This window comes from Sycon ciliatum, chromosome 13, assembly GCF_964019385.1.
Source record: "Sycon ciliatum chromosome 13, ocSycCili1.1, whole genome shotgun sequence".
NCBI classification, from domain to species: domain Eukaryota; kingdom Metazoa; phylum Porifera; class Calcarea; order Leucosolenida; family Sycettidae; genus Sycon; species Sycon ciliatum.
The window spans coordinates 11793294-11926860 of record NC_088655.1 but is presented as its reverse complement, the minus strand read 5'-3'; the positions used below and the strand labels follow the sequence as shown (position 1 = coordinate 11926860).

The following is a 133567-nucleotide window of genomic DNA, read 5'->3' as shown; positions in this document are numbered from 1 at the left end:
TGGACGAGGAGGAGTCGGGTGGGAAGGAGCGAGATGAGGCGGATGAATGTGTTGATCGTAAGAAGTCAGCTGTGTATCTACACTTGTTATCTCGTCCTGACTGTCTTAGTGTGTATGATGACTCTCATTTTTCTGTACTGTGTCGTGCGCGTTATGTCCAACAGTTGAAAGTCCTTGAGGCAGTCTGTATACGTATTCATAAGCCTGTTTTGTGTAAGCAGAAGGAGCACGTTGTTGCACTGAAGTTGTATTCGTAGGTTGACACTTCGTTTAGCGCCTTCTCGCCTTTGGTTACGTAATCTTGTTACCTTTTTGCGTTTCCTCTAGTGGTTTTATTGCACTTGTATTTTGTTGTTATTTCTAACACATTTCTATTTACAGTACTTAACTTCAGTTTCTTTGGTTGTATCCTTAGTTCCGTATTTTTCCCACTGATGATAGGAACAAGAAAATCGATTATGGGTTTTCAATAATATTTTTGTTATAAAATACACAGTAAATACATGTCGAACAAGTAACGTAGTTGCGTGATGTCTGCGGCCTTCATCCTATTCATAGCTATATTAAAATTATTATTATTATTATTTCAAATGGTGAACGGTACTATTCGGCCAATAAAATGTAAAGAACTCTTCCTCTCCTCTCCTCCATGCGCTCTCACAGCCGACTCACTGCTACCCTCAGTAGCCATTACACACACCAACCAAGGAAGGGTTGGCTGGAGAACTGCCCAAGTGAAAAGTGGATCTACATGTAACTACAGTCCATTCATGCGTGTGTGCACTTTTTGTAACTTTTGCTGCACTGCACGCTTAGTACTCTACTTTCTTTCACTTTGTTTGGTGGCTCGCCAAAATTCTTAAACTATCACCTAGCCGTTAGAAAATTAATGTTAGCATAATGTTAGCAGCTTGTGATTGGATTTCTCACCTGCCATTTTCTTGGAACCCCTGGCACTGTGTTGCTGGAGAGGTTGGCAGCTTGTGATTGGATTACTCACCTGCCATTTTCTTGGAACCCCTGGCACTGTGTCGCTGGAGAATTGTAACTTCTCATTCTCACACTTTGCCCATAATCTTGCGCCCATGTTTTGTAGTATAAATCTGACCATCTCCACCTGATATCATCCTATTCAATATCACCTTCTCTGATGAGCCTTATGAAGGCGAAACAGCTGTCAGGAGGAATTTCAGTATCTACCTGCAACCCTTCCTTGGTTGGTGTGTGTAATGGCTACTGAGGGTAGCAGTGAGTCGGCTGTGAGAGCGCATGGAGGAGGGGAGAGGAAGAGTTCTTTATTATTATTATTATTAAATTTTTGATAGGGCAATCCCCATAGGCCTAAGGCCTTCTTACAGGGTATCCTACTATCATAGTAGTAATATTCTCACTGCACTTCTTAGTTCGTGTGACATTATCACTGACATACATTTTTTTAACAAATTTGCAAAATGGTGTGAAAGCTGTGCTTTTGTATTTTGTCATTCCGATAGTGGCTGTGGCAGAAGGTGCAAGTCGGTAGGTAGCAAAGCACGGTACCGCAGTCATTTTCCTCGTTCTCACAGAGCATATTCCGTGACCTACTGGTCTACCCCCCCCGGGCCCGGGTATCATTTGATTGGATCGACCTGAAGTTCACTACAACCCTGGGCACATGGCAAACAACTAACTAAATTTTTACTTCAATTCCTTTCAGTTTCATTGCACAAAACACTTGCTTCTGCTGAGTCGGTCATTCTGACGATCCCGCCGTAATCGTGCGAAGCCATTGCATCGGTATGTCCAGAACGCAGTCAGCCGCCAAGTAAGTAAGTAAGTAAGTTATGACTCCAAGTAAGTAAGTTATGACTCGTGATGGGCGGACAGCAGTGAGTGCGGCACGCGCGCAACAAACTGTTGAATGAGCCACTGGCTAGAGGTTGGCAGCGTGCAGCCTACCGGTATTCGAATAAACTGAGGCCGCATCTGCGACGCCGAATGGTGTGTGTGTGTGTGTGACTGTGTGTGTGTGTGTGTGGTGTGTGCCTGTCAGCTGCCGTCTGCTAGACTGCACTAAGACTATAACTCACTAGACGCCAAGGAGAAACTCTGGGCAGTATTCAGAGCACTTAGTCTTTGGTCTGCTCAGGCTTTGCACTGTGTACTGATACACAAGTATACACCAGTACTCAAAAACGGGGGTCTCTTGGCTACAAATTCTTCCAAAAATAATAAAATAAGGGTGTGAAACATGAAGTGGCTACAGTGGAGCCTGCACACCCTACGGTGTTTACTAGTAACGGATATTCGAAGAGAGAAATAAAAAGGTGTGGTAGCCCATACGACTACCACATCTGGCTGCCATTTTATTGCGACGCTGAGCCAGCACGGCGTCGATCATTCCGATACAACCTTATAACCTGTTGGATAGCGGTTTTATACCGTTCAAGGCTGCATATTCTCACCATGGCGACCGCCACTGACCACTGCCACTGCCAGTCGTTCTGCTGTCCAGTGCTCGGACTCTTTGGACATCTGCGCAAGGGGCGTCTGGTCTGGACAGCAGATCGAAATTTTTGATGTGATGGTCACCCAACCCTTGGCGTACTTGTTGTCGACATCGGATGTGCCTGCCCAGTGGTCTCGTGATGAGGCACAGAAGAAACGGGCCTATCTACAACGTGCAGAGCAGGGCATGTTCTCTCTCTCTCTCTCTCTCTCTCTCTCTTCTCTCTCTCTCTCTCTCTCTCTCTCTCTCTCTCTCTCGCTCGCTCTCTCTCTCTATCTCTCTCTCTCTCTCTCTCTCTCTCTCTCTCTCTCTCTCTCTCTCTCTCTCTCTCTCTCTCTCTCTCTCCTCTCTCTCTCTCTCTCTCTCTCTCTCTCTCTCTCTCTCTCTCTCTCTCTCTCTCTCTCTCTCTCTCTCTCTCTCTCTCTCTCTCTCTATCTCTCTCTCTCTCTCTCTCTCTCTCTCTCTCTCTCTCTCTCTCTCTCACACACACACACACACACACACACACACACACACACACACACACACACACACGCGCACCTCCATCTCCTCATCAACTCATCACTGCCACCAGGTGCCAATGCTCGTTTTGATACAAGACTTTTGGTCTTGGTGCTGATGTGGTTCTGAGAAGGCAAATACATGTACAGCAACCAACCAACCACACACTAAATGAATGGTGATCGCATGAGACAAAGAGAAAACCCGGCATGCCCGTCGACTTGCTTCTGACATGATGGCAATGAGTTGGTATGTAATTATAATAATGGTCATAGAGCACAAGCAGACTGTTGAACGGTGTATGCCAAGTCTGAGGCTGGGCTGTTTTACCAGACTGCCAGTGGCTTTGGGCAGACCACGGCAAGTTTTCGTCAGCACATCTCCAGCTAAGTAACTACAGCGCGTCGCGTCGAATTGTGGGGGAAGACGCCCATGCGGCCGCACCAACCCTTTCGCCACCGGCGGCCGTGTGGTTTCTGCTGGAGAGGTCATGCGTCCTACCGTATCGTGCACAAAGTCACGATGCTGGAAGGAAGGCTACGGAATTATCGGACCAATCAAATACACCAGCACGTCCAGAAAACAGCCAGCCGTCAAGTAAGCTGTGGCTCGCGAGTGCCGGAGTGAGCAGCGCACGAAAGCAAACTGTTGAAACAGCAGCCAGTGACCAGATAAGAGGGGAGATGGGCAGCATTCCCACCCGCGCCGCATAACAACCTGTGCCCATATCTGTGAGGACAGGCTGGTGTTGTGCCTGAAGTGGTCCTCGGCGGCTGGACGTAGCAAGGAGAAAAAATAGAAAAAAGAATAGCAGCAGCCAATACGACTGCCACATCGACCGAGCCGCGCACGGGGGTGGTTGCAATTATTTTAGAGAAGCCTGGCCATCACGCCGACAACCAACGGCGTGAACATAGTCTTGTTTAGGTGTGCGCGGCCCGGTGAGCTTCCCTGGCGTCGCTCGCACATCCCTCATTCATTCGAATCCAGACGCCCGTCGCGAGCCGGCCGACTGGACACGCATACCTGAGCTGTGCGACGCAACTCCAACCTGGTATTCTGTTGGACAGCGGCTTTATACCTGGCAAGGCTGCTCGCCATGGTGCCATGGTGACATACACCAATCACATGCACGTACATGTACGTCCAGGGCGACCATGCACTGGTGACGTAACTCGTTGATGAAGTACGTCCAGGGCGACCATGCACTGGTGACGTAACTCGTTGATGAAGTACGTCCAGGGCGACCATGCACTGGTGACGTTGCTTCTACATATACATGTAAATGTACACAAGCCTTTTTGAAGGCAGAACAACAGAGACCAAAAATCCTGCTCGTTCCTCCGAGTTTCGTGTTATTGAAACACGAAACTCGGAGTAACGAGCAGGATTTTTGGTCTCTGTTGTTCTGCCTTGTGTAGTACGCTCTGCCGTTTTTGAGGCATTGAGCACTATTTGCAGCAAGGACTTCAGTTCAGACACTTTGTTAATGTGCAATACCGTATTTTTCGGAGTATAGTGCGCACCTTTGTATAACGCGCACCCCCAATCTTCATTGGGGGCGCGCACTTCAATCTTCATTGAAGTACATGCATTTCATATTCGGAGCATAGTGCGCGCCTGCGATTTATGGCCTAAAATAACACATCTAAAGTGCGCACTATACTCCGGAAAATACGGTACATGCACATGTACACGCACCTGAACTCAGCCACAGCAATAGCAACTGTATGGCGGATGAGGTACTAAGCACTAGGTCCGCCATCGTGGACGAGCATGCGCGGCTTGATGTCGCGGTCAGTGGTTTGTGGGGCAGTCGTTTTGAATTTGAGCGTACATGTCCTTTACTTGATATACGGGTTCCTCACGCACGCTCAAAATGGATCTGAAACACACACCACTGTCTATCGGCGTCAAGCAGAGGAAGAGAGAAGATGGTATGAAGCAGGGAGTCCTCCCTGGTATGAAGAGAGAGTGAGAGAGGTGCAGTATGCGATGTTCGTGCGAGCTGTACTGTCCGCAAGTGGTCGCATGGAAAGAGCGGCTACAACACTGTATCGCCGAATCGTATCTTTGAGAGCTGATTGACTGTTCAAAAACAGAAACAAAATTGGGAGATGTCCCGGCTGATCGGGAAATTTGGCACCTTTGCAGTCTAGTGGAGCTGAGTGGCATCAGTTCAGGACTCGCCTACGTTCTGGTTTCCGGCTCCTACATGTATACATGTAAGCTGGAAGCTACAAAGATAGACTTCCCCAAATCGGCCGGCCGAATAATTCGCCGAAAACGAGACTTATCGAAAATCGCTGAGCTTTTCGCCGATTTTGGAGGGCTCCTTTGAGAATCGCCGAAAATCTACCAAATGTTGTTGCAAAGTGCGTTTACGAGCGAATGATGTTGCTGCAAGCATGACCGCTCGAGCTCTCTACTTCAGTACTTGTCAGTGTCCAACAACAGTACTACTACTAGTGTGTTGAGGTCGTGTGACTCGTGTCCTTTGACCTCCTCTCAAACAAACACTAGCCATTAGTAAGAACGTTACTAGTAAAATATTAGTAGTACAACGTACAGTAACAGTTGATGTCTACTCCTTCTAGCAGAGCTGTATTTCCAATATCTCACCAATTTTGAAGCCAGTATGCCAACAATTCTTGTAGTCGATTTTCCAATATAATATTATTCCAATTTTGCAGCCAATTTTCGAACAATCAGCTGATTTTTCAGCCGAAACTGATGTAGTTTTGAGCTTAGCGAAAAAACGGGCCGATGTGGGGAAAGCCTATGTAACAGAGATGTTGACTGATGGCTCCGTGTTTGAATTGCCGGTTTTCCCCATCATGGAGTTCATGCTACCGTGTTATCCACGTTAAGGGGGCAGCCTACCCATAAATTTCATATGGCATTCAATTGACCGTAACTTTGGTGTTTCTCAATGGATTTGAGTGAAATTTTGACCACACACTCCTGCCACTATGCTGGCCCTCAGGACATGATTTACAAGTTCTTGCGCCTCACTGACAGGCTTTCCAGGCCGGAAAAACTCAAATTTCCGGCATAGTGCCACGGTGTGCGAGCCACCCAGGAGCCAAACAAATGCATTTACAATATTTTTTACATTTTCGTGCTCTTTCTGTTCGTGCGCGGGACTCAAACCTAGAACAAGTCCAGAAGCAGCCATGGGTGATGGGGTAGGGCCACTCAACGAGGCCCTGGAATCTGTCACAACGGAACGAGTGGGCGTTCTCTCACACACTCCCACAGACCCAAGTCAATTTTTGATTTTTTTAGGTTTAGCACGTGCTACGAGGTCGTACCTTTGATACAACATCCAGTGCTGGGACCTCCACAGCAAGCCATTTCCACAGCGCTGCACACCAAATCCAGGATACCCTCAGAAACCGGCAAAGACTACCACTCACGTTTCACTACTGCCTAGTACTGAATCCTACCTGACTTCTTGACACGACTCAAACTTGCCAAAGTCACTAAATCAACGTCAACTACAATAATCAAGCCACATATCTGCAACGTCACGAGGGTGCTGGCAAAAGTCCTGCTGCACGGCGGCGGGCGAAGCTTGGGACTTGGAGCAAAATTCTGCACACTTTCACGTGTTTCCATGATACGACAAGTTGCGCACGGTCTGCTCACATTCAAATACAGTGCTGCCAACAAATGACAGCGTGCAACAAAAAAATCTTTCCTTGCAAGGGCACATTTTCGGCCATAACTCTTGAACGGCCGGTCAGCTCGGGACACAATTTTCAGAGAATTTGCAGCTATTCATGCTCTTTCAACTGACGTAGCACTCAATATGAATTTACAAATTCGATTTTTCAGCGAATTTTTGGCCGACCCCATCTCAGATGGATTGACAATATTAAAAGTGATCTAAAGCACGCCAATATTGATATTTCTGACTGTTTTGAACTGGCTCTAGACAAGAAAGAATGGCTGATGCTTGTGGAAAATGTGCTGCGCTTGCGTAGTTGTTCTTACTGCGATACGTTCTAACAATAATGAGATGCCTTTTGTCGGCTCTTCTGCCTGGATTTCGTTGACAGATGCGTTAAGGGGGCAGCCTACCCATAAATTTCATATGGCATTCAATTGACCGTAACTTTGGTGTTTCTCAATGGATTTGAGTGAAATTTTGACCACACACTCCTGCCACTATGCTGGCCCTCAGGACATGATTTACAAGTTCTTGCGCCTCACTGACAGGCTTTCCAGGCCGGAAAAACTCAAATTTCCGGCATAGTGCCACGGTGTGCGAGCCACCCAGGAGCCAAACAAATGCATTTACATTTTTTTTCACATTTTCATGCCCATTCTGTCCGTGCGCGGGACCCAAACCTAAAACAAGTCCAGAAGCAGCCATGGGTGGTGGGGTAGGGCCCCTCAACGTGGCCCTGGAATCTGTCACAACGGAACGAGTGGGCGTTCTCTCGCGGACTCTCACAGACCCAAGTCAATTTTTGAATTTTTTAGGTTTAGGGTGTGCTACGAGGTCGTACCTTTGATACAACATCCAGTGCTGGGACCTCCACAGCAAGCCATTTCCACAGCGCTGCACACCAAATCCAGGATGCCCTCAGAAACCGGCAAAGACTGCCACTCACGTTTCACTACTGCCTAGTACTGAATCCTACCTGACTTCTTGACACGACTCAAACTTGCCAAAGTCACTAAATCAACGTCAACTACAATAATCAAGCCACATATCTGCAACGTCACGAGGGTGCTGGCAAAAGTCCTGCTGCACGGCGTTCGCCCGCCGCCGTGCAGCCCAATACGTGGTTTTTTAACGTGATTTTTTGGACTTTTTTGGACTTGGGGCAAAATTCTGCACACTTTCGCGTGTTTCCATAATACGACAAGTTGCGCACGGTCTGCTCACATTCAAATACAGTGCTGCCAACAAATGACAGCATGCAACAAAAAAATCTTTCCTTGCAAGGGCACATTTTCGGCCATAACTCTTGAACGGCTGGTCAGATAGGGACACAATTTTCAGAGAATTTGCAGCTATTCGTTCTCTTTCAACTGACGTAGCACTCAATATGAATTTACAAATTCGATTTTTCAGCGAATTTTTGGGTAGTCTGCCACCTTAAGCCCATGGATCCTTCCATGAGTGACATGCGAACTGTAACTATTATTATTATTATTATTATTATTATTATTATTATTATTTGGGTAGTCTGCTTAAGAAGAGCACTAAGTCATGTTGACGTTTTCTGATTGTGTTAAATGCTACCCTTGGAAGTGTCGTACAGTTTCAACAAAGCATGGGTTATGTTTAATTATGTACTATAGTAACCATGGTAACTGCGCCAACCACGACAGAATGAGCATATCCATGAGCGTACATGTATCAGCGCCTAAAGTAACAGTTGACTTCAACCACACGATTGAAACCGTTGTCACACTCAGATGATAGTGTCCACGTCACATACCGGTACTGGCTTCAAGTGAAGTCGGTACTTTACTTACTACATTTTGTAACGATCCTATCTTGCAGCGAAGGCGTTGCACCGCTATACCCAGAACGCAGTTAGCCGCCAAGTAACTACCGGTCAGCTGTGACTCGTGCTACTGCCGAAGTCAGCACTGCACGAAAACAAAAACGTTGAAGCAGCCACTGACCAGTACTATTGGCCAGAGCGGGGCGCTGGGGAGGCATTCCTATACGCATCATGTTGGTTGGTTGGTTTATTTTAATTCGCACAATAAACGGGAACTAAGCCCAATAATAATTATACATGACTAGCAGCACCCCCGCCAGCGTTGCCTGGCCGAATGTGGCATGCGGGTGAAGCAAGTACATGAACAGCACACGTGCTCAGCACGTGGTGGTGGCCAGACCGCTGAAGTCCTGGTGAGGGAGGTTCTTCATCGTTGGAAGGAGAAGGAGGGACGTCTGTTACGCCTTCGGGAGGCTGGTCAGGGTTGTCCATCACCTGGTGGCGGATGAAGCGGCTCAAAAAATTCATAAACTTTACGAACAAAAGTGCGATGCGCTCTTCACCGCAGATTAGATGCAGAGTGCAGTCAGTGCAGATCTTTTGTATCCTTATGTTGCAGATGTTTCTATTTGCAGAGAACGCGTACGTTTACGGTTCACGTGGTCCGCAGCGCTTGTGCGGCTGCTAGTGCTACCTAGGCTATGGCCTATGCCTATGGCCTAGGCTAGGTGGCTACATGATTCGCACGCTTCGCGTGCTCAGTGCTTCTGCGCGCGGCTGCTACTCGTACTGATCGTGTCTGCTATGTATGTTAGTATAAGCGCTACCACCGTACCTACACTGTTCGCACGCTTCGCGTGCTCAGCACGTGGTGGTGGCTACACGATTCGAACGCTTCGCGTGCTCAGTGCTTCTGTGGCTGCTTCCGCTAGCTACACGATTCGCACGCTTCGCGTGCTCAGTGCTTCTGCGGCCGCTAGCTACACTGTGCTACACTGTTCGCACGCTTCGCGTGCTCAGGGCAGCGCTGCTCCGCAGCGCTTCAGCGTGACACAAAAACACACGTCACAGGTGCCTCTTCTTTATAAGGAGCGTGACACACACACACACACACAGACACACGTCACAGGTGCCTCTCTTTTATAAGTAAAGATAATCATGTGAGGCTTCATCTGCGTGGTAGACCTGATGTTACCCTCTACTGTACTACGTGTAAGCAAAGTCAAAGAAACACAAAGATATACAGTGAAACCTGGTTAAGAAGAACACGGATAAGACAAACGTTCGCTTTAGAAGAACTAGCATCCATAACCGTATTGGATGACACACTGAGTATTCACTGGGTATAACATACGGATAGGAAGAACTCCGGTTATTGCAAACAAATACCACCGGTCCCTTCGTGTTCATCCTAAAGAGGTTTGACTGTACTTCAGTACAAACAAAGATTATTGTTCAAAGTCTGAAGAAAATGTTGAACAGTCGCTGCTGGGATGACGACAACACCATAACCTAGTGGCAGAGCATCGCTGGCCATAAGCAAGGGTCCCTGGTTCCAGTCCTGGTGTCCGCAGTCATTTTTGTTTCCTCAGACTTCCATTTTCAACTCCTTCAACCTTTGCTTAGATTTAGTCTTAGAGAGCGTGTGTGGGCAGGCGTGTGTTTACCGCCATATTGCCAGGTGTGTCTTTACCACCATATTTACAGCTGCAGTGGTGTCTTAAACTTCATTCTCCCTCAACCGTCTGATTCTGAATAAAAAATGTTGTGGTAGCCCATACGACTACCACATCTACCGAGCCGCGCACGTGGGTGGTTGCTTTAAGAGAAGCCTTTCCATCACGCAACCAGGGGCAGCGCTTTTGTTATGTGTACGCGGGGCCCGGGTTAGCTTCTCTGAGGTGCTGCTCGCACAACCCTCACACATGCACACACATCCAGACGCCCGGCGAGAACCAGCCGACTGGACGCGCACACCTGAGCTGTGCGACGCAACTCCAATCTAACATCTGTTGGGTAGCGCTTTTATACCGGTCAAGGCTGCATATTCGCACCATGGTGACATACATGTACACCGGCCGTGCGCGTGTACGTGCGCGTGTACAGTCTACAGACTCAGCTCCGTAGATCTACCAAACTCGGCCCGTAGACCATGTTAGTAGTAGACGCAAGGACAAAGTAAAGAACCCATGCATTCAAGGTCGACAGACCACTGCTAAGTCCTGGACCTACTGTACGTTAAAACTCACAGAGTACTGTGTAAGTTGAAACTGTCGTTCACGAAATCTTTCGTTGTACATTGTAAATAAATTAGATCACTCCACCAGCAGACTTGTTACGTACTAAAATTCGTTTTTGTTCGAGGGCTTATCCTCAACACAGGAAAGACGAAAGTGCTTGCAATCAAAGCTGGACGGCAGGTAGACATTGGCGGATAATGCTCGAAAAGGTGGCAGACTCTGCTCGAAAAGCAGTGAAATTGGCAGAACCATACAAACCTTATGACGGGCAATTCCTCGAATTCTCCTCCATTTCTTTATCGGTTTATCCACATATCAAACGTGCATGAAACTTACCAGAAAAAAGTACCGAATTCTGCCAATTTTTCTGCCGGCATTATCCGCCAGTGCCTAATTGGCACGCCTCTTGTCCAGCCCAGTACGGCTCGCTACCTAGGAGTCACTCTGGACGAAAATCTTCGCTGGTCACCGCAAGTCACCTCTGTCGTCCGACGCACGGCTATGATCCTCAGCCAGATCCGGCACTGCCAGACAGATCAAGACTCGCGCCAGATAGTTACTGTCTAATCCACACAACTGGCGAAGCCATGTGAATCGACCACCAATGCACACCTGGTTTACATCACGCGGAGTACATGGGCATAAAACGGCCAAGACAGTTACACTGTACCTACAATGCTACAATGTACATGGTACACCGGACAGTAGGCTACTCTTGATGGAGCAACCAGTAATATACAATCATGCAGATAGCACGCTGCTTAATTTGATAGAAGCGTACACTGGATGCACTGGTACCTTGAAGACACATACACACACACACGCACACACACACGCACACACACATACACACACACACGCACACACACATACACACACACATACTAGTACACAGACCGGATATGAATCAAGGTTTATCTAGTACAGTACCATGTATTATACATCATGCAACAAGAGAGACGAGAGAGACAAGAGAGACGAGAGAGACAAGAGAGACGAGGCGAAAGAAAGAAAAGCAGAGTGTCGGTGTTGTCTGGGGCACTGGTATTCAGTGGTAATATAGCAATAAAAACTGCTTTATGGCAGTTTTCTAAAAAAAGTTATTGTGTTCTAGTCCATGGACCCCGTCTAAAAAGTAAGAAATTAACGAAATGTGATAGCCGAAAATTAAAATTTCACACAAAACCTCACAATAATCACAACACTTGAAATGCTGCTTTCAACACTAAACTTGTACTGCACAACAATTGGCAACATGCATGTCATGCATGCATAGGAAAGAGGATCACGAGGGGAAAAGGTCTTATTATTATTAAATTTTGAATACGGCAGTCCCAGGCCTAGGGCCTTTTTACAGGTCTTCTGCATGTAGCTTTTCATTCTGTATGTGATTATTGTGAGGTTTTGTGTGAAATTTTAATTTTCGGCTATCACATTTCGTTAATTTCTTACTTTTTAGACGGGGTCCATGGACTAGAACACAAAAACTTTTTTTAGAAAACTGCCATAAAGCAGTTTTTATTGCTATAATTTCTTTTGTTTTTTCTGTCACCAATGGAATGCCCTATATCAATAATTATGTAAATGATGGCCTTCACATCATGTCAATTACACCGTATCATACGCATTGATGTGCAAGCCTTTTCTTGCAGAAAATGGCACTAGCATGTTCTTCTGCGGGGATACATGTGAGTAGTGGTGGACAGTGGTGATACTTTTTTTATACGGAGGTCATTCTGTGCATGTTGCTGTAGCAGAATTTCATGACTCTGTCATAAAATTGTCTTGCCTTTCAGATATTTCAGATTTCCCCACCCTCGATCAGATTTATTTGAGAAATGTAACCAGGTACTTGTCGCAGATGTTTTTGTTGATTCTGTGTTTATAATGGTTTATAATCATGGGTTATCGTGATGAGGTCATCCTGCATCATATTGCACTGAAATCGTAATCCTGTTGATGTCGATACAACTTTTGGAAGTAGTTCAATGACTTCAAACTGGTAGTCCACGATTTTCTAAAACAACACAGCAAAGGAGGAACAATAAACATGTATTAAAATGTAAACAAATACATTACGTAACCTCGTTCCAACAACTACACTGATCCTGAGGATAAAAGGGCGAGGCTATGGTTGGAGGTACTGAGAGATAAACAAGGCACTCCATAATAATAAAATCTTACACATCTTTTGGTGAGTATGAATGATATCCAGTCGAACCTCTTTAGGACGAACACCAAGGGACCAATGGTATTTATTCTGTGAGTTTGTCTTCCCCCTCCTATTTTATAACCAGTGAATACAATTATTTCTCCAATAGACATACGAATAGATTTCTTCTACAGCGAAAGATTCTAAGCCACACCAACTCATTGACTCGTCTCGTATGAAACAAATGAGTCACTAGAGAGGTTCTGCAAAACGAAAATGCGTAAAAAGGTTCGTTCATTGCCATGAAGTGCAAAACTTCGCAACTTTGGACGCGAAACTTGCAGGGAACGCGAAATGAACTGTCGTACTCGTAGGACATTTCGTGAGATCGGGTCATGGCGTACGTGCACTTGGCCCGCGCAAACTACGAAAATGTGCAGAACGTAAAGTTCGTGCAAAAATTCATACACACTTTCGCAAGGACTGTCGAGAAACTTCGTTCGAATTTTCGTTTTGCAGAACCTCTCTACTGAACGTTTCTTTAGCAACATGACGGCAACTGAAACAGCAACAGAGAAAGTACGATACATGCACAGGCAGTACAGCACATTCTTGCAGGTACTACAAACAGATTGCAGATCGTAATTCTTGCTTTGGCGGCACGAAACTTTATTTGGGGCAGTGCAATCTCGGCGGTACTCACAAATAATAAATCAAACAGCCCAGACTCAAGTAAACAAATCCAATCATACAAGTACGAGATCTTCACGAGACGAGACTGCACCCATTGGCTTGTTTCGTATGAAGCAAACAAGTTTACTGAACCTCTCCACAATGGAGATTTTCCCTGATATGCGAATTTATTTTGCAAACTCGGTCAATGGGTCCTTGAACCTTTCCCTCCAGATTGGGAACTGCCAACGATAGTATGCCACTGACCAGTGCCTTACTTGTAACGTTCCAATGTACAATGAATATGAGTATTTCGACAACACATTTAACATACCGGTAAGCCTTACCGTCAAGAAGGTGAACTCGCGTTCTTCGTACACTGTAGACAAGGGCAAAGAGATAAAAATGGATCTAAATCCGAATAAAATCAGCACACGTTTCCGTAAATGAAAGGGTGAGCATAAGCAAATGAATCGAAGGAAACCGGTCAACTCAGAGATCACCTGTCATCGAGTATTCCGTAAAAGGAGGCCTCGGCAGCGGAAAAGCTAAATTATTTAGAAAAGAGATCCTGTCAGCTTTTCCATTATTTATTGCATTACCCCAAAATCAGCACACTTTTCGTAAATGAAAGAGTGAACACAAGCAAATGAATCAAAGGGAACTGGTCAACTCACCTGTCAGTAATATTCCGCGAAAGGAGGTCTCAGCAGCGCCGAAACGAAATAAGCCAGGCCAGGAGTCGAAATATCCGAAACAGCTCATACAAGAAGCAGTTCCAAAGAAGGAAGTTCCTTGCGCATGCACATCCGAACACGGACTGCACTGCAACACAATGTCTGCCGTGCAGTGCACAGCACGCGGCTTCCACCCGTTGGTAGATCTAATACCGAGCACCTTACGTAGAGATTTACGTAGCCTAAGTGAAATACCGAGCACCTTACGTAGAAAGTTACGTAGCATAGCGGTGTCGTTTTTCTTGCCATGTGAACACAATAATAGAAAAGCTGACAGGATCGCTTTTCTAAATGTTCTGCTGTTGAAGTCGAAGTCGCTCTGAACTGAAGAGGTCAAACGAACATGACGGAGTGAGCCTGTAAATCACTGCACTGACATTCTGTTCTGTCTGTAGTCACAGAGGCTCACTTTGACCAAGTACATGTAGCCTGATGTAACTTGTAAGCAAGGCTGAGAGCGCGGGGGAACAAAACGACACTCTGAGTATCCTTTGAGCTATATTTTAGATTATTGTTATTATTACTTGCATGTACGCGTTGGAGTCAACCATGCAAGCATGATCCACAACTTCGCTTATGCTGAACATGATAAACAGGACTATGACAGGGGAAAGAAATTGAGCTAGAACGATGATAATTATAATGATATAATTATCATGTAGCTCATGGGTATTGAAGATACCAGGTAGGTCATTTATGAATAATATGTCTATATGTCATTGAATATTCCAGCCTGAGTGATAATAATAGTGCTATTTCCTGAGTTTGACTGTTTCAGGATCTGTCGGAATGTCACGATGTACAGATCTTCATGCATAGATCTCGCCATGCGGGTCGGTCATGGGCAATGGCTCGCAGGCTCTGCAGAGTGTCTAGGTTCCGGAGCAATCCAGCATTGGCTTGGCGCAGATCTCCCACCAATGCCTGCGGCAGGGTCGTCCGCGGTCAACCCCTCCAGCATTGCTGTTGCTGATTGGCGAAGTACGCGAACATAGCCATAACAGCTGGGGATTCATCCGCCATCCGCAGGATGTGGCCAAACAGCCTCCAGCGTGATCTCTTGACCATGACACTCAAGGGTTCAGCTTCGCATCTGGCATAGAGAGCATCATTCGGTATTATAGCAATAAAAACTGCTTTATGGCAGTTTTCTAAAAAACGTTATTGTGTTCTAGTCCATGGACGTCCGGACCCCGTCTAAAAAGTAAGAAATTAACGAAATGTGATAGCCGAAAATTAAAATTTCACACAAAACCTCACAATAATCACAACACTTGAAATGCTGCTTTCAACACTAAACTTGTACTGCACCAACAATTGGCAACATGCATGCATAGGAAAGAGGATCACGAGAAGAAAGGTCTTCTACGGTACATGAAGCTTTTCATTCTGTGTGTGATTATTGTGAGGTTTTGTGTGAAATTATAATTTTCGGCTATCACATTTCGTTAATTTCTTACTTTTTAGACGGGGTCCGGACGTCCATGGACTAGAACACAATAACGTTTTTTAGAAAACTGCCATAAAGCAGTTTTTATTGCTATAATTTCTTTTGTTTTTTTCTGTCACCAATTAATGGACTGCCCTACTGGGAAATGATGGCCTTCACATCAATACCGTATTATACGCATGATGTGCAAGCCTTTTCTTGCAGAAAATGGCATTAGCATAATGCATGATCTTCGGCGGGGAAACATGTGAGTCGTGGTCTGGTGGTGGTGATACTTTTTTTATACGGAGGTCATTCTGTGCATGTTGCAACTTGCTGTTGCAGAATTTCATGACTGTCATAAAATTGTCTTGCCTTTCAGATTTCTCCACCCTCGATCAGATTTATTTGAGAAATGTAGCCAGTTGAGTGTCGCAGATGTTTTTGTTGATTCTGTGTTCATAATGGTTTATAATCATGGGTTATCGTGATAAGATCATCCTGCATCATATTGCACTGAAATGGTAATCCTGTTGATGCCGATACAACTTTTGGAAGTAGTTCAATGACTTCAAACTGTTAGTCCACGATTTTCTAAAACAACACAGCAAAGGAGGAACAATAAACATGTATTAAAATGTAAACGAATACATTGCTGAGTCCAAAACCTCGTTCCAACAACTTCACTGATCCTGAGGAGAAAAGGGGCAAGGCTATGGTTGGATGTACTGAGAGATAAACAAGGCACTCCACAATAATAAAATCTTACACATCTTTTGGTGAGTATGAATGATATCCAGTCGAACCTCTTTAGGACGAACACCAAGGCCAAGGGACCGATGGTATTTATTCTGTGAGCTTAACCTATTTTATAACCAGAGAATACAATTATAACTCCAATAGACATACGAATAGATTTCTTCTACAGTGAAAGATTCTAAGCCACACCGACTCGTCTCGTATGAAACAATTGAGTCACTAGAGAGATTCTGCAAAACGAAAATGCGTACAAACTTTCGCTCTACATCATGAAGTGCGAAACTTCGCACCTTTGGACGCGAAACTTCCAGGGAACACGAAATGAACTGTCGTAGGAAATTTCGTGAGATCGGGTCATGGCGTACGAGCACTTGGCCCGCGCAAACTACGAAAATGTGCAGAACGCAAAGTTCGTGCAAAAATTCGCACACACTTTCGCAAGGACTGTCGCGAAACATCGTTCGAATTTTAGTTTTGCAGAACCTCTCTACTGAACATTTCTTTAGGAACATGACGGCAACTGAAACAGCAACAGAGAAAGTACGATACATGTACTCCACATTCTTACAGATACTACAAACAGATTGCAGATCGTAATTCTTGCTTTAGCGGCACAAAACTTTATTTGGGGCAGTGCAATCTCGGCGGTACTCTTCACGAGGCGAGACTGCACCCATTGGCTTGTTTCGTATGAAACAAACAAGTTACTGTCCCGTCCACAATAGAGATTTCCCCTGATATGCGAATTTATTTTGCAAACTCGGTCAATTGATACTTGAACCTTTCCCTCCAGATTGGGAACTGCCAACGATAGTATGCCACTGACCAGTGCCTTACTTGTAACGTACCAATGTACAATGAATATGAGTATTTCGACAACACATCTTACATAAGCCTTACCGTCAAGAAGTTGAACTCGCGTTTTTCGCACACTGTAGACAGGGGCAAAGATATAAAAATGGATCTAAATCCGAATAAAATCAGCACACGTTTCCGTAAATGTAAGGTGAACATAAGCAAAATTAATGAATCGAAGGAAACTTAGAGATCACCTGTCATCGAGTATTCCGTAAAAGGAGGCCTCGCAGCTCGGCAGCAGAAAAGCAAAATTTAGAAAAGAGATCCTGTCAACTTTTCCATTATTTATTGCACTCCGCCCCAAAATCAGCACACTTTTCGTGAATGAAAGAGTCAACACAAGCAAAATGAATCAAAGGCAACTGGTCAACTCACCTGTCATTGAGTAATATTCCGCGAAAGGAGGTCTCAGCAGCGCCGAAACGAAATAAGCCAGGCCATGAGACGAAATATCCGAAACAGCTCATGCAAGAAGCAGTTCCAAAGAAGGAAGTTCTTCGCGCATGCACATCCGAACACGGATCCGCGGACTGCATGCACTGAACACAATGTCTGCCGTGCACGTGCACAGCACACGGCTACCAAGCGTTGGTATATCTAATACCGAGCACCTTACGTAGAGACTTACGTAGCCTAAGTGAAATACCGAGCACCTTACGTAGAAACTTACGTAGCATAGCGATGTCGTTTTTTCTGCCATGTGAACACAATAATAGAAAAGCTGACAGGATCGCTTTTCTAAATTATTTGTGGCCATTTCACACCGATGAGTGACCTTAGCTGACGGCGGTGGAAGGAATCCAGGCGAGACAGAACTGTCACACTGACCCCCCACGTACCCGAGTTGTACGTCAGTACTGGAATAACGAGAGAGCTTGGAAGCTCAGGGCCCTACGCTATGCTTTTTTTGCCTTGATGACCTAGACAAAAAAAAGCATAGGGATGTTATAAATTCTTTTAAAAAATCCTTTTTTTTAAGACATAACCTGGGATTCGAACCCGCACTATCGCGCGCCCTGCATGCATCCCCCGATACACTTCGCATACATTTGTTTGTTTATGTTATATGTCACGCCTGGCGCTATCCGTATCTGACGGCAAAAAAGCATAGGATGTTATAATTTTTTCAATTCTCCTATTTTTTTTTCAGGCATATCCTGGGATTCGAACCCGCACTATCGCCCTACATGCATTCCCCCATACACTTCGCATGCATACCCATTCTTCCAAGTTGCTTCACGTTATTAGACACCCTTAGCAAAAAACGTTATGTTGTAACGGTATTATCGTAAGGGGGAAAATACCGTGATTTGGGTTCGACCTTTAGGGCCTGGTCAGACTGCGGCAAAATCGAAATAATCCTAGGATTATAATCCGAATCTCCATAGTAACTTGCCGCCAGAGCGGCAAAAGCGAGAGTTGACGCTCCAAAAAAAAAGCAAGAACGGACCACGCTTTTCCGCTCCAAACAGGATTTGACGCTGATACGCCATTGACGCTGATAATCACTGATTTTTTCATCTCGATATCGAGGAGCTAATTGGCCACGGACAGCAACAAAACTCATAAGGATGGTTGCAAGGATTGCACTGAAGGTGTTGGCGATCCCCAAGGTGAAGGAATTTGACATCGTTCGTGGAGATTACCACTTGACGCTCGAAATGAAGTTTGAATTTTCACTCTCCCCACATGTGTAGTGTGATCGCGATTCAAATTCTGGACGCTGTTCTGTTTTCGTCAGGCAACCAAAATTTGCCGCAGTCTGACCAGGCCCTTAGCAAGATGCACGCTATTTTTAGTACGCTGTTGCCACTGATTTCGCGTGGTACAACCATTTTTGTCACCATATACGCGATACAAGGTGAAATGCGTGCGGACTATGCAATATTTGGCCAAAACACGTACCGTTGGTCACAACGATAAATCAGCCCCCATAACGTTTATACGCTGCAGCTTCAACGCTATTTGGATGATCAAGGTACGAGTACCGTAAAGAATAGCGTTACCGTTGTTTGCTAAGGGGCCGTCCGGGGTTACCGATTGTTTTCGCAAAACGAAATGTTTTAGTATTTTTCAGCCCCCACCCACCCACCCACCTTTTCTGCAGGTAAAACGAATTCCAATAAAATATTGATGTCAATGTTCGACACCCAGAAGTAACTGGGCATTCTCCATCTGCATTCAATAATTATTTTCAAAACGAAACTCTATCAAACCCACCCACCCCCAAACGAAAACTTTTCGTTTTGAAAATATTATTGGTAACCTTGGACAGCCCCTAACAGTCCGTGCGCCAGATTCAAAATATCGCTCTCTATCCGTGTTTTTTATTTTCCAGAATCAGTGGACTTCGAACTTTTTGAGCCGATTCTTGAGATTTTCTGGTTTATAGTCATTACGAGGTCAATTCAATTGTGCCATATAAGTCCCTTTGTCGTTCGAGTTCAGACCTGATACGCCGTCTATCGCCGTATAAGGTACAATTCTACCCTCAGTTTTGAAGGCTTGCACGCGCGGTGTTCTTGACCCGTGTAAACGTCACGTCTTCCTCGACTGTCGAATCTACAGCATTTCGGCACACGGAAGTTTAGTGGAGTGCCATCTGGTATTCCAGGCACGCGTAGTAACACACACTGCATCATCATCAACAGTGAGTATTCTTCTTTTAGCATATGTTCACTCGTTGGTGTCCAAGACCGAATAACACCACACCGACCCATTTTCCAACGTCTGTTTTTTCTCTATTTATATCAATATGTAGGACACTTGCAAACTGCACTCACAGAGTCACTATAAACACCATGAGTACCGGGCAGACTCAGAAATGCACGCCCAGCCAGTATCGACGGCATTGTGGACAATGCAAAGCAGTCATGGACAAACAAGTACAACGGAAATGTCCACACTATAGCGCCGTCTCAGCAAACCTGCGCGCAAAGGGCATATTAATAACGGAAAGTGACGTATTTTGTACAAAGTGCTACAAGGCACAATTGGAAATGGTAAAGATTGATGGCAGTGCAAGCACTGACCACAAAATCAAATCACTGATCACACGTCATGCGCAGATGCCGGATAATCCTCTGGCCAACACAATCGTGCTAGCAGGAAAGGCCCTGCTAGATGCAAGTGCAGTGCTGCTTGTAACACTACATGAGCACTATCAGCATGTGGCGACAGAGCCTCGAACCGCCAAGTGGCTCCTTGCCGAGCTAACAGCAGTACTGGGACATCACATGAATGTTGTGCACCCTAGCGTAAAGAAGAGAGGCATTCTCCTTATGCGGAAAGGCTGCAATACACAAGAGGTGCTGCATGATGTTCTCGCTCAACAGCGTCAAGCTGCATTGGCAGCGGATGCCATGGAACTTGATCCGGTACCTGAACAACACACAAGAATCGCACAAGACGGGGCAGTGTTAACCACAGCAGAAATAATGCACAGAATTATACAACGACAAGGAAAAGAATTCACAGGAAAGGAGTTTGAAAGCGATACCGCTCTTTACAAATTAAATTTTTCCAATGTTATCCAGACCACTCACCCAACTCTATGGAAGTGGATTTGGGTATCACTATATGGAACAAGTGAAGAACCACCCGCAGCAATGCCACAAACGAGGTATAATCAGACAAAATGCATGCGTGCAATTCAGGTGCTGTCCGCCATCTTGCATGCTGCAACACCCCAGTGCGTCTACCCGCTGCAGCTTGCAGTCGCAGATGTTGTGGAGACCTACAGTCACTCCACTACGCTGCTTAGAATGCTGGCAAGGCTGGGCATTACCGCCAGCAGGGACACATTCAGCAGGTATAAAATGCACGTCGTAGATGAACGACAGAGGAATGGGATCCAAGCTGAGATGCAGCTAGGCAGCATCAGCTTCGTGTCTATCGATAACATCGATAAAGACATGCCGTGGAAGCGGATGTATTGCCATGATCAAAAAAGGGGGTTTCATGGCACATCTGTGCAACATGTAAACCCCCAGCCCTCCACCAACAAGGAGGGCCAGGCCGAAGGACCACAGCAGACGGTACTGCCATTTGAATGTTATGACGGTGCGAGCAAGCAACATGATGCTCCGAGTGCTAAGCGGCGGCGCACCCAAAAAGAGAGCACCACCAACCCAGAGCCAGCAATACCCGCTATTGTTGTGTCGAGTGCAGTTTGCGATGTAGGTGACGGTGAGGATGCACCAGTCGCAAACTGCAACTCACACATGTTGGCCAACAACCCTGAGCACGAAGAAGGAAATAAAGATGCCACCGCGGATGCTCACAAATGGTACAGCCACACCGTTTTGAGCATCCGCAATTTTACATTGACAGACGAAGATGACAAGTGCATCAAAAATGTACAGCAGCAGGCGTTCACCCACCTGATCTCAACCAGCGGCAGTTCTGGCTTGAAAGGGTTCTTTCAGGAGCAAGGTGGAGAAATCCCTGAAACAGCAAATGTTGTGTACTTGGGTATCCTGGACAAACCGGCAGACAATAAAGACACAGTAAAATCAATCCTTGATGATTTGTACAGAACGTACGACATTGGAAAGAGTCTAATGCATTTGCTTGTTGTGGGTGACGGCAAAACGTACGACATCCTCCTCAAACTTCAAGAAGAATACGGGCAAAGTCTATCATGGGTAGTGCCATTTCCAGGTGATTGGCACACCTTGAAAGCGATTCAGCCTATTCTTATGAAAGTTTATTGGGACGCAGGTCTGCAGTCTATGGCCAAGGCAATGGGCGCGAAAGGCGAGGGTCTTAGTGCAATGGAACGGTGTAGCACTTTCAGAAAGACACATGAATTCATACTGCTTGCACACGAAGCGATTGGTCGCAGCATGTTGGCAGAATACAACAACATCCATTCCAAAACACCTACAATGGAGGAGCTGGAAGAGTTTGCAAACCAGCAAGATGATGATCTGTGGTCATTTTGGCGTAGGTTTTATTTCCGTGATGCAATTGCTTACATTTCGTTGTGGTCTGCAATTCGTGGTCGTGATTGGTCTTGCAGAATTGCAGCCATAAAGATGGCTGCACCGCTATTCCATGCATTGGACAGGACTACATACCTACGACTTGTTCCTCGGCACTTAGCTCACCTGCAGTCAATGCCACCGTCCATCCTGAGAAGTTTGCAGAGTGGCTGTTTCTCCGTTAGTCTCAATGGAACTTACTTCAATTCGGTTGCATTGGATGAGGCCCACGAGATGAAGATCAACAAGGACATGAAAATGTCCATGGTACACCCTGAAGCCGCATCGATTGATCGACTTACGTACTATCTACCTCACAGAGCGGCACTGTTGAGAGCGTTCCAAGAACAAGTTCTGCCAACCACTGATGAGCACTGTGATGATGAAGGCAAGGGCAAAAAAACACAAGAGACCAAACAAGGAAAGGAAAGAAGCGAAAATGTTGCGAGCATTTTACGTTTGATACAGACCAGCAATCTGTTCAAAACCGGCGTCACCAGGAAACTACAGAATTTGTTCACCGGGAGAATGGCAACAGATGCCGAGCGTGGAGACATGCTGGGTTTCTATGGCATTGGGCTGCAAGAGCTCATAGCATATGCCACCAGCAGGTTGTTGAAAGTACCAACATGTCTCCCGCCACGTCGACAGCAGCATCTGAAGACATTCGCTCCAGCGACGAAGCGCAAGAAGACTGTTAACCAGAAAGAGAAGGACCACAAGCTGGTTACTACTTGTCTGAAAAGAAGGTTAATGTGGAATCAAACTAACCAAACAACTGAATCATTAGCACAGCAGTTGATCACCATGCCACGAGCACTAACCAGTGACGGCCTAAAGCCCAGGACAGGCATGAAGAGCACAGCATCGAAACAATTGGAGGATCGATACAAGGATGTATTCGTAAACAGTTTGCCACCAACATTCGCAACTGCCAACACTGCTGTCATCTATGATGCTATGTTCTTGATCAACTCTTCGCCTCTTGCTTGTCACAACACCTTTGCCGACTATGGGAAGTTCATCATTCAGCGCTGGACAAGTCATTGGTACGAGCGAGGAGTCGGAAGCGTTCATTTCGTTTTCGACAATGCAACAACGCTAGCGACAAGCCCAAAGGCAATTCTCCGTATATCCAGGGACATGGCATCTGCAGGAGACGACACACAGCACGAACACATACCAGTTACGGAAAATGGAACCCTTCCGAAAGCTTGGCGCAAGTTTCTCGGTTGTCGGCAGTGCAAGCAGGCTTTGTGCGCTTTCGTTTCCCAGTACGGTTTAGGTAATGCTCAAGCATTTATGACCCGACCAAACCAATGTTTCATCACAGCAGGAGCTTTGGGTAACGGAATGAATGACATGGCTGTGGCAGCAGTCAATGGCAACACAACCTGTTTTCTCGTGCAGGACCTACAATCAAATGCTGAGGAAGCAGACAACAGGGTGTGGCTACATGCTTCAAAGTTTGAAACGGTCTTGGTTTACAGCCCAGACACTGATGTTTACCACATTGGAATGGCCATTGTCAATGGACGTGTCGAGCGGTCGGTGTTTGTACAACTGGACATGCCGGGGTCTGCACAGCACCGCTACTTGAATGTGACAAAATTGGTGAATAATATCCGCAATGACCCTGATCTGTCACAGGTAGCAGAGAATGTCCGGGTTAATGCTCTTCAGGCCCTATTCGTCTGCAGTGGCTGTGACTTTGTGTCTTTCTTTGCTGGGTTTGGGAAATGTTCCTTCTACAAATCCTTCTTCCAATTTGCTACCTTTATCACGGGTAAGAGCATCGCATTTGCAAAGTCATGAAGTCTATTGTGTGAGCGTGTGCACGAATGTAAGTTATGCGTGTTCCGTGTGTGGTTGTGTGTATGAGTATGTACATAAGAACATGTCCTTCGTTACAAATTCCACGCAGAGTGGGTAACTGAATATTATAATTGTTTTTGACGATGACTACACGATGACAGCATTGACCTGTGTGTTTGCCAACATAAGCTGCCTTTTCCAAAATGGTTTGAGCTACTTTTTGTACTGTCTATATTTGCTTATTATTTTATAATTAATGTGTTCAGGAGGTAAAGAAACGGGAACATTGACGGCGGAGGATGACTCCAGCTTCATGGCCTTCCTGCGGATGGTTGGTACACTGTACTACCAGAAGCACAAGGCAGCCTTCGACGCCAATGGCCCATACGACCTTTTCAAGCAGCTGCCGAGGGAGAATGCCGAGGAGCAGCACGAAGCCTGGCTGAACGCCATCAGGGATGCTGCTTGGCAACGTACCGATGCTGAGGATGATTGCCTGCCGTCCACCTCTGCTCTTGCCCTGCACTGGAAACGGAGCCTATGGGTAATCAGAGTGTGGCAGCAGGCATCAACACAAACAGTCACGTACCCTCCAATCCAGGAATATGGATGGCTGGTTGCAGACAATGTGGTTTCGGTCGAGTGGGATTCACCAACGCATATTGCAACAGTTACCAGCCGAGTTGCTGCATTGACCAAAGGTTGTACCTGCAAATTGGGTTGCAAGACCAAGAAATGCAAATGCCGGAAGAACAATGGAATATGTACTCCTGGATGCAAATGTCACAACTGCCATAATACAGCCGAGACTAGCAGGTAATTGGATGGTACTGTGACTGTTCTAGTATGCAAATGTGTCTTGGTCCGTTAGGCTAGCACCATAACGTACAGTGTAATGTTCATGTGTGGTGTTTGGTGTATTCGGTACAAGTAGCTTAGTATATACTGCGACGGTTGACTTTTGTCTTTGTTGTCTTTGTTTCAGTGTGCTGGTCTAAACCATGTCCAGGCTGTGACAGTGCATTCAGGAACCACAGCCAGCAGCACAGAACTCGTCACATTGGCCGTCTGTTATGCAAGGTTAGAGTGCATTCACCTCATGCTTCAAATTACGATACTAGTACTTGTAGGTGTGAAGCCCTTGAATTGGTTTTTGCAACTTCCCATTTTGAATACCCTATGCACAGTGAGTGATGTTTTCCTGGCATTGATTGAGGTCATCGTCTGTTTGCTTTGTTTTGCAGGACATTTTATTGAATGGTAAATTAATTTTATCTGGAAGAATAATACAAGACTCTCACGCGAATCCCACCAATCTGCATGGAAGGCTACACTGCAGAACTGTGATGTAAATTCGCTAAGTATGCCTTTTTCACATATAGAATAACTGCTGCTTGACCAGCTTCTAATCCATTTTCACTTAGAAAATGATATGCAAACTTTACAATAGACAGAGTTCAAAGATATACAAATTTCGCATTTTGGATTCTCAACAGTATCACCCTAACCACAGGCGCACTCAAAGTAAAGAGAACATATTTCTCTATCATATTAAATTACCTTGGATGCTTCTTTCTTCTTGTCATGCCATTTTCAACAAGGCAACACTTGTGCACGTAAAAATACCCAAAAAACAAATTTGAGATTTCATTTACTGCCATCAGTTATTCCAGGCAGGTATGCTCAAACCATTATCATCCCCCTACACAAGAATATGTACTTACTAAGATCCACCATGAGAGCTTGGTGTCCGCGGCTCTTGGAAAGCGTGGCTCGTCTATTTCTCGACGCCAGTCGGCGAAACCAGCAAATCGGCGAAAACAGTTTCTTACGTAAAGAAGGGACAAAACGGTGTTTGCGATTCAAAATTTCTACTCGCCGTCAAAGCACAACATTGAGCTCATCATATTCCATTGCTGCAATGGCAAAGGAACCAAGACAAGCTGCGAGAAAGGCCAAAATAGTCGCCAAATTTCTCCCCCAACTGCCATTATCGTCGTTATCTTCACCAATACAGTTTTGTGCAGACCTTTTCCCGCGGGATCGGACCCAGGAAAATGAAAACGGCCCACTCAGTGGCCTGGCGCACGGACTGCTAAGGGTGTCTATTATCTTGCGTTTGAAAGCCCTATTTGAATATTGCGGGCAGCTGTATGTGGCCAGCTGTGTTTGATGGTACGGTACGGTACGGGAGACGGTGTCGTATTACCCTCGATCGTACATGTCCCGTACCTATCCCCTACCGTACCGTGCCATCAAAGACGGCTGGCCACAATGCATATTCAAATAGGGCTTTCAAATGCAAGATCACAATGTGAAACAACTTGGAAGAATGGGTATGAATGCGAAGTGTATGGGGGAATGCATGTAGGGCGATAGTGCGGGTTCGAATCCCAGGATATGCCTGAAAAAAATAGGAGAATTAAAAAATTTATAACATCCTATGCTTTTTTTTGCCGTGGTGTAGGTGACACAAACACACAAACAAATACCAAACGAGAGAGCTTGGAAGCTCAGGGCCCTACGCTATGCTTTTATACTTTCTTGCCTAGCTCATCGTACATGTTATAAGAACTGAGGCAAAAGTATTTGCAGAATTTATTGCGGATTGTTATTTCTCTAATAATCATCTTCTTTTGGTTTGCTCCTTCTTTTCTTTTTATCTCCTTATACTGTAAATCAACAAATTTTGGCTGATCCCTGCTGCTGTCAACAAGCGCCTTTCCGCTATATCGAGCGACGCGGAGGCATTCAACCATGCAGCCCCCGTGTACCAGACCGCATTAAAGGCCAGTGGATACACCGAAGTGCTGAGCTTTCAGCCCGAGGCACATGAGCACAGGGGCAGGAAGAACCGCAGCCGGAAGGTCATATGGTTCAACCCTCCCTACTCCAAAAACGTTAGCACAAACGTCGCTGGTAGGTTCCTGAGCCTTGTCTCCAGGCACTTCCCGAAAACATCGAAGCTCGGGAAGATTTTCAACCGTAACACTCTGAAAGTGAGCTACAGTTGCATGCCCAACATGGGAGCGGTCATCAGCAGCCACAACAAGAGCAACCTGCGAGAGCCAGAACAAACCAAGGCATGCAACTGTAGAATCAAGGAATCCTGCCCGCTGCGCGGAGAGTGCCAGACGAAGGAGATTGTGTATGAGGCCACTGCAGAATCTACCAGCAAGATTTACATCGGCCTATCAGAGACACCTTTCAAAGCCCGTCACGCCAACCACCTGACCTCCATGCGTCATGAAAAATACAAAAACAGCACTGAGCTCGCAAAACACGTATGGGAGCTGAAGAGCGAGGGAAAGCCGTTGACCATTACATGGAAGGTGCGGGAGAAGAGCCGATCATACAGATGTGAGTAAAAAAATGCCTATTGCCCGCCACCCTCCTGGCACCTCAACCCATCTGCTGTACACTGCCTCCCCTTCGCCTCTTTCCGCGCTTTCATGCTCACACCTGCCTATTGCCCGCCACTAGGCCCCCGTGTAATATGCCGGCATTTTTTTGAGCATTTTCGGTACCTCCGCGAACCAAGCACTTTGGGCTCGTGATGCAGCATTTTGGGGGAAACGGAGCACTTGGCCGTTGTGTATCAAAATTGAGAGAAGAAAAACTTCCCAAACAAGAACGTCACTTCCGCATTCCGTGGGTTAGCTTCTTGTTGAGTAGTTTATGAATGCAGACTCGAGCAAGTCTCTTATTGAGTATTTTCTGACTCCCTGGTTTTGACGGCGTGTGCTGAGGATAACAAAAAAGTGAGCATTTCCGAGCATTTACGGCAATGTTTGGGAGCATTTTCGACAAGGTTTGCGAGAATTTCCCAAAAGCATTTTCGGCAAAGTTTCGGGCATATTACACGGGGGCCTACCCGCCACCATCCTGGCACTTCCCCTGTCGCGCCTCAGACCGCGCCAGCTTTCTCCCCATACCTCACACCAGATTTAGCGCTAAATTTGTTTATGCTTGTGGCCCTATGTGTGCATACTGTTGGGTAGACCCGAGTATCAGTCCGCGATATTCATGTTAAAACAAAATGGCGTCACGATTTATTGAAAGTGGTATAGTTGGTGGTACGAGTGTTCAAAACCATTTGAACTTCATACTGTTCGTCTTCTTTTTGACATGCTCTCTTTCCATCGTCCTTAGCTTTTGTTTGTTGAGAGCTGTTTTGGCTTTCTCCTATACCTCTGGGGGATGCCAAGTGATGGTTTTGAGAGGCTGGTGATGGCTGTGAGCGAGAGTTTGCCGATCGGCGTCGTCCTCGCTATAGCGATGAAAATACTAGTTACTGCGCACCTGGCAGATATCACAACACGTCGGAGCGTCCAGGAGCAAAGGAATCTTGGGTTTTCACTGGAATCTAGTTCCTCCAGCATCGTGTAGCCCACCGTCGGTGAATGGCGGTCCAGAAAGGTCGAACCTGGTCTTCTGCAGCATCTCGCAGTCCTGCGAGGCACACTGAATACGCCTGTCATGTATTCTACAAATAAAAATCACGAAGTAGTGGACTTAACAGTGATGAGTCTATCCTGTATGCTGCAAAAGATGCAGGAAATGTGACTGGTGTCTGTACACTCAGTGACTGGACGCCAACACCCCAGTCTTCTCCTGCAGGATCTGTTTGACATTGACATTATGCAGTAGGTCGGCATTGACCTGGTTTGGCAGCTATCGTAATAGTATCTGCCTGGTTGGATGTAGCAGGTTGGTGTTTGCTCGTCGTCCAGTCCGGAATTTTCTTGTAACTCACGGTAGAGTACGCGCAGGGTTTGTGATCATCCCTGTTCACTTCAATATTATCAAACACAACGTTCCCTTTGTCACTCATCTTATCCTGAGTACTGAATTTGCTGACAATATTGCACCACACTTGTCACAACCTACCGCCATTGCTGGCGGTGGCGGCTGGTTCGTCAATGGCGGTGACCAGGCTGACTGACTAGCTTCGAGACAGCGGCCTCGTTGTCAACCCCGCGGCAGCCTAAAGGTTGATTTTATCGATCCAGCTTCAGCGCCATGTTGACGATGCCCTAGTGACTGTGTATCATAGATTGCCTTGCCATCAGCGGTCATTGCCGTCCACCTTGATGCAGCCCTCAACAACTGGCTCAGCCCATGGGAGTCTCAAGTGGACAAAGTTGTTGCCAAAGTAGCTCAGAAGATTGGTGCATCGTGGTGTAGGTGAGCACAAAACTAGGACTTCCCAGCGCCTATTTGTCCAGGCTGCGATACTATGCGACATGCTGCACTGCACATTCTTTTCAGCACTGCAAGGCCGGCAGCTGGACCGACTGCAGGGGCCGCGCACATGCAGGCCGCCTGTTGCCAGTGCAGCATTCTGGAACGTTCCTTCCTTCTGAGATCCGTGGAATAATAACTTTCTTTGCTTCAAAGCAAGTTGCTTACCTTTCTGTTGTGCTCCCAGTGTCCTTACAACAAAAACCTACAGCAATGTTTTATTTTCCTTTCCATTCCCCAACCAATGAATACTACGATGTCGATTCTATTTCTTCATACTTTGGTGTGTGCCCGCGCACGCACGTGTGTGTGTGTATACCTCACTCGCCACTCGAAGTTCTGTTCCCCATCACTGGAACACTGCCTGTTCTTTCAGGACCTGCCATCATCTGCGGATGGGCATTCAATGATTGTGTTGTGTGTGTGTTTCATTCAGAATCAGATCCGCTATCGTTGCTATAAGAGAAAATCTGTGGGTTCACATCCAGTGCATTTTTAGATTTGCGTGCTTTTCTCGCCACGGGTGCATACATGGGACATTGTGTGTGTGTGTGTGTGTGTGTGTGTGTGTGTGTGTGTGTGTGTGTGTGCGTCTGTGTGTATGGGGATATTGTCTGTATCGGCTTTTGGTACTAATGTTCAGGTCTGTGCTTGCATGTGTGAACATGAAGTTGTTCGGTTCTGTGCATGCTATTGCTATGTTGTATATTATTGTATGTATGTGTGCATTTCCACGAACAGTGTAGACGAGCGTGGAGAGTGCATTCATCCCTCATCAACCACTTCCCCTTGGGCTTACGAGAGTTTTTTCTGCGTACCTCTCATTTTTGTTTGTTTCTCTCTGATACTGTACTGATGCCGGTACCTGTACCTCGATGTGTTCCTCTATCTGCAGTCGCCTTTAACCTTCGGTCAAGTTAACGTTTATTGTGCTCTATTTATCGTGCGAATCAAAATAAACAATAATAACACAAGTCGTGCTAGAGTGACGACATGTGCGTGTAGTAGGGTTGATGCGATGGGACGTTATAATTAGGTGGAACAGAACACACATTGGGCAGATTGATTGGGCATCATTGACTGTGCTCAGTCTAAACAGTGAACATAATAATTATCTCCAGTGACAGACTGTAGCGGCTAGCCTCCAATAGGTAGCTGGCACTAGTCGCTACTGCTTGTTTGACAGGTGCCGCCAGAACCCCTGTTGTGTCATGCTATAGATGCACATGCCCTGTTCTGGGGCATACTGAGGTACTTTGATTTTGTTGACTGCATGTAGACAGCATCCAATAGTAGTACTCGTAGACCTTGGCTCTTTGTAGTTCAACCACCATCGCATGGATCGATCGGTGACTATGCACTTGGAGGTTGGAATAGCCCGCGCTGAACAGATCTTGCCATGGCCCAGGGAGTGAACTCGCTTACTCGACTATCCCGGTTTTAGTTAACCAGCATGAGTGGTGCAATTTGTCCATACCATGTTGCGAGCTCACAGTTGTTTGGGCAGGTTTTGAGCTGCACCACGAAACAAAGCGAAATAACGGCGTGACTGTAGAGCAAGGAAGCGGCGAGACGGCACTTCCAGGACGAGACAGGCAGTAGAGATGTGTTCACAGCACGAGCAACCTCTCAAACCCTGCCCGGCGGTACTCCACAGTTACAAGAAAATGTCGGACTGGACGACGCGCCAATGCAAACCTGCTACATCCACCCAGGCAGATAGCTGCCAAACCAGGCCAATGTCGACCCACTGCATACCGGTATGTCAATGTCAAACAGATCCTGCAGGAGAAGACTGGGATGATATTGGCGTCCAGTGTACGGACACCAGTCACATTTCCTGCGTCTTTTGCAGCATACAAGATAGACTCATCACTGTAAAGTCCACTACTTCGTGATTTTTATTTGTAGAATACATGACAGGCGTATTCAGTGCGCCTCGCAGGACTGCGAGATGCTGCAGAAGACCAGTTTCGACCTTTCTGGACCGCCATTCACCGACGGTGGGCTACACGATGCTGGAGGAACTAGATTCCAGTGAAAACCCAAGATTCCTTTGCTCCTGGACGCTCCGACGTGTTGTGATATCTGCCAGGTGCGCAGTAGCTAGTATTTTCATCGCTATAGCGAGGACGACGCCGATCGGCAAACTCTCGCTCACAGCCATCACCAGCCTCTCAAATCCATCACTTGGCATCCCCCAGAGGTATAGGAGAAAGCCAAAACAGCTCTCAACAAACAAAAGCTAAGGACGATGGAAAGAGAGCATGTCAAAAAGAAGACGAACAGTATGAAGTTCAAATGGGTTTGAACACTCGTTCCACCAACTATACCACTTTCAATAAATCGTGACGCCATTTTGTTTTAACACGCATACGGTCCGTTGTCTGATGATTGCCTAGCGGCATGAAACTCAGAGTTACAACCAACCTGAACGTCCTCCGCTGAGTCTGCTATGTACTAAGCTCTGTCTATGACATTGAGCACTCTCTGCAGCTCGGGGAAGCAACGGATTTCTCCTAGTACAATCATGTATGTACATGTAGTAGAGTTATTTTGATAGGGAGCGCTTAGTCTTCGATGAGTCCTGCCTCATTCCTGCCAAGTTTCCGCATTGGACTAGCAACTAAAATAAGTTCCATTGTACATGTAGTTGCGACTCGTTAGCGCAGGAGTGAGCAGTGCACGAAAGCAAACTGTTGAAGCATCAGCCACTGGCTATACTAGAGCTGAACAGCGTCCCCACCTGCAAAATCCGTGTCTTCATCTGCGACGCAGCAGGCGTTGTGCCGGGACACCACACGGCACTCACAACAGCAATAGCAAGTAGAAAAAAATAGAAAAAGAATAGCAGCAGCCAATACGACTGCCACACTTACCGAGCCACGCACGGGGGTGGTTGCTATTATTTTAGAGAAGCCTAGCCATCACGCCGACAACCAACGGCGTGAAAGAAGTTGATTGCTTTGTGAGTTATGCGCGGCCCGGAGAGCTTCCCTTGTGTTGCTCGCACAGCTCTCACACACACGCATCCAGACGCCCGTCGCGAACCAGCCGACTGGACACGCACACCTGAGCTGTGCGACGCAACTCCGATATGATACTCTGCTGGGTAGCGCTTTTATACCGTTCAAGGCTGCATATTCGCACCATGGTGACCTGGATGAACGGTGTGCAAGCACCGGAACGGAACGGATCCCCGAAGGCAAAGACCGTGCACACCTGCCTGGCCTGGTCAGGTGTGTTCACACATACATGGTCTTGGACTTGGAACACGTAACGGTTACGTACATGTACATTGTATTATCCCTGAGACCCTGACTGTCAGTAATCACTAATCACACAGCCAAATCTCTACCAGTAGTTACATTGTAGTTCACAGGTAGTAGTAGTAGTAGTACCGTAAAGTACCGCCAGAGCGCCCCACCATCTCATCCTTTCGTGGTCGTAGCGTGGAGGTGGTCTGCTGTCTGTAGGTTATACGACATGAACCTTGTACACATATTGCACGGTTTGCAGTCAATCCGTACCTTCGAGTGGACACAAGCTCCACACAAAAACCTGCCAAGTGTGACCGTAGTACACTAAGATTCTCACATCGTACACACTTCGTTGCACTCTGCCATACGATTTTCCTTTCTCGGGCTGTAAAATCAAGGTGGGGCGCTCTCGCGAGACGGGGCGCTCTGGCGGTACTTTACGGTAGTAGTAGTAGTAGTAGTAGTAGTAGTAGTAGTAGTAGTAGTAGTACAGTCGTCCCTCTCTAATCCGGCACTTTATAATCCAGCACCCTCGATAAACCAGCACAATTTTCAGTAGCCAAAATGTCCTCTTCATGTACATTGCAGCAGTAAATCAGATTTGTTAATCCAGCACCCTCCCTAATCCAGCAGATTTTCGTGGCACAAATGGTGCCGGATTATAGAGGGACCACTGTAGTAGTAGTAGTAGAAGTAGTAGTAGTAGTAGTAGTAGTAGTAGTAGTAGTAGTAGTAGTAGTAGTAGTAGTAGTAGTAGTAGTAGTAGTAGTAGTAGTAGTAGTAGTAGTAGTAGTAGTAGTAGTAGTAGTAGTAGTAGTAGTAGTAGTAGTAGTAGTAGTAGTAGTAGTAGTAGTAGTAGTAGTAGTAGTAGTAGTAGTAGTAGTAGTAGTAGTAGTAGTAGTAGTAGTAGTAGTAGTAGTAGTAGTAGTAGTAGTAGTAGTAGTAGTAGTAGTAGTAGTAGTAGTAGTAGTAGTAGTAGTAGTAGTAGTAGTAGTAGTAGTAGTAGTAGTAGTAGTAGTAGTAGTAGTAGTAGTAGTAGTAGTAGTAGTAGTAGTAGTAGTAGTAGTAGTAGTAGTAGTAGTAGTAGTAGTAGTAGTAGTAGTAGTAGTAGTAGTAGTAGTAGTAGTAGTAGTAGTAGTAGTAGTAGTAGTAGTAGTAGTAGTAGTAGTAGTAGTAGTAGTAGTAGTAGTAGTAGTAGTAGTAGTAGTAGTAGTAGTAGTAGTAGTAGTAGTAGTAGTAGTAGTAGTAGTAGTAGTAGTAGTAGTAGTAGTAGTAGTAGTAGTAGTAGTAGTAGTAGTAGTAGTAGTAGTAGTAGTAGTAGTAGTAGTAGTAGTAGTAGTAGTAGTAGTAGTAGTAGTAGTAGTAGTAGTAGTAGTAGTAGTAGTAGTAGTAGTAGTAGTAGTAGTAGTAGTAGTAGTAGTAGTAGTAGTAGTAGTAGTAGTAGTAGTAGTAGTAGTAGTAGTAGTAGTAGTAGTATGCCGCAGAAAAGGGCGTATCATCTTGGGTAACGGCGGAACCATCGTCCCAAATGCAGATGGTGCTGAACAAATCGGATTTCCGAGATGCGTTCTGCATCCGCTACGGCCTGCAGCCTGACGGACTCCCCCTGACTTGTGTATGTGGTGCTGCAAACACAATAGATCATGCGATGATGTGTCCGGCGGGGGGCTACCCCATGGCACGACACAACGAAATCCGGGACTTGTTGGCTGACGTGATGCGTGAGGCGGTCCGGGATGTGGAGGTAGAACCGCCTCTACTACCATATGATGGTGAGCGGCTCCAAGGGAGGACAGCCAACCGCTCGGCAGGTGCCCGCCTGGACATCCGGGCTTGTGGCTTCTGGACGAGACAGCAAGATGCCTTTTTCGACATCCGGGTTACACACCCAAAGGCAAGCTTGCTGTCGCGTCAGGAAGTCATCAGCCAGCTCCGAACGCATGAACGGATGAAGAAGCGCCAGTACGGAGAGCGGGTGACAGCAGTGGACAGGGGTACGTTTACACCTCTAGTTTTTTCTACCTCGGGCATGATTGGCAGAGAATGTTCAATGGCACTGAAGACACTGGCATGCCTGATTGCAGAGAAGAACGTCGACCTACACGTATCGGTCATCATGGGTCAGCTCCGTTGTAAGCTGTCAGTCTGCCTTATGCGATGGGCAGTCACCTGTTTGCGTGGTTCAAGATCGTCATACCGCCGCAACAGGATGAATTTCACGACGATGTGCAGGTTGCGGGCAGCCTGAGCGTGATAGTACCTCACAGACATTTGCCCAACATTGTCCCATGATAATGAATTTTTGAGTTTTTGGACATTGTATTGCATTGCTGCTCCATCTACATGGCTGTATTTGTGTTTCACATCTCCATTTCAAGTTTCCTAATAAATATTGTGTCAAGTAGTAGTAGTAGTAGTAGTAGTAGTACTAGTAGTAGTAGTAGTAGTAGTAGTAGTAGTAGTAGTAGTAGTAGTAGTAGTAGTAGTAGTAGTAGTAGTAGTAGTAGTAGTAGTAGTAGTAGTAGTAGTAGTAGTAGTAGTAGTAGTAGTAGTAGTAGTAGTAGTAGTAGTAGTAGTAGTAGTAGTAGTAGTAGTAGTAGTAGTAGTAGTAGTAGTAGTAGTAGTAGTAGTAGTAGTAGTAGTAGTAGTAGTAGTAGTAGTAGTAGTAGTAGTAGTAGTAGTAGTAGTAGTAGTAGTAGTAGTAGTAGTAGTAGTAGTAGTAGTAGTAGTAGTAGTAGTAGTAGTAGTAGTAGTAGTAGTAGTAGTAGTAGTAGTAGTAGTAGTAGTAGTAGTAGTAGTAGTAGTAGTAGTAGTAGTAGTAGTAGTAGTAGTAGTAGTAGTAGTAGTAGTAGTAGTAGTAGTAGTAGTAGTAGTAGTAGTAGTAGTAGTAGTAGTAGTAGTAGTAGTAGTAGTAGTAGTAGTAGTAGTAGTAGTAGTAGTAGTAGTAGTAGTAGTAGTAGTAGTAGTAGTAGTAGTAGTAGTAGTAGTAGTAGTAGTAGTAGTAGTAGTAGTAGTAGTAGTAGTAGTAGTAGTAGTAGTAGTAGTAGTAGTAGTAGTAGTAGTTTTTATTATTTTACTAGGGCAATCCCCACAGACTGTGAGTCTTTTTACAGGGTACCCTAGGTAAGTGCGTGAAATAGAGCTGAATGAAGAAAGCCGTAAGTGCGTGAAATAGAGTAAAGAAAAAAGAAAACGGTGGCTGCATACTGTGCCATTATGTGTTGCAAAAGAGGCTGCGAAGAGTACTGTTGAACTTTGCAAAGGAGGCTACCTGGCGGCATGCTGCTGGAAGCGAATTCCACCTGTCAGCAGCCAGGTAAGGCAAAGCATAGAAACCGTACTGTGACGAAGCATTAGGCAGGGCTAAAGCCAGGGCGGACTGTCCCCTGGTCAAGGCATTGGTATGGTTGCTATTTGATCAAAGTACAAAAAGCTCGGCAAGTAGAGGGCTGCGGCGGTCATGCACACATTTATAGACAAGGCAAAATATCTTTAGGTTATAACGGATGGCGACAGGAATAATTTTGTGGCGGTGACAAATGGTGGCGGTTGGGTGGCATGGTGGGTAGCCAAATGTTATCCTGAGGCTACGTTTGAAGCATCGAATGAGTGTGTTGTATAGGGTTGCTGATATCGTGTCCACGTAGCAGTTGCTGGCGTACTCCATGGTGGATTGGATAATGCTTAGGTAAAAGGAACGTTGTGCCTGGGTGGTGATGTGATGTCGTATTCTGCGGAATGCGGCCAGCTTACGGTTGACGTCAGCAACAACTTTCCCGACCTGCTCCTTGAAGGCAAGGTGCTGGTCGACTAGCACTCCAAGGTAACGGACACACTGGGAAGGGGATACTGGGAAGTTACCACAGATGACAGTAAAGGTAGGTGGAACTGGGGTTGTCTTCCTGCGGACGATTAATAATTGAGTTTTGTCGGGGTTCAGTAGGAGGCCCAGTTCCGTGAGGTGTGATTTAACCGCATAGTGTTGATGCAGCTGCTCGATGTGTAGAGTCCTATATCGTCGGCGTAGAGTATGTTAGATGTGTGAGTTGGTGTGACGTCTGTTACGTGTCTTGTGTAGATTGTGAAAAGAACGGGGCCCAGGACAGAGCCTTGAGGTACCCCTCGACTACAGGTCACGGAGTCGCCGGATGTTTTTGTGAAGGGTTCGTCACTGTCTGTCGACGAGCGCTTAGATAGGAGGCGAACCAAGACAGTGCTGTGCCACAAATACCGCAGGAGTAGAGCTCGTTGATGAGTGGCTGGTGCTTGACCCGGTCGAACGCCTTGCTCATGTCCAAGAATAACACTCCAGTGTTCTGACCGTCATCCAAGCGTTGTTGCCACTTTGATATAGCCAGTGAAAGTACAGGTACATTCTATCTAAGTGCTTCTCACGCGCAACCACTTAAGTTAAGTTAGTTTTAGGACTAGATAGCCCTGCTTGCAAGACCGGTACGGCATGACCTATCGCATTCACGCTGTACTAATTTTTTAGTGCTTTGGACATGGGCTTATTTTAGGGCATGGGCGTTATTTCGGACGCAATCTGCCGAAGATCATGAATCTATCAGCAACCCACTAGTTTCAGTGAACCACCATTCACACTGAGCGCGGTACAGGTACATCAAACCACAGCTGGAAATTTGGTCGTAACCAAGAATGTAGCGATAAATTACAGATTTGATAGGTAAACCACTTGCTATGGTAAGTACAAGGCATAACACCTTACGCCCTGGGCTTATTTCGGGCATGGGCGCTAAAACGGACTTTCTTTTTTTTAATACCCCAGTTACGACTCCTTGTCATAGCTAGGGTCCAGCGGATAATGCCGGCATTATACGACTATCCGAGCATCAAAGCATTATGGAGCATTAGAAAGGAACAAAACGAGCATTATGTGAGGTTTGAGCGGCATAACGAGTTTCATAGTGGATAATATCGGGAAATCCCAGGTTTTTGGCAACAATCGGCTACAATCATAATCGTGAGATGTTGTCTGATGATTGGTTTTTGCCATGAAACTCTGAGTAACAACGAAACAGCCCTATTTTACTCCTTTTACGTACCTCTTGCGTACTACGCTCCGCCCATTCCGGGCATTTGAGCACTATGCATTGTACCGGCGCACGACTTTGTGATTGTGTAGACACGTAACACCTTTAGCACTAACGCTACAATCATAGCTATTGCTACATCAAAACGTTATGATTGTAGCAATGTGGTCAGGTAAATGTATACAAGCCATTATTTTGTGAAGCATGCCCAACCGAGGCCGGGGCAGTTCAAGTGACACAAATCCAGAGAAGTTATTTACGAGGTTTCTTTTACTTTTATAATAATGGAGAGCTATGGAGGAGACATACGCGAAGTGAGTATCAAACAGACGAAGAAGAGTTTTCTAGTTGTGCCAGAGGCTCTGGCGATAGCATCTCTAGCGATACTGAAGTAGACACTGATGCATTGCTAAATTTGGACTAGGATGAAGGAGCGGCTATAAACAGAAAGAGCTCGTTCCAAAAGAACTGCCTTTGCCGAGTCCAGCTCAGGAGGCTTGAAAAGAACGAGAAATAATTTCTCATGGACTCAGTACCAAGTCGATTGCTCAGCAGCGCGTGTCTTACTTTCCTGATGAAGCACGTACAGTTAATTGTGGACGGTTGTAATGCCAGGCCTACAGTCAAATGCTATCAGAAAGGAAGAGTATTGGGGCAAGCCATACGTCTACACACCATCTCAAGGAGAAGATGAGAGCACATGTAAAGGATGTAGAGTGGCAAAATAACTTCTGACCACGTGTTTTCAGGATTTCCGCAAATGGGAGGGCTCTCCATCTGAGATCGGATCTCAGGAGCTGGCCTCACGTCTGGTGTTTCAGATGAAGACATTATTCACAGAGTGGACGCAGTGACAGCTTGTCTGCAGGCAGGAATACTGCTTGCCAAAATTAACTTCATCCCAACAATGAATGACTACCTGCAATAATGGTTTCATCTCTCACTACATGGATAATTAAGGGAAAGATTTGATACACCGACTATTCTGCCACAACCCTGCATCAAAGTTGGAATGGAGAGCAATCAATGGAGAAGCGATCATGTCTTATAGTGCTAAGAAGTAGTAGAGCTTGTGAGAGATAAGGTGGCAACTTCAGATGCAGATCGACGATATGGAAGTTTGACATTGTGCAGACTTTCTTCCATTTTTGTCCCAAACCAAGAGCATTATACATGTATCCCTTTCTGAAGCATTATAATCGGCATTATAAGGCAGTTTTTGGAGCATTATGGTTAGCATTATACGAACATTTTCGGAGCATTATCCGCTGGACCCTAGTCATAGCCCTTGGCGAATTATGCCGGCATAATATTTGGCATAATCTTGGGATTTCGTCAAAACATTATGCTCCGGCATAATATTATACGGATTCCAACGTGTAAGGTCGGCATAATCTTTCGGTTTAGACAAAAATTATGCTTAGGGCATGGCCGTGTGTGTATGCGTGGTTTCTCAATCCTCTATGTACAGCGTGAATACATAGTGGAACCGAGCATAATTCAGCATATTTGTTGGCATAATTGTGGCATAATCAAAAGCATAATTAAGACGATTGGCCGAGCATAGTCCGCCAATGGCTATTCCCGGCTCCTACATGTATACAATGTAAGCTGGAAGCGACAAAGATCATGAAGATAGGCTTTCCCCAAATCGGCCGGCCGAATTATTCGCCGAAAACGAGACTTATCGAAAATCGCTAAACTTTTCGCCGATTTTGGAGGGCTTCTTTGAGAATCGCCGAAAATCTACCAAATGTTGTTGCAAAGTGCGTTTACGAACGAATGAAGTTAGTTGCTGCAAGCATGACCGCTCGAGCTCTCTACTTCAGTACTTGTCAGTGTCCAACTACAGTACACTACCACGTACAGTAACAGTTGTTGTCTACTCCTTCTAGCAGAGCTGTATTTCCAATATCTCACCAATTTTGAAGGCAGTATGCCAACAATTCTTGTAGTTGATTTTCCAATATAATAATTATTATTCCAATTTTGCAGCCGATTTTCGAACAATCAGCTGATTTTTCAGCCGAAACTGATGTAGTTTTGAGCTTAGCGAAAAAACGGGCCGATGTGGGGAAAGCCTATGTAACAGAGATGTTGACTGGTGGCTCCGTGTTTGAATTGCCGGTTTTCCCCATCATGGAGTTCATGCTACGGTGTTATCCACGTTAATTAAGAAGAGCACTAAGTCATGTTGACTTTTGGAGTGTGGTGCAGTTTCAACAAAGCACGGGTTACATGTGTGTACCTGATATAATTATATATATTAAACCTAACACTGGTTAAAAACCAGTATTAGATAAACCTTGTTATAGTTCACGCAATTGTTAGATTGACAGCATGAAACAAGGTGGAGGACACTGTGTTCGAAAACAGTGACCTTACTACAACCTTCCGCGGTTGGCAAATGGTCCGCAGGGACGCGGCTCTGCCAACCGCGGAAGGTTGTAGTAAGGTCACTGTTTCCGAACACAGTCAGTGTCCTCCACCTTGTTTCATGTTGTCAATCTAACAATGTATGTACATGTACTGTAGTACCCTCGCCGGTGCCTAGACAGAAGGCGACCATCCATGAGCGTATCAGCACCTAGCGCCTAAAGTACAACCACACGATAGAAAGTAGAAACCGTTGTCACGCTCAGGTGATAGTGTCCTTGTCACATACATGTACATGTACATGTACATACCGGTACTGGCTTCAAGTGAAGTCGGTCATTACTTTTTGTAATGATCCTATCCTGCAGCGAAGGCGCTGCACCGCTATACCCAGAACGCAGTTAGCCGCCAAGTAACTACCGGTCAGCTGTGACTCGTGCTACTGCCGAAGCAGCCACTGACCAGTACCATTGGCCAGAGCGGGGCGCTGGGGAAGCATTCCTATACGCATCATGTTGGTTGGTTGGTGTATTTTAATTCGCACAATAAACGGGAACTAAGCCCAATGATATACATGTCTTATCATGTGAGGCTTCATCTGCGCGGTAGACCTGATGCTACCCTCTACTGTACTACGTGTAAGCAAAGTCAAAGAAACACAACGATACAGTGAAACCTGGTTAAAAGAACACGGATAAGACAAACGTTCGCTTTAGAAGAACTAGCATTCATAACCGTATTGGATGAAACACTGTGCATTCACTGGGTATAAGATACGGATAGGAAGAACTCCGGTTATTGCAAACAAATACCACCGGTCTCTTTGTGTTCATCCTAAAGAGGTTTGACTGTACTTCAGTACAAACAAAGATTATTGTTCAAAGTCTGAAGAAAATGTTGAACAGTTGAACAGTTGAACAGTCGCTGCTTAGTCGCTGCTTAGTGGTAGAGCCACGCTGGCCATAAGCAAGGGTCCCTGGTTCGAGTCCTGGTGTCCGCAGTCATTTTTGTTTCCTCAGACTTCCATTTTCAACTCCTTCAACCTTTGCTTAGACTTAGTCTTAGGGAGCGTGTGTGGGCAGGCGTGTGTTTACCGCCGTATTGCCAGGTGTGTCTTTACCACCATATTTATCAACCATAAGTACAGCTGCAGTGGTGTCTTCAACTTCATTCTCCCTCAACCTTCTGATTCTGAATAAAAAAAATGTTGTGGTAGCCCATACGACTACCACATCTACCGAGCCGCGCACGTGGGTGGTTGCTTTTAAGAGAAGCCTTACCATCACGCAACCAGAGTAGCGCTTTTCTTATGTGTACGCGGGCCCGGGTTAGCTTCTCTGAGGTGCTGCTCGCACAACCCTCACACATGCACACACATCCAGACGCCCGGCGAGAACCAACCGACTGGACGCGCACACCTGAGCTGTGCGACGCAACACCAATCTAACATCTGTTGGGTAGCGCTTTTATACCGGTCAAGGCTGCATATTCGCACCATGGTGACATACACCGGCCGTGCGCGTGTACGTGCGCGTGTACAGTCTACAGACTCAGCTCAGTAGATCTACCAAACTCGGCCCGTAGACCATGGTACTAGTAGACGCAAGGACAAAGTAAAGAAACCATGCATTCAAGGTCGACAGACCACTGGTAAGTCCTGGACCTACTGTACATTGGTTTAAACTGACAGAGTATTTTGGAGGGTTCCTTTGAGAATCGCCGAAAATCTACCAAATGTTGCTGCAAAGTGCGTTTGCGAACGAATGGTGTTGCAGCAAGCATGACCGCTCGAGCTGTCTACTTCAGTACTACTACTGAGACATTCGACGACCTAACACCTACATGTAAAGTGAACACAAACTTCTTTTTTTTAAAGAATCGGAAAAGGCCCAACCCTGCCCTGCCAGTTATGTGGACTTACAGGGGTCGCCATGGCAACTAATAACAATTGTAATGCCAAATTATACTCCTAATTGCACTAATAAAATTGCTTTCTCCACGCCGACTCTGTAATTCCAAATGTACAGCTATGATGTACTTAGTACAGTCATGTCAAAAACCAACTGCCTTCGACACCGAACACAATTGCCTTCGACACCGAACACAACTGCCTTCGACACCGAACACAACTGCCTTCGACACCGAACACAATTGCCTTCGACACCGAACACAACTGCCTTCGACACCGAACACAACTGCCTTCGACACCGAACACAACTGCCTTCGACACCGAACACACAACTGCCTTCGACACCGAACACACAACTGCCTTCGACACCGAACACAACTGCCTTCGACACCGAACACAACTGCCTTCGACACCGAACACAACTGCCTTCGACACCGAACACAACTGCCTCAGGACCGGATAGCCGCTTCAGCCACCACCCTCACGACAGAGGTGTCCATGGCCGGCAGGGGACGAATTTCGCCGTGCGCCCCGCAAACAAGCAATGCTGGATCTCAGAACGGCAAAAGATAGTCGGCAGCGGATCCACGACATGAGACGCGACACGCTTGTAGAAGCTGGTGGCGGATTTCCCCATCCCACCACTGGCTGAGAAAACCAATGGTAGGAAGGTGGCATGCTCAACATCCCTGACACGTTGGCCATAGTGTCGACGCTTTTCCTTCTCATGGCGCTGGTGAGTGAGGAGATTCGATTCGATTGTGCGAAAGGGTTGAAAACCCGTACATCAAGAAACACACGCTCGAATCTTCCACCCCACACACCACTAGCCGCCACATCCAATCGGGCCTGGTCGTCAGTGATTGCGGTTCGGTACTGCAGCCTTTCTCCAGTTAGCGGCTGGAGTCGAGGCTCGACTGCCACATTCGTGGCAGCTATCTTGAGCAGATTCGCTGTCACGTCACGAAGCTCGTTGTGACGGATTGTCGGGTAGCCGCCAGTGCTGCAGGAAAGAGCGTGGGTCACATCGAATGGCTCACCACACACACACGCTGATGGTAGGCGGCTGGGCTGCCATCCATACCGCAGAGCTAGACCATCCCTGAACTCACTCTTGGATAGTGAGAACTCATGAGCCTTCAGTGGACGGCAGGTTAGCCAGCTGGATGCTTCAGATTCGCGGGCAAGGTGGATAGTACGCTGCAGGCTTTCAGGAGCTGCGGTGATGAATGACGCAGCAACCTCAGGAATACGGCGGCGGGCTTCATTGCGTACCCTGGTCTTCATGTGGCTGACGGTGGCCAGCGCAGCACCAAGCTGTGGGTGCTGAGCGACGATGATCTCAACGAGCGACGAGGTGACGGATCGAGAGGAACGGTACTGCGTCCCCAGTGTGGTCGGGTGAAGCACACTGAGCCCGCCTTCACGGCAGGAGAGAGAGAAGAGATGTCTGAGAGCGGTGTCAAAAGGCTGTCCCGTCAAGTTTGGCGGAAGTTTGGTGTACTTGTAGATGATATGCTCGACGGGTGCCATGGCTTCCGGGGCCTCCTTCTGAACCCGGCAGAGGAACGTCCACCTGCTGGCGAGGCCACGCGTGAAGGCTGCATATGCTGTTTGTGGTTGAGATAGGGCAAATGAGGATAGCACATCGATCTCCTTGCACCATGCATCTGCCTTCTTCTGAAAGGTAATCCTGAATAAAGGCAGGAGTGCCTAACGCTGCACCGAGATACCGATGCCCCTCAGCAGTTACCTGGATGCCAGTTTCAGCGAAGATCCTCGTGGCTTCTTCCAGGCAGTCCAGTTTCACGACCAGGTACCCGAAGTCTGGGCCACGAGACATGAGGGAATCCCATCACGTATGGAGGCGGCGTAGGCTACCGCCAGCGGAGGAATCATCTGCGTACCACAGCTGCCTGGCACCACCCGTGTCTGTTGCCTGAATGAGAGGGAGAATGCCGATGGTGTAGAGAGGCATTGCCAGTGGATCCCCTTGTGTGGTGCCCTCGCGGCCTCGCTGGAGGAAAATGTTTTCACCGCCAACAAATAGGCGACTCGGGCTTCGGTACGATTTGATGGCCACCTTTGCAAGCGCAGGGCACAGATGACGGTCGTTCCGGAGGCATGCGCTGCGGTTCAGGTTGTTTTTTGTTTTTGTTTTTTGTTTTTTTTATTGGGAACACAGCCCTACAAAGAGACATGTGGAGACAAACACAAGACAAGACACAGGGGATGTAGGGAAGACGTGCCGATGTACAGGGAGCAACTCGACCGACCAGGGGTCTCGGCGTTAGCGTTGCAACCTGGCATCGAAAAAAGGGGGGGGTTGCATGGTCAGGTAGCAAAAATAATAATTTGGTGCGAGAAAGGGGCGCTAGTATTGCACCAAATAATATAAATACGTGTAATGACTAAACCAGAAGGGAAAATGAAGAAAGAGGACAATAATCATAACAAGCAAGTAGTAGTAGAGAGGTAAATACTAAATGGGTCTCAAATCTCAATATCATCGTCACAGGTACTGTGTGGACCACAGCCATCTCTTTCGGATTAGATCCTTACATACGTTGACCTTGAAGGTTTGGAGGCGTCTTGAATGAGGCTCGTGAAGCAGGAGGTCCGCAGGCAGGTTGTTCCAGGGTGTGATGGCGAAGAAGGGGAAGGATCGCAGGAGGTAGTCAGGGGCTGTGCGAGGGGGTGTCCACTTCAGCTGAAAGGCATGGTGCGTCTGACGTGTTTGCCGTGTGCACATGCTAGCTACGGCAGGGGGCTTGGTTGGTGGCAGCATGGCCTTTACCTGGGGAGGCCCTGGAATGTAGTGCAGCTTGAACAAGTATGACAGGGCTGCCACCATCCGACGAAGCTGAAGACTTTGGAGGATGGTTCCAGGTCCCAGGAAATGCAGGGCACGTTGCTGAACCTTGTCCAGCTGGGCCGTGTTAGTTGCGGCTGCGCTCGACCAGGCCAGTGGGGCATATTCAAGTAGGGGTCGCACGAATCCCTTGTAGACCGTCACTCGACCATGGTCGTCCAGGATGGGTGCTGCCTTTCGTAGGAAACCCAGCCTTTGGGAGGCGCGCAGTGCAACACTGCGAGTGTGCGCTCTGTAGGAGAGAGTAGGGTCGAGCATGACTCCCAGCAGCTTCAGGGTATCTGTCTCCTGGAGTGCTTCACCTCCAAAGGTGACTGGTGGAGTGCAGGGGGGAACGTGCTTGCGATGTAGAGTCATGCGCTGTGTCTTGGCTGGCTCAAAACAGATACGCCACTTGCGGCCCCACTCCTCAAGACTGTTGAGGGACCCTTGGAGGGAGGCGGTGGACTGTTGGAGATCGTCAGTTGGCTGTACTAAGCTGTAGAGTGTGGTGTCGTCTGCAAAGCTGCTCAGCTGCGTTCCTGGAGTTAAACATTGTTCAATGTCACAGGTGTATAGAAGGAAGAGGCTGGGTCCTAGGATGCTGCCTTGGGGGACACCAGCCTGGATGGGTTGAGCATCTGACGTCTGGCCTCCAACCACAACGCGGATGTTTCGGTTGGTGAGGTAGTCCTGTAGCCATACAAGCAGGCGTCCGTCGACGCCGGCCTGCTTTGCTTTGTACAGCACTCCTGTGTGCGATACCCGGTCAAACGCACCGGCAATATCCACGGCGAGGACCTGGACACAACCGCCAGTACTTATGGTGTGGACCCATTCATGTTGGAGAGCCGTTAAGATATCTGCGGTTCCTCTACCACGTCGGAATCCAAACTGGCTGTTTGGCAACACCTCATGCTTCTCTAGGTAGTTAACCAGTTGCGTGTTTACAATGCCCTCCATGACTTTCGACATGATCGTTAGCAGTGATATTGGTCGGTAGTTAGATGCCAAAGATCTGGAGGACCGTTTGTGAACTGGGACTACATGGGCAAGTTTCCATGCCCCAGGTTGCACACCGGCTAAGAAGCAGAGGGCGAAGAGCTTTGCCAGTGGGTCTGCAAGTTCAGATGAGCACATCTTGAGCACACGAGCAGAGATGCCATCCGGTCCAGTTGCTTTTGATACAGCCAAGTTCGCCAAGTGCCGTTTGACCGTTGCTGCGCGGAAGTGAATGTGCTTTAGCGTGGCATAGGCAGGTCGTTGCAGGTCAGCAGCACAAAGGTCGTTATTGCCAAGGCTACACTTGTTCGCAAAATGCGCTGCAAAGCACTCGGCTTTCTCACGAGAAGAGTGGAACTCTTGTCCTGCAGGGTTGGTCAGCAGGGGGATGTCAGAGCAACGTCCCTTGCCTGCTGCGCTCTTGATGGTTGACCACCACTCTTTGTCCCGGAGGGAACCTGCAGTAAGCTTGTTGCGAATTCTACGTTGATGTGCTAATCGCGCTGCATGACACGCTTCCACTTCGTGGTTAACAGTTGTGATGTACTGGACCTTGTGGTTATCGTTGCGGGGATTGCGTCGCCACAGCTTCCATGCCCGCTCCTTGGCATGATTGGCATTAGAGCAGTCCGGTGTCCACCATTACAGGGTTGGATTGGTGCACCACAAGCTCTTTGGATGGTATGAACTGTTTCATTCCATGCATGATGACATCAGTTACGCGCTGACAGGATTGCTCCGCACACCCATGGATCTTGGCGGGCCAGTCTATGTTGCGGAGGTAGGCTCTCAGGCGGTGCCAGTCAGCAAGGGCGTATTTCCAAACCTGTCGAACAGCAGGATCTTCGCGTCGTGGATGCTGTTGGAGAAACTCGGCAATGATAACGGCATGATCAGATCGTCCAAGTGGTGCATAGGCTGTGGTGCATACGGGGTGTGAGAAATCGGAGATGATAAGATCGAGAGTATTGTTGCCGCGGGTTGGCTGGGTGACATGCTGGACAAGATGATGTGCTGCGCAGACTTCCTCCAGGCATTCACCGGCTCGGGTAGTCTTGCTACTCTGTAGCCAGGCTGAATTATGCACGTTGAAGTCCCCTGCAATTATCACATTGCTGCCAAGACGGCGGACATCATCCAAAGTGTTGTCTAGGTAGTCCATCAGGCTGGTGTCTGTCTCTGCACAAGAGCCAGGCCGGTAGAGCGCACCCAGAACAGTCTTTGTTCCGGAGTGCATTGCCAGGGAAATCCATAAGAGCTCGTGATCACGGCAATCTATATCGTCGTGGTGGGTAATGGATAGTTCACTCCTAGCCCACACTGCCACACCGCCACCATGGGCATCTCGATCCTTCCTTATAGGGGGTGAGTATCCTGGGATGGTCAACTCATGGGAGGAATTATCTGAGCAGAGCTTCGTTTCTGTTACTATTGCCACGTCTACATTATACTGCAGGATTGCATGCTGCAGGGCACCTATCTTGTTGCTCAGGCTGAATGCATTAGTCACTAGCAGTCGCAGAGGTCTGGAATCCATCATTGGGCATGGGAGGACTGGGCATCCTGCTGGGGTGGCTGCGCATCATGCTGGTCATGTTGTGGCGCAGATCCGTTTGATCTCTTCAGGTCTCCAGCCTCTGGTGGGGAAAGGTGGGAGTTTCTCCGTTTTTGGCCACTGTGTAGTGGAGTGGAGATGAAGTCTGCCGGTGGTGGTGGCGGCGGTGGTGGTGGCGGCGGGGAGGAGGAGGACGTTGAACCCGGCTGCTGTTGTTGCTGTTGCAGTTTAGTCAGAACACTGGCAGAGGTGCTGTTTCTGCTGCTGTGGCTGCGACTGCTGGTGCTGCCCTCAGAGCTGGTTTCTAAGAACCTCCATGGCCTGCAGTATACGGGCCTTGGCCAGAAGTTGGGCGCTGTCACTGTGGAGAGTGAAGTGGCATCGATGGTCACTCTTGCGGAAGCACGCCCACTTTCTGACAGCCATACACTGCAGGTGTGGACAGGAATGGAGGCGCCCAGAAACTCACTCCTGGTTTTGATAAATTGCCTGAAGTGGCTCTCAGTGCTATCTGTGGCGATATTGCCCACATACACCACAGCACGCTTGTTTTTGGGTCGTTCTGAGGAGACAAGCTTCCATGAGTCATCCTCAATAACATGGAAGATTGGCTTGGATTCTGTCACATCTGTCTGGGACTTGGTGGGGATGACATCTTGGTCGCCATCCCCTTCACACTCGTCACTGCTACGGGAGATGTTGCAGGGGACGCTGCCATCCTCTTCACACTCGTCACCGCTACAGAAAATGTTGCTGGGGACGCTACGGGACATCGTGGTGTCATGCTTTCGAGTACCTGTACCCGCACTGCCTGCTTTGGTACGCCTACGCGAAGGTTGATCCGCACCCGTACCCTGCTGTGTTTGAACTGGCCTTGGGGTAGCTTTTCGCAAGGCAATCGCGGATTCTCGGAGAGACAGTAGGGAGGTTCTGCTCTACGTTTTGGGAACGCGACGCAAAGAATCACGCGAACTTTCTTCGCGTTCCCGTAACGTAAAGAAATCCTGTTCTGCTCTACGTTTCACCTAGAGAAGTCACGTGGAATGTGCACTGGGAATTTCCCCTTCCATATTTGGCAGTTTTCTGCATGCAGTTGATCGATACCCAGCAAATCCGTACGCATTTTCTCTGCGTGTGCCACAACGTAGAGAACCCCATCTCCGCGTAGAAATCTGGAGCCAAAACACGCGAAGCCGCAGACTCTAACCCAAACACCTGCTCTCTACGTGATTTCTCTACGTTTCACGTATAGCAGAACCTCCCTAGTAACTCTTCATTCACATCTTTGAGCTGCCTTGACAGCTCGTCAACCCGTTTGTTTAGGCGCGTCTCCCGATCAGCCGATTCCGAGACAAATGCGGCCAATGTTTTCAGGATTTCTACTACAGATACCTCAATGCCCGGCAACGACGCCATCAGCCTCAGCTCTTCATCACTCAGGGCAGTCGCGCGAGTGTTTGTTCTCGTGGTGGCCCCAGGCATGGCGGAGGTCACCAATTTCTACGAGCACTACTAAAAAACCTTACTGCTACCCTACGGAAACTACCTCCAGTCCGGCCTGATGCCGGCTGGGCTCTACCAAAAAAGATTTACGGGAGCTTCAGTTGTTGAATGCGTTAGCCGCATCACTGCCATCAGAACACTACCAGTGTCAGGGGAGTTAAAGATGTTGGTCATTGCGTGTACATGTACATATGCATGACTGTACAGGTACAGTAAAACCTGGTTAAGCGACCACCCCACGGTGCAAGCCAAAGCGGTCGTTAAAGTCAGGTGGTCTTTAGAACCAGGTCCCACAGTGTCTGCGTAGAACTGTCGGTGCATGGAAAACGGTCGTTAAGAGCAGGTGGTCGCTAAACCCAGAGGTTGCTTACACCAGGTTTTACTGTACATTGTCCGCAGATTGAGTACATGTACGTGTACGTGTACATTCTACATGTACGTGTACGTGTACATTCGATATGTACGTGTACGTGTACATTTTATATGTACACGTAGCTCCAACACGTCTCCGAAGCGCTGACCAATAGCCTTCCAGCTTGGGAGGTTCTAGGCAACGGTTAGACCAAAGAGGTGAAAGAAAGCGCAACGAAAATGGGTACACGCTGACTGCTAGGGTCCCACGGGAACAAAGAATGTCCCGGCTGTTACTGGACGATGACGATACCCGGTGTCCCCCGGGGAAGCGTGCTTGGTCCGATATTATGCGTGATCTACACGAGATGTGTCGCATCAGTAGCTGACCCGGTGCGCACACTAATGTTCGCGGACGACATCATGCTGTACCTGAGCCACGCTAGCGCTCACGCCATCAACATCACCCTTTCCGCAGCAGTGTCGGCTGTCGCCAGGCTACTTGATGCCAAAGGGCTTATCCTCAACACCGGAAAGACGCAAGTGCTTGAAATCAAAGCTGGACGGCAGCCACACCTCGACCTCCACATAATCATTACTTGCACTGGCACGCCTCTTGCCCAGTAGAGTCCAGCGGATAATGCCGGCATTATATTCGGCATTATGAGACTATCCGAGCATCAGAGCATTATGGAACATTAGAAAGGAACAAGACGAGCATTATGTGAGGTTTGAGCGGCATAACGAGTTTCATAGTGGATAATGATGGTCGGGAAATCTCAGGTTCTTGGTGACAATCGTCTAAAGCCATGAGGTGCAACGCCATGTATTGTACCGGCACATGACTTTGTGATTGTGTAGACACGTAACACCTTTACGGCTTTAGCACTAATGCTACATTTACCTGACCACATAATGCCATTATACATGAAGTGTTTATGTAGCAATGTAGTCAGGTAAATGTACATGACGATGATGTATCATGTAGCATGCCCAACGTTGCAACTGAGGCTGTTACACAAAATCCGTAACGATGATTTACGAGGAGTTTTTTTTAGAAATCATTGAGAGCCATGGAGGAGACTAGACGTACGAGTAGAGGTACGCGAAGTGAATATCAAACAGACGAAGAGGAGTTTCCTGAAGTGAACACTGATCCATTGATAAATTTGGACCTAGATGAAGGAGTGGCTATAAACAGAAAGAGCTTGTTCCACATAACTTTCTTTGCAGAGTCCAGCTCAGCAGGCTCGAAAAGAACTAGAATTTCTCTTGGACGCAGTACCAAGACGATTTGGAGTGCTCAGCAGCGCATGTCTTACTTTCCTGGTGAAGCACGTACAGTTCGTCGTGGATAATTTCAATGCAAGGCCTTCAGTCAAGTGCTATCAGAAAAGAAGAGTATCGGGGCCAACCGTTTGTCTCCACGCAACCTCAGGAGAAGAAGACAGTGCCAAACGGAGGATGTAGAGCGGCAAAATAACTTCTGACCACGTGTGTTCAGGATTTCTGCAATTGGGAGGGATCTCGATCTGAAATCGTCACGGACCTCACCTGAGCTGTTTCAGATGAAGGCATTTTTCACAGAGTGGAAGCATTGACAGCTTGTCTGCAGGCAGGAATATCACTTCCCATGATCAGCTTCCAGCACCCAAATGATCACCAGCAATAATGGTTTCACCTCTCGCTATATGGATAAACAAGGGAAAAGATTTCATACACCCATTATTCAGCCAAAGCCCTGCATCAAAGTTAGTTGCAATGGAGAGCAGCCAACGGAGACGCGATCATGTCGTATAATGCTAAGAAGTGGTGGAGATCGTGAGAGATATTGTAGCAGCTTCAGAGGCAGTTGTACTACATGTACTTGTACATGCATCCTTTCCTGGAAGTTAGACAATGTGCAGCCTTTCTTCCATTTTTGTTACAAACCAAGCGCAGTATAGCCCTTGCTGAAGCATTATAATCAGCATTATGAGGTAGTTTTTGGAGCATTATGATTAGCATTATACGAACATTTTCGGAGCATTATCCGCTGGACCCTATTGCCCAGACCAGTACGATTTTCGTCCAGAGAGACTCCTAGGTAGGTAGGAAAATCTTCGCTGGTCACTGCAAGTCACCTCTATCGTCCGACGCACGGCTATGAAGCTGCGGATCCTCCGCCAGATCCGGCACTGCGAGACAGATCAAGACTTGCGCCAGATAACTGTCTAATCCACACAACTGGCGAAGCCATGTGAATCGACCACCAATGCACACCTGGTCTACACCACACGAAGTACATCAGCATAAAACGGCCAAGACAGTTACCTATTCACACCCTCGGGACGCTGCACACACCTTGCAGGTATCTACAAACGGCCTGCATGAGTGGGGTTGCCGGTGGAAAGTATCTTTCGAGCCCACCAAGCCACAGGCTATGACTGCTACCCTCCAACGCACTGACCTAGACCTGCCCCAAATCCTGTTTGGTGGTACCCCTGTACCGGAGGAAACCAGCATATCACTGCTTGGTGTTCGATTTGACTCCAAATTGTCCTTCGCTAGTCACCTCAGGACCGTGACCATCTGCGTCCAGCAGCGCCTCGGCTTTCTCCGACGAGCGGCCCACATTTTAACGCCAGCTGCATGGCCGAACGACTGTCTACAAGGCATTCGTGAGGCCCCTGATGGAGTATGCCCCGCTTGTGTGGATGGGCGCGCCATCCAGCCACATGCAACGTCTGGATAATGTTCAACGCCGCGCACTGCGCATCATTGGCCCTGGTGCAATTCTCCCCAGTCTGGCTGTCCGCCGGACTGTTGCTGCTCTCTCGTGCATGTACAAATTGCATTTCATTACTGGTCCTCCTCAGCTACTTGCTGTATTGCCACCGCATCGCGTTTCTCCAGCCAACCCCAGAACCAGGAACCAGCACAATAATGCCACTAGCCACGCCTATCAACTGTCAGACACGTTCCCTGTCTCAGCTCCATCCGTCGTGAAGCAGTCGTTCCCGTACTGCTGTATTGGCGCATGGAACTCCCTTCCTGACAGGCTGCTGTCGCAGCGCCCACACAAAACACGTTTTCAGTCATTCAAGACAAAGGTCTACCGACACCTGAGCGACAGCAACTGGTACTGGGCAACAGATTCCCTTTAATTTTTCGAGCTCGTCGCTTGCCGGACCCGCTAATCCGCGTACCTGGCCTTGCTCAGAGTGCTCAGCTGTGTTTTGCATACATGGAAAAAACTTGTTATGATTCTTTTCTTTTCTCTGTTTATTCTTTTACCAAGCGTGGGCTATCCCCTGGATTATCAAAATGGGTGCCTTATTATTTTTCTGTTTTTTAGCTTGTTTTCTTTACACTTCTTTGTGGGAGTTTCGTATCAGATCTATTTTAAAAAGTTCATAAGTTTTGGTTGATGAAGTTGACATGTACATTGTACATCAGTCCAAACACTGATTATTTACAATCTCTTTTCATCTTGTTTTTATTTTTCTAAACACCACAGCGCATCTCCAACATCAACGTATACTCCCGCTGTGGTGTGGAACCAATCAGCGCAACGGTCAAGCGTGCCCGATGGAGACTGATGGGCCATGTCCTGCGGCTTCCTGGCGATACCCCGGCAGTGATGGCAATGAAGGCATACTTTGTATGTCGAGAAGGGTCGTTCCGAGGGCGACCAAGAACAACGTTGGTCACAACCCTGTCCAAGGACTTGGAGAAGAAGAACATGGGCAAATTAAAGACAGCAGCGGACCTAGACAGGCTTCGATCTACCGCAGCTAGTCGCGAGGAGTGGAGAGACTTTTGCCGTGCTCTATATTGAGGAAGGCCACAGTATGCTGGCATCTACCACTCCATCATGACTATTATTTCCCCGCATAGGTTTCGGTAGTCACCGACCATGCTGGCAATCACCATAGTAAAGCATATTGTCCGTTGTGTTGTACCGTTAAAATGCATTCTTGCTTCTAGAGTATCATACGGCTGATCGTTTGGTTCTGGCATATGCGAAGTTGTGAACATTGTTGACATCAACGCGAACATGCATATAATAATAATAAACACCTACCGGTACTTTTACCCATTCTACTTCCCCATAGCTAGATCTAGCTTTGCTTTACATTTCTGTTTCTTTTTCCTGGTGCGTGCTTGTCGCATTGAAGCCGAGACCTTTGGTCGGTGGAGCCCCTGGTACCTCACCATCACAGCTGCCCAGTGCAGCCCCTGGTACCTCTAAAACACAGCTGCCCAGTGCAGCCCCTGGTACCTCACCATCACAGCTGCCCAGTGCAGCCCCTGGTACCTCACCATCACAGCTGCCCAGTGCAGCCCCTGGTACCTCACCATCACAGCTGCCCAGTGCAGCCCCTGGTACCTCACCATCACAGCTGCCCAGTGCAGCCCCTGGTACCTCACCATCACAGCTGCCCAGTGCAGCCCCTGGTACCTCACCATCACAGCTGCCCAGTGCAGCCCCTGGTACCTCACCATCACAGCTGCCCAGTGCAGCCCCTGGTACCTCACCATCACAGCTGCCCAGTGCAGCCCCTGGTACCTCACCATCACAGCTGCCCAGTGCAGCCCCTGGTACCTCACCATCACAGCTGCCCAGTGCAGCCCCTGCTCAGTACTACTACAGTAGCTGTTTTGTTTTTGTCCACATAATTATTTATTTTACGAGTTGGGTTTGTGAATAATAGTAAAAAAACAAAACAAAAAAAACCCTAAACTTGCTAATAATAATAATAATAATAATGACAGTTCGCATTTCACTCATTGCATGAGGTCAACGCATCTGTTAACAATTTCGAGCCAAGCAGCTCTATCAGAAGCAGATTGCACAGCATCCAGAAGCGACAGATTAATGCATTGTAAGTCTTTCTTGACAACGTCGATCCATCTCAGACGTGGTCGTCCTCGGGGTCGTCGTATGTCTGTTGTGTTGATTGACATTAGGAGGGCTAGGGTAACCAGTATACAGCACGCTGCTTTGATAGAAGCAGACACTAGATGCACTGGTCCTTTGAAGTGAAATAATTGAATTGGAGTCACACACACACACACACACACACACACACACACACACACACACACACACACACACACACACACACACACACACACACACACACACACACACACACACACACACACTCACACACACACTCACACACACACACACACACAAACACCCACACACCCCCACACACCCCCAACCCCCCCCACCCACCCACACCCACACCCACACACCCCCCCCCCCACACCCCCCCCCCCCACACCCCCCCCACACACACTCACGCGCGCGCGCACACACACACACTCACGCGCGCGCGCACACACACTCACGCGCGCACACACTCACGCGCGCGCGCGCACACACACACACACACACTCACGCGCGCGTGCACACACACACACTCACGCGCGCGCGCGCGCACACACACACACACACTCATGCGCGCGCGCACACACACACACCGGATAAGACTACATGTACTACCGGGATAATACTCTTGATGCGGCATGTACATACATAATTATTACACCCACCCACACACACACACACACACACACACACACACACACACACACACCCACCAACACACACACCCACACACACACACACTCACGCGCGCGCACACACACACACACACACTCACGCGCGCGCGCGCGCACACACCTCAGACCTGCCCATCGCGGAAGCGATGATAGCGAACAGCTATGTTAGACATAGCAACTTGTGCTGGGATTACACCATTCAACAGCTTGCAAGGCTGATGAATTGACCGCACACACACACACACACACACACACACACACACACACACACACACACACACACACACACACACACACACACACACCCCACACACACACTCACGCGCGCACACACACACACACACACACACTCACGCGCGCGCGCACACACACACACACACACTCACGCACACACACACACTCACGCGCGCGCACACACACACACACACACACACTCACGCACGCGCACACACACACACACACTCACGCGCGCGCACACACACACACACACACTCAAGCGCGCGCACGCACACACACACACACACTCACGCGCGCGCGCACACACACACACACTCATGCGCGCGCGCACACACACACACCGGATAAGACTACATGTACTCCTGGGATTCTACTCTTGATGCGGCATGTACATACATGTACATAATTAATATTATGTTGTTGGTTGACATCATGAAACAAGGTTTATCTAGTACCATGTATTACCGGTATGTACACACATGTAACAAGAGAGACGAAGCGAAAGAAAGCAAAGCAGAGTGTAGGTTTTGTCTGGGGCCGGCACTGGTAATGATTATATGTTCTGCAGTTGAAGTCGAATTGCTCTGAAGAGCTAGAAGTCAATGAACATGACTGAGTGTCTGTACATCACTGCAGGGCTCACGTTGACGAAAGTAGGCAAGGCTGCGAGCGAGCTGGCTCAAACTCAAAGCGACACTCTGAGTATCCTTTCAGCACTAAATATTTAGAGTTTGTTGTTGTAGTACTACAACAACGGTAGTGCTGTACATGTAGTATCATAGTAATTTAGAGTATTATTTTCATAGGGTGCGCTTCGTCTTCTATGTCTATGTCTACGAGTCCTGCCTCATTCTGCCAAGTTTCCGCATAGGACTAGCAACTAAAATAAGTTCCAATGTACACGTAGTTGCGACTCGCTAGCGCAGGAGTGAGCAGCGCACGAAAGCAAACTGTTGAAGCATCAGCCACTGGCTATACTACTAGAGCTGAACAGCGTTCCCACCTGCAAAATCCGTGTCTTCATCTGCGACGGAGCAGGCGTTGTGCCGGGACACCACACGGCACTCACAACAGCAATAGCAAGTAGAAAAAAATAGAACAAAATTGGTTGTAGCAGCAGCCAATACGACTGCCACTACACCTTTAGTGACTTACCGAGCCACGCACGGGGGGGTGGTTGCTATTATTTTAGAGAAGCCTGGCCATCACGCCGACAACCAACGGCGTGTATTCTTAAAAGAGGTTGTGAGTTGTGCGCGGCCCGGTGAGCTTCCCTGGTGTTGCTCGCACAGCTCTCACACACGTACACACGCATCCAGACGCCCGTCGCGAACCAGCCGACTGGACACGCACACGTACACCTGAGCTGTGCGACGCAACTCCGATATGATACTCTGCTGGGTAGAGCTTTTATACCGTTCAAGGCTGCATACTCGCACCATGGTGACCTGGATGAACGGTGTGCAAGGCTGCAACTGCAAGCACCGGAACGGATCCCCGAAGCCTGAAGAAGTAGTACTAGTCCGTGACTCGTCGCGTGAGCCAAATCTCAGAATCGGCGCATCGACCGTTGCACCCAGAGCTAGAGAGGGACAAATCGTCCTTCAGCACACCGCTTCACGATGGTATCCTGAACTAGGCTGAAGCGATTTCCACTTGTTGGACAGTTCGAAACTGATCCAGGGAGGTCACAGAAGACGCCAAACATCCAACTAACTAACTTAAATTTCTTTGCTCACTGACAGCAGCGGCCATTTTCGCCTTCTTCGCTTGATTTTTTTGCGCTTGTTCACGGATTCTCATTTTTTGAAGCCATGATCGATACGATCGTACCACGACGGGCCGAGAAACCAGTGCACAAAACTAGATTAGAATTTTTTTTTGCCGCTGAAAATTATGAATCGGGATGCAAACTGCATGCAGCAAAGTCACTACTGTGAGTACTGACTACTGTTTGTAGTTACAATGCAATCGTTCAGATCAGAACTGACTTCCAAGAATGTCCTAAATATCTCTCGACATATTTGTTCACCACTTCCTAGGCCAATAGGCGTAGTAGACTGTAGTGAGTAACCTTCTGGAGCAAATGACGACTGCCCCGAGCATGAACTTCTTTTCATCCTGTTCAAGGTCAAATATTACTCAGTTTGCGTTGAAGAATAACAATTACATTCGTGAATGGCCGAACTGAGAAAACCCTCATGATTTCTCTTGGATTTCGTATCCCAAGTTCCTCTACTTGGCTGGATAAATCGCCTCTTGACTTCATCATACTGGACTGGAACTTGTAGATAATAGCGAGCAATGAATTGGTGAGTGAAGTATATTTCAAAAGTAATAACCACTCGATTACTGAATAGTAGTGAATACGTAGAATACTCCAGTATTATAATGATATGAACACTGAAGCTAATGTGACATTACGGTAGTACAATAGGAAGTACGTCACCACTGTTGTAAATGCACGCGCTGATCCTATCCAACCTGACGGCCAATGCAAGAGGTTGGAATTGGCTATTGATTTCCTAACACACTCCTACAGCACCAAAAGCTATCTGCCATTGCTCATTTTCAACTCAACATAACACAGTTGCAAATCACCAGGTGCACATCTTGGCACATAATGTGTGCTGTCGCAGTCCACCGCAGAACATAGTAATCCACAGATAACTACCGATATAAGATGATGTCACATACATGCATGCATGCGCGCGCACACACACACACACATGAAGCAGCTGAAGAATCCGACTATACAGTCTCCCAGGCATGCACGCTCGCACACACACATGAACCAGCTGCCGAATCCACACAAACACGCGCGCGTGCGCACACACACACATGAACCAGCTGCCGAATCCGACTATGCAGTCTCCCAGGCACGCGCGCACAAACACGCTTATGCGCGCGCGTGTGTGCGCGCACACACACATGAACCAGCTGCCGAATGCGACTATGCAGTCTCCCAGGCACGCGCGCGTGCGTGCGCACACACACACATGAACCAGCTGCCGAATCCGACTATGTCAGTCTGCCATGACTCCGAAACCAGCGAAGACATACGGTGCATAGGCTGCTGCCAGACTGGTCTGCTACAGGTTTGCGACGCTCTTGAGTACACTTGTGGCATGGCAGGCCGCTCTTCGAAAAGGAAACGTTACAAATACTACACTGAATCCGATCACGGGAGGCCGGCTGTGGTGGTGAAGCAATTCTGAATGCTGTGCGCCACTCTCCTCGCTGCTGTGCAGTGTGGAACCAATGTCCTTCAAGATGTAAGTGATGGATGTCTCTTCGGACGACACATCACACCAATGCTGTCGGGTTTCACACACACACACACACGGCGCACACCTTGTCGACAATTGCAGAATCTAAAACCCACCAACGACCTGAAACACGGATCGCACTGGCCGCAGTGGCTGTGGCAACACCGTGCCCCAACACCAGTAGTAGCCTGGGGTGGTGTCACCAACAAAGGAAAACGCCTAGCACGCACATGCACGCTCGCACACACATGCACGCTCGCACACACATGCACGCTCGCACACACATGCACGCACGCACACACACACACATGCACGCGCATGCACACACACACACACATGCATGCGCCCACACACACAAACACGCGCACACATGCACGCACACACACAAACACACGCACACCCAGAAATGTGCACACAAACACGTGCGCACACACACATACACAGCTAATGGTATACAGTAGTATGTTGCCCGCAAAGCAACCAGGTGCTCTGGCTTGGACCTCCAGCAGCGCTGGTTTCGCCCTCGCTACTTGTCGTCTTGCCCTCTCCAGTGCTGCCTGCAACAAAACATTCCCTTCCGGAAACTCTGGGTGGACCAGTTCTCCGTGTTGTGTTTACACCGTGCTCTGCTTTCATAATTACCGGTATGGCATTCGTTGTTCGTATCAATCACTAAGCTCCTGGTAGGTGGCCCCTTACTGGCCTTAGGATGTGGCTCTGGGTTCACTACTACATGCACATCACTGTCAGCAAGTATAGACAAAGCAAAATCAGAGGCACTGGTCTTCTCCAGGTTTGCAATTGCTATCACATGCGGGCAATTGGTGTAGCACTTTCCATGATACCAGCCACACCATTTACTCCTTCCTGAGCTCTTGTGCTGGCAGAGAAAAGCCCAGATATGGTCGTCCTTCTCTCGAGCAGCGCTGACGATGCGACACCAACTTGTAGTCTCGATAATGAGTCGATATTACTCACTGCAGGCTTCTCGTTTATACTAAATTGGGCGCTGTGACACAGACACAAAATTCCAGCAATATTACTCCGCTGGGCTGTCATTTGCCACTTCGTTGCCGTCAGCTGCCTCATCCAGCACCTCTTCTTCCATTGTTGTCAAAACAACATCAATGTACACGAAAGGAACAAACTTCAATAAAGTGATCACAATATCCCAAGTCGATATTGTCGTCAACGTCGTCATCTTCTAAAAAATAAATTATTTTCCTCACTCCACGCGAACTGTAGCAGTGCGCTACGTAATTCTATACAAAAGTCTGGATTCGTGAATTTAGAACTAACTTCGAACGATTGAATCTGGTGTCATAACTAATGTTACTTTGTAGATTACAGAGAGGACAGAAACATTACTGTTTGGCTCACAACCAGAGAGAGAGAGAGAATGGAAGCAAGGCAAAAGGCAAGGAGCGGCGAATTCTGCTCACCTGCTTGCTGAATACGGTGTACGGTACAACTATACCAAAAGGGAAGGCCAGCGGCGCACTGGAATCTAGTTGTACACAGCTGTAGTACGCATGCAAATAAGAGTTGGCACCTATGAATTCAGGGGATGGCCCACGCCTGGTAAAAAGAAAAAGAAAGAAAAAAGAATGTCTGGCACCTATGAATTCAGGGGATGGCCCACGCCTGGTAAAAAGAAAAAGAAAAAAAGAAATCATAACAAAGAAAACTAAAGAAAAAAGAATGCAAATAAAGGATCGATAATACGGTGCGGAAGTGAACGGCGCATGCTGATACGGTAAAGCGGTCGTAATACAGTCGACCTACCCTTATAACGATATTTGCGTCAGACCAAGAAATATTGTTATAAGGGTAATATTGTTATAGGGGTTAGGGCCTGGTCAGACTGCGGCAAAATCGAAATAATCCTAGGATTATAATCCGAATCTCCATAGTAACTTGCCGCCAGAGCGGCAAAAGCGAGAGTTGACGCTCCAAAAAAAAAGCAAGAACGGGCCACGCTTTTCCGCTCCAAACAGGATTTGACGCTGATACGCCATTGACGCTGATAATCACTGATTTTTTCATCTCGATATCGAGGAGCTAATTGGCCACGGACAACAACAAAACTCATAAGGATGGTTGCAAGGATTGCACTGAAGGTGTTGGCGATCCCCAAGGTGAAGGAATTTGACGTCGTTCGTGGAGACTACCACTTGACGCTCGAAATGAAGTTTGAATTTTCACTCTCCCCACATGTGTAGTGTGATCGCGATTCAAATTCTGGACGCTGTTCTGTTTTCGTCAGGCAACCAAAATTTGCCGCAGTCTGACCAGGCCCTAACTGGTTCATTTCATACACATACGTCATAATACATGGATTTTGTTCATTTTTTACGCTCTTCATAGCATCAAAAACTATCGTACATGCACATTATGTACATAGCAAGGTGCCCACTGGTGCCCCCATTGCATTTCGTCATATCCAAGCGACTTATCAAGTGAAGCTTGCCCTACCTGGATAGTGAGCTCTATAATCCCGCTAGATATTGTTATAAAATGGAAAATGTCGATTGGTCAGCCCATTTTATATCGTTATAGGGGTAATATCGTTATAGCAATATTGTTATAGAGGTAAGGCATTGTATACACAAGTCAATGGAGTGATTTGGTTTGGCAGAAAAATATCGTTATAAGGGTAATATCGTTATAGAGGTTATCGTTATAAGGGTAGGTCGACTGTACATATAAGTGTGACCGCGAGACAGGAGAATTTCATGAAGCCAATAATTATGAGAATTTCATTGAAACCGAAGTAAATCAGGTCATGTGACCGAGAATCCGCTACATTACTCCCCTGCCAGTGTACAAGCCGGAGGCAGGAAACGACAACCGCAACGTAGTAGAAGAAGCGTATAAAGGAAGAAAAAAAATGAAAACCGCACGGCAACGGGAAAAGGTCCGACATAAACGGCCAACGGCGACAAAGAACGGAGGAGCCCAGCCGATCAGGTAGCAAAGCGAACAGCACGTGCAGGGGGTGGGGCAGCAGCAGCAACCGGCGGGACAATCAGAGAAAGAGCAGAAGCAGCAGCGGCTGTAACAGGCAGAGCATATGCGGGCTTCAAGCGGTCAATGCTTACCTGGTCGGACTTGCCCTTGACGTCGACCGTGAAATGCTTGTCAGCACGCTTGAGGACCCGGAACGGACCAGTGTACGGTGGCTGGAGCGGCTTGAGGACACTGTCGGTACGGATGTACACAAAGTCGCACGTTGACAGATCCTTAGGCACGTATACTGGGCGGTTGGACTGGCGAGGGCCGACGTCTGAGGGCCGGATGTTGTGCAATACATCCCGGAGGAACTGAACGTAAACGGGCACCGACGGCATAGACGGCGGTGGCTGGAAGAACTCAGATGGCAAGCGGAGAGTGGTGCCATAGACTAGCTCCGCGGAACTGCACTGGAACTCCTCGCGCAGGCTAGCGCGAATGCCCAGCAACACCAGGGGCATCATCGCATTCCAGGCACCAGGATGAGGGTGGCACTTCAGACCAGCCTTTAGGTGGCGGTGGAAATGCTCGACGAGGCCATTGCATTGTGGACGGTAGGAAGTTGTCCGAGTCCGGCAGGTGCCGAGCAGGGCCAACAAGTGGCGGAAAAGCGCGGACTCAAACCGGGCGCCACGATCTGTGGTGACGACAGATGGGACGCCGAAGCGGGCAATCCACCCAGCGATGAAAGAGGTGGCAACTGTTTCCGCGGCGGCGTCCTTGATCGGAATGGCCTCTGGCCAGCGGGTAAAGCGATCCACTCAGGTCAGCAGATAGGTGCAACCACCGGAGGGAGGCAAAGGGCCGACCAAATCAATGTGGATGTGGTCAAAGCGCTCATCGGGTGGCAGAAACTGGCCAAGCGGAGCCTGGGTGTGGCGGGTCACTTTGCTCAGCTGACAGGAGGGGCAGCAGCGGGTCCATTCCCGGACGTCCTTTTGCATGCCGGGCCAGACGTAGCGTGCCGAAACCATACGCTGAGTGGCACGAATACCCGGATGTGCAAGGGAGTGCAGGCTGTTGAAGACGGTCTTGCGAAAGGACAACGGTACAAACGGGCGGGCAGTGCCGGTCGACATGTCGCACACCACAGGCTGGGTAGCGGAACCGTACGGGATTGGCTGAAGCTTCAGAGACGACTGCGTGTCTTGCTGAGCGGAGAGTAGCTCGGGATCAGACTGCTGGGCGGCTGCCAGAGCCGGAAAGTCTACAGCGGCCAGCGGCGCGGTTACTGCATCAACACTGGCGCGAGACAGAGCGTCAGCAACAACATTGTCAGCCCCACGCAGGAAGCGGAGATCCGTCGTGAATTCAGCCACGTAGGACAGGTGCCGGAGCTCACGAGGTGAGTGGCTAGTACCAGCAGCTTGCATGGCGAACACTAACGGGCGATGGTCCGTGAGAATGTGGAAGCAGCGGCCTTCCAGGTGATGCCGGAAATGCTTTACTGCCAGGTACGCAGCTAGCAATTCTCGACCAAACGTGCTGTAGCGACTCTGAGCTGGTTGCATTCGTTTGGAAAAGAAAGCGAGCGGCTGCCATGTCCCATCAACAAGCTGTTGAAGGGCCCCACCAACTCCGACATCTGATGCATCCACAACGAGCTGGAGGGGTGCATCCGGGATGGGGTGGATGAGCAGCGTTGCTGCAGCAAGCGCGTCCTTGGCAGCATGGAATGCCGTGACAGCGGCAGTGCCAAGTTTCAGGGGACAGTTCTTCGGACGCTGAGGTCCACCAAGCAGATCCGTCAGTGGTTGGAGGATGTCGGATGCCTGGGGAATAAAGCGCCGGTAAAAGTTGACCATGCCCAGAAACTCGCGAAGCTGGCGGCGAGATGTTGGAAGGGAGTACTGAGCCACGCCGTCGACTCTTGCCGGTAGCGGGCTGATGCCCTGGGCGTTAACCAGATGGCCCAGAAACGTCAGGGACGGCTGGCCGAAAACGCACTTAGCGGGGTTGATCACCAAACCATGCTGCTGCAGGCGCTCAAACACCAGGCGCAGATGTTGCAGGTGCGTAGCGTGGTCGGAGCTGGCGATTAGGAGGTCATCGAGGTAGACGTAGCAGAAATCCAGGCCATGCAATACTGAATCGATAAACCGCTGGAATGACTGTGCCGTGTTCCGGAGGCCGAAGGGCATCCTGATGAACTCAAATAACCCGAACGGAGTCGTGATGGCAGTCTTGGGAATGTCGGCCGGGGTTACTGGTATCTGGTGATACGCTCTGACCAGATCCAGTTTCGAAAACACTGTAGCACCATGGAGACTGCTGGTGAAATCCTGAATATGAGGAATCGGATACCGATCCGGTTCGGTGACTTTATTCAGGAGCCGGTAGTCTCCACATGGCCTCCAGTCTCCATTGGGTTTAGGAACCATGTGGAGAGGGCTGGACCAGGGCGAGGAGGATGGCCGAATGATGCCCAGGGACAGCATATGCTGGAACTCAGCTCTGGCCGTTGCCAGGCGGTCTGGAGCCAGCCGACGAGTGCGGGCATGCAGTGGCGGGCCGGTAGTCACAATATGGTGCTCCACCGAGTGCTTGACCGGGAGGTCATAACAGCATGGTTTGGTGAGGCTTGGGAACTCGGCAAGCAGGTCGGTGAATGCTGGTGCTGTGGCCACCGGGGCGGACACCAAGGAGCAGCTGAGCGATGCGATTCCGGCAGGAATGCAATTGACCTGGAGGTCAGTGGAGTTGTCACGGATGGTGCGTCCATGAAGGTCGACTTGGAGACTGAACCGATGGAGAAAATCAGCCCCCAGGATCGGCTCCTTCACGTCAGCAATGACAAATATCCAAGGGAATGCTCGTCTAAAACCAAGGTCAAGGGTCAAACACCTCTGCCCGAAAGCCGGAATAGCAGAGCCATTAGCAGCGCGGAGCTGACACTGACCAGTCGGATCGACGTGGCGGCGGTGTTCAGAAGTGGCTGGCAGCAGGCTGACGTCAGCACCGGTATCCACTAGGAAACGGGCTCCACTGGTGACGTCACGGACATAGAGGCGGCGAGAGGTAGGTGGGCCAGACACAGGAGCCGCTACTGGCTGGCCGGGGCATTTCCCGACGACCAGGAGCACGGGGCTTCACACCGCCGGGCTTGCACACCAAACTTGCGGTGAAAATGGCATAAACCACTGTTATGCGGTGAGACCGAGCGACTGCGGGGTTGGCCGTGGAAGCGAGAGCGGCCGTGCTGCTGTTTCAGCTCGGTTACAGTAGTCGTCAGGGCGGCAACTTGGTCCCGGAGAGCTGCAATGGCGGCCATTGCCTCTGACTCGCCAGTGTTGCGAACTGCATGTACTGCCGCACTGGGACCAGCTGCCTCCACTATCCTGTCAGCCATTTCTGCCAGATCCTGCAGCGGCAGTGATGCAGGGCAGGATGCTACTATTGACTTGGCCGATCGGGGCAACCGGCTGACAAACAGCTCCCGCAATAGTTTTTCGGGCATGGCGTTCTCACCTACCAACTGCTGCAGCTTGCGTAAAAGCTGGGTAGGCTTCTTGTCGCCCAGCTCCGCGTCCGAAATCAGCAAGCACAAACGCTGCTGTTCTGACATCTGCGTGCGGTGAATCAGACGCTCGCGGAGGGTGTCGTACGGCTGTTGAGCTGGAGGATCCAGGATGATGTCACGCACCTCTGCCGCATACTCGGGTGTCAGAGATCCCACCACATACTGATATTTGGTCACCTGGCTGGTGATGCGACGGGTGAAAAACAGGGATTCCACCTGTGCGAACCAAACCTGGGGGTCAGCAGCCCAGTAAGGTGGTAGCTTGACGTTCAAGCTGACCGCGGCCACCTCACTGTCGCGGGCTGTACCGCCTGCTGCGGAAGTTCCAGCGCCCGTGATTCTGGACAGCAGTTGGCCACGACCTACGCTGCGGATAGGTGTGCTAGCTGCGGAGTTTGATGTATTCATACTGTACCAGTGCTCGTAAAATACTAAAATTCAATGCTGCGTGCAGACCACTGAGCGATCGCGAGTGATCGAACACTAGACGGGGTCACCAATTGTAGCAGTGCGCTACGTAATTCTATACAAAAGTCTGGATTCGTGAATTTAGAACTAACTTCGAACAATTGAATCTGGTGTCATAACTAATGTTACTTTGTAGATTACAGAGAGGACAGAAACATTACTGTTCGGCTCACAACCAGAGAGAGAGAGAGAGAATGGAAGCAAGGCAAAAGGCAAGGAGCGGCGAATTCTGCTCACCTGCTTGCTGAATACGGTGTACGGTACAACTATACCATAAGCCAAATGATAAGGGAAGGCCAGCGGCGCACTGGAATCTAGTTGCTCGGGATCTCACCGCATCTCTCCTGCGTGAAGTGGCCCATGATGTCCAGGTCGAGCCACATCTCCAGCCGCTAACCGGTGAGACCTTCCGTCACCGCTCCGCCATCTCCGAGGACGGTGCCCGTCTGGATGTGGCCGCATCGGGTGTCTGGGGTGGACGTTTCGAACGGGCACTACTGGACATCCGGGTATTCAACCCGCACGCCCGCTCCAACCGCCAACAGTCCATCACAGCCACCTACCGGAAGCATGAGGCCGAGAAAAGGCGCGCGTACGAAGAACGCGTCCGGGAAGTTGAACACGCGTCTTTTTCTCCCATTGTGTTCAGCGCTTCCGGCGGCTACGGCAAGTCCGCCTCCGCTTTTTTCAAGCGTGTCGCCTCTATGCTCGCCGACAAGAGAAAGGAGCCCTTCTCCTCACTTCTTGCCTTTATTAGGTCAAGGGTTTCCTTTTCTCTTGTTCGTGCCTCCAATGCCAGCCTCCGTGGTCACCGCAGGCCACGGTCTCAAGATGCCCGCCAGAGAGTCATTGACTCTGATGCTTCTGTGGTCCTTGCTGCTGCAGAGTGCTTTCGGTAACTATCCGTGGTGTGTTTGGCTACTGTTCTGCTTCAGTACCCCCCCCCCCCACTTTTTCATGATTTTGCATGTTATCGTTTTCTCGGATTCCGGTTTTCCACTCTGTTATGTTCGAATCCATAGTCTGTTTAGTTTGTACACGATTTGTACGCAACTTCTCATTGTTTTTTTTTTTTTTTTTTTTTTTTTACCAGGCGTGGGCCATCCCCTGATCATAGGTGCCAAAAAAAAAAAAAAAAAAAAAAAAAGGAATCTAGTTGTACACAGCTGTAGTACGCATGCAAAAAAGGATAATACGGTGCGGAAGTGAACGGCGCATGCTGATACGGTAAAGCGGTCGTAATACATATAAGTGTGACCGCGAGACAGGAGAATTTCATGAAGCCAATAATTATGAAAATTTCATTGAAACCGAAGTAAATCAGGTCATGTGACCGAGAATCCGCTACAGAACTCGTGTTTTGCGCTTGCTCATACGACGCACACCTCAGCACTCGCGTAAAAATATTTTGTTCTCACGGTGGAATTTGGTCGAGAAAAGAAGCCCTCGCGAAGGTCTCTGGATCGGTTCTGGAACGTCCAACAAGCGAAAACGTATCCTTTGTGATGTCCTTGAACAACACTGAACACTGTAAGCGGCGATTTGTCCATCCGAGAGTGCAACGGCACTTGTGATTTTGAGTTTTAGCTCACGGACTAAAGAAGGCAAAGACCGTGAACACCTGGTGTCTTCACACAATCATGGTCTTGGAACACGTATTAAAGGGGAAGTTAAGGCAAAAATTAAAATTTCACCAGTTGTAGTCTTCGGGGTGCTGAGTCGAATGGTCTTGGTCCGAGAAAGCTGAGACGCTCCCTTCCTACTTGAATCCCAATCGAACTCGCGCACTTCCACTGAAACTGGGTGACTGCGCCCTACGAGATGGGGATTTGTATGCAAAATGTCACTATAAGCGCCATTTCGTTCTTATAAAAGCACGGATGACCGCGATTGGCCCATATGTTGTAGTCTTTTGGACGTTGAGTCGACTGGTTTTGGTCCGAAAAGGCTGCGATGCAGCGTTCCTCCTTTATTCCCAATCGAACATGGTTGAACAAGCGGTCACGTGCTCCTGCGTACACCAGTCACCTGGTCACCGTGCCTGCAGGGTACAACTTACTAGCCTGTTTGACCTTTTTTGGGTGCACCCCTGTCACTCGAGTTGAACCTTGGTGTGAAATTTGTCGCCTGCTGGCGTGGTGACAAGGTGATTTGGGCAGTGGGCACCCAGGAGCACGTGACCGCTTGTTCAACCATGTTCGATTGGGAATAAAGGAGGAACGCTGCATCGCAGCCTTTTCGGACCAAAACCAGTCGACTCAGCGTCCAAAAGACTACAACATATGGGCCAATCGCGGTCATCCGTGCTTTTATAAGAACGAAATGGCGCTTTTAGTGACATTTTGCGTACAAATCCCCATCTAGTAGGGCGCAGTCACCCAGTTTCGGTGGAAGTGCGCGAGTTCGATTGGGATTCAAGTAGGAAGGGAGCGTCTCAGCTTTCTCGGACCAAGACCATTCGACTCAGCACCCCGAAGACTACAACTGGTGAAATTTTAATTTTTGCCTTAACTTCCCCTTTAATAATAATAATAATAATTCGCGGGATTCGCGTCGGCATCGCTTGAATGTTCAGAAACACACAAACTAGCCTTCGCTTCCGCAGGCCACCACTATGCCAGTATTAGACTGGCGTAAAAAAACAAGCGGAATGTGAAAGTAAGTAATCAGTTGTCAAGGTGAATCGCTCACGTGACGTTCCCGCCAGCGTAAACACGGAAAAGGTTTCCCACCACTCCGCAGGCCAGTGGAATGCAGATTCCGGCGGCACGCGGAGCGCTTTTGATATCCTTGCAGCACATGTTCTGTCTTTTCGTTTTATTTCAGCCTCTACTCTTGCAGTCTGACTGCATGCTTTTGAGTTTTGAGTTTTGACTTCTAGACTGCCAACTAATTACTTCTCCCATCATGCCGAAATCTTTGTTCGACCCAGCAATGGAGAGGGAGTTCATGGATTAATCTTTCTAGGGGCTCCCGTAAGAAGACCATAGGTCTGTGGGAAACACCCTAGTAAAATAAATAAAATAATAATAATAATAATAATAATAATAATAATAATAATAATAATAATAATAATAATAATAATAATAATAATGGAGCTGTACGTGGTGATTTTTGCGGGCCGCTCTGCAGGCAAAACGTTACTGCGAACGAGAAGCATACTCTGATCGCGGAGCGGATGAATGCCACCCAAGCACCAAACACTCCGGACATAGTATTCTTTCCGTCGACAAGCACAAGCAAAAGCACAATTTAATTAATGATCCAGCATCTCAACAGACTGAATTAGTTTATTTTGATATCCAACTCAAACTTTTTAAATAATAGTCAACTCAAATTTTTCAAATGTCGAAGCTTCACATGTACTGGCCATTCCAGCGGGATACACGTGCAGTGTGATTGCGATTCCCGGGATTACGCTGCGGCTTTCCGGCGGCTATTCACCTGTCCCTCCAGGAAATCGCGATTCCACGGACGCAACAAATTTCGCGATTTCGGCCAAAACCCGCGATTTTCTGAAAAATCCGCGATTTCCCGCGTTTTTTGTTGTTTTCTCCACTTCTTTTGACATTTTTCTGCACTTTTCACGCAGTATGCATGTACAGTGCTTTCGAATTTCCATGACCCTGCTCGTAGGTTATTACGCAAATAGCGATTCTAAGGATACAACAAATTTCGTGATTTGGCCCAAATCCGCAATTTTCTGCCAATTATTCCGCGAGTTCCTGGCAAGTTCCGCACTTTTCGCCGCATTTTTTGTTGTTTTCTGCCGCAATTTCTTGCGCAAGTTTTCGAGGATTTTTTTCCGCAAATTCCCGCAGGGACAGATTCACGCCAGGCGCCAGTCTGAACACGCAAGTTTGTGTGTCTAACGGTTACGTACAATCATAGTCATTGTATAGTATCCCTGAGAGGCTGAGACCCTGACTGTCAGTAATCACACAGCCAAATCTCTACCAGTAGTTACATTGTAGTTCACAGGTACATTCTATCTAAGTGCTTCTCACGCGCAACCACTTTTTAAGTTTTAGTACTAGATAGCCCTGCTTGCAAGACCGGTACGGCATGACCTATCGCATTCATGCTGTACTCATGTTTTAGTACATTACATTGATTCCTGTATAGTCCGTTCCCCATCACTGACCCTTTTTGATCCCTTGCGAGATGCCTTCCCGGTTCTATGCATCCAACAGCTTTCTTTCCCGAATCCATGTTATTGATCATCCCTAGCTCACACACATTCTAATGTCTTTTCCTTAGAAGATCTTCCAACAGTTGTCTTCCTAGGAATCTTTATGCCCCATTACCCTGCCTGCCATTCACATTCGTTTCCTCCGTATTTGAGATGTAATTCCTGATGCATAAGCGTTGCTCGCCACTTACAATTGTACATGTAGGTCCATTCTTCCCCCCACACTGTTTCTTGTCCTGCTGTTCTCCTGCTTTCTTTTGCCCTCACTCCCAGCTGCCCTGTCCCCCGGCCTACATATACATAATAAACCCATCATTCTTTCTCATTGCTTTGTGGAATTATGAAGTGAAGAGTTTCAAGCCCAAGAGCTTGTTTCCCTCCCGCTAGTGCTGTCAGCCTGTATCACTTTCTGGCATGGTGTAACTGTAAGTCCAAAGTGCCTCAGACACGAGCAGGCTGCCAGACACTACACTGGTGTCAGAAGTGGGATTCGAACCCACGCCCGCATACATGTACATGTACGTGGACCACAATCATTATTATTATTATTATAACCCATGCAGCAATACTAGTTCAAAACTGGTACATGTATTGGATAAAACTTGTTATACAGTAGTTCACACATTATGGGCGCTTTCGATTACAGGCATTTCGGTCAATTCTAGAATTAGTTATTTTTGATGGATTACACAAAAAGTGACAAATTCCGTCGTTAGAATTGATTTTATACAATTCCGTCAAATCCGTCAATTCTGAAGAGAGGGCGGAATTTCTCTAACTCTGGCGCCAGAATTGCACACTCGGTGTGCTACCGGTCTGGTCATGCATGACTCAAGTCCAGGAAGAGCCTCCCTGGCCGGTGTGGCGCGAAAGCAGGGCTACAATTGCATGTACATGTACATGTACATGATACTTTTGTCTTCCCGAAAAGTCAATAATTATACTGTTAAAGAGTAAATAGTTGTCGTCGTGCCGTGTGGTCGTTCGTTCCTGAAGAGAATCAGAAGGGTTCACAGCATTTGGCGACCACGCCAGGATACGAAGCGAGCATGGCACAGGAACTATGCAATTGGGAAGCCAACTTTATCGCCAACGGAATTCGGTATGGATTTGAAGGCGATAGGTTGATGGAATACGTGGAGAAGAGGCTCCGACAGTGCGAGGCTCGTGAAGAGCGCAGTGCTAGACGGCAAGAGGGTGCGCTCCGCACAGAGCTTATCGAAAAGCTCAAGAAGATGAACGAGGGCATCGCCAGGGTGCATGGGGGTGATGGTGACGCCGCGCTTGTGAGGTCGATGGGAGGTAGAGCGGAGGCTCCCTGTCAGAGCGGTGGGCGTACGCCTTTAGTGAAAGTCCCCACATACGACGGAAGGCAGCCACTGGAGCGTTATCTCGACCTGTTCGAGGACATCTGTGTCAAGAACGAGTTCGACGAAAACGAATGGCTGCTGCGATCATTAGACTAATTTAGAGTACTAGTAGTGTGTGTGTATATGTGTGTGTGTGTGTGTGTGTGTATGTGTGTGTGTGTGTGAATAGTGGCGGTCAATTCATCAGCCTTGCAAGCTGTTGAATGGTGTAATCCAAGCGCAAGTTGCTATGTCTAACATAGCTGTTCGCTATCATCGCTTCCGCGATGGGCATGTCTGAGGTCTGAGGTGTGTGTGTGTATGTGTGTGTGTGTGTGTATGTGTGTGTGCGTGTGCATGTGTGTATGTGTGTGTGTATGCGGGATATCAGAAGTTGGATAAATTCCACCATCAATGCATCCGGACTGTCCTCAGCATCACCAAGCCTCGTTAGTGGTCCGAGCGGCTGTCATCCACAGACCTGCGGAACCGTTGGGTAGACCCAGTAATGATGTCTACACGCCTCCGCAATCGGCGTCTGGAATAGACTGGGCACGTTGCGCGTATGGATGAGGATCGCACCCCCTCCAACTCCTCTTTGGGTGGCTGCCTGTGCCTCGGCCGTTTTGTGGTCCCCGGCGACGGTGGAAAGACACGGTGATGACCGACCTCAAGGTTGCACTGCAACAGCCATCTCAGTGGTTCATCCTTGCTCAGGACCGCCAACAGTGGAGGGAAGAACGGGTTGCCCCTCAGTCGAGCTCCACCATGCCCAAGTCTGTGCATTGCGCAGTGTGTGACCGGAACTTCTCACGGGTCTCAGATAGGACGCGGCACAAGTGCACCACTCAGAGACGGCTTCCCATCCAGCTCCAGCGTGGATCAGTGCAATGCCAGAACTGCCAGAGGTGGTTCCGCAGCAAGGGTGGCTACTCTGTTCATCGATGCCAGCCTGTCACGAGTTCTCCTACACCAACAGTCAGTCTGTCTGTGCCACTTTCAGCTTGTTGCCAGCAGCACTGCCCAACATGTCAGCGATGCTTCCGTTCTGCGGCCGGGTTCAAGCGTCACAACTGCAATCGTGGTGCGAGACCATCTGCTGCTGAGAGAGCAGCTCTGCCCCTCAGCTGCCCACGTTGTAAACGCAATTTCCGCCGGCAGCAGGACCTAGCCAGACATTCGCGGTCCTGCTTGTGATCCGTGTCCCGTTTTCTGGTCCCCTTTCCATAGGGGTAACACTTGCCCCTCTGGGCAGTCGTGCTGCTAGTAGTAGTAGTAGTAGTAGTGTATGTGTGTGTATGTGTGTGTGTATGCATGTGTGTGAGCTTCAGACCTGCGTGCGACCGGTATCCCGGAGGCGCAGTGGTACCACCTTGCTCAGGACCGGAGGGACTGGCGCGAACGTAGCAGTCGGAAGCCACCAAGCCAGCCCCAACCAAGAGTGTTCGTCTGTGTCTGCGGCCGCGACTTTCGCCGTCCGAATGATTTATCCCGACACAAGAACTACTGCCTCGCCTAATAGCTATCATCGCCTTCGGCGATGGGCTTTCCAAAGGTCCAAAGGTGTGTGTGCTAGGCATATACGGATAATGCCGGCAGAAAAATTGGCAGAACTTGGTACTTTGTCTGGTCAGTTTCATGCATGTTTGGTATGTGGATAAAGAAATGGAGCAGAATTCGAGGAATTGCCCGCCATAAGGTTTATTATTATTCTTTATTATTCTTTATTTCCACGAAGGCCCATGGCCAATAAGGAAGATAATATGATTCAAATCAGTCCAGAATCATATAAAATCAGTCTAGCAAGTAAGGAAACCAACACATTGCAGGGGGATGGAGTTACGATGGGGTACAGTGTGAGCTAACGTTACTACAGGAGCATATGGATGATAGAATGAGGCTAGACGCCATTGATTTAAACGCATTCTTGCTATTTGTTTCACGCAGGTCGGGGGGTAGTTGGTTGAAATTGTGAAGGGACAGGCTGATGGGTGAGTTGGTGTGTCTGTATGTGTGTGATGTTCTCAATGTGTATGTTCTCATGTGTCGTAGTGCATATGGCTGCTCTGTGATTGGTCGTGCAAGGTGAGGCTGTTGCAGGTGAAGGGGAGCGCGGATGTACTTGATGTTGTGGGCAAGAGTAATCTGTCGTAAGAGTTGCTGGGAGACTAATGTGGGGAGTTGGAGATGATGAAGAAGTGAGCTGTGATGGACTGGTGCAAAAAGGGGGATCCGCAAGCAGATACGGGCTGCTCGTCGCTGAACGCGTTCTAATAGGTCCTTCTGTGTGCGGGTGGTGTTGGATAACACGAGACTGCCGTACTCTATAACCGGGCGAATGTAGGCGGTGTAGATTACGAGCAGACTGGGGGTGTTAAGTTGGCCTCGTGTTTTACGAAGTTGGTGAAGGAGTTTTTTGGATTTGTTTATTATGTGCGGGACATGTGAGTTCCATTGGAGGTTGTTTTGTAGTATGATTCCAAGGTGACGGTGTTCTTTGACTTGCTTTAGGGGTGTGCCGTTAAGAGTGATGTTAAGTTGGTGGTTTGGTGTGAACGACAAGGTAACGGTCTTTGAGGCATTGACGAGGAGGTGCCATCTGCGCAGCCAGGTTGCGGCAGCTGAAACGGCTGACTGCAGGGACAACTCCGATGTCAAACGGCTCTGGTGTGTTGCGATGAGCGCCGTGTCATCTGCAAATTGGCTGCACTTTGTGTTCGAGTTGGTGCAGGCAGAGGGCAGGTCAATGGTGTAGATCAAGAACAGCAGGGGGCCTAGAACGGATCCTTGGGGCACCCCTGCTGGTATGGCTTGCCACTCACTGAAGGCGTCGCCGACACGAACACGTTGACGGCGATGGGTGAGGTAGCTGACCATCCATTGCAGGGCGGTATCCTTCAGGCCGAGGTGTTGCAGTTTCTTGAGGAGACCGGCGTGCCAGACTCTGTCGAAAGCCTTCGAGAGATCAAAAAAAGCAAGCTGTGACGGAAAGACCTTTATCTCGGCTCTCGGAAACCTCGTGCACGAGTCTGGCGAGCTGGAGTTCGGTGCTATCATTGGCACGAAAACCGGATTGATCCACTGGGAGGAAGGGTGTGACGTGCTTGTAGAGTCGCTTGTGGACGATCCTCTCCTGCACTTTACTGATAACGCTGAGAAGTGATATAGGCCTGTAGTTTGTTACCAATGACCGTTCGGCTTTCTTGTATAGTGGGCTCACAGTGGCATCACGCCAGTCCTGTGGTTGTTCACCTCTGACTCATTGAAAAGTAGGGAGAGTGACGGCGACAGCTCACGCGCCGTGGTCTTGAGGAGTCTTGTTGGGATGTCGTCAAACCCAGGGGCTTTGCAAGGATTAAGGGCTCCTAGGAGCTGTTCTACCTCGGCGGGTGTGGTGGTGATTTGGGCAAGCTCTCTCTCTCTCGCCGGATGTTGGTAGAAGGATGTCGGGGACTGGCTCGTTGTCAACTGAGACGGACTTCTTGCTTTCTGAAATGAAGAAGCTGTTGAATGCTTCTGCCTGCTCTAAGTTCGATGTGAGCTTCCTGCCATCATGGTTCAAAGCTGGTATTTCCTTTCGTGGTGAAATTCGAAGGGTTTTCATAAGTTTGTAGAGGTTTGGGCGGTTTGTATGGGTTTGGTCACAGTGGTTGTCGGCATTGGCTGATTTATGAACGAATTTGGACTTGGCACTGCGCATCACAAGCGACTTACAGAGGAGGAACATCGACTTGAAGCGCAGCAGTCAGCTGGGGAATGTGAGGGCCATCGCTCTGGACAAGCTTACATGGAGAAATCTGGCCGACAATCCATGATCTGGCGTCACAGGTCATCAGTGCGCCGTGTTAATAATTACCTTGATACTGGAATTTGATCATAGGAGATAGGACAGAAGCGGAACGTATAATTATACCCACATAATTATATTATTACGCGTGCTGTGGTATTATTATTTTTTTTTATGTGCAAGCCTCTTTTACGGGCAAAAATTAACACAATGTATTAAAATGCAATACAACATACACTGGAGAAGAAATCAGGAAAATAAAATATGAGCTCAAAAATGGAACGAAAAATAGCAAATAGAATCAAAACTCACGAGGTATTATTATTAGGCCAAAACAAAAAATAGGCTTGTTTCCGGTCGGCAACCCCTCAAAAAGGAGACTCGGTCGGCCGGAATGAAACTTTTTTTGGATACTTTTTTTGGTTCCTCAATCATTGTGGTATTGATGGACAAGAGCACCTACACATGTATATTGTACATATAATTATCATGGCAAGGATCAATGTCAAAGTTGACTGACTCACTGTTCTTGTACAGCATGCGGTGTATTCCTGTTTTCGTACATCCTGAGAAGTCAAGCAAACAGTTCGAGTCCTTCCAGCTCCGTTATTCTGGCTCGTATCGACCCCGGAGGTTTTCGAGCCGACAGCTGAGAATCTCTGGTACCTTGTAGGTGTTTCGATTGTGGAATTCGGTTGAGATTTGACTGAGTTATGACTCGTTGAGTGCACTTCCGCATTGCACACATGGCATTGCCACCGTTTGTATACATTTGGGACCAAAAAAAAGTTTCAGAATTTGGGAAAAGTGGCCCGGTCGGGCGGCCGGAAACAAGGTCATTATTTGTTTTGGCCTTATTATTATTATTACTGCGGAGAAGAGTTGTTGTCTTGTTTCGCTGAGTTGTGAACTGGTCCCAGTCTTCAGCCGTCCGTGTCCGGAGGTATTTCCTGTAAAACCTGTGCTTTGTACGGATATTATTTAGCAGATCAGGCGTCATCCATGGGCGTTTTTGAGACACTGCAGATGATCTAGTCAACCGGAGTTGAGTGCAGAACTGGTGTGCGGTGCGAAGCTGAGTGTCACGCCAGAGCGACCACAGTTCGGTCAGCGAATATGACGGCAAGTCAATGTCGGGTGGCAGGAGTTGAGTATACGCTAGCGCTTCTCTCAGGGCGCCAACGTTCTCTGAATTCCAGTTCCAGGTCCAAGGTGGCAGGTTACGTCTGCCACACTCATCTGCTGGTGGCTGCATGGAGATAGTTCCCTGGATTGCTACGTGATCTGAACACCCAAACGGTGCTCTGGAAGAAAGTGTGACCTCCTCCGGAGGGAGATTGGAGATGACTAGATCGAGGCACGAATTTAGATAGCTCGGCAGATGTGGGTGGCAAAGTTTACATGCTGATGGAAACCATTTGCATCGATAAGATAGCTAAGTGCGTCACCAGCTCTGTCTGTGACATCAGAATCCAACCAAGAGCTGTTCTTGGAATTTAGGTCGCCGAGGAGGATAAATGGCGCTGTGGTGTTACATTTCCCTAGACACAATTCAAGTTCGCGGCAGAATAAATTCGGATCAGAGTTTGGTGGTCGATACGTGCATCCCACGGTGACTGTACGATCTGAAAGTGTAAGCTCTACCCATAGTGACTGGAAGCTTGGCATGACGACTGTTGTTAGGTGTTTGTGGCAGGTAGGGGCATGTATGTATAAAGCAACACCTCCACCCATCGTTTCTGTTCTGTCCTGTCTGTAGAGTGTGTAATCTGGAATGTCATAGAATGAGTCTGGCTCCATGGGGTTTGCCCATGTTTCGCAGACAGCAATTAGTGTGGGCGTGATGCGTGTGATAGTGGGTATGAGCTCGTCCATTTTGTTGCACAAGCTCCTAGCATTAAATGTTAAAAAACTCATTCCTAGGAAAATTAGGTAAAGAAATACAACATGCTGGAGCCGAAAGAAGACATACATGTAGGACAAAAGTATAATATTATGCAAGAAGGCGAAGATGGTGTAAGGGCGAGGATATTACAGTACAACACGTGCCGTTCTGTATGAGTGGATATCTTGCACTGTCTGGGTTTGCCTTTTTCAACTTCTTCTTGTTTCTGGGTGCATTGGCAGTGGCCCCGCGAGGTCTTTCAGGTGTGACATTGCTTCGAGGGCGTTTGGAGCTATGCACTTGAAAACCGTCTGAGTCCGTGTCAGAGTCGCTGCCGGACTTGGTGAGCCGGCCTTGTGATATTGACTGTGCGAGGTCACCAATTGCCTTAGCTGGCAGCTGGAGCTGTGTTTGCGAATCTTGTTGTAGGTTGAACGGTCTGGGCGGTGATTGGTTGAAGTCAGGTAATGGGAGTTCCTCAGATTCTGATGAGCAAGCTGATGCAGCCTGATTTTCATCCGTGCTGCGACCTGGGACTTCCTTGTGAGGGCGAGAGAGTGTGCTCTGCCCATTCCAGGCTCCAGCTGTACGTTGGGTAGCGTCCTTGGTGGTGCTATCGGCTGATACGGTGGGATTCTGTTCCTGTTGTTGTTGAGCAGTCGAAGACTTTGCTTTACCTTGCGCGCCCATGGTGCTCGCACTGCAGCCACCACCCGTGGCCAAGTCTCTGCTGCTCTTGTTCTGCCCCCCGCTAACACCCGATATGGCTTTAGTGCAATTTCTTATTTGGGCGCTGCCAGATGGAATACACTTCCACCGGCTTGCCGCATGTCTAGTTCACCAGCTGAATTTCGCTCATCCATCAAATTATACCAAGGGTTCCCTGTAAAAAGGCGCTGACGCCTGTTGGGAATTCCCTACTACGGTAAAAGAAGAATAAATAAATAATAAAAAAAGACCCTGCAGTGTTTTGGGGTGGGGATACGGTAGTCCCTTGTACAGGGCACATACGACGCTCCGAGAGATTTCCTTGTTTGGTAGTGCAGTGCTTCGCAATATGCTCCGTAGAGTCGCATATCCTGCACGTGGGCGTTTGGCCTTGGTGGTAGGCAAAGCCCGATTTTGCGAGTAAGGCTTCGATATTTTGCCGCAACATTTTGCTGGCTTATCATCGATATTTTGCTTTCATTTTGCCAGATCACTCGATATTTTGCTCCCTTTTTGCTCCAAAATTTGTGTCACGCGTGGGAAAACTGACCGAAAGTGGGTCACGTGTTGGCAAAAATGAGAAAAAGGGAGTCACGTGTTTGTAAAACTGTGCGAAAATGAGTCACGTGCACCGTTAAGTGTAAAATCTCCCAATTTCCAGTGAACACACCGATATTTTGCTCCGTTTTGCCAGCAATTTCCCTTTCAAAATTCTTCGATATTTTACTAGCAGAATTGCTAGCAACATCGGGCTATGTCTACTTGGTGGTACACCCGGTAGTCATAGCCCAAATTTGCTAGCAATTCTTAGAGCAAAATATCGGATGCACAAGTTTCCGGCAAGTTTTGAGCAAAATATCGAGTTTTGGTGGGCTTTTCGAAAAATCCATGGCTTCTTAGGGACTTCCTCAACACAATCAGTCACCAAGGTTGAAAACAAGCACAAAAGTTGTAGAAAACACACTCATGGCTACATTTCAGTGGAAAGTTGAGCAGCAGCAGGAGCTCAATCAAACATATCGTCGTCATCAGCGACAATTATCGTTGAGTTTTCCCTAAAACTCATTTCATCTCGAGCAAAATCAAAGCAAAATATCGACGGAGAAAGGAAATGCCAAGCAGAATATCGAAATATTTGTGCCAAAATTGTGCGGCAAAATATCGATGTAGGCCGAGCAAATTTGGGCCATGACTAACACCCGGAAAGTACCTTTTCCGTCACGGGTTCTGATAATAATAATAATAATATCTTTATTCCCGTAGCTATGCAGAAGACGTTACTTCAGTAACGTCTGGCGCTAGCCAGGGTCCACACAGCTTTACTTTGGTGTTTGTTTGTTTGTTTGTTTGTGTCACGCCTGGCGCTATCCCGTATCTGTCCCGTACCGTATCGAACAGCTGGCCATTTGCTGGCTCCCGTATCTGTCCCGTACCGTACCGGACCATCAAACACAGCTGGCTACAAACAGCTTTTTTTTTTGCAATAATTTTTTTTTTTTTTTTACCGCGCGAAATCTGCCACTGCACGGGCAACAGAACATAATGAGACTCGTGAAAAAAGAAAAAGGCCCAACCCTGCCCTGCCAGTTATTTGGACTTACGGGGGTCGCCATGGCAAATAATAATGGAAAAACCAAGATCAATCGTGCACGCAACACAAGTAAAAGAAGAAGAAAAATGGAACAGAGAATCAGAAGTGGCATTCTGCTGCGGCCAGCACAGCGGGAATGTCAGCCAAAGCTCGGTTAGATTTCGGTTGAGCGGCGCGATGTCCACGGAGGCTAGCATTTGCTGAGCGGACAAGAGAGAAAGAGACCCTTGACCTGATCCAGGCCAGTACGGTGGAATAGGGCTCTTTTCTCTTGTCCGAAAGCATACAGGCAACTCTGTTGTAGAGCGCAGTGGCCGTTTTCCCGAATCCTCCAGATGCACTCAAGACGACCGGCACAAATGACGCGTGCTCAATTTCACGGATTCGCTCCTCATACGAGCGCCTCTTCTCAGCTTCGTGTTTTCGGTAAGTAGCTGGAAGTGACTGCTGGCGGTTGGACCGTGCATGGGGGTTGAAGACGCGGATGTCTAGGAACGTCTTCTCGAAACGCCCACCCCATATGCCGGATGCTGCCACGTCCAGGCGAGCGCCGTCGGCTGAGATCGCTGTGCGATGACGCAGGGTCTCACCGGTGATCGGTTGCAGTGACGGTTCGGTGCTCACGTCATGGGCCACGTCCTTCAGGAGGGATGCTGTTAAATCACGGAGGTCGTTGTGACGCATGGAGGGGTAGCCGCCAATGGGGCAGGACAAAGCGTGTTCAGGTGTGAAAGAAGCCCCGCATGCACAGGTTGAGGGCAGTCCAGACGGGATCCAACCATAGCGCAAATGAAGCGAGTCGCGGAAAGCTTGTTTGTTGAGGACAAAACCATAGCGACGGAGCGGGCGGCAGGTAAGCCAACTAGAGGCTCCCTTCTCTGATGCCAGCTCCAGCACACGAAGCGTGGCGGGAGGGCAGCTATCCTTGATGGACTTGGCGTGGTCCATGCGTGCACGGCGGGCTTGTGATGAAGCATCTGCCTTCGCTTTTCTTGTCTCGTGCGGGATGCCGTCGAGGGATTCATCCTGACGCAGGATACGCTCTACGAGGGCGCGCGTGATAGCTTTGGAGTCACGATGCTGGACTGACAGGGAGGCCGGGATGATGAGCCCCAAACCTCCGTCTCTGCAGGGTAGAGCTAGGATGGACCTTTCAAGATCACCTGGAGGAGGTCGGTGGGTGATGGCGGGAATGAGCTTCACGCGGATCGTGTCCTCCAACGGAGCTAGCAAGTGCGCGGTGTCAGGCACGGTGCGGGCTATGAAGGCCCATTTGTGCCGCAGGCCCTGTCCAAATGCCGCAAATGCTGCTTGGGGCTGGGTGACAGCATACTGGGCTAAGACTGCAACCTCTGCGCACCACTCCTGGACTTTCGATCGAACAAAACCCTCACAGTACTGTGGGGTGCCCAGAACTGCGCCCAGATGACGACAGCCGTCAACCCGGATGTCCACATTGGTGTCACCAAAGAGCTCGGCTGCTAGGTCAGCATGGTCTGGTTTTGTTAGAAGAGTGGACTTCTTGGCGTTGATGAAGTAGCCGAAAGCTGGCCCCTCTTCCTCCAGGATAGACCACCACATGCGCAGCGTCCGCAGCTTGCCACCCGCTGTGGAGTCGTCTGCGAACCAGGCTTGAAGGGCACCGCTGGACTTGGCTCTTTGTATGAGGGGTACCGTTCCAAGTGCATACATGGCCATGGCGAGAGGATCGCCTTGGGTGGTACCTTCGCAAGACAGAAGTGTTTCGCCTCCAACGAAGACCTTGGATGGGGAGCGGTAGGAGTTGATGACGGTAGTTGAGAACTCCGGGCAGAGGTGGCGGATGTTTGCGAGACATGCAGCACGGTTAATGCAATTGAAGGCATTTGAGGCATCGGCAAGTAGAACGGCTTCCGTGTCGTCATTTGCGAATGTGGTCTTGATGGCGTGAATTGCAGCTTCGATGCCACACTGTTGGCCGGCACAGAGTTGGAGAGAGCCGACTGCTTGTTCGATGGCTGGACCGACCACTGTCAAGATGGTTTTCCCTAGCACGCGGCGCACAACTTCCCCAACGCCAATAGGGCGCACACCTGGTTGTTTGTCTATGGGAATGAGCCGGCAGGCATTGTAGGCCTCCAATGACGCTGGATCAACAGGGCACGATGCTAATCGGCGTGCACATAGTGCTAGGGCATCGCACAGGTCGTCAGAGGACGAGCCGAATGACGTGCAGATTTGTCGCCAGCCCACTGCATCCATACCAGAAGGCCCCGCTGCTCCAGTGGTGTTGAGTACTGCCTGCTTCACGACATCCCTGGTGATGGCGGAGAACATGATTGGATGGGGAGGTGGGGGTGGGACACCTGTGATTGCTGCACTATCTTGCAGGTCTTCTGCCGGCGGATGTTTGGCGGTCAGAATGTCCCTGACTGTTTGCCCGTTGATCTTGTCGTCAAGGGACAAGACACCCTTAGAGCTGGTATCGGACAGCATTCTGACTGCCGTGGTGGTTTTGCCCTCTGCTATCAAGTTGGCAAAGCGGCGGGCATCATCGGGGTGCTTGCTACCGGTGTGCTTGGCTTTGGCAGCGGATACTAGTTGCTGCTGGATGGTGCGCGCTTCCCTCACCAGCTGGTCGACGTCACCACCTGTCCATAGTGGGAGTCTGCGGTTCAGGCAGTTTAGGAATTCCTGTCTCCTTTCGGCGCGATGTGGCTTTTGGAGGAGGAGCTGGGTGGCGACCATTGCGGCTTTGATTGCAATGGCCTCTCCAGCGGACGCTTCTGCAAAACGCCTGTACAATCCAGCAATGATCTTCACAAATGTGGATCCGACAGTTCCTGATGGTGGCATGAAGAGATTGGGTCGAAAGTGAACGGCCTCTTCATATGCGGCGTTGATGATCTGAGCAGAGGACTGGAAGTCGTGCTCACCCATCGAGAACTGATTGTTGGCAGGGGCATAGTCTGGAAGATGCTGTGGCTGTGGATCTGCAACCGGCTCCTGCTCCTGTGTGCCCATGTCACCGCTTAGTTGTGGCTGCGAGGAGGCCAGGTTTGCCAACAGGTCAGCCTCTTCCGCTGTGGGGGTCTCATGGTGCTGGTCCAGCATGTCCCACGCTTGCTGTTGTGAGTCAGAGACGTGTACGTGTGTGGGTGACGTACGTGATGAGTGCGTTTGTGCGAGTGGCTGGGTCGGGGTGCCTGAGTCTGCTGGCAAACTGGCACGTGAGGTACTACCGGTACAAGCAGGGATATCCGGGATGCTATCTTGCATGTTTCCAATGTCTCTATTTGCTACTGTACAATCATTCGAATTTTCGGAGGCAGCCTCTTGTCGGCACTCCGCAAGCAGAGCAGCAGTGAGTGACTCTGGGGTCTCAGCTGTGGTAGCCGGCCTCATTGTCGTGTCCCGCTGTGTAGGTCTGACACCGTCAGCCTGCTTGCCAGTTGACACTTCTGAACTGGTGCTTGACTCCGCAGACTCCGCGGATTCCAGTAAGTTCCATGCTAGCTGTTGAGAGCTTGAAACTTTCGACATAGCAGCGGCGAGTGCGGCGGAGGCTATGTCATCCGCTGTGGTTGCACCGGACACAGGCGTTCTCTGAGCGGTGGTTGTGTTGGTTGTTGATCTTCGGTTGGGCGACGCAAATCCGAGTTGCTCAGGTGGGGCTGCCCCTGGCTTGGGTACGGGACTAACGGCTGGCTCTTCTCGTACGGTTACGTTGTTCTTACAGTTCGACTTCCGTCCTGGCGCGCAGCTCGTGCACTTACGATTCTCTTTAGCACATTTGCATTTGTTGCAGGTGCCATTGCCGTTGCACCGGCAACATTGGCCCTTGGTTTCCAGATGACGACCCCCTGGTGGTCTCTCCATGCTGTCCGCCATACCGTCAAAGCATTGTGCGATAGAGTCGCCCGCAGAGGTACAGAAAACTTGACGACGCAGAGCTCCAAAAACTACGACTCCCTCACATCACTCCATGTTTTTCTTTCTACAAACAGCTGGCCACAATATTATGTACATGTATACGACTCCCTGTGTGTTGCAACTGTGCTTGAAGGGGACGGTTGCACTTTTTGTAGCTCTGTTTTATCTGAGTTTTCAGTCGTTCCTCTTACTAGTCTTGCCAAGGGGGTGGCTCTGGGTCCACCAGAGTTGCCCCTGGCGTATTTCTGAATTTGCTGGGGCGAGGGTTCCGCGACGCGGTCGCCAAAGCAGTGTCTTTTCAGTCACGACCGTTGTCGTCCTCGTCTCTCCATTCGCGGTGGTGTAGCTGACCCCAGAATGGTTTCAAACTGCGAAGCTCGGAGGAGTACAGTGGTGGCAGAGGCATGAGCTGTGAGTGGAGACGGTTGCTGGAGATGGATGGTGATGCAGAGAGAAGAGTTACGCTGCCTGACGCCGCGTGGGAAATTGTTTAAACCTGCAATTTCAGTTCGAGCGCGGTGGACTTCTAGACGATGTGTCCTCATGACTGTTTTTCAACGCTTGGCCTATCGCTGATATCCCTGCGTGGGATGTTCTTCCAGTGGAGTCCAGGTGGGACTTCAGGTGCCCACACTCCATCACCTGGTTGATTGTTTCGGAACTGCAAAAATAATTATTGTTTCCTATTTTGTGCGCATCTCTTGTCATCTCTCTTTTCTATACGTCGCACACCAGATGTACTACTATCGCCGTCTTTCTCTTGCTTTCTCTCCCTGCTTGCTGTATTTTTGTTTCTGTTGCTACTGTCCCTCATCATACCCATGCTTGGGTGGTGGGCGGCGTGACCCGTTAGGGTAGCTGCCAATACAGTACGACTCCCTGATGTATAGAGAGACTTTCTGGAAAGAAATAGGGAGACGAGGAGGAAATGAAATTAGAATGGATGTTAGTTGCCGAATAGGTGATAGGATGCGTCAGCAAAAACATACTTTGGAAGAGAGATCCCGTCGTCTCCAAAATAGGCGTGAACGGGCGAGTCAGCGCCGGTCACAGGAAACGTCGCCAGAGTGATCCCGTCGACTCCAGAACGCGCGTGCTCGGCAGAGTCAGCGCCTTCCCAGGAAACATTTCCATCAGTTCCCACAACATGCACGATGAGCTAAGTAACAAAGCATCGCGCATAGCGTAGGGCCCTGAGCTTCCAAGCTCTCTCGTTAGGATGACCCAGAGTCTTGTCGCCTATCAAGGGGTTCACCGCTTTGAAGGATGTACATGTACATGTACATGTATGAGCTAAAGTGAAGATGTACATGTAGCTGGGGATGGCAAATAATCGTTGAAATTTGGCAGAGAATCGTCAAGATTTTCTGGCGCACATGCTGCAGCTTCATCTTCCGATTCGGCTCTCAGCGGTTGATTTCCAGGAAGTTTTCTCTTCCTGGGTCTGCCTGGTCGGCCTTGAGCTCGCTTCTTCCCCATCGCAATAGAAAAACAACGCCTGGCAGCTTGTACAATTGTCACAGAACGAAACAACAAAAATGTTTCCATCAAATAATTAATATGAATAAAATTTGAATTTGCGCATGCGCAATCACTCTGACGCCTGTCATGGTAACCAAACCCATGCGCAGAGGTGCCAAATCACTCCACGCACTGCGCCTGAGATTTCCACAAAATTTGAACTTCAATGTATATCAAGGAAGGTTTTATCATAACACGATTGATTGCGTTCTAAAACGAAAAGAACCAATTGCAAAATCAAAATTGTGAAATTTGCAGATCTATCTCGATCTTTGAAGTGCTCTATCTCTGAAGTCCTTTGAGCGAATCCCCTCAAATCTTCAGGAGTCGTGCTTCAGCACAAGAGCTATCGTTTGAGATAGTTTTCGACGCTTTCTGAGAGATTTTCATTTTTGACCTTCTGAAGGCATAGTGCCACCTTAAGAAGAACACTGATAAGACAAACACGGATACGACAAACGTTCGCTTTAGAAGAACTAGTATCCATAACCGTATTGGATGAAACACTGTGCATTCACTGGGTATAACATACGGATAGGAAGAACTCCGGTTATTGCAAACAAATACTACCGGTCCCTTAGTGTTCATCCTAAAGAGGTTTGACTGTACTTCAGTACAAACAAAGATTATTGTTCAAAGTCTGAAGAAAACGATGAACAGTCGCTGCTGGGATGACGACAACACCATACCCTAGTGGTAGAGCCATGCTGGCCATAAGCAAGGGTCCCTGGTTTGAGTCCTGGTGTCCGTAGTCATTTTTGTTTCCTCAGACTTCCATTTTCAACTCCTTCAACCTTTGCTTAGACTTAGTCTGAGAGAGCGTATGTGGGCAGGCGTGTGTTTACCGCCATATTGCCAGGTGTGTCTTTACCACCATTATTTATCAACCATAAGTACAGCTGCAGTGGTGTCTTCAACTTCATTCTCCCTCAACCTTCTGATTCTGAATAAAAAAAATGTTGTGGTAGCCCATACGACTACCACATCTACCGAGCCGCGCACGTGGGTGGTTGCTTTTAAGAGAAGCCTTACCATCACGCAACCAGAGTAGCGCTTTTCTTATGTGTACGCGGGCCCGGGTTAGCTTCTCTGAGGTGCTGCTCGCACAACCCTCACACATGCACACACATCCAGACGCCCGGCGAGAACCAACCGACTGGACGCGCACACCTGAGCTGTGCGACGCAACACCAATCTAACATCTGTTGGGTAGCGCTTTTATACCGGTCAAGGCTGCATATTCGCACCATGGTGACATACACCGGCCGTGCGCGTGTACGTGCGCGTGTACAGTCTACAGACTCAGCTCAGTAGATCTACCAAACTCGGCCCGTAGACCATGGTACTAGTAGACGCAAGGACAAAGTAAAGAAACCATGCATTCAAGGTCGACAGACCACTGGTAAATCCTGGACCTACTGTACATTGGTTTAAACTGACAGAGTATTTTGGAGGGTTCCTTTGAGAATCGCCGAAAATCTACCAAATGTTGCTGCAAAGTGCGTTTGCGAACGAATGGTGTTGCAGCAAGCATGACCGCTCGAGCTGTCTACTTCAGTACTACTACTGAGACATTCGACGACCTAACACCTACATGTAAAGTGAACACAAACTTCTTTTTTTTAAAGAATCGGAAAAGGCCCAACCCTGCCCTGCCAGTTATGTGGACTTACAGGGGTCGCCATGGCAACTAATAACAATTGTAATGCCAAATTATACTCCTAATTGCACTAATAAAATTGCTTTCTCCACGCCGACTCGGTAATTCCAAATGTACAGCTATGATGTACTTAGTACAGTCATGTCAAAAACCAACTGCCTTCGACACCGAACACAATTGCCTTCGACACCGAACACAACTGCCTTCGACACCGAACACAATTGCCTTCGACACCGAACACAACTGCCTTCGACACCGAACACAACTGCCTTCGACACCGAACACAATTGCCTTCGACACCGAACACAACTGCCTTCGACACCGAACACAACTGCCTTCGACACCGAACACAACTGCCTTCGATACCGAACACACAACTGCCTTCGACACTGAACACAACTGCCTTCGACACCGAACACAACTGCCTTCGACACCGAACACAACTGCCTCAGGACCGGATAGCCGCTTCAGCCACCACCCTCACGACAGAGGTGTCCATGGCCGGCAGGGGACGAATTTCGCCGCGCGCCCCGCAAACAAGCAATGCTGGATCTCAGAACGGCAAAAGATAGTCGGCAGCGGATCCACGACATGACTTTGCTGTACGGCTCCTTCGTTTTCTCTGAGACCAGAGACGCGACACGCTTGTAGAAGCTGGTGGCGGATTTCCCCATCCCACCACTGGCTGAGAAAACCAATGGTAGGAAGGTGGCATGCTCAACATCCCTGACACGTTGGCCATAGTGTCGACGCTTTTCCTTCTCATGGCGCTGGTGAGTGAGGAGATTCGATTCGATTGTGCGAAAGGGTTGAAAACCCGTACATCAAGAAACACACGCTCGAATCTTCCACCCCACACACCACTAGCCGCCACATCCAATCGGGCCTGGTCGTCAGTGATTGCGGTTCGGTACTGCAGCCTTTCTCCAGTTAGCGGCTGGAGTCGAGGCTCGACTGCCACATTCGTGGCAGCTATCTTGAGCAGATTCGCTGTCACGTCACGAAGCTCGTTGTGACGGATTGTCGGGTAGCCGCCAGTGCTGCAGGAAAGAGCGTGGGTCACATCGAATGGCTCACCACACACACACGCTGATGGTAGGCGGCTGGGCTGCCATCCATACCGCAGAGCTAGACCATCCCTGAACTCACTCTTGGATAGTGAGAACTCATGAGCCTTCAGTGGACGGCAGGTTAGCCAGCTGGATGCTTCAGATTCGCGGGCAAGGTGGATAGTACGCTGCAGGCTTTCAGGAGCTGCGGTGATGAATGACGCAGCAACCTCAGGAATACGGCGGCGGGCTTCATTGCGTACCCTGGTCTTCATGTGGCTGACGGTGGCCAGCGCAGCACCAAGCTGTGGGTGCTGAGCGACGATGATCTCAACGAGCGACGAGGTGACGGATCGAGAGGAACGGTACTGCGTCCCCAGTGTGGTCGGGTGAAGCACACTGAGCCGGCCTTCACGGCAGGAGAGAGAGAAGAGATATCTGAGAGCGGTGTCAAAAGGCTGTCCCGTCAAGTTTGGCGGAAGTTTGGTGTACTTGTAGATGATATGCTCGACGGGTGCCATGGCTTCCGGGGCCTCCTTCTGAACCCGGCAGAGGAACGTCCACCTGCTGGCGAGGCCACGCGTGAAGGCTGCATATGCTGTTTGTGGTTGAGATAGGGCAAATGAGGATAACACATCGATCTCCTTGCACCATGCATCTGCCTTCTTCTGAAAGGTAATCCTGAATAAAGGCAGGAGTGCCTAACGCTGCACCGAGATACCGATGCCCCTCAGCAGTTACCTGGGTGCCAGTTTCAGCGAAGATCCTCGTGGCTTCTTCCAGGCAGTCCAGTTTCACGACCAGGTACCCGAAGTCTGGGCCACGAGACATGAGGGAATCCCATCACGTATGGAGGCGGCGTAGGCTACCGCCAGCGGAGGAATCATCTGCGTACCACAGCTGCCTGGCACCACCCGTGTCTGTTGCCTGAATGAGAGGGAGAATGCCGATGGTGTAGAGAGGCATTGCCAGTGGATCCCCTTGTGTGGTGCCCTCGCGGCCTCGCTGGAGGAAAATGTTTTCACCGCCAACAAATAGGCGACTCGGGCTTCGGTACGATTTGATGGCCACCTTTGCAAGCGCAGGGCACAGATGACGGTCGTTCCGGAGGCATGCGCTGCGGTTCAGGTTGTTGAATGCGTTAGCCGCATCACTGCCATCAGAACACTATCAGTGTCAGGGGAGTTGAAGATGTCGGTCATTGCGTGTACATGTACATGCACATGGTCATTGCGTGTACATGTACACGTGCATGTACACGCAATGACCATGTACATATGCATGACTGTACATGTACAGTAAAACCTGGTTAAGCGACCACCCCACGGTGCAAGCCAAAGCGGTCGTTAAAGTCAGGTGGTCTTTAGAACCAGGTCCCACAGTGTCTGCGTAGAACTGTCGGTGCATGGAAAACGGTCGTTAAGAGCAGGTGGTCGCTAAACCCAGAGGTCGCTTACACCAGGTTTTACTGTACATTGTCCGCAGATTGAGTACATGTACGTGTACGTGTACATTCTATATGTACGTGAAGTAGCTCCAACACGTCTCCGAAGCGCTGACCAATAGCCTTCCAGCTTGGGAGGTTCTAGGCAACGGTTAGACCAAAGAGGTGAAAGAAAGCGCAACGAAAATGGGTACACGCTGACTGCTAGGGTCCCACGGGAACAAAGAATGTCCCGGCTGTTACTGGACGATGACGATACCCGGTGTCCCCCGAGGAAGCGTGCTTGGTCCGATATTATTCGTGATCTACACGAGATGTGTCGCATCAGTAGCTGACCCGGTGCGCACACTAATGTTCGCGGACGACATCATGCTGTACCTGAGCCACGCTAGCGCTCACGCCATCAACATCACCCTTTCCGCAGCAGTGTCGGCTGTCGCCAGGGTACTTGATGCCAAAGGGCTTATCCTCAACACCGGAAAGACGCAAGTGCTTGAAATCAAAGCTGGACGGCAGCCACACCTCGACCTCCACATAATCATTACTTGCACTGGCACGCCTCTTGCCCAGTAGGGTCCAGCGGATAATGCCGGCATTATATTCGGCATTATGAGACTATCCGAGCATCAGAGCATTATGGAGCATTAGAAAGGAACAAGACGAGCATTATGTGAGGTTTGAGCGGCATAACGAGTTTCATAGTGGATAATGATGGTCGGGAAATCTCAGGTTCTTGGTGACAATCGTCTAAAGCCATGAGGTGCAACGCCATGTATTGTACCGGCACATGGCTTTGTGATTGTGTAGACACGTACATGTAACACCTTTACGGCTTTAGCACTAATGCTACATTTACCTGACAACATAATGCCATTATACATGAAGTATTTATGTAGCAATGTAGTCAGGTAAATGTACAAGTAATGTATCATGTAGCATGCCCAACGTTGCAACTGAGGCTGTTACACAAAATCCGTAACGATGATTTACGAGGAGTTTTTTTTAGAAATCATTGAGAGCCATGGAGGAGACAAGAGTACGAGTAGACGTACGCGAAGTGAATATCAAACAGACGAAGAGGAGTTTCCTGAAGTGAACACTGATCCATTGATAAATTTGGGCCTAGATGAAGGAGTGTCTATAAAAAGAAAGAGCTTGTTCCACATAACTTTCTTTGCAGAGTCCAGCTCAGCAGGCTCGAAAAGAACTAGAATTTCTCTTGGACGCAGTACCAAGACGATTTGGAGTGCTCAGCAGCGCATGTCTTACTTTCCTGGTGAAGCACGTACAGTTCGTCGTGGATAATTTCAATGCAAGGCCTTCAGTCAAGTGTTATCAGAAAAGAAGAGTATCGGGGCCAACCGTTTGTCTCCACGCAACCTCAGGAGAAGAAGACAGTGCTAAACAGAGGATGTAGAGCGGCAAAATAACTTCTGACCACGTGTGTTCAGGATTTCTGCAAATGGGAGGGATCTCGATCTGAAATCGTCACTGGCCTCACCTGAGCTGTTTCAGATGAAGGCATTTTTCACAGAGTGGAAGCAGTGACAGCTTGTCTGCAGGCAGGAATATCACTTCCCATGATCAGCTTCCAGCACCCAAGTGATCACCAGCAATAATGGTTTCACCTCTCACTATATGGATAAGCAAGGGAAAAGATTTCATACACCCATTATTCAGCCAAAGCCCTGCATCAAAGTTAGTTGCAACGGAGAGCAGCCAACGGAGACGCGATCATGTCGTATAATGCTAAGAAGTGGTGGAGATCGTGAGAGATATTGTAGCAGCTTCAGAGGCAGTTGTACTACATGTGCATGCATCCTTTCCTGGAAGTTAGACAATGTGCAGCCTTTCTTCCATTTTTGTTACAAACCAAGAGCATTATAGCCCTTGCTGAAGCATTATAATCAGCATTATGAGGTAGTTTTTGGAGCATTATGATTAGCATTATGCGAACATTTTCGGACCATTATCCGCTGGACCCTATTGCCCAGACCAGTACGATTTTCGTCCAGAGAGACTCCTAGGTAGGTAGGAAAATCTTCGCTGGTCACCGCAAGTCACCTCTATCGTCCGACGCACGGCTATGAAGATGCGGATCCTCCGCCAGATCCGGCACTACGAGACAGATCAAGACTTGCGCCAGATAACTGTCTAATCCACACAACTGGCGAAGCCATGTGAATCGACCACCAATGCACACCTGGTCTACACCACACGAAGTACATCAGCATAAAACGGCCAAGACAGTTACCTATTCACACCCTCGGGACGCTGCACACACCTTGCAGGTATCTACAAACGGCCTGCATGAGTGGGGTTGCCGGTGGAAAGTATCTTTCGAGCCCACCAAGTCACAGGCTATGACTGCTACCCTCCAACGCACTGACCTAGACCTGCCCCAAATCCTGTTTGGTGGTACCCCTGTACCGGAGGAAACCAGCATATCACTGCTTGGTGTTCGATTTGACTCCAAATTGTCCTTCGCTAGTCACCTCAGGACCGTGACCATCTGCGTCCAGCAGCGCCTCGGCTTTCTCCGACGAGCGGCCCACATTTTAACGCCAGCTGGCCGAACGACTGTCTACAAGGCATTCGTGAGGCCCCTGATGGAGTATGCCCCGCTTGTGTGGATGGGCGCGCCATCCAGCCACATGCAACGTCTGGATAATGTTCAACGCCGCGCACTGCGCATCATTGGCCCTGGTGCAATTCTCCCCAGTCTGGCTGTCCGCCGGACTGTTGCTGCTCTCTCGTGCATGTACAAATTGCATTTCATTACTGGTCCTCCTCAGCTACTTGCTGTATTGCCACCGCATCGCGTTTCTCCAGCCAACCCCAGAACCAGGAACCAGCACAATAATGCCACTAGCCACGCCTATCAACTGTCAGACACGTTCCCTGTCTCAGCTCCATCCGTCGTGAAGCAGTCGTTCCCGTACTGCTGTATTGGCGCATGGAACTCCCTTCCTGACAGGCTGCTGTCGCAGCGCCCACACAAAACACGTTTTCAGTCATTCAAGACAAAGGTCTACCGACACCTGAGAGACAGCAACTGGTACTGGGCAACAGATTCCCTTTAATTTTTCGAGCTCGTCGCTTGCCGGACCCGCTAATCCGCGTACCTGGCCTTGCTCAGAGTGCTCAGCTGTGTTTTGCATACATGGAAAAAACTTGTTATGATTCTTTTCTTTTCTCTGTTTATTCTTTTACCAGGCGTGGGCTATCCCCTGGATTATCAAAATGGGTGCCTTATTATTTTTCTGTTTTTTAGCTTGTTTTCTTTACACTTCTTTGTGGGAGTTTCGTATCAGATCTATTTTAAAAAAGTTCATAAGTTTTGGTTGATGAAGTTGACATGTACATTGTACATCAGTCCAAACACTGATAATTTACAATCTCTTTTCATCTTGTTTTTATTTTTCTAAACACCACAGCGCATCTCCAACATCAACGTATACTCCCGCTGTGGTGCGGAACCAATGAGCGCAACGGTCAAGCGTGCGCGATGGAGACTGATGGGCCATGTCCTGCGGCTTCCTGGCGATACCCCGGCAGTGATGGCAATGAAGGCATACTTTGTATGTCGAGAAGGGTCGTTCCGAGGCCGACCAAGAACAACATTGGTCACAACCCTGTCCAAGGACTTGGAGAAGAAGAACATGGGCAAATTAAAGACAGCAGCGGACCTAGACAGCCTTCGATCTACCGCAGCTAGTCGCGAGGAGTGGAGAGACTTTTGCCGTGCTCTATATTGAGGAAGGCCACAGTATGTTGGCATCTACCACTCCATCATGACTATTATTTCCCCGCATAGGTTTCGGTAGTCACCGACCATGCTTGCAATCACCATAGTAAAGTATATTGTCCGTTGTGTTGTACCGTTAAAATGCATTCTTGCTTCTACAGTATCATACAGCTGATCGTTTGGTTCTGGCATATGCGAAGATGTGAACATTGTTGACATCAACGCGAACATGCATAATAATAATAATAATAAACACCTACCAGTACTTTTACCCATTCTACTTCCCCATAGCTAGATCTAGCTTTGCTTTACATTTCTGTTTCTTTTTCCTGGTGCGTGCTTGTGGCATTGAAGCCGAGACCTTTGGTCGGTGGAGCCCCTGGTACCTCACCATCACAGCTGCCCAGTGCAGCCCCTGGTACCTCACCATCACAGCTGCCCAGTGCAGCCCCTGCTCAGTACTACTACAGCAGGGAGTACTAGGGAGGTGACACGGCACAGAAATCCGTGTCACAGGGGTTTACTCGCACCCGTGACCCCTCGTTGTTATTTTTGGAATAGTTCAGGCCAGTCCAGTCCGAAAGGTCATACTCGGATCGACTCGCCTTCTGTACTTCACCTCCAAGCGTGCAGCATGGGTGTCTAGTTTTTGAAATTATCGAGGCAGCACATTTCGTTTACAGCCCATCACTCGCCAGTATTCTTTGAAAGACTACCAGCAATTTGTTTACCTCCTGCCATGTCCGAACTACTTGATAGCAGTGATGGCAACAGCAGCAGTTATGAGACAGCGTGTAGTGTTACGGTAACTGTTCAGAACTGTTCAGAGTCGTATCCTAGGTTAATCCGAATACTAAAAATTGACCCAAATTGCACATAACACGAAGCTGGTTTTTGAAAATTGTAAGTCGTGTATCTGCCCCATTTCTTCTTTATGACTTGCACAATACACCAGTCTTCCTAAACAACACATTTATAGCAGGGGTTAAGTACCATATAAGAGAAGTACAGCCAGTGATATTGTCATGTTGAAATACTACAATTTTGACACAAATTACACATAACACGAAGCCAGGTTTTGAAAAATGTAAGTCGTATATCTGCCCCATTTCTTCTTTATGACTTGCACAATGGTCCAGTCTGCCTAAATAACACATTTATTCCCGTAGCTATGCAGAAGACGTTACTTCAGTAACGTCTGGCGCTAGCCAGGGTCCACACAGCTTTAATTTGGTGTTTGTTTGTTTGTTTGTGTCACGGCTGGAGCTATCCCGTATCTGTCCCGTATCTGTCCCGTATCTGTGACTACAAAGGCTCTACAGGATTGTACATAACAGCTGTCCACAATATTTGCGGGCTCCTGTATCTGTCCCATACCGTACCAATATTCGTCGTATTATGTATACGACTCCCTCATGTAGAGGGAGATTGGAAAGAAATAGGGAGACGAGGAGGAAATTAAATTAGAATAGACGCCGAATAGGTGATAGGATGCGTCAGCATAAACATACTTTGGAAGAGAGATCCCGTCGTCTCAAAGATAAGCGTGAACGAGCGATTCAGCGCCGGTCACAGGAAACGTCGGAAGAGAGATCCCGTCGACTCCAGAATGCCCGTGATCGGCAGAGTCCGCCGGTCCCAGGCAACATCAGGACAGACATCTCGTTGAGTCCAGAACGCCCGTGATCGGCAGAGTCTAAGCCGGTCCCAGGAAACGTCAGGACAGACATTCTGTCGAGTCCAGAACGCCCGTGATCGGCAGAGTCAGCGCCGGTCCCAGTAAACGTCAGGACAGACATCCCGTCGACGCGCAGAAAAACTAAATCTGCAGCCTCCTTTGGCGTCGGACAGGATACGTATTTAAGAAGTTATGTAATGTCCAACTTTCGACGTGAGCAGCAGGTCACTCGCGTTGATTTTTCGACGTGCGAGCCAAATAACGCGAGCTGAACTTTCGCGTCGCAATCATCCAGTCGACGCGCAGAAAAACTAAATCTGCAGCCTCTTTTGCCGTCGGACAGGATACGTATTTTAGGAGACTGTAAAGTTATGTAATGTGCTCCACAGGCAACCATGCATTCGGCGTCGTCATTGGCTCAACAGGTCAATGTACATGTGTTACTACAAAAAGGCCAGAAAATCCGATTACTGTATTAAAATCAACTCATTTTCGCTGGCGATTTAATTTCGCTGATTTCGCCGCTTGGTACCAACCGGCCAGTAGTTAGTGCGGGGCAGGTTCTGGCACACTTTTTGACCTTTGACCTTTGGGCCAAATAAGGCACACTGTGTCGGTCGTGCTTGGTCTGGCCCCAGGACTTCCCCCAGGGTTTGACCTTTGACCTTTGGGTTAAATAAGGCACACTGTATCGGGCGCGCTTGGTCTGGCCCCGGGACTCCCCAGAGTTTGACCTTTGACCCCTGGCATGCCATAAATGTGCCATAAAGGTTCTTTTCCGTGGCGAACGTGCACTTGTGCACGTTCGGTGCATTCGCACCGGGGAGTAGTAAAATACGTACTATTTCCTGATTTGCACATCGTAGATGTGCAGTGACATATTGCGCATGCGTGCATACGCACGCGGAGCGTGTGACCTTCAGAGACCCTGCTTGCGGGAAAGACGCAGTACAACACAAGGTGTACTAGTACACGTGTCATTATACTACTCCCTGATTCGCACTTCGTAGATGTGCAGCAAACAAGTGAGTTCACGTGCCATGCACTCGTTGAGCTCCAAGATCAGAACTCGGCTCAACGTAGTACTTGAAGTCACCGTTCCCATTACGTCATGTACATTTACATACACTCTGTTGAAGCACTGAAACATCGGTTTTCGGGGAATTCAACATGCGAATTTTTGAACATTCGGCGAAAAGATGGGTAATTTCTTCAAAACCACTGTTTTCGGCGAATTTTTCGCCCGGCCGATTTGGGAAATGCCAACTATCCATGCATGTACATTAGATGCATATTTCTATTTTGATCGGGATACAGTAAGAATCAACCGGCTACGCCCGGAGTATCATGCATTAAAACAATTATTGAAGGGGTGTCACAGTGAAGCAGTGTTGCTACGCACCACAAATCCCCTCTGCACTGTACCGAATCTATACTGGAGAATCCAGAGTGGCCAGCAAAGAGTCACAACCCGCGGGTATCCAGTCACACTAAGGCATGTCCACCATTCCCCACATATTCACCATAACAAAACACAATACTGTTTACTATAATACACTTTTATTTAAATAATTGACTTGGATGAGTCTGTAGAAGAGAACACAATGCACGCACACGCACGCATGCGCGGACACACACACGCACACACGCACACACACACATCTAGGTTATAGTGCTATACACGTATCTAGGGTTTAGGAAGCACGAGAATATGTCGAAGCACCCACACATACCCCTTCATGCAGTGTACTTCAGTAGCCCAACACGTTACGACCGCTCAGGACCATCACAAAACACATTACGACCGCTCAGGACCATCACAAAACACTACACACTGTTACTACACTGCATACACAGTTACTACACTACGCCTGTTACAAGTACTTACAAATAATTTTGAAAACAAATGGCACATCCCGAAGACGGCAGCTAGCTCCAGACCTTCATACATACGTCATCATCATCTGTAAAACCAAGCATGAGCGCACACAAACACTATTAGTGTCACGAATACGGAAGCAGGGTAAGACAAGAGGATACGAAACAAGTAAGTATCGCTATAACGAGGGGGGTAAGTATACATGTAGACAGAGCAGTGCTTACTTACAGGGTCCGGATACGCTCCATGGCGTCCCGGTAGTCGGACTGCAACAGCAGCCCGACTTGCCGGCCCTCCCAGTAACGGGCCCGATGGGCCGCACCCGCCAGGTGTGCGGCCACGGCCTGGCCTCCCACCAGCCTTTCTCCACTGTAAAAACGAAAGAAACCGCAGAAAGCACAGTGTCATAGAGCTCTTTTGTTGGGGGAGAGAGCTAGGAGCACTGCACACTTACCATTTGTCGCAATATATGATAAGAAAGAGGCGGCGCTTGACGCACCGCCTCAGGTGCTGGAACAGGGGTATTACCCCTGTCAGCTCCACACCGCAGTGGCAAGTGAATGCCATACTGTAAATGTAATGATACTGAAGTGAAGGTGTGAACCGCAAAGCAAGGCCTTTACCTTCTTCCTGTCGAATTCGCTCCCCAGCTGCATACCGACATCACCCGCTAAAATCCAATCATACCAAGTAATGCAAAGGTCATCAGTTGACCTTTTGGACTTTTCAACTCTTATCCAAAACCACCAAGAGGAAAAAACCAGGATGAAGAAGACGTCAGTTGTAGAAGCGTTTGTGGAGGAGTTGTTACATTATTCTCAGTAAATAGATATGGCTGATACATTCGGCGTAGACTTGGACGACCGGTCGTGGTCTCTCACCACGGGTCCTTTACTAATAGAAAGATGGACGCCAATAAGAACTGTTGTGGAGTTGGCAGATCAAAACGCGCAGCAAGAAATTTGGCACGTCGATGGTAGACTCCATCGGGAGGACGGACCAGCTCTTGTTGATAGTAGGGGAGTGTCCGCCTGGTGCTATGGAGGTCGCCTTCATCGCGTTAATGAACCGGCTTGGATAGGACGGGGTAGCATAGAGTACTACCTCAACGGCGCCCGTCATAGAGCCGGCGGTCCTGCAGTCAGTTATTATGACGCCACATGCGGTATTCTACGGTGGTATCACCACGGAAGACTCCACAGGTATGATGGCCCTGCAGTGGAAACATTTTCAGACCTTGGTGAAGACTCTGAGGGGTTCTACCGACACCGCGAAGAGTGGTATTGGAATGGCGTCAGACAAAGGATCGGCGACGGCCCTGCTCTGACGGAGAGATTTGATGGCGCCTATTTGCTGGAAGCCTGGTATGTCCAAGGGCGTCTACACAGAGTAGACGGACCAGCCAGGATCACTCGGAGTGATGATGGTATCACCATCCAGTGGTATTATCACGACCGGCTCCACAGGGAGAATGCGCCAGCCGTGATACGCAGGGAAGGTAACAACCGTGTACGGGAGTGGTACCGATACAACCTTCGGCATAGGGAAGATGGGCCTGCTTTCATCTCTCAGGAGGAGGGTATCTATCAGTGGTACCTCAACGGGGTGTATTACGGTGACCACCATCAAGACCAGGCAATACACCCCATGGAGCTGCAGTACATCAATGTAGTGCCTACTAAGGTAGACTCGTCAGCAATAAGTCATGAGCCCATTTGTGTGATTTGTCAGGATACCCTGGACCGTCCTCTATCCAAGTTGGAGTGTGGTCATGAATTTCACTTCCACTGTATCAAGGAGTGGATCAGTTCTGCCTCCAGCCCAACTTGCCCAACCTGCCGCTACTCCATGACTGCTGAGGACTTGGTTGAGTTCTTGTAGTAATACATGACACCGCTGCGTGTAGGCGACTACGAATGACCAGTCATGTGCTACAGATGGACACGGACATGCCACCCTAAGTAGCCATGAGCGGCTATTTGGACAAGGACAACAAAGCACCTCGTGGGTGGCCAAGGTTGACACTAGCCACAAGTCTGGTCGCTCAGTTGAATAAGCTGGGTGTGCCCATGAAGACCATGCAGAGGACAAGACAGACTGGAAGAAACTGTGCAGCTCGACACTCGAGGACAAATCAGTATCAGCAGCTACTACACCTTGCTGATGATGCTCACAAGACAGAAGTGGGGAAAAAAACTGAATTTCTTTATTTAGTGCTCAACTACGCGAAATGTGTTATTATTATTACACATGTTCAACTGTACTCAGTCTGGCTGACTGCCATTCTCTACCACACATTACCGGACACTGTTGTGGTTGTCGTCGTTATCGTCGTCGTCATTGTTGATGTTGTTGTCGGTTGTTGTCGTCGTTATTGTCGTCGTTGTTGATTTTGTTGGTGGCTGTTGCTGTCGGTTGTTGTCGGTTGTTGTCGTTTGCTGTTGGTTGTTTTTGGTTGTTGTTGATGTTGTTGTCGGTTGTTGTCGTCGTTATCGTCGTCGTTGTTGATGTTGTTAATAGTTGTTGCTGTCGGTTGTTGGTTGTTATTGGTTGTTGCTGTCGGTTGTTGGTTGTTATTGTTGATTGTTGTCGGTTGTTGTTGGCTGTTGGATGTTGTTGTCGGTTGTTGTCGGTTGTTGTTGGTTATTGTTGGTTGTTGTTGGTTGTTGTTGGGCGTTGTTGGTTGTTGTCGGTTGTTGTCAGGTGTTGTTGGTTGTTGTAGGTTGTTGTTGTCGGTTGTTGTCGGTTGTTGGGTGTTGTTGTCGGTTGTTGGGTGTTGTTGTCGATTGTTGGGTGTTGTCGGTTGTTGTTGGTTGTTGTTGGTTGTTGTTGGTTGTTGTTGGTTGTTGTTGAGTGTTGTTGTTGGTTGTTGTTGATTGTTGTCGGTTGTTGGGTGTTGTTGTCGGTTGTTGGGTGTTGTTGTTGGCTGTTGGGTGTTGTTGTTGTCGGTTGTTGGGTGCTGTTGTTGGTTGTTGTTGGTTGTTGTTGGTTGTTGCCGGATGTTGTCGGTTGTTGTTGGTTGTTGTTGGTTGTTGTTGTCGGTTGTTGTCGGTTGTTGTCGGTTGTTGTTGGTTGCTGTTGGTTGTTGTTGGTTGTTGTTGGTTGTTGTTGAGTGTTGTTGTTGGTTGTTGTTGATTGTTGTCGGTTGTTGGGTGTTTTTGTCGGTTGTTGGGTGTTGTTGTTGGTTGTTGGGTGTTGTTGTTGTCGGTTGTTGGGTGTTGTTGTTGGTTGTTGTTGGTTGTTGTTGGTTGTGCCGGATGTTGTCGGTTGTTGTTGGTTGTTGTTGTCGGTTGTTGTCGGTTGTTGTCGATTGTTGTTGGTTGTTGTTGGTTGTTGTTGGTTGTTGTTGGTTGTTGTTGGCTGTTGTTGGTTGTTGTTGTCGGTTGTTGTTGGTTGTTGTTGGTAGTTGTTGTCGGTTGCTGTCGGTTGTTGTCGGTTGTTGTCGGTTGTTGTTGTTTGTTGTTGGTTGTTGTTGGTTGTTGTTGGTTGTTGTTGGCTGTTGTTGTTTGTTGTTGGTTGTTGTTGTCGGTTGTTGTCGGTTGTTGGGTGTTGTTGTTGGTTATTGTCGGTTGTTGTCGGTTGTTGTCGGTTGTTGTCGGTTGTTGTGTTTTAACCCTTTGCGGTGCATCAGTCATTAACGACTGATATTGTGTACATACCTTAAAACTGTCGTAACTCCATCGATTTTAGTCCTGTTGCAAATATCGAAATATGTAGATTAATCGTTATTTTGTTCATTATCCAGGAGGATGTTGCTATGATTCAGTACCATTTTTTCGCATAATGAGACAAGTTTGTGTAACGTTAGTGTGACGTGGGTATGCTGATTGGATGCGAGGTGGTGAGAGTATGCTGATTGGCCGATAACAATTAGTGGAAGGGATAAAGTAATGCGCTGCTTGTGCAGCGTAACCAAACACATGGTCTGTGGGAAACACCCTAGTAAAATAAATAAAATAATAATAACATGAATTGCCACCGGCACTTGAGAGACTCGAGCCCCGCCACCTTGTTCAAATCGGACTTGGTAGCTTCGTATTGGAACTTAATCTTCTTCTTTTTGAGGTATGACCGTACAAAACGCGCTTGGAGTTTTCATTTATTTTATTTTTTTATTTTTTTTTTCATTGCAACTTTTTTAGCAGATGTCCACTCGTGAAACAACGGTGAATCTGGAACGAATAAATGGTCCATGCCAAAGGCATGACGAGTCTCGAAGTCTTCACATCCATGATGGAACCTTGTCATGATTGACGCATTCCTTGATGGTGCGCACATGAAATCAACCTGGCTCATCTTTTCCAATTCCATTCTTTTCACATCCTGCAACCCATACCCTACTAGTATCAGTGGGGATGCTAGAATCAGAAGAGGCAAGGCAGCACTCTTCCGTGGATGTATTACTCGACACAACACCACCCATACTTGTTTTCTAGAAGTTTTGAATATAATGATAATATATTGCAGTAGGAAGTAGTATACAGTCAAATAGGATAGGATAAGAATGAATGATCAGCTGTCTGATAAAGAATGCAGTTCATTAAAGACTTATTGGAAGCTCTCTACCAGCTGATCGTCTTGTTGAACGGCGACACTGCATAATGATATGAAGCTCTCAGTTAGCTGTTTCAGTTCCGTGGTAGAAAGTGTCATGTGCGCGTCCAGAGCACGATGAAAACATCTGGGCTCCACGTGGATGCAGACGATTGGAGCAACAGTAAGACGTACCTTCAACGCCTGCTCGTCAATGTCGAGGGAGACTGCCCCGGGGTAGATGAAAACATCTTGTTGCACATCCAGTTCGAACGAGCTGGTCGGGACTAGCTTGCTTTCACCGTTGATGTACACCCGACATTGACCGTCGGACGAACGTGATGGGTAGAAGTTGGTCTTGATCTTCTCCACACGTCCTCTTCGGAGAGTGTCACGGAGCGATGGACAAGTCTTGATCAAGTTCGTAATGATGAACTCAGTGGACTCATTCAGTTCGATGTAAACCTGTCCTTGAGCATCTTTGCGAGCTGTTGCCGTACTACCACAGGCTGGTAGAGCTCCTGAAGGGAAGTACATCTTATAACCAGGCTTGTAGAAGGATCTACCTGATGACTTGTAGGACAGTTGCATGTCCTCCTGAAACCCATCCACCACAATCTCTTTGTGGAGCTTGGTAGGAGCAGGTGGCACATAGCGACGCTTAGCCGGTACTGCGTTCGAAGAGAGCACAACTTGAGGAGGGTCAGCAGGAAGAGCGGAATTCTTCCTCACCCATCGCTCGTATAGGGAATCCATCTTCCAGGAAGCGAAGGCAGAACAACTCATCAGCACTGTATTCGATGAACGAATGACTCAACTACAGGACAACCATCTGTATTTATACAAGTCAGAGACGGGGGCGGATTGAAATGTTAAAAATATGTGTCAGCTAGATCAACCAATCACCATCAAGCCCGACACAAACATTTGCCCAATCAGCATTGAGCCCGCCAAAAACATTTGACCAACCAGCATCAAACTCGCCAAAAACATTTTGTCCAGTCAGCGGCATGCCCACCAAATAATTATCTCATCTTAAAGATTCCTTACATGATACAGCCACTTTAGTGAACTGATACAGTATGGAAATAAGATCAAAGTCAAACGTGTGCAAGTTCTGAATCACGTGATCAAGTGAATAGGTTTCCCAACAATAGGCATCAATCAATGATGTCATAAGAGATGTATCAGATGGAGATAAAATCAGCAAATTCGTACGCAACGTGGACAGTTGAGATGATGACACCATCCTGGTCGACTCCATGAGATGCAGTACATATAGGAGTGGAAAATGCTGAGGAAGAGGTTTCATGATTCGACTGAACCTCAACCATGATACATTGCTACGAGGTAAGTAGGAACGCAGTTTACGTAGTACATCCACATTCGTATCGTATACTATGCAGGATAATGCTATAGCATAGTTTAAACTCTTGTACAAACAGGATTTTGTCATCGCAAGTAACTGCTCCCGAAGAGGGTGTACGCAAAGCTGATCGGATGAGAGTTCAGTTTTCGAAAGAAAATGCAAAAGATGACGATCCACACCGCATAACCGCTCATGTACAGCGTAACGCTTCTTCATCAAACTACATCTCCTATGCACATCATCTTCAGGGAAGTAAATCACCGCCATGACAAGTCCACACGAAGAACACACGTATCTTCCTTCATGTAAAACATGATCAAGATGTTGACACTGTTTTTCCTCCCCGTATTGCTCTTTTTCTTCTTCTTTCTTCTTAAATTCAGAATCCATCTTCACTCCTCACCAACATCCTCATTATGACACTATATCCAGCATGATATCTACTTTATATAACCAATCCTATCCGGGGGCAATTATCAGGTACAACCATTGGGGTAGATGACCTCATACCCTCGCCAACACGTCGACCCCAATGGTTGTACCTGATAATTGCCCCGGATAGGATTGGTTATATAAAGTAGATATCATGCTGGATATAGTGTCATAATGAGGATGTTGGTGAGGAGTGAAGATGGATTCTGAATTTAAGAAGAAAGAAGAAGAAAAAGAGCAATACGGGGAGGAAAAACAGTGTCAACATCTTGATCATGTTTTACATGAAGGAAGATACGTGTGTTCTTCGTGTGGACTTGTCATGGCGGTGATTTACTTCCCTGAAGATGATGTGCATAGGAGATGTAGTTTGATGAAGAAGCGTTACGCTGTACATGAGCGGTTATGCGGTGTGGATCGTCATCTTTTGCATTTTCTTTCGAAAACTGAACTCTCATCCGATCAGCTTTGCGTACACCCTCTTCGGGAGCAGTTACTTGCGATGACAAAATCCTGTTTGTACAAGAGTTTAAACTATGCTATAGCATTATCCTGCATAGTATACGATACGAATGTGGATGTACTACGTAAACTGCGTTCCTACTTACCTCGGAGCAATGTATCATGGTTGAGGTTCAGTCGAATCATGAAACCTCTTCCTCAGCATTTTCCACTCCTATATGTACTGCATCTCATGGAGTCGACCAGGATGGTGTCATCATCTCAACTGTCCACGTTGCGTACGAATTTGCTGATTTTATCTCCATCTGATACATCTCTTATGACATCATTGATTGATGCCTATTGTTGGGAAACCTATTCACTTGATCACGTGATTCAGAACTTGCACACGTTTGACTTTGATCTTATTTCCATACTGTATCAGTTCACTAAAGTGGCTGTATCATGTAAGGAATCTTTAAGATGAGATAATTATTTGGTGGGCATGCCGCTGACTGGACAAAATGTTTTTGGCGAGTTTGATGCTGGTTGGTCAAATGTTTTTGGCGGGCTCAATGCTGATTGGGCAAATGTTTGTGTCGGGCTTGATGGTGATTGGTTGATCTAGCTGACACATATTTTTAACATTTCAATCCGCCCCCGTCTCTGACTTGTATAAATACAGATGGTTGTCCTGTAGTTGAGTCATTCGTTCATCGAATACAGTGCTGATGAGTTGTTCTGCCTTCGCTTCCTGGAAGATGGATTCCCTATACGAGCGATGGGTGAGGAAGAATTCCGCTCTTCCTGCTGACCCTCCTCAAGTTGTGCTCTCTTCGAACGCAGTACCGGCTAAGCGTCGCTATGTGCCACCTGCTCCTACCAAGCTCCACAAAGAGATTGTGGTGGATGGGTTTCAGGAGGACATGCAACTGTCCTACAAGTCATCAGGTAGATCCTTCTACAAGCCTGGTTATAAGATGTACTTCCCTTCAGGAGCTCTACCAGCCTGTGGTAGTACGGCAACAGCTCGCAAAGATGCTCAAGGACAGGTTTACATCGAACTGAATGAGTCCACTGAGTTCATCATTACGAACTTGATCAAGACTTGTCCATCGCTCCGTGACACTCTCCGAAGAGGACGTGTGGAGAAGATCAAGACCAACTTCTACCCATCACGTTCGTCCGACGGTCAATGTCGGGTGTACATCAACGGTGAAAGCAAGCTAGTCCCGACCAGCTCGTTCGAACTGGATGTGCAACAAGATGTTTTCATCTACCCCGGGGCAGTCTCCCTCGACATTGACGAGCAGGCGTTGAAGGTACGTCTTACTGTTGCTCCAATCGTCTGCATCCACGTGGAGCCCAGATGTTTTCATCGTGCTCTGGACGCGCACATGACACTTTCTACCACGGAACTGAAACAGCTAACTGAGAGCTTCATATCATTATGCAGTGTCGCCGTTCAACAAGACGATCAGCTGGTAGAGAGCTTCCAATAAGTCTTTAATGAACTGCATTCTTTATCAGACAGCTGATCATTCATTCTTATCCTATCCTATTTGACTGTATACTACTTCCTACTGCAATATATTATCATTATATTCAAAACTTCTAGAAAACAAGTATGGGTGGTGTTGTGTCGAGTAATACATCCACGGAAGAGTGCTGCCTTGCCTCTTCTGATTCTAGCATCCCCACTGATACTAGTAGGGTATGGGTTGCAGGATGTGAAAAGAATGGAATTGGAAAAGATGAGCCAGGTTGATTTCATGTGCGCACCATCAAGGAATGCGTCAATCATGACAAGGTTCCATCATGGATGTGAAGACTTCGAGACTCGTCATGCCTTTGGCATGGACCATTTATTCGTTCCAGATTCACCGTTGTTTCACGAGTGGACATCTGCTAAAAAAGTTGCAATGAAAAAAAAAAATAAAAAAATAAAATAAATGAAAACTCCAAGCGCGTTTTGTACGGTCATACCTCAAAAAGAAGAAGATTAAGTTCCAATACGAAGCTACCAAGTCCGATTTGAACAAGGTGGCGGGGCTCGAGTCTCTCAAGTGCCGGTGGCAATTCATGTTATTATTATTTTATTTATTTTACTAGGGTGTTTCCCACAGACCATGTGTTTGGTTACGCTGCACAAGCAGCGCATTACTTTATCCCTTCCACTAATTGTTATCGGCCAATCAGCATACTCTCACCACCTCGCATCCAATCAGCATACCCACGTCACACTAACGTTACACAAACTTGTCTCATTATGCGAAAAAATGGTACTGAATCATAGCAACATCCTCCTGGATAATGAACAAAATAACGATTAATCTACATATTTCGATATTTGCAACAGGACTAAAATCGATGGAGTTACGACAGTTTTAAGGTATGTACACAATATCAGTCGTTAATGACTGATGCACCGCAAAGGGTTAAAACACAACAACCGACAACAACCGACAACAACCGACAACAACCGACAATAACCAACAACAACACCCAACAACCGACAACAACCGACAACAACAACCAACAACAAACAACAACAGCCAACAACAACCAACAACAACCAACAACAACCAACAACAAACAACAACAACCGACAACAACCGACAACAACCGACAGCAACCGACAACAACTACCAACAACAACCAACAACAACCGACAACAACAACCAACAACAGCCAACAACAACCAACAACAACCAACAACAACCAACAACAACCAACAACAATCGACAACAACCGACAACAACCGACAACAACAACCAACAACAACCGACAACATCCGGCACAACCAACAACAACCAACAACAACCAACAACAACACCCAACAACCGACAACAACAACACCCAACAACCAACAACAACACCCAACAACCGACAAAAACACCCAACAACCGACAACAATCAACAACAACCAACAACAACACTCAACAACAACCAACAACAACCAACAACAACCAACAGCAACCAACAACAACCGACAACAACCGACAACAACCGACAACAACAACCAACAACAACCAACAACAACCGACAACATCCGGCAACAACCAACAACAACCAACAACAACCAACAACAGCACCCAACAACCGACAACAACAACACCCAACAGCCAACAACAACACCCAACAACCGACAACAACACCCAACAACCGACAACAATCAACAACAACCAACAACAACACTCAACAACAACCAACAACAACCAACAACAACCAACAACAACCAACAACAACCGACAACACCCAACAACCGACAACAACACCCAACAACCGACAACAACACCCAACAACCGACAACAACCGACAACAACAACCTACAACAACCAACAACACCTGACAACAACCGACAACAACCAACAACGCCCAACAACAACCAACAACAACCAACAATAACCAACAACAACCGACAACAACCGACAACAACATCCAACAGCCAACAACAACCGACAACAATCAACAATAACAACCAACAACCGACAGCAACAACCAATAACAACCAACAACCGACAGCAACAACTATTAACAACATCAACAACGACGACGATAACGACGACAACAACCGACAACAACATCAACAACAACCAAAAACAACCAACAGCAAACGACAACAACCGACAACAACCGACAGCAACAGCCACCAACAAAATCAACAACGACGACAATAACGACGACAACAACCGACAACAACATCAACAATGACGACGACGATAACGACGACAACCACAACAGTGTCCGGTAATGTGTGGTAGAGAATGGCAGTCAGCCAGACTGAGTACAGTTGAACATGTGTAATAATAATAACACATTTCGCGTAGTTGAGCACTAAATAAAGAAATTCAGTTTTTTTCCCCACTTCTGTCTTGTGAGCATCATCAGCAAGGTGTAGTAGCTGCTGATACTGATTTGTCCTCGAGTGTCGAGCTGCACAGTTTCTTCCAGTCTGTCTTGTCCTCTGCATGGTCTTCATGGGCACACCCAGCTTATTCAACTGAGCGACCAGACTTGTGGCTAGTGTCAACCTTGGCCACCCACGAGGTGCTTTGTTGTCCTTGTCCAAATAGCCGCTCATGGCTACTTAGGGTGGCGTGTCCGTGTCCATCTGTAGCACATGACTGGTCATTCGTAGTCGCCTACACGCAGCGGTGTCATGTATTACTACAAGAACTCAACCAAGTCCTCAGCAGTCATGGAGTAGCGGCAGGTTGGGCAAGTTGGGCTGGAGGCAGAACTGATCCACTCCTTGATACAGTGGAAGTGAAATTCATGACCACACTCCAACTTGGATAGAGGACGGTCCAGGGTATCCTGACAAATCACACAAATGGGCTCATGACTTATTGCTGACGAGTCTACCTTAGTAGGCACTACATTGATGTACTGCAGCTCCATGGGGTGTATTGCCTGGTCTTGATGGTGGTCACCGTAATACACCCCGTTGAGGTACCACTGATAGATACCCTCCTCCTGAGAGATGAAAGCAGGCCCATCTTCCCTATGCCGAAGGTTGTATCGGTACCACTCCCGTACACGGTTGTTACCTTCCCTGCGTATCACGGCTGGCGCATTCTCCCTGTGGAGCCGGTCGTGATAATACCACTGGATGGTGATACCATCATCACTCCGAGTGATCCTGGCTGGTCCGTCTACTCTGTGTAGACGCCCTTGGACATACCAGGCTTCCAGCAAATAGGCGCCATCAAATCTCTCCGTCAGAGCAGGGCCGTCGCCGATCCTTTGTCTGACGCCATTCCAATACCACTCTTCGCGGTGTCGGTAGAACCCCTCAGAGTCTTCACCAAGGTCTGAAAATGTTTCCACTGCAGGGCCATCATACCTGTGGAGTCTTCCGTGGTGATACCACCGTAGAATACCGCATGTGGCGTCATAATAACTGACTGCAGGACCGCCGGCTCTATGACGGGCGCCGTTGAGGTAGTACTCTATGCTACCCCGTCCTATCCAAGCCGGTTCATTAACGCGATGAAGGCGACCTCCATAGCACCAGGCGGACACTCCCCTACTATCAACAAGAGCTGGTCCGTCCTCCCGATGGAGTCTACCATCGACGTGCCAAATTTCTTGCTGCGCGTTTTGATCTGCCAACTCCACAACAGTTCTTATTGGCGTCCATCTTTCTATTAGTAAAGGACCCGTGGTGAGAGACCACGACCGGTCGTCCAAGTCTACGCCGAATGTATCAGCCATATCTATTTACTGAGAATAATGTAACAACTCCTCCACAAACGCTTCTACAACTGACGTCTTCTTCATCCTGGTTTTTTCCTCTTGGTGGTTTTGGATAAGAGTTGAAAAGTCCAAAAGGTCAACTGATGACCTTTGTATTACTTGGTATGATTGGATTTTAGCGGGTGATGTCGGTATGCAGCTGGGGAGCGAATTCGACAGGAAGAAGGTAAAGGCCTTGCTTTGCGGTTCACACCTTCACTTCAGTATCATTACATTTACAGTATGGCATTCACTTGCCACTGCGGTGTGGAGCTGACAGGGGTAATACCCCTGTTCCAGCACCTGAGGCGGTGCGTCAAGCGCCGCCTCTTTCTTATCATATATTGCGACAAATGGTAAGTGTGCAGTGCTCCTAGCTCTCTCCCCCAACAAAAGAGCTCTATGACACTGTGCTTTCTGCGGTTTCTTTCGTTTTTACAGTGGAGAAAGGCTGGTGGGAGGCCAGGCCGTGGCCGCACACCTGGCGGGTGCGGCCCATCGGGCCCGTTACTGGGAGGGCCGGCAAGTCGGGCTGCTGTTGCAGTCCGACTACCGGGACGCCATGGAGCGTATCCGGACCCTGTAAATAAGCACTGCTCTGTCTACATGTATACTTACCCCCCTCGTTATAGCGATACTTACTTGTTTCGTATCCTCTTGTCTTACCCTGCTTCCGTATTCGTGACACTAATAGTGTTTGTGTGCGCTCATGCTTGGTTTTACAGATGATGATGACGTATGTATGAAGGTCTGGAGCTAGCTGCCGTCTTCGGGATGTGCCATTTGTTTTCAAAATTATTTGTAAGTACTTGTAACAGGCGTAGTGTAGTAACTGTGTATGCAGTGTAGTAACAGTGTGTAGTGTTTTGTGATGGTCCTGAGCGGTCGTAATGTGTTTTGTGATGGTCCTGAGCGGTCGTAACGTGTTGGGCTACTGAAGTACACTGCATGAAGGGGTATGTGTGGGTGCTTCGACATATTCTCGTGCTTCCTAAACCCTAGATACGTGTATAGCACTATAACCTAGATGTGTGTGTGTGCGTGTGTGCGTGTGTGTGTCCGCGCATGCGTGCGTGTGCGTGCATTGTGTTCTCTTCTACAGACTCATCCAAGTCAATTATTTAAATAAAAGTGTATTATAGTAAACAGTATTGTGTTTTGTTATGGTGAATATGTGGGGAATGGTGGACATGCCTTAGTGTGACTGGATACCCGCGGGTTGTGACTCTTTGCTGGCCACTCTGGATTCTCCAGTATAGATTCGGTACAGTGCAGAGGGGATTTGTGGTGCGTAGCAACACTGCTTCACTGTGACACCCCTTCAATAATTGTTTTAATGCATGATACTCCGGGCGTAGCCGGTTGATTCTTACTGTATCCCGATCAAAATAGAAATATGCATCTAATGTACATGCATGGATAGTTGGCATTTCCCAAATCGGCCGGGCGAAAAATTCGCCGAAAACAGTGGTTTTGAAGAAATTACCCATCTTTTCGCCGAATGTTCAAAAATTCGCATGTTGAATTCCCCGAAAACCGATGTTTCAGTGCTTCAACAGAGTGTATGTAAATGTACATGACGTAATGGGAACGGTGACTTCAAGTACTACGTTGAGCCGAGTTCTGATCTTGGAGCTCAACGAGTGCATGGCACGTGAACTCACTTGTTTGCTGCACATCTACGAAGTGCGAATCAGGGAGTAGTATAATGACACGTGTACTAGTACACCTTGTGTTGTACTGCGTCTTTCCCGCAAGCAGGGTCTCTGAAGGTCACACGCTCCGCGTGCGTATGCACGCATGCGCAATATGTCACTGCACATCTACGATGTGCAAATCAGGAAATAGTACGTATTTTACTACTCCCCGGTGCGAATGCACCGAACGTGCACAAGTGCACGTTCGCCACGGAAAAGAACCTTTATGGCACATTTATGGCATGCCAGGGGTCAAAGGTCAAACTCTGGGGAGTCCCGGGGCCAGACCAAGCGCGCCCGATACAGTGTGCCTTATTTAACCCAAAGGTCAAAGGTCAAACCCTGGGGGAAGTCCTGGGGCCAGACCAAGCACGACCGACACAGTGTGCCTTATTTGGCCCAAAGGTCAAAGGTCAAAAAGTGTGCCAGAACCTGCCCCGCACTAACTACTCCGGCCAAAGTAAATCGCAGGCCAAAGTTTGTCATAATTATGGGCAAATGATGCATGATTGAGCAATGGATGCATGTGAGAGCAAAAATACCGATCGATTTCAAATTTGACGTGAAATGTGGAAACGTTTTTGCAATACAGTGATGTGGCCAATCAACGGAAAAAGACATTTCCATCAGTTCTTAAAACATGTACGATGAGCTAGGCAAAAAAGCATAAAAGCATAGCGTAGGGCCCTGAGCTTCCAAGCTCTCTCGTAGCAGGGGTTATGTACCATATTAGAGAAGTACAGCCAATGATATTGTCATGTCTAAATATTACAATTTTGACACAAATTAGACATAACACGAAGCTGGTTTTTGAAAATTGTAAGTCGTGTATCTGCCCCATTTCTTCTTTATGACTTGCACAATACACCAGTCTTCCTAAACAACACATTTATAGCAGGGGTTAAGTACCATACAAGAGAGCTACATTGTACATCTATTCATACTGTCATAAACAGCCAGCATTTTTCCTGCAGCAGTCACACCACCATCATCATTATTTCCAGGGAAATCCTCTTACATTGTCAGCTCCTACGTCGTTAGATACAATGTAGGGGGCTGTAGGACCGGCTCGTCAAAAATAGAGAACCTGAACAAGCGTGCTCGGGACGTCTCAGCAATCGTAGTATGCTTGAGCACTCCTATAAAAACTTGATCAATGGCAAAATCGTTCCCCACAGAAAAATCATACTTTGCGGGTCTTGCGTTGCACGCTTGGAGGTGAAGTACAGAAGGCGAGTCGATCCGAGTATGACCTTTCGGACTAGACTGGACTGAACTATTCCAAAAATAACAACGAGGGGTCACTGGTCACGGGTGCGAGTCAACCCCTGTGACACGGATTTCTGTGCCGTGTCACCTCCCTAGTTTGAGTACGACTCCCTGTACTACAGTAACTATTTTGTTTTTGTCCACATAATCATTTATTTTACGTGTGCCTTCTCCACCGTTGCCCTTGCCGCCACCGGAGCCACCACCAGTGCCGTTGGTGGCTGGGGTTGGGGAGGAGTCGGCAACAACGACAGTACCGCCAATCACAGAAATTGAGCCCATTATCCGGCTGTGCGGACACCGCAGCACCCTCCGGCGCTTGGTCCGTGGGTCCAGAGACCACGGAGGTCGACCGCCAATTATTCAACCGAAATATATGCTAGGAATGGCCAAGGCCCATGCGGAGCATCGAAGGAGACCGGAAGCCGGGGGCAAAACGGAACACAATCTCGGGACGTAGATGAGGTACACGGGTGTTTGCAGTGCATGAACTCTGGCCAGTCGTCCCCGTACGCAAAATGCGTACGCATTTGGATCTACCGTACATTTCCTCGTCTTTTGGGCGAATCTGAGCGGCACGACGCTGTCGAATTGGGCCTGAATTTGCCCTGAACCAGCCGCTATCGAAGTAAAATTAGGTGTTTTGAAGACCACACGGCAACACTGCGGCCATGTCTTCTTTCCTGCGTCGTTTGTTTGAAAATCGGAGTGTTTTTGAGCTCGTAGTTTCGTCTCGTTGTGGAATGGCCGTGCGTACATTCTTCTTGGAATTACCAAAGTCACACCCCCGTTTCTTACATTACTAGGAGTTTTGCCGGCAGCCACGATAGTTTTTATCCCTGCTTCCATACATCCTTTCATCGAACAGCCAAACGAAACTTTGTGGCGCGCCTTAGTTTTTTGTGGCGCGGGGGTCTCAAGTTTGTCACTTCGAGTTGTACACAACAGCCACATCATCTCAAAGGACCAAAAAAACCAAGTGAGCAAAGTATTTCAACGTTGCGATTTTGCCTGGCCTACTGTGAAGATGGAGACTTCTACTCGGTAGCAGCTACTCGTATCACTAAGCTGGGAGGGAGAGCGTGGCGAGTAAAATGTTGGGATGAAAAGAGCCACATTCTCTCTCGGAAAAGGTCGTCGTTCCCACACACGTACACTTGCTCTACCCAGATCTGCAGAAGGCTAGATTTTGCATGCACGTGCGAGATTCGCATCCGCCGCGCACATAGGCAGAGTCGAAATTTTTGTACTCTCGGATTTGCCGCCATCTTGACGAGTGGCCGCTGCGAAACACCCGTGGGTAAGGACAGTGACACGGGACAGGCGTAGGAAGGAGAACATGGATCATGGATGGTATCAGACGACTGACTGGTGGTGAATATGAGTTGGGTGATGATGCGGCGGATGACGAGAATACAGATGACGACGAGGCGGATGACGGCGAGGATACAGATGACGACGAGGCGGGTGATGACGAGGCGGCGGATGAAGACGAGGCGGATGACGGTGAGACGGCTGGTGGTGATGGTGATAAAACGGACGAGGAGGAGTCAGGTGGCAGGGAAGGTGATGGAGCTGATGAGGGTGAAATTCGTAAGAAGTCAGCTGTGTACTTGCATTTGTTATCTCGTCCCGATTGTTTGAGTGTGTATGATGATTCCCACTTCTCTGTACTGTGTCGTGCCCGTTATGTCCAGCAGTTGAAGGTCCTTGAAGCTGTTTGTATTCGTACGCATAAGCCCGATTTGTGTAAGCAAAAAGAACATGTTTTAGCACTTACGGGTTATTTTCGTGAGTTTGCACCCCGTGTTCATGAGTTGTTTCTGCACTGTTCATGCCCGTTTGTCACACTTACTCTTTATTTTAGTTCTCACTTTTTGTAATACTTACCACAAGTTACCCGTCATGTGTCACACTTCTTTGGATTTTTAACCTTTGTTTTTCCCTTGATCTCTTTAGTGCCGTATTTCCACTGATGATCGGAACGTGAAAATCGATTTTGGAAACACACAAAACCAAACCTTGAACAAATTGTCATGTTGCGTGGTGATGTCTGCGGCATTCATACTTTTCATTGCTATTATTTACGAGTTGGGTTGGTGAATAATAGTAAAAAAAACAAAACAAAAAACAACAAAAAAAACCCTACACTTGCTGGGGTAACCAGTATACAGCACGCTGCTTTGATAGAAGCAGACAGTAGATGCACTGGTCCTTTGAAGTGAAATAATTGAATTGGAGTCACACACACACTCACACACACACACACACACACACACACACACACACACACACACCCACACACCCACACACCCACACACCCACCCACCCACCCACCCACCCCCCCACACACACACCCCCCCCCCCCCTCCACACCCACACACCCACCCACCCACCCACACCCACACCCACACACTCACGCGCGCGCGCGCACACACACACACACTCACACTCACGCGCACACACACACACACACTCACGCGCGCGCACACACACACACACTCACGCGCGCACACACACACACACACACACACACTCACGCGCGTGCACACACACACACACTCACGCGCGCGCGCGCACACACACACACACACACTCATGCGCGCACACACACACACTCACGCGCGCGCGCGCACACACACACACTCACACGCGCGCGCACACACACACACTCACGCGCGCGCACACACACTCACGCGCGCACACACACACACACACTCACGCGCGCAGCACACACACACACTCACGCGCGCGCGCACACACACACACACACACATTCACGTGCGCGCACACACACACACACACACTCAAGCGCGCGCACACACACACACCGGATAAGACTACATGTACTCCTGGGATTATACTCTTGATGCGGCATGTACATACATAATTATTATGTTGTTGGTTGACATCATGAAACAAGGTTTATCTAGTACCATGTATTACCGGTATGTACACACATGTAACAAGAGAGACGAAGCGAAAGAAAGCAAAGCAGAGTGTAGGTTTTGTCTGGGGCCCGCACTGGTAATGATTATATGTTCTGCAGTTGAAGTCGAATTGCTCTGAAGAGCTAGAAGTCAATGAACATGACTGAGTGTCTGTACATCACTGCAGGGCTCACGTTGACGAAAGTAGGCAAGGCTGCGAGCGAGCTGGCTCAAACTCAAAGCGACACTCTGAGTATCCTTTCAGCTATAAATATTTAGAGTTTGTTGTTGTAGTACTACTAGTAGTACTAGTACTACAACAACGGTAGTGCTGTACATGTAGTAGAATTTACAGTATTATTTTCATAGGGAGCGCTTCGTCTTCTATGTCTATGTCTACGAGTCCTGCCTCATTCTGCCAAGTTTTCGCATAGGACTAGCAAACTAAAATAAGTAAAATAGCTCCATAGTAGATCTACATGCAGTGGCGACTCGTTAGCGCAGGAGTGAGCAGCGCACGAATGCAAACTGTTGAAGCATCAGCCACTGGCTATACTAGAGCTGAACAGCGTTCCCACCTGCAAAATCCGTGTCTTCATCTGCGACGCAGCAGGCGTTGTGCCGGGACACCACACGGCACTCACAACAGCAATATCAAGAAGAAAAAAAAATAGCAGCTGCCAATACGACTGCCACACTTACCGAGCCACGCACGCAAGCCATGCTATTATTTTTAGAGAAGCCTGGCCATCACGCTGACATCCTTCCGCCTTCTTTGGCGTTGCCGCGTCTCGGCTTTTGACTCAAATAATTAATTGAGTTGTGCGCGGCCCGGTGAGCTTCCCTGGTGTTGCTCGCACAGCTCTCATACACACGCATCCAGACGCCCGTCGACGACTGGACAAGCACACCTGAGCTGTGCGACGCAACTCCGATAATGATACTCTGCTGGGTAGCGCTTTTATACCGTTCAAGGCTGCATACTCGCACCATGGTGACCTGGATGAACGGTGTGCAAGCACCGGAACGGATCCCCGAAGGCAAAGACCGTGAACACCTGCCTGGCCTGGTTTGGTGTGTTCACACATACATGTACATGTACATGGTCTTGGAACACGTAATGGTAAGTTTGGTAACTTACGTACATTGTATTGTATCCAGTGCTGCCAAACCGTCCGATTTTTCGGACAGTGTCCGATTTTCGAAGGCTCTTCCGAAAACCGGTCCAAAAAGGGAAACGTCCGAAAAACAGCCAAAATGTCGGAGATCATTACTTTAATATGCAGCAGTCCTGTACTTTCACTTTTCAGCGCAACTGAAGGCACAAATCACTGTACATTTGCTTCTAAAAAGGCTAGCGCTTGCGCGGCTTGGCCGTGGAAGTGCAAAGTAACATGCCTGGATCAGGCTGGATGGCATGTACACGCGATGTACACTGACAATCTGTACAGTGTGCGACAACACTCATCATTACAAAATTCATGACAACTCCGGGGTTACCATGGCAACGAAGCAAATTTTCATGGTGTTTTAGGCGATATTTTGAATTCTCAGTAAAAAAATTGCCGAGGAGAAAAATTCGCACCATGTGGCCAGCCTTGACGGTGAAGGTTGTCCGATTTTGGGCGAAAATTATTTGGCAGCACTGAGTATCCCTGAGACCCTGACTGTCAGTAATCACACAGCCAAATCTCTACCAGTAGTTACATTGTAGTTCACAGGTACATTCTATCTAAGTGCTTCCCACGCGCAACCACTTAAAAAATTGCCGAGGAGAAAAATTCGCACCATGTGGCCAGCCTTGACGGTGAAGGTTGTCCGATTTTGGGCGAAAATTATTTGGCAGCACTGAGTATCCCTGAGACCCTGACTGTCAGTAATCACACAGCCAAATCTCTACCAGTAGTTACATTGTAGTTCACAGGTACATTCTATCTAAGTGCTTCTCACGCGCAACCACTTAAAGGGGAAGTCCGGTGAAAAATTTAAATTTCAGGGTCGGTAGAGTTTCGGGCGCTGAGTCGAATGGTGTTGGTCCCACGTGTCTCCGACAAAGCGTTCTCGAGATATTTCCGTTTGAAAAACTGAGTTTCGGGGGCTGCGCCATGACGTCATGCGGCCGCGCCACACCCTCTGCAACGTCATAGCGTGCAGCTAGGTCAAAAGGAGTGCGTGAAAGCAATAGTGTCAGTGCTATTTCAAAATGATTTGGCGACTGATATTATTATATGTACATGTAGGTGGTGCAAGCGACCCCGAAGACCTGTAACTCCTTGTGAGAGTGTAATAGGTAGCCGAGTGGTAGGCGCGGTGAAATCAACAATAATTACTTTTATTCTACTTTCAGGTACACACCTGAGATATAATCGTTCGTGAAAGAAGAAGCCGCAAAATAAATAACTTTCTCTCCGGTGCTCACCTAGAGGCTGAATCCTTATTCTCCGAGTTAGCTTTCATTGCTATCCAATCTAATCTAATCTAATCTTCTCTTCCTCAAAACAGAAATGCGCAGCCGCTTTTATGCAGCAGACGACGTACGCTTACATACGGAGATACACTAAATATACATCAGGCAAGCTCCGTATTAGTTCCGTACTGCTTCCGTATTGGTCGGGCAGGGGTACTACACCCTCCCTTCCTACAGATAATCACGCCCTCGTGATTTTCACAAAATTAGTGAAGTGTTACGAACACAGCGTCAACCGGAAGATGGCAAATTATATCGGAAATGATAACGTTTAGAGTAGACAGAAGAAATGAACTTATAACAAATCATAAAGTAGAAGCACACCAGGTTCACACGATCTCACGGGGTCAAAAGGGGAAAGAACTGTCCTCCAAATAGGACCTGAAAAACCACAGCACTCTTGCTGCACAACGCTGGCACAACCCGCCAGGATCATCGCAGTTCAAAAACCGAACTGAATACACTATAACTATAAGGGGCGTTGTCACACACATTGTCCCACGTTAGCTGGGTAAGCCGTGGCTCACCATGATCAGACGCCTACCAAACTAAACTGGATTCACACACTCGCATAAAGGAAGACTGAAAAGAACAGGGAGACTGAAGGAAGACAGGAAAGAAAATGCCATACCTGGAATCAGTGTTAGTAACCGCGGCGGCGCCTGGAGCTATGGTGGAGGGCGAGCGAGGTTTTATCTTCATCTTCGTTGAGCCGGTCACTCAGAGCGGCTAGCTCGGCGTCAGACAAATAACCTCCCTCCTCGTCTTGAATCATGGTCTTCACATTGTCCATAGCATCGCTTTGCGCGACGTAAAGAGTGATGGTCTAGCCAGGAAGAGTGTTGACGAAAATCTGCATCCCACCACGGAGACGAAGTACCAAGTGAATAGTGGACTCCTGCTGAACGTTGTAGTCACTCAGGGTTCGGCCGTCTGCCAACTGCGTGCGGGCGAAAATCAAACGCTGCCTGTCTTGGGGAATACCCGCCTTGTCTTGGTCAGCAGCCTGCATGTCGTCCTCATCAGCTTCGCCATCACCACCGGTAGTATACATGTAGGTAGCGGGTCGCTTGGAATCGCCATCGGAGTCTCCAGTGGATGCCATGCGGAGGGAAGGGTGATCCACGCTAGCACCCTGACTGTGCTGCAAGCTAATAAGTGGGGCCAAGCCCAGGACGGCAAGAAACATGATCCTCATCTTGATTCGTCGCAGGGAGCTGCAGCGGGTTGAGCCATGGGGGTCTGGAGTCGAATCACGTTGTTTTATTTAAAACTACACCGCTGCCACCAATGTAATAGGTAGCCGAGTGGTAGGCGCGGTGAAATCAACAATAATTACTTTTATTCTACTTTCAGGTACACACCTGAGATATAATCGTTCGTGAAAGAAGAAGCCGCAAAATAAATAACTTTCTCTCCGGTGCTCACCTAGAGGCTGAATCCTTATTCTCCGAGTTAGCTTTCATTGCTATCCAATCTAATCTAATCTAATCTTCTCTTCCTCAAAACAGAAATGCGCAGCCGCTTTTATGCAGCAGACGACGTACGCTTACATACGGAGATACACTAAATATACATCAGGCAAGCTCCGTATTAGTTCCGTACTGCTTCCGTATTGGTCGGGCAGGGGTACTACAAGAGTGAGGATGCAGCCATGGCTGACCTTCATGAGTTCGGTCTGCGGCTGAGAACCTCGGTATTCAGCTGAAGAAATGGCCGCGCGGGCCCGTCAAGAGTGAGCGCTACTGAGTTTCAGACTGATGAAGAAGCAGCAGCTATTGCAGACGAGGCTGATGTAATTATCAGATCGCTGGAGAGCAGGGTCGCCAAAATGGAGAAGAGTGATGCGAGTGCTCTAAATGTTGTTCCATACCGATTAGATTCGCTTAGACTCTAGTAGGCAGTAGCCTGCCACATGTACATTGTACATGGTGATGTTTTGGTGCCGCGAACTTACTTGGAATATTTCGGACTACTCGGAGAACAGTGCAGGCTCTTTGAACCACGGGCACGACTCTTCGCTCGCAACGCTATGGAATCTGAAAATTCTAGGTCCGGGAGCTGTTCCCTGTTTTGTCACTTGTCACGGTTGTGCACTCATCGCTGTAGCATAAAATAATGAGGCGGGAGCGGAAAACTAAAATTTTCTTTCTCAAAGCACAATCACCGGCACCGGCAAGGAGAAACGCACGTTCATACATGGCACGTGCTTGTTGCCAGGTGACGGCCAATGGGCGACCAGAATAAGCAGTCAAGATCAGGCGATCCTGACCGCTTAGCTGGTCAAGAACTTCAGTCAGCCGGTCAAGATCTGGAGTCAAAATAATAATAGCATTGCGGCGCGCATGCGCATGTACCATTTCCTAAAGTGCTCGACACGGTCAACATTGAACATTTGTCGTCCGCCAAACAAAAGAGTTGGCCAGTACTGCTTTTGAAGTCACAGTGTTCAACGAGAAGACCACCTATCCTTGCGGGTGGCGCACAATGCCAATGGCAGTCGACCTTGCAGGTATAGCGTTTTTATGTGTTGGAGAAGATTGGTTGAGCGTAACGTAATGCAGTTCCTGTGGAAGAGAGGAGAGGGCGTGTGTGGGAAGTGGTGTACATGTGCAGGATTCGGGATTGTGGCCATCACCTCATGATCAGTTTTGGTCCTGACTTCCATGTACCTGTGTAACATGCGCGATGCGACCACATGTAACACAGAACATAAAAAATAAAATGAGAATGATATCAACTGGCATCGACAGAACCTGCATGTGCCTAGGTCACTGTGTGCTACATGTACATGTACATGTACATAGGCCAATACCCCCCATTGTCTTCAATGGAACTCCGGTCGAGGAGCAGTCCTCCATCAAAGTACTCGGCGTCACGTTTGACCATCAGCTCAAATTCAGCCAGCATATCCGAACTGTTGTAGTCCGAGCAACGCAGAGACTTGGAGCCTTGCGCAAAGCATTTCACTTGCTGACTATTCCTGCCCGGCTTCGAGCCTACAAAGCCTTTGTCCGGCCGGTTATGGAGTACTGCCCAATCGTCTGGATGGGGGCAGCTCCTTCCCACTTGAATCGGCTGGACTGGGTGCAGGAGCGAGCCATGAAGGCAATACATCCGCAATGCTGGCTTCCTAGCCTCATAATTCGCCGCACCATCGCTGCCCTCTGCCTCCTGTATAAAGCCCTTTGCGATAATTCTCCCGCTCTTCTCTCGAAAATGGCTCCACCCCCGACACACCAACCCAGGACCACACGCCTCACCCGCCAGGCTGTACGACTGTCCACCGCGCATCCCCATCAGTTACAGAATGTTCTTCCCGCCAATTCCCGGAACAATGTGAGCCGAGCCTTTCCCCACTCCGTCATCCCAATTTGGAACCAGCTGCCTACCTCTATCATTCCCCACCCATTTCACCCAAAGAACATCCAAAAGTTCAAGACAGCAGCTTATACAGTACATGTAATCTCTCCTTACAGACAGTCTCCTCTTGAATTTAAAAGTCTAACAGCGTTCACATCAATACTCAACTTATTCTTTTGCTCACTGAGCAATACAATCTTTCCATTTTCTTTCTTCTGTTTTCTTTTTCAATTTAATCCTCCCTACTCAATATCTCTTTGGTGCGTCCATTAGGCCTTGACGGATTATGCTAGCATAATTTTTCGCATAATTCCTACCATTATATTATGTTGCGCTCTGGCTTGCGTTCCCTTGCGCCCCCCTAACACTTCTCTCACACTTCTCTCACGCTAAGCGGCTTCTCTCTCACTTCGTGTGATTATCACCATGTAACAGTGTGCACCTCTTGTTGTCCTCGCCATTCATTTATTATAGTGCTAATGTACTAATGATGACGCCTCGTGCTCCCCTATCCTCACTTCTCCTCACTTCTGTAGTGCCAATAGCTCAATGTCTCAATGCTCCGCTATTATAGTTTGCTACAAAGCCAGTTTCATTTCATTATTATTTTACTCCCTGCTGAAGCCCCAAGAGCGAAAAATTGGAGATTTCATTTTTTCCAATAGAATTTGCAGCTTCAACGACCTTGGTGTGGTGGTGGTGGTGACTAATCGTTTATAATAATAATATCTTTATTAAAACAAACAAACAAACAAACAATAGGAGGACAGAGAAAGTGTTTTTAGTCCGAGTTTCACGGACTAAGCGACGATCAGAAAACAGTAATGAGAAATCTGGATCAGTGTTGGTTTATATACATGTACAATGTACATGTAGTCACAAAATTAATATCTTTGTTAGGATGACCCAGAGCCAGAGGCTTGTCGCCTAACATTCAAGGGGTTCACCGCTTTGAAGGGTGAATTGGCTGCAGTGGAGCCTCCGTGTTCTAAAAAAATCACTGCAATACAGTCTTGTGAGTTTGAGGGAAAGACACAAACGGGAAAAGTCTGAAGAAAAATTAATTGACTGTCACCACACAATACACTCATGTCAGTGTACATGTAGATGTAGATGTAGATGTACATGTACAATGACGTAATTATTATGTAGCTCATGAATCATAATGACTGTACATGTAACTGCGCAACGAATTAAAATTTGAATTTCAAAACTCTGGCGTACAAAACAATGCAAAGTACGGGAAACAGGTCGAGCCGCGACCGCGGCTCGCAGTTTTTGGTGAAGAATCGTAGCAAAAGCTCGCGGTGAGCCGCGGACTCGCTGCTCCAGCTCGAGCCGCGGTCACTATGGTAATGATGACGTTTCAAGCCGCGAAAGACGAGCAGCGGAGCAGCGGAGCAGCGGAGCCGCAGTGGAACCCGGCCCTAAAGCGCTAAAAAATGTGATTCATGATGGTCATGATTACTAGTCACATTCATCAGTGGAAAGTCGTGGCCTCTTTTACGGGCAAACAGAATAGGGCTCGAAAGTGATGACGTCAAAACGGCCAGGGAGTAGTAAGTTGACATCAGATTTCTATTTTGGATCCATTGAGGTGTGACTTTGCTATTGCCTAAGTATGTGGGTGCATAGCAACCCACTTATGTCGCATGCAGGTGTGACTTTTATTTCGCCACCAGTTGTAACCCCGCCCCCAGTAGCCAAATCAGTCACTTTCACTGGCTACATCTGTAGTACATCACCATGCTGTGGGTAAGACTGCTTGAAATGTGCTAGGATCCATACAAAAACTGGATCCAAGTGGATCCAGTTTTTGAATTTTTGAAATTGTTGCTATGCTGTGACGTAGCACTTTCAAGCCCTATACAATTTAGAAAAGCGATCCTGTCAGCTTTTCTATTATTGTGTTCACATGGCAGAAAAAACGACACCGCTATGCTACGTAAGTTTCTACGTAAGGTGCTCGGTACTTCACTTAGGCTACGTAAGGTTCTACGTAAGGTGCTCGGTATTAGATCTACTAACGCGTGGTAGCCGCGTGCTGTGCACGTGCATGGCAGACATTGTGTTGCATGCAGTGCAGTCCGTTTTCGGATGTGCATGCGCGAGAAACTTCCTTCTTTGGAACTACTTCTTGCATGAGCTGTTTCGGATATTTCGTCTCCTGGCTTATTTCGCTTCTGCTCTGCTGAGACCTCTTTTCACGGAATATTACTCAATGACAGGTGAGTTGACCAGTTCCCTTTGATTCATTTGCTTGTGTTGACTCTTTCATTTACGAAAAGTGTGCTGATTTTAGGTGGAATACAATAAAATTAATATTGGAAAAGCTGACAGGATCTCTTTTCTAAATTTAGCTTTTCTGCTGTCGAGGCCTCCTTTTACGGAATACTCAATGACAGGTGATCTCTTAGTTGACCAGCTTCCTTCGATTCATTTGCTTATGCTCACCCTTTCATTTACGGAAACGTGTGCTGATTTTATTCGGATTTAGATCCATTCGTATCTCTTTGCCCTTGCCGCGAAGAACGCGAGTTCACCTTCTTGACGGTAAGGCTTATGTTGCTGCTGAGGCTTTAAATAGATGTGTTGTCGAAATACTCATGTTCATTGTACATTGCTACGTTACAAGTAAGGCACTGGTCGTGATTGCTTCCGGCATTCCGTGCTCCGATCATAGGGTAGAATCTGAATTTTGCAGTGGCATAGCATCGTTGGCAGTTCCCAATCTGGAGGGAAAGGTTCAAGGACGCATTGGCCGAGTACTAGTATGCAAAATAAATTCGCATATCAGGGAAAATCTCCATTATGGAGAGGTTCATGCATTCAGTGACTTGTTTGCTTCATACGAAACAAGCCAATGGGTGCAGTCTCGTCTCGTGAAAATCTCGTACGATTGGATTTGTTTACTCGAGTCTGGGCTGTTTGATTTGTGAGTACCGCCGAGATTGCACTGCCCCAAATAAAGTTGCGAGCCGGTAGAGCAAGAATTACGATCTGCAATCTGTTTGTAGTACCTGCAAGAATGTGCTATACATGTATCGTATTTTCTCTGTTGTTGTTTCAGTTGCCGTCATGTTGCTAAAGAAAGGTTCAGTGACTCATTTGTTTCATAAAAGACGAGTCAATGGTTTGGTCTGGCTTAGAATCTTTCGCTGTAGAAGAAATCTATTCGTGTCTCTATTAGAGAAATAATTGTATTCACTCGATATAAAATAGGGTTAACACAAACTCACAGAGCAAATGCCATCGGTCCCTTGATGTTCGTCCTAAAGAGGTTTGACTGGATATCATTCATACTCCCCCGAAGTCGTGTAACATTTTACTACTTGTATTATGGAGTGCCTTGTTTATCTCTCAGTACCTAAAACCATAATATCCTTGCCCCTTATATCCTCAGGATCAGTATAGTTGTTGGAACGAGGTGTCGGACTCAGCGATGTATTTGTTTACATTTTTATGCATGTTTATTGTTCCTACTTTGCTGTGTTGTTTTAGACGATCGTGGACACTTTGAAGTCACTGAACTGCTTCCAAAAGTTTTATCGACATCAACAGGATTACGATTTCACTACAATATGATGCCGGATGACCTTATGACGACAACCCATGACTACAATTATAAACACAGAATCAACAAAAACATCTGCGGTACACACCTGGTTACAATTCTCAAGTAAATGTGATTTAGGGTGTGGACATCTGAATTTTCTGAAAGACAAGACAATTTTATGACAGTCATGAAATTCTGCAACATCCACAGAATGACTTGCGTATAAAAAAAGTATCACCGCCACTACCCATATGATTCCCCTGCAGAAGAACATGAATACATGTATGCCAGACTAGTTCCATTTTCTGCAAGAAAAGGCTTGCACATCAATGCGTATAACACGGTATTGAATTTGATATGATACACATAGCTATATAGGGGCTCCCGTAAGAAGAACATAGGTCTGTGGGAAACACCCTAGTAAAATAAATAAAATAATAATAATAATAACATGCAGAGGCCATTGTAGCGTCTCTGACGTTCTCGCATCATGATATCATCATTTGTTTGCATGTACACGTCATATTTTCCTCATCATCACAAACACTGATTCACCATACTCTCGCACACATTGTAATACCTACTACACGTACTTCGCTACCATAATCATTACGTAATGTTTGGCTAGCATAGTTCCAATACACATTACGACATCTTTTGATGTTACGCACTCCTCGCCTACAACGCTATTGTAGAAAAGTAGTCTTTACTCATCTCTTGTAAGTTCTGTTTGCATCCAAACACTTCTTCCAAACAGCACACGTCAGATATCTAACAAAACAACAAACTTCATTGCACAGTCTTCTATCACAATCTCTTTCCTATATAAACCTCCTTTCTCTTCACTTTCTTCATGACATTTAGTGTTCGCCAGTCTTGTAAAGATCTTGGAAACTAACACTCGTTGCACTGTATCTAGACTACTAAATTGGTGACCCCCGACGTGAGTAAAGTGCAATATGTCCAGCGACGATGGTTCTTCCGCTTCCGCCTCTGGAGCTTCAGCTGCCGCTAGCTCCTCCGCCCCGGCCCAAAACCAACCACTCGCCCGCAACGACCAACACGACGCACCGGACCGTCCGGTGTCTGCCATCACCTTCCGACTGCCGCAGTACTGGCCCGGCGATCCGCAGCTTTGGTTTGCACAGGCAGAAGCGCATTTTGCCAACCATCGCATCACCAACCCGCGGGCCAAGTATAATGTCGTCGTGAGTTCGCTGGCTCCTGAATACGCCGCTGAGATTCGGGACTTGCTCCTAGCGCCGCCAGCCGAGGAGCCGTACCAAGTCCTGAAAGAGGCGCTCACCGCACGCACACAAAAGTCCGATCAGGCACGGTTGCGTGAGCTACTCTCAACAGCCGACATCGGGGACAGCCGACCAAGTCGCGTCCTCCGACGCATGCAACAGCTTTTAAGGCCGATTCATACTTCATTTTTTGCGACGCGAAAGCGCGATGCGAAAGTGCGAAATGTCTTGCGTTGGCGACGGCTGATTTATAGTTTTCAGGTCATTTTGCGAGACGCCGCGAGTCGCACTTCACGTGGTCAACTTTTTTGCAACTAAAAAATGTTGTTCTCTTGGCAACGGGAAGTTGTGCCGGGAAGCTGCAAAAATCCACTGACATGATGTGGTTCTCGTGTTTCTTTTCATTTTGAGAGAGACGAGCGCAAGAGCAAGAGCAAGATGGATATGGACACAGCGTTGGATGTCGCAGCAGCCTGTTTGCTGCTAGCTGCTGCGTTTCAGCGTCGGAGGACAGCACGGACCAGACGTTGGTGTGTTCGTCCGTATTACCAGCACAGGTTAGAGCGAGGGTCGTACCAGTCAGACATTGTGCAAATGAGAAGTGTAGACGAGAGCCTGCACTTCAAGTATGTGCGTATGTCCCCGGCTGTTTTCGACCGCTTACTCGTCCTGATAGAGCCGTTCTTGCCGGTGAGGCGTCAGCTGAATTCCGCAACAAGACCAGAAATCACCAATGCGGAACGATTAGCCCTGACGCTGCGATATCTGGCCTCAGGAGAGTCCATGCAGAACATTGCTATCCAGTTCCGTGTGGGCCACTCCACTGCCCACCACATCATTATCGATGTATGCCAAGCCATCTGGGCTGGTCTTGTGGACAAATACATGCAGTGCCCTTCAAAACCAGCTGAATGGGCTGCTGTAGCTACTGATTTCTACGCGAGGTGGAACTTCCCACACTGCATTGGTGCGATCGATGGGAAGCACATAAATATGCAAGCGCCTCACAACTCTGGCAGTAGCTTCTACAACTACAAGAACTTCCACTCCATCGTTCTTCTGGCCGCTGTGGATGCGCAATACCGCTTCATCATGGTTGACATCGGCGCCAGTGGTCGCGAAAGTGACGGCGGTGTGTTCTCTATGAGTGCCTTTGGCCAGTCTCTAGAGTCGGCATCAGCAGGTAATAACAAGACTAGCGCCAGTTTGTTTTTCATTAGACAAAATGCAATCCTAAAAAGAACAGTGCATGCTTCAGGCCTTTACTAGTATTAAAACACTTGTGAACTATCATTAATAAGAACAATAGTAATCGCAAGTTCACAGCGGTTTTCCAAGAGCGTTTTCTTGTGACAATCATCTGTGGGATAAATATTACAATAACATCCCAATATTACATGATGGAACAAGCGATTTTATGAAGAGAGCGTGCAACATTTACATTTAGATAGAGAAAAATGCAAACTATAACTGAAGTGTTCAGGGTGGAAAGAGAGAGATGAAGTGAAACCATTGATTAAAGTAGTGTATGTGTCGACACAATCCACATGATCGGTGAAGGGATATGTACGAAAGGCTTTTTTATGTTTTTTTCTTTCTCTTTTTTTACTAGGTCTTCCTGACGCAACCGATTCCGTCCCCGGACTAGGTCGGCTCCCTTACTTTATGGTTGGAGATGAAGCTTTTCCACTTCGCTCCTACATGATGCGACCTTACCCTGGGAAGCAACTTTCAATTGACAAGCGGATCTTCAATTACCGGCTGTCAAGGTATGAGACTCCAAATGACCTCGGTTTCCATTCTTCATTCTGCTCCAATACCGTATTATCTCCATTAAAAGTCCCAGGTTTATATATTTTCCAACCAGTCCGGGCCCTGGGTTTATAATTTTTCATCCATCTGGTACATGTAGATTGGTTGATATTTTTGTTTTTGTTATACCAGTAGCACAAGTGCTCAATTGCTCAAGGTCAAAAGGTTACAATTTGAAAATGTAGTCTGAATGTAGTCTGGAAAAATCTGTCTTTTACATTTTATGTGATTTAGTACTGTATGTTCTATGTAGGTAGTCTAGAGAGGGTCCAATGCAAATGAAATTGGTCAAAGTATGGTAGCAATTAAATGCATACTGTTCAACGACTGACCTCTGTATCGATCCCCTACCGTTATAGCTGCAGTACACACGATTTGTAGTGTTGCAGCATGCAACATTGGAGAACACCATTGCTTGTGCTGATATAAATACTTTTTTTCTTTCCTCACTTGTCCTCTGTAGGGCTAGACGCATTGTGGAAAATGCTTTTGGCATTCTTGTGGCTCGGTGGCGATTGTTTCGGCAGCCAATAAATGCGAAGCCTGAAAATGTTGTTCATTTCACGAAGGCCTGTGTAGTTTTGCACAATTTCCTCCAGACGGAGAGCAGCGCAACCTACTGTCCAAGTGGCTTCATTGACACAGACGTCAACGGTCGAGTGAGCGAGGGCTCTTGGCGGATTGACTTCAAGAACGGCGGACTCACTGACATTACCAAGGCAGCAAGCAACAACTTCACAAGGCATGTCAAGACATTGCGCGAGCAGCTGGCACGGTTTTTCTTGTCACCTGCTGGAGCTGTGTCCTGGCAAGTGGATGCTGTCACAGAAATTCATTGATGAGTGTTCCGGTCGGGCTTCCATTATTATTTTTTGTATTCTTCGTCCTGTTCTGTGTGTGTGTGTGTGTGTGTGTGTGTGTAGGTGTGTGTGTAGGTGTGTGTGTGTGTGTGTGTGTGTAGGTGTGTGTGTAGGTGTAGGTGTGTGTGTGTGTGTGTGTGTGCGCGTAGGTGTGTGTGTGTGCGTAGGTGTGTGTGTGTGTGTGCGTGCGTACCGTATTTCCCCGATTATAGGTCGCACTTGATTATAAGCCGCACCCCCATTTCCAGGTTTGAGCAATATTGTTTTGATATATTGACTCGATTGCAAGTCACCCTTTTCACCTTTTTCACCCTTTATTTTTATTTTTAGTGTAAAAAGGTGCGACCTATAGTCGGGGAAATACGGTACATGCGTGTGTGCCGGTGTGTGTGCGTGTATGTGTGTGTGTAGGTGTGTGTGCCGGTGTGTGTGTGTGTGCGTGTGTGTATGGGTGTGTGTGTGTGTGTGTGTGTGTGCGTGGGTGTGAGCGTGTTTATAGTTATAATTTGTTGCTGGTTTTCTACTCCTCTTCTTATTCTTTGTCCGGGCTTCCATGAATATTTTTGGTATTCTTCGTCCTGTTGTGTGTGTGGGCGTGAGCGTGTTTATAGTTATTATTCTTTGCTGGTTTTCTACTCCTTTTCTTATTCTTTGTCCGGGCTTCCATTATTATTTTTTGGTATTCTTCGTCCTGTTGTGTGGGTGTGAGCGTGTTTATAGTTATTATTTTTTGCTGGTGTTCTACTCCTTTTCCTCTTCATTGTCCGGGCTTCCATGATTATTTTTGGTATCCTCCGTCCGGTTTTGCTGTTGTGTGGGTGCATGTGCATGAATTTGAGCAAGTGCGAATGTGGACTCTGCTTCGATCCCGTAATTACGTTTGCTCTGGTCTAGCTTTATCTGCAAGTCCAGATGTGTGAGCGTGTTTATAGTTATTCTTTTTTGGATATTCTTTGTCTGGTTTTGCTGTTGCAAGTAACTTGAGCTTGCTCACGCAATTACGGTAAATGAGGCATGCATATAAATGTTTGCATGCAAACTCATCTCTGCATCGTGTGTGCGTGCGCATGAATTTGAGCAAGCGTGAATGTGGACTCTGCTTCAACCCCGTAATGATGGGCGCTCTGGTCTAGCTTTCCCCGTCCTACGTTGGTTGTTTCATATTCCCTTATTTCCAGCACTCAAAAATAACTTGTAATAATGTTATCCATGGCTGACGATTCATCTGCATCGCCCCAATTTCCGGGAGAAATCTGACCATAAACAATCAATATACAGTGTTGCTCAATGAGATCTAGCCGCGTCATGACGTCAGTAAAGTACACGGCCATAGACCGGCGACACTGGGAAGAGGAATGCTGCAAGGCGCAAACTTGAGTGACGCGACTGGATTTCATTGACCAGCACTGTATTTTACATGGCCTGATGACCGGTATTCTGATCTGGCGATCATACAACTGCACAGAATCAATCTGACGATAAACAATCAATATTATGTTGGAATACATGACCTGATGACCGGTATTGTGATCTGGCAATCAAACAACTGCACAGAATCACTCCTCGAAGTCAGCCAAAAGCTGCTGAACTTTAGCCTTGAGCTGCGCCTTGTTTTTTCTGGACAAATGTCCCATGCTAAGGGCAAGTGCATTGCACCAGGTGGCGTCTTCGTTGTCGCTGGCTGGTGCATTTACCCTCTGCTTGGCCAGTGACAACACGGTGTTAGCCGTTGATACCAAACTACTAGTCAGGTCCATGTCGTCAGCACGCCGTTTCTTGGCCTTTGGTGCCGTTCCAATTTTCTCAGCAGCTGGTGGTGCTGATCGATTGGCGGGTGCTGGGCTGTCCAGTGCTTCCTCCTCTGAGCAATCCTCACCAAGAGGAGACAGGGCCAGGGGAAGAGAGGAAGCCGAGAGAGGGAGAGAGGAAGGCGAGAGAGGAAGAGAGGAAGAGAGAGAAGAGGTTGAGGGGGAATGAGGTACTAGTACAGCGGCAGGGGGGACACATGTTGCTTCGCCAGTGTTTGATGTCGTCGCCCTCTTCCTTATTGTTGAGTCTACAAAATTCATGCAACTCCATAAGTGCCATGCAGGAGCAGGAACACAGACGGTTCCGGAGCCACTCCGGGGTAACTTGGAGATGTGCTCCCTCTTCAGACGCACGTAAGTATCGCGTAGATACTTAAATTTCTTTTGACATTCGGCGGGTGATCTCAGCTGGAGATCCTTGGCAGGTTGCGACTCTGCCACCTTCAGCCATGCACGCTCCTTCATGAATCTGGAAATAGCATGCACATGAAACAAAGAGGATTACAGGTATAAAGTAGATGAAGTGGTCGATGCGGAGACAACAATTTCAAGTAAGTAATGAACAATTGCGATCGAACTTTATAAATAGGGCACATTTCCTGCCATGCCAAGAACGAGGCTGGTACTCGATATTATGTATCCCTGAGTACAGTGTGTGCGACCATGTTATGATCAAGCCTGTCCCAGTCACTGGCGGCATTTCATATTCCGAACAAAAGTGTTGAAACCCCAATCAAGCCATCCAAGTTCCACCCAATTCTGCATGCTATTATATAAGGCAGATCGATGTAATTACTGCGGTGTAGTGTGCAAATTCCAGCACATTCAACACTGGACAACTACATTGTAGACTAGAATAAATTTCTGTACATGTAAAATGGAAAAGAAATGTGAAAGAACAAATCTACCTGTATGCAAGCAAGGCAAGTAACTCACTTGTCCTTGTTATGCTTTGAGGTTTTATCCCACAGACATCCGTACCGTCGCACCTCTTCAACAAAGTACTCCTCGTGGCTCGGCTTTCCTTCCACTACACTCACTTCAGGTGACTCGGGCTCGGGCTGAGAGTGAAAGCTGGAGTCTTGGAGCATCTCAGAAAACGATTGTGAATCTTCGAACGTAGCCATTGTCACAATACAAGGTGTGGAAATGAAAATCAGTAATACCAAGAGTACATAAACTGTTTAGGTACTCTTGGTAACACCGTACAGGAAGAGTAGACAGCAAGGAAATGAAAGCCAAATACAAAAAGTCTTCCTTGTCAACAACATGTTCTCGAGCTCCGGGAAATAATTCAAAAAGCAACTCGTACGAAAAACATTTGCAGACAAAATACAATACACACAAAATAAAATTGTGAACTCCTACGCGCCCGTGCCGCCATTGTTTTTACCATGGTGAAGCGCTGTCGTCTCGCATCGCTGTCGCGAAAAGTTGAACTTGGCCAACTTTGGCGTTTTGGTGTTTGCGTTGGTTTGCGAAGCAAGTGCGACGTCGCAAACTCAACGCATCGCATCGCATCGCGCTTTCGCGTCGCAAAAAATGAAGTATGAATCGGCCTTTCGGCAGTAAGTCGCTAGACCCAACTATCCTGCGCGAGCTATTTGTACAGCGTTTGCCCGTGACGGTCCGCCTGATTCTGGCTGCAACACCTGCAAGCCTCAGCCTGGACGAACTTGCAGCGCTTGCTGACAAGGTGGTTGAAAGCACGTGCTCAACCCCACTCACCGGTACAAGTGTTCACGCTCTGAGTGAAGCCCCTAGCCCTGCTCGGTCTAGTACGGCCTTATCATGTAGATCTACAGCGTCCACAGATGCGGAACAGGCCTGCACCGCTGACAGGGCTGAGATGGCCCAGCTCCGAGCTGAACTCGCCAAGCTGACGTCCGCTGTGAATGTGATGACCCGTGACACCGGTGCCCCTTGCCAGCGTGGCCGCCAACGAGAGCGTAGTCCCGGGCCACCGTCACGCCACCCAAGTGCCTCCAGGTCTCCCGGCCGTGACAATCACGACGACCTTTGCTGGTATCACCGTGCGTTCGGTGCGAAGGCGAACAAATGCCGAGACCCCTGCCGATTCCTGTCGGGAAACGGGAAGGCCAGCCACTAGTCGCGACCGCTAGTGTGGTTGGCCCCTCGAATACCGCTACCGGTCGCCTACTATTCGTCAAGGATCGCTCCCAGTCCGTCGAGTTCCTTGTCGACACCGGCGCCGCCGTCAGTGTTCTTCCTCCGTCATTCGTAACTCTGTCTCGTCGTGTTCATCGCAATAGTCCTCGTCTCCGTGCAGCGAATCAGAGCAGCATCGCCACGTACGGTCAGCAGCTGCTAGATTTAGACTTAGGTCTCCGACGCACTTTCAAATGGGTCTTCGTCGTTGCTGACGTCAGCTATCCGATCCTGGGTGCGGATTTCCTTGGCCACTTCCAACTCACTGTCGACCTGGCCGCCAGATGTCTCCGGGACTCCACTACTCAACTTGCCGTTGTCGGATTCGCCTCGGATGTCAGCACCTCCGCTACCAACCTGCTGGACACTGACAGCCCTAGTGAGTATTCTGCCCTGCTGAGTGAGTTTCCTGACCTTGTCCGACCGACCACTGGTGACTCGCCTGTCAAGCACAATGTGACGCACCGCATAGTCACAGATGGCCACCCCGTCCACGCTAAGCCTCGCCGTCTGGCACCCGACCGCCTTGCTGTCGCTAAGTGTGAGTTCCAACACATGTTAGATTTAGGCATTATTCGTCCCTCCTCTAGTGCATGGTCATCCCCCCTGCATATGGTGCCAAAGAAATCCGGTGACTGGCGACCCTGTGGTGATTACCGAGCCTTGAATGACTGCACGATCCCCGACCGCTATCCCATCCCGCATATTCAAGACTTTACGTCCCACCTGCATGACAAGATCATATTCTCTAAGATTGACCTCGTCCGTGCATACCACCACATTCCTGTGCACCCTGACGACATCCCGAAAACTGCCATCACCACCCCCTTTGGACTGTTTGAGTTTGTCCGCATGCCCTTTGGCCTTCGCAACGCAGCCCAGACATTCCAACGCTTCATTGACCAGGTAGTTTCAGACCTTCCCTTCTGCTTTGCATATCTGGATGACTTGCTCATTGCTAGCGCCTCACCCGCTGAACATATGGCCCACCTTCGCTGCATATTCTCCCGCCTTGCTTCACATGGCATCTTGATCAACGTCCGGAAGTCGCAGTTCGGCCAGGATGAGCTTGACTTTCTGGGACATCACGTGACTGCCTCAGGTATCCGACCTCTCGACGCTCGCATGACCGCCATTCGTGAATTCCCACAGCCAGCTAGTGTTCGTAAGCTCCGTGAGTTCATCGGCTTCGTCACGTTCTATCACCGATTTCAGCCACATCTTGCTGCTAAGCTCGCACCTCTGCACGCTATGCTTGAGAAACGCCACCGCACCAAAGGCGCGCTCGTCTGGTCCGACTCGGCCCTCGCTGCTTTCAATGATGTCAAAGCTGCGTTCACTGATGCCATCACACTTCACCATCCTCGCCCGGATGCCGCCTACAGCTTGATGGTCGACGCTTCAGACATTGCTGTTGGTGCCGTCCTCCAACAAGAGCTAGATGGTGAGTGTTACCCTGTTGCCTTCTTTTCACGCAAGTTAAAGCCTGCAGAGACACGCTACAGCACCTTCTGTCGAGAGCTCCTCGCTATTTACCTAGCCATTAAGCATTTCCGACACTTCCTGGAAGGGCGTGTCTTCCATGTGTGCACCGATCACAAGCCTCTGACACATGCCATCCACAGCCGTTCACAGACCCACAGCCCGCGTCAACAGCGCCATTTGTCGTACATTGCTGAGTTCACGACAGATATTCGTCATGTCAAGGGTTCTCAGAATGCTGCCGCTGATGCACTGTCACGATGCCACCTACCCGATGAGCCCGTTTCTGCCATCACTGCCATTGACACAGCTTCCTTTGCCGCCGCTCAACAAGATGATCCAGACTTGCCCAGTCCTGGTAAGGATCCATCCACTTCGCTATGCTGGCAATCTATAGCTCTGCCCATGACTGATCACTCGCTCATCTGTGACACCTCTACTGCGTCTGCCCGCCCGTATGTACCTGCCAAGCTGCGCCGTGCTGTTTTCAATTCGCTTCACGGCCTCTCCCACCCTGGTACCCGCGCTACCAGGCACCTGATTACAGCTCGCTACGTCTGGCCCGCAATGAACAAGGATATTAGTGAGTGGTGTCGTACCTGCCACGCTTGTCAGCAGTCTAAAGTTCAACGCCACACCACATCTCCCGTAAGTGCATTCAAGCAACCTGATGCCCGTTTCTCCCATGTCCATGTCGACATCGTAGGCCCGCTTCCATCTTCTAGTGAGTCTCGCTACCTCTTGACGATGGTAGATCGCTTTACTCGCTGGCCCGAAGCAGTACCTATTCCCGACATTACAGCCGAAACCGTCGCTCGCCAGTTTGTTGCCACCTGGGTCGCCCGATTTGGTGTTCCCACTGTGCTCACAACCGACCGAGGTGCCCAATTTGAGTCATCCCTGTGGTCATCGCTCATGTCACTACTTGGCACGTCTCGCATTCGTACAACGGCTTACCACCCTGCTGCCAACGGCATGGTAGAGCGCTTTCACAGACAACTGAAAGCTGCACTCCGAGCTTCCGACAATCCACAGCGCTGGACGGAACATCTGCCACTAGTCCTGCTCGGCATTCGCTCCTCCCTGAAGGCTGACCTCAACTGCTCAGTTGCAGAAATGGTCTACGGTTGCCACCTCCGCCTGCCAAGTGATTTCCTCACTGACGAGCCTGAGCCATTTCCGGATCCGACGTCCTATGTCAGCCGCCTCAAACAAGC

The 133567-nt window shown here is 48.2% G+C and overlaps 4 protein-coding genes and 2 long non-coding RNA genes across 6 annotated transcripts; 3 read left to right on the top strand and 3 right to left on the bottom strand.

Annotated features, from left to right (window-relative positions):
* Window positions 1-12585: 12585 nt before the first annotated feature.
* On the bottom strand, window positions 12586-14533 carry LOC135830155 (uncharacterized). The gene is made up of 3 exons (XR_010556004.1): window positions 14199-14533; window positions 13869-13900; window positions 12586-12714 (listed from the first exon to the last, which is right to left on the bottom strand). It is a non-coding gene; the product is annotated as an uncharacterized LOC135830155 (long non-coding RNA).
* A 5067-nt stretch (window positions 14534-19600) lies between these two features.
* Window positions 19601-25787, top strand: LOC135829829 (uncharacterized). The gene is made up of 3 exons (XM_065342217.1): window positions 19601-24920; window positions 25090-25184; window positions 25349-25787. Exon 1 carries the CDS (start codon window positions 19977-19979, stop codon window positions 24102-24104), a length of 4128 nt encoding a protein of 1375 aa, XP_065198289.1. The 5' UTR covers window positions 19601-19976; the 3' UTR covers window positions 24105-24920; window positions 25090-25184; window positions 25349-25787.
* Window positions 25788-61237: 35450 nt separating this feature from the next.
* Window positions 61238-61744, bottom strand: LOC135829187 (uncharacterized). The gene has a single exon (XM_065341591.1). The coding sequence runs from the start codon at window positions 61742-61744 to the stop codon at window positions 61238-61240; it is 507 nt and encodes a 168-aa protein (XP_065197663.1).
* A 2582-nt stretch (window positions 61745-64326) lies between these two features.
* LOC135829186 (uncharacterized) lies at window positions 64327-65211 on the bottom strand. The gene has a single exon (XM_065341590.1). It carries the CDS (start codon window positions 65209-65211, stop codon window positions 64327-64329), a length of 885 nt encoding a protein of 294 aa, XP_065197662.1.
* Window positions 65212-107929: 42718 nt separating this feature from the next.
* Window positions 107930-108832, top strand: LOC135829996 (uncharacterized). The gene is made up of 4 exons (XR_010555964.1): window positions 107930-108046; window positions 108132-108272; window positions 108416-108491; window positions 108793-108832. It is a non-coding gene; the product is annotated as an uncharacterized LOC135829996 (long non-coding RNA).
* Window positions 108833-124576: 15744 nt separating this feature from the next.
* LOC135829800 (uncharacterized) lies at window positions 124577-127934 on the top strand. Its single transcript, XM_065342185.1, has 3 exons — window positions 124577-125402; window positions 125832-125988; window positions 126495-127934. Exons 1-3 carry the CDS (start codon window positions 124658-124660, stop codon window positions 126868-126870), a joined length of 1278 nt encoding a protein of 425 aa, XP_065198257.1. The 5' UTR covers window positions 124577-124657; the 3' UTR covers window positions 126871-127934.
* Window positions 127935-133567: the final 5633 nt, after the last annotated feature.

Coding starts and splice junctions, on each gene's coding strand:
- LOC135829800 (XM_065342185.1), top strand. CDS start 124,658: ATGGATATGGACACAGCGTTGGATGTCGCAGCAGCCTGTTTGCTGCTA. Junction 125,403..125,831: donor TCTAGAGTCGGCATCAGCAG/GTAATAACAAGA, acceptor TTTTTTTACTAG/GTCTTCCTGACGCAACCGAT. Junction 125,989..126,494: donor TTCAATTACCGGCTGTCAAG/GTATGAGACTCC, acceptor TGTCCTCTGTAG/GGCTAGACGCATTGTGGAAA.
- LOC135829187 (XM_065341591.1), bottom strand. CDS start 61,744: ATGCCCCTGGTGTTGCTGGGCATTCGCGCTAGCCTGCGCGAGGAGTTC.
- LOC135829186 (XM_065341590.1), bottom strand. CDS start 65,211: ATGAATACATCAAACTCCGCAGCTAGCACACCTATCCGCAGCGTAGGT.
- LOC135829829 (XM_065342217.1), top strand. CDS start 19,977: ATGTTCACTCGTTGGTGTCCAAGACCGAATAACACCACACCGACCCAT.